The 101372-nt window shown below is 38.9% G+C and overlaps 1 protein-coding gene across 6 annotated transcripts; it reads right to left on the reverse strand.

The window, feature by feature from the left end:
• Positions 1–857: 857 nt before the first annotated feature.
• Positions 858–87479, reverse strand: PCNX1 (pecanex 1). 6 transcript variants are annotated; one of them, XM_032189043.1, is made up of 36 exons: positions 87296–87479; positions 79251–79459; positions 73252–73357; positions 70350–70395; positions 69345–69434; positions 65933–67633; positions 54488–54617; positions 49354–49538; positions 42102–42192; positions 40294–40351; positions 37998–38215; positions 36774–36927; positions 36183–36215; positions 34657–34828; positions 32431–32541; positions 31878–31969; positions 30640–30749; positions 29090–29195; positions 26720–26812; positions 26164–26314; positions 25437–25578; positions 23866–24043; positions 23369–23477; positions 22652–22781; positions 22282–22340; positions 21372–21587; positions 20712–20965; positions 19555–19785; positions 18155–18255; positions 17177–17327; positions 14942–15172; positions 14321–14595; positions 12463–12704; positions 11006–11442; positions 9463–9603; positions 858–5845 (listed from the first exon to the last, which is right to left on the reverse strand). In XM_032189043.1, the coding sequence occupies exons 1-36, from the start codon at positions 87446–87448 to the stop codon at positions 5705–5707; spliced, it is 7047 nt and encodes a 2348-aa protein (XP_032044934.1). In that variant the 5' UTR covers positions 87449–87479; the 3' UTR covers positions 858–5704. The 6 variants fall into 6 exon arrangements, with proteins under 6 accessions (XP_032044934.1, XP_032044935.1, XP_032044933.1 ...); XM_032189044.1 differs by having other exon boundaries at positions 37998–38200; positions 54488–54620; XM_032189042.1 differs by having other exon boundaries at positions 54488–54620.
• Positions 87480–101372: the final 13893 nt, after the last annotated feature.

Genomic DNA, 101372 nt, shown 5'->3' on the forward strand with positions numbered 1-101372 from the left:
GTTACATTCGTACTCTCCCCTTTTACTGATAACCCAGAGGCCCAACACAGTTGTTGGTCAGACTACCTCATCTACTACAGGAAAACAGAAGCAAGTTCCAGGAGGTAGAAGATGATGTTTTGTTTCAGGAAAAGAGAACGAAAAAAAAATCATTATTCTTCTGTAACACCTGGAGCTGTCTCTAATGAATAAATCACCGTTGTCTTTGAAAGATACAATTCTAACTTGCAGGAAGACGATATTGTAATTCTCTGTGCTAGCATGAAGCAATTTGAGATGTCTGAGACCATACATTGTACAGATGGCAGCTGAGTATTTTTAAATTAGTATCACTGTATCAACAAGTGCCTCATGCAAGCATAGCATTCGCAGGACTTCACACAATGCTGCACTTGGCTATCAGATCAAGGACTGCAGAAAGTCTGAAGTCACCAGTTAGAACACACTAGGGAAAATATTTTCCTGGGACATATGAAGAATAGAAAATTACTAAGCACAAAGCCAGTACTAAGTGTTCTACGACTTGAAAAAAAGATTCGAAGAGTAGGGAAATTACAGTAAATACAGAAGCTGCGCTTGAACAGAGACAAGAAAAACACTTTAACTGTAGGAACGGGTGCACATGGTACTCAGAATTTATGTAAGAGCATAAGAACAGGGATGGTGCAGGAGAAAAGGAACATCTGAAAAAAAAAAAAAAAAACTACAAACCAAGATTTTCCTTTCAGCTACAAAAGAAATCATTTCAGAAGAGAATCTTTCATTAAAGAGTGGTTTGAGTAAACTCAGTAGATCTTATAGGGCATCTGTGAGAATGACACCTTAGGAGAATGCAATATGCAATAAATGACAACACGTGAAAAAAGTTTTTTATTTCTCAGTGTTTCTCCACTGTCAATACTGTCCTTTTGCTGCAACACGTTGCAAAAAGCTCTCTGCCTTTTCCATTTTCAACAGCTACAATATTTACAGGCTGTTTCCAGTAACACACGCAGGCACATACACACACTCACAGACACGCAGGTACATATATCCCTATCCCTGGCAAGGTATCCATTTGCTGGTAGAGGCAATACATATATTTTTATTGTCCATTAAAACCAAAGCCATCCTCTCATTTACACTCTCCTCTCCTCTTACTCCTTTCTATTCAGCAGCTTGTTGTCACTTTTTGGGGGGTTGGTGTGAGGGGATCTTTATGCAAGTCATTAACATATCCAGCTATTTGATCGCCACCATTTAGCATTGTGGAGTAAGTGTACGGGGATTATCTTTTGAACCTGTACATACCAGAAGTCATACAAACTGCTCATATTCAGGTGTTTGTGACTGTGAGTGACGTATGTATACTCCCGAACCATTTTGGAGCAGCCATCTTAATCACCTTTTGGAAATATGCATATCATGCTGGGGTGAAACAAGCCACATGCTTTACTTTCCACCAAGGTGTTATGTACCCACTTTTTTACTAAGGCACCAGTAATTACCAGTGTAACTTCCAAAAGAGTCCAGCTTCACTGAATGTACTGCATTAGGTTATCAAATACTAAGCCAGACAAGAAAAGAATAGACGCCTATATAATAGGTATAAAACTCCTTAATAAAATTAAGTACATAAAACCTGTGGTGGTATAACCCCAAATCCAATATAAGTAGAATAATATTTGAGTAATATTAATTGTAAGAAATGAAATCTATCCTGCTCCATTTTTGTTAATGGAGAGTCCTGTAATTGAGAAAGATCTTTAAAGCAGTGTTTCTCTATCTACACTCCTAGGTTGTATGATGTTGTGTATTATCAGAGAAATGATCTGAAGTTGGATCCGATTGTAAGGCATCTCTTCTCCCCCCTCACCTTATTCCAGGCAAAGCTTTATGGCCACTTGCCAAACAGCCAAGGGCACAGATCTGTGCCGCAGCAGTTTTCATCTTTCACCTCACCAGTCATCTAGGCTTCTCAGAAGAGTTCTTCAGTTCCCACAAGGGTTGTGAATGCGGTGCTGAGGAGCGCCTTGGGGATACGTTACACAGCTGGTGGGAAAACGGAGGTCACCACTCAGAAACATGCCAGATGTCCCAGCAAAGTGGCTATAGGAACCATTCAATCTAGATGGAACTAAAAATATATATATATAATTCCTCCTTGTTCTCCTGCCTACTCTGCAATAACTTCAGAGATGCTGAATCACAAGGGAATTCAGCACAATTATCACATACAGCGTAAGTGGCACAATTATAGGTATCCATAGTGTCACATACACATTTCAGTTTTTTGTTTTGTTTTAAATTTCACACCATTTTTAAAAAGGATTTCACAGGCAAGTGAAGTATGAAAAGGCTTCAACAGCTTTTTTTTTTTTTTTTTAACTGATGGACACAAACCAATTAGTGGGGCTTTTAAGCACTTTTCTGCAATTGAGTATTTGTTGCAGGAAGCAGTAAGTATGTGTGTTTACCTAGATGCCACCTTTAAGGAAAAGTGAGAAAAAATAGATGGGGATCTATCTGAAAGCTAATACAACTGGACTTAACTGGAATGTTCTTATGGCAGGAGATTATCACACAATGAAAGTGGACAGAGTTAAAGCACTCATCCATCCATAAGAAGAGGTTTTCATGAAAACATAGGAAAAAACAAACCCATTCTATGCCGTGCTCAATCTGGACTGATAGGACTACTTTGAAAATAGTCATCCTTTCTACTCCCACAACAGGAGAAAAATACCACGTGAAGACAGAAAAACAGAGAACGGAAAAAAAAAGACAACAAAAATATTATCTCCATCTAAAACAGTTTTCCAAAGACATCTATCCTGGGGGGGAGATAGAAGAAAACAAATGCTTTTGTCACTCTCACAATGGAACCAAGACGCAAACCTTGCACAAACCAACATACAATCATATCAACCTTGAGAGTTCTGAATGCAGGAAAACTTATGAAAAAAGAAGTTAGTTTTCCAAAGCCTTAAAGAATAGTGAAATCACAAGTAGGTAACTTTCGTTGAGCAGATCCTGAACAGGTAGGAGCACTAAGTAAACCGCTGCACCTGCTTCGCAACAGGTGTTTGCTGAATATCTGAAAGAATCTATTAACCTCATAAGTGGCCACAGTGAAATCCATCTCCTGAAGGCAACACACTAAAAGCCTTAAAGATTTTAAAAAATAGAAAGATTTATCATTTCTCTTTGTCCCTTAGGAAAAGGCTTTTTCTCATCTGCTGTTTGCTAATCTAATTCCAGGCAGTTCCACATTCTCTACAGTTGTTATGTTACCAAGTCATTAATTCCCTTCTCATCTATTACCAGCAGGACAGTGGACATTGTCATCATCCCACACTGAAGACTGTGAAATCATCACACTGAAGACTGTGAAATAGGTCGTTCAACGTCAGGGTTAACATACTGAAAGTTGCTTCAGTCAAGTTTATAAGAGAAAACAAGTGTCTATTTTGTTTTTCAGTCATTTGTTTACCTCGAGGCTTCGGTACACAGAAAAAACTTCTCTGCAACTAATATCAAGTGGGGGCCTATTTCCAAACACTCTCTTATTCCTAAAGAACCTTTATGAAGCAATATTCCTAATGATAAGGGAAACCCTGTAATTTACCTGTGGGAAAGGACACACAACAAAACCTTAACTAAAACATCTTCAATTTAAAACATACACATATTCTTTGTTCCTGACAGCAAGATTACCGGTCTGCTGAGCAAGGTTCATTTACAGTACTACACTTTCAGATACACAGGAGGTGAACTTAACTACACTATCATGTGCACATGATAAACGATGTGGAACAGCAAGGTTATTTCAATGGTGGCAGACCCAGAACTGTGCATTTCTACCAGGGTTAAATACAACTGAATATACATAAGCCAAATATTGTATGTAATTGGAAAATGCACAGTACTTGGAGTATAAATTTGCATAGAGTACGATGTAAGCAAGGTCCCAGTATAATTCACTGGGAAGGTTCAACAACGGACCAGCTACCAGGCACACACCATTACCCTTTCATGGCTACAAAGCATACAGTGACTCCAGTTAGAACACCAATAATTTCTAGGTAGCAGTTTTGTTTTTTTTTCCTCCTCATGCCAAATGATTTCACTCTTACATTAGGTACTTAATGGACATCGTTTCTCTGATGTCAGAGAAATAATTCCAATAACCTCTGCGGCACATCAGAAGTCTCTTCTACATTACTCAGAAAGAAGCGAAGGTGACTGGGAAGAAGATGGCTGCTCCCAAAAGCTGGTGAGGACTGTGTGCAGATTCTGCACAAAATCCTACTTAATTACAGATCAGAAACAGGAAACAATCACAACAGGTACATTTTTTTCTTATGGATTAAGAGAAGTGAGTCATAGGAACTGCAAGTCAAAACCAAACCAGTTTCCCTCTCACACTCCCATGATAGTTCTGAGTTACGTGTTTCCCTGAATACACACATTTAAAAAAAATACAATAAAACCTAGGATATGTAACACATGAATAATTCAACTTCACAGTTATAAATACTCAAATTACACTTACATAGAATATATAATCACAGAAAATAAAATTCAAGTCATAGAAAAGAATGAAGACTAAAGGGAAAGAAAAGGCAAGGTGGTAAAAGTGATACAAGTTTAGGGCTGTGCCTTCTATAAAACCCTTTTAAAAGATTTTATTTTTAATTGAACAGAATCAAAAAACCTTCAAGTATCCATGAGGGTCGTCATGGACCTGCACCTCCCCTACAAAACTCAGAGAACTCTCTGCCAGAGAAGAGCCGATGAAACAACACAGCCAGCTCTGGGTGTAAAGAAGCAAGGTAGCCAAAGCCAGCTAAGGGAGGACAGATGAAAGATAGTGTACTGGGGCCCACTTTAAAGCTGGACATGTTGTATAGATTGGAGGTACCACTGCCACCACAATAGATTCTGATGTAGTACAGGGATACTCAGGTACATTTCTATATATTTGTTATTTTACCATTTATTGTGAAGAGAATGCAGCAAATGCACTTGTACGAAATACAGAACATAGAACCAAACCCATGGCACAGCCCTTACCATCAACATGTATATGGAGAGGGAGGGGATTAATCCCAAAGGCAATTTAAATAATGGTATTTTATATACTTATATTTATATATATAAATAAATGTTCTCAGCAATCTCAGGGTTGTTTTTAGTGCATTGCTGTAAAAAAATTAGTGCAGTTCTCATTAATGTTTTAGCTCATAAGGAATAAGAATCTATACATCTGTTCAGTCTCTTCTTGCCACTCCTGAAACCTTTACACTGTGTTTCACCAAACTGAAGGTTTGTAGTCAATTTCTTTAAAATAAGGTGGATGAATTCCACGCACTCTGTGACAAGACATGGCAATTTTTGGCAAAACAATTAGAAAAATATGAGGTGCTCTGATCTTAGAACCGAAAAGTTTGTTGATTTAAAGCATTACGCAATGCATAAACAAAATTTATAAACAAAAAGATATGTCTCAACAAATCATCTATCCTTCATGCAAATGTTTCTTCAGCAGCTAACAACTTAAAAATTTCTTACACTTGTTTATTTGGGGAAAGGGACTTAGACAAATCTGTGTTTCAAGTCCTTTCCTACAACTGGACCGAAGTTTTATGTCCTGGGAGCTGCTGCTTCTGGACCCTTCTCTTTTCTGAACCGCTTGAGAAGGGGAAGTTTAAGTCTAGGAGTTTTACACTTCAGCCCCAAGTTCAAGGACTCCAGTTTCAACAACAGCAACGTATTTATCTTCAATCTGAACCAGCAGGATGGTCTTATCTATGTGGGACCGACTACTTGGATCTCTGCTGCAAGGCACCCAGCGGTGAATCACCTGGAAAAAAAAACAAAACAAAACATGAGTTTCTTAGGCAGAGCTGCCATTTCAAAGTTGTGACTGATAATTCAGGGCCCTTGGAGGGCAAAGGGAGCAGTAATACAAGCACTGTACTGACTTAACCACTTATTTTTCAATAACCACATTACCACCGATAAGCTACTCATCTAGGTCTGGCTGGAAATCTGCAGCTTACCTGACAACAGTTAGCCTTGGATTTGAATTTCAACACAAACAACTTGACCCAAATCAGAGCCAAACAGGTCAAAGTGAATAACTGGAAAAACCGCACACAGTCATGATATTTTGAAGTAATAACCTCGCAGCTGTAGTATTTTGAAAATATTTCAGTGTTTGGCAAAACATAATGGCACAGAACTGTAGTTTATCAGTAGTTAGGTGTAAAATATGTCTTCTCTAAGTCAAGTCCCTTGGTCTAATTTTGTTTCTTACCATGAATTTTAAGTTGATATTTTAAATGATTTTTTTTTAATTTTAAAATATCTTCAAGTAGTTCATGTATTACAAAGGTGTAAGATTTCAGAAACACTGCCACAAACTATCACCACATAGTTTCTCGGACCAAAAGAATTCAGGTATTGTGATCCAATGCCTCATACTGACCATCAGGTCTCTTCTCCATATAGGTTCTCGTATGACCAACTCCCCACTCAGCTCTTAACATACTTAAAGTCTGAATGTCCTAAAGGAACCAGAAGTATGTTCCAGTATCATAACTTTCAGTATTTCCACCTCTATAGAAATACTGAGATTGTCAGCTGTGGGAAAAGAACCCTAAATTCAAGCCAAGATAATGTAAAAAAAAAAAAATATATATATATATATATATACATTATATTAAGTAAAACACAAAATCCAGGAAAACAGAATTTGCAGAAGTGCTAATGATAGAGGTGGGGAAAAAAAGACAAAAATACAAATAACCTACATCTTCCAAGATAAAATCTAAAAGAATCCCCCTCTCTCTCCCAGTCCTCCCTAAACCCAGCTGACAGCTGCAGATTTCTGACAGTGAGTAAGGAGATTCAGCTTTGTCCTTGGCATGTGATCTACTCTGCATCCACAGGGAGAGCATTTCAGACAGGGAAGCACAGCATCTTTAGCTGCCCCTTGTTTGATGCAACAGCACAGTATTTAAGCAGTCTGAGTCTGACTTCATCAAATTCTGTTCAGATGAGCTTTATATGCTGTCCTATAAAGTAATATTCCATCCCAAGATGCATAAATCATTTCCCAATGAAGTCCAAGTACTATATCCTTGTTGTTCAACTTAAAACTGGTGCCTTTGAGATAGTCACGGGATGACTCCAAAAGCCTAAATATAAAAAAAACCTTTAAAATTAAGTGCATATATATGCACAAGTTGTGCATAAATTATAACTCCCTATAACCATCCCCCTGCACACTCAGTTTTACCATCTGTTATATCATGATTAGCATTTATTTAATGCTGATAAAAGGAGCAACTCTGACATTAGTAAGAAGATTACATTTTTAATATTTTCTATGACTGATAAAACATACAAAATGATGTCACTAGATAGTGAAGATGTGACAAGAATCTCCTGAGGGTTGCATGCTAGCGTCAGGAAAAAGAAAAAAAAAGCTCTCTAGCTCAAATATAAATCAGAATATACCTCAAAGTCCTGGAAAAAGAAGTAGCTCCAATCCAAAGACACCTGCTAAATTGAATTTCCTTGAAGAAACCTTATGATATCTTTGTTTAGTATATATACACTAGATTGTATGCTCAGCAAAATAAGAATTATAGTAGAGAAAGCATTTCTCTTAACTACGTAGAGAAGTTTTAAATAACTTAGACTACATACTGTTCACAAATTAAAAGCTTCCCCTGCATTATCACCCACAGATATAGATGAGTATTAAATAAGGGCCTTATCGTCACCATCAGCACTAACACAGCCTACTCCTCTAAATAGTTAAAACACATTTTGACACTTCAAGAAACCTGATACAGAACACACACAACTTACCGCTGTGAATCCCAACCTTTTGTTGTAATTCAACTGAATCCCTACCCTATGTTCCTATGACAAAACAACGTGTCTGTCTCTTCTCATCCATTTCCGTGTTATTCCTGTCTTTTATCATTCTCTTCCCCTTCCTCTTTTGCCTACTTCTGCTTTCAACTACTGCTTCTTTCCTTTTTTTATGCAGCAGGAAAATCTATATGCCACTCAGAACGTGGCTGTTATTATTACATAGGTAATACCAGGAAATGTATTTCTCTGCATCTGAGCTTCATACGAAGAGCACCGATATAATAACGCTCTTGCAGGTAAACAAGCAGCATTTCAACAGGTAGCAATCAGTTCTGCCTGTTTGCAGAAGGTGCGGGATCAGACAGGAAAGACCATCTTAAGAACTAATAGCTTTACTGATACTACATTCACTACAGGCAGCTGAAGCAGGCCATGGAAACTGTGTCATCAAGTTAAATCCGCTCCTCCTAATCACACATGGGATAATCCAGTGCTTTTCCCCTTTCTTCTTAGGTTAAAAGGCGTTATTCTAAAATCCTGCCACTATACTGCACCAGAAATAGGTAAGAAACATCCAGAACAGTAGCTTAATCTTTCAGTAACAATCGTTGTACATGTCAACATGCTGCAGTTTGCACAATGTGCTACTGAGCTCTTAAAAAAACATACAACAGTTGTCCAGTACTAGGCAACATGATTCATGATTCCAGGACACATTTCAGTATGACCTTCTACATTCATCATCTTCAGGACACTCTTTATCTGCAATAGCTAAAAAGGAAATCCCAGAAGCCTACTGTCTAAACCTAACTTAACTATGAATGTTCACAATAGCATTCTACTCCTAGATGTTATGTACAAGTAAATCCTACTGTCTTACGGAGGGGATGTCTAAAAGCAGTATGCCTCAGAAAAAAATACCCCAAGAGCTGCCTTTTTTTTCCTTTTTTTTTTTTTAAACTTAAAGACAGACTAATCAGTGAATTTTTATTTCTCTATGCAGATGTAAACACCCCTAGGGAAAAGGTGTCGAGTAACAAGCTTTTGCAAGTTTTAGCTATAAAGTATTTCCTTCTTGAAGGAAAGGAAACACCTATTATGTACTCATTATATAACAAATACATTTCAAGTTAATCTACTTGGCTCAATTTTCATCAGAATAATCTCAAAAACAAATACTGTTAACCATTCAAGACAACCATTCAGTCAAGGACTGGTTGGTAAATTGACCCTCAGTATTTGCTCAGGGATTAACAGTTTAAGGAAAGAAAAATGAAGGCTGGATGAGTAAACACAATGTCTGAGGTTAACAGTTCATGACAAGAGCTGGAAGAAGGCAAGGAAGGAGAGGTAGCTGACAAAATTTTAATCATCTTGTATCTTTTGGATGTAGTTACAGAAATATTCCTCTGCTCCAAATTAGAATTCTAGACTTGCTCTTCCAGCAACATTGACTTAGAAGACAGCCGCTGATCCAGCTTACTACTACATGCGTCATTGGCCTTGACATCTAGGCAGACTGCCATATAATCAAGACACTGCCTTTTTTTTTTTTTAATTAGCTTGTCAACTTCTAAACAAAAAACTTACATGGCCTTCCATGCCTTCCTGAGGACTCCAATCTTTCCAGCTGTTTCTTCCAGCTTTTAGCCGTATCACCTCATCTGGCCACTGCAGCTCTTTCCTTTTTGACACGTTGATCCCTTCCAGTACTTGACTGGGATCCATTAACTATAAGTAGGAATTGAGTTTTGACTGTTAGTTCAGCCAAAATTTAAAAGAAACAGATTAACTGTAACGTTTTGCATACTTCCAGACAATTGACTTAACGCCACAAAAATGAATTTCTGATTCCAACATTGCAAACTCAAGCTCTAGACTACGAAAAAAATAAACTCGAGCAGCAGAGAATTTGGGAGTTAGGCTATGGCTTCAGACAGAAATGACAATATATGGGTTTGCTGTTGTCTGGCACCCCTCCTCACCCCTTCTTTCAGCCACACTGGCCCATGAAAGTGTCTGGACTATCACAAAACAACCATCAGCAGTACATGGTCCAGTAGCAGCAAAGAGTTTAGTGATGGCAAGCTGTTAGGACTGGCTCATTACTTCTAAGAGAACGGTATCCCAAACATGGGCTTGGAGAATTCGTTGGTATTATTGATCTGCTACCATGGTTTGCTGAGACCCACACATTGTTTTGAAGTAAATGAGCATTTCCACAGGAGCAGCAGGAGAGAACTCCTGAAAACTTCTTCCTATTTAAGGACAGGAAGAACTGCTTAACATCCACTATACAAGGGCATGTCAACTTGGTTTAGTCCCTCTGTTTGAGGAAGATGCAATTTCATAAAAGAGTCCTCGCCTGCAAACAAAAACTACTAAGCAGAGACCTGTAAAATCAGTTAACTTAATTGAAGTTAATTAACTTAGTTAACTATGCCTAAGGATGCAGCTTAATTTAAAATGAATGGATGTCAGCAAGGAAGCCAACGTTGTCACAATCTGTCTTATTAAATACTACTACTTGGTGTTTCCCTGCTAAATATACTGCCAAAGACATGTATGTGAGGCTAAGAGAAGTTAGAAGGGCAAGTACACGTTTCTGGATTTTGAAAGAACTAGTAAGGCTGCCAATAATTAACTTAGTAATTGGAATACTGTTTGCTGCTCAGCAATCTAGACTTGTGGTAAAAACCAAAGAATACACATGTATGTAAAATGGAAGTGACAGCATTTTTACACATTTGTGGCAAACCTACTTGGTTTGAAAGAAAAAACCTAGTTGCTTTCAGCCCTGCAGATGAAAGTCTTCAGCTTTACACATCATCATAAATAAAAACAGACTAAGCATGGAACAAAAGTGAGTTCAGCTAATATTCTCAAAGCTGTACTACAGGAAAGTAAAAAGGTAATGTCAACAGGGATGTCTAAGCATGCAGGAAGCCTGCCTGTCAAGGAAATCTTTTCCTTACATTCATTCTCCAGTTGTAACTACACAACAGTTACATATTAAGACATTCCAGGCTGTGTATGTATTTAAAAACACTGATTTCAACACCATACAAAGTAACACTAACAAAATCACACAGCTAAGGAAACACAGATTAACTTGTTCTTCCGGGCTATTCACCTGGATTCTGTAAATAACGTCATCCTTTTTGGCTTGCATTTGATTTGCAGGGCTTGCATTACCACCTGACTGCGTTTCAGTAGCATTACTTCCTCCTTCTGTCCCTAGAAAGCCCACAAGGGCATGCTGTTTACAGGCTGGGATGCTTTGGCTGGAGCTGCTAGAAGAGGGCAGGCCGTGCTGCACGCTGACCCCAGTCTGGCCAGTAGGTTCCATTTGGTTGACCATAGACAGGCGGGACTGGATGGACGACGGGAGGTTACGAAGGGATATCTGGCTGGTGGAAGAGCGCCGACAAGGCACAAAGCCTGTTGTGGACGTGCGAAGAGATGAATGACGACTGCCGTAGCAGTAAGATGAATGGCTAGCTACTGAGGCACGGGCAGGGGAATGTCTGACAAGGCTTGACTGCACAGAGTGAGAACTGTGACTGGTGCCTAAAAATAAAGAGATACAGAATCAGTAGGGCTTGATAAACACATTAGATTTATGCTACACACAAGTTTTAGCACTTAGGTACAAAATTGATGGATTGAATCAATAGCTGAAACAGCGGTACTGCAGGAAAGCGTCCCTGCTGCACATATAGAGCAGACTATTTGAGTACGTTTCATTCATCACACCTTGGAATCCCATATTCTATTCTATTGGCAATCCCTGCAAGACAAATAGCTCAAAAAAAATGCTTCTGCCTTGCCCCTTCCACATTAACAACTTTTTCTTAGTGTTAGCATTAAAGTTCCCAATACTGAAGATAGCATAGCAGGTAGAGATGTTCATGTTTCAAAATACGAAGAGCATCTTTAAGATGCTCAAATGGACGTACAAAAACTGGAGCAGAGAATTTAATGCAAAACGGAACATGAAGAAAACTTTAATGCTTATACTCAAACTGTTTTTTTTCCACGTAAAGTGCTTTATTCCTATATTAAGCAACTGTATATACCTCTTGACAGCTGCAGACCTATATTACATTGTGTAAAAAAATTCAGAAGATTCCAGTACATTCAGCTCCATACACAGTTCTATTCTTTAAGCAAAGGCAGCATTTGTAAACTTTCTTCTCAGTTTTACTGTTTATCATCTCACTAACTTCAGATCAGTACAGATTCAGCTAGAATTAGCTAAAGGACTACGGAAATAGACAATCCATTCTACTGTGTAAATAAGAACTACAAAGAATCACAAAAAGCGTCAAGTTAAAAAGTTACTTGAACTATTTTGGCAGTGTAACTAAACTCCTCTTGGTTAAGTCTCTGTTTGGGAACTTTCCATTGCACAAAACAGCACTGTAGTTTGAGATGAATCCAGCACGTGTTAATAACACATAATCAAGGTTGGTTTGCTTGGCTGGTTGTCTTTTCTTTTAGCCTAGGCCTGATCCAAAGAGCAGAAAAGACAGTTCTGGCTATAGGAATGTACTTGTAGAAAACTATTTTGTTTTATTTTAATGTTACCCAGAGTAGATGGATGAGTTGGTGGATGAGCTGCAGGAAGAGCTGTGGGATGAGGTGCAACAGGAGGGTGCTGTACTGCTCCAGGTCCCTGCCCTGTAATTGCATTCCCTCCTCCTTGCGACATGCTGCTCTGCGACTCGTTGATGGTGGCATTGTTACTTGTGCAAGAAGCCCCACCTCCAGCATCCGAATCTTCAATGTTTCCACCGCTGTTACAGCCAGCTCCACAACCTTTCCTTAGTCTGAAAACATAATGCAATTACATTAAGTCTGGTCACCTGAACATCAGGGTTCAAAAAAAAAAAGTGCTTTATGATGACAAGCAAAAGGCTTTACTCAGCACAACCTGTAGAGACAATTTTATCTGATTTTAGGGAATATTATTTTCTCAGAATAGGCTTTGTAAGTATAAATGTTGCTTTCTAGGAGATTGCCATTTTCTTCATGACAGCCATTCAAGTCACAGTTATGATAAGCCAAGAGTTTAGATAAAATAGCTTTTTAAAAAAGCCAACTCCGAAGTGATAAAATTCTAAATATAAAATGCTGGGAGAACATCTTGGTTATTTTATATCAGTTTAGTAAATTTATGCTCTTTAACATACATGTGGTCTTACACTGCAAAAGTCTTTTGTCTATTTATATGAGCAGGAAAACAACTTTATTGTTGCTGTTTTTTGTTTTAGTTTATTTGGTTTCTTGTTACTTACAGGGACATGCAGTTGTTTGAAACATATTGCAATTATTTCAATCATCAAGTCTTGTGTGACTTTTGAACATTCAGATGATAGGTTAGCAAACATATTCCATGTATATAATCATACAGGCTTTTCACCATGTTGTTTGCACTAGTAAACCGCTGATGGACACACAGTACAGCATATTTGTTCATCCTTTCAATTGTTACTTTTTATTCTTCCTTTCTTTCTGTCCCGCTCAAAATACACCAAGAAATCACTTCCAATTTTATTTGCCCCTGCGCTCCAGAAAAGCTTGGATCCAAACACTGTTCTGTGTTACTCTTTTACCTGCTGCTCTATCCATATGTCAGACAAGCAGATGCTGATAGAAGACATACACCTCAGACTGTAATAAATATGGCACATTCCAGGGTGAAGCAGCATGTTCTGTTTTGATGTGCTGTAGATGTCTAAGTGTACATAAGACCACCAGAACAGCATCAGGACTGCTGCCACTGTTGCTTTTGCAGCCACTGTCGTAAGGGGCCAGAAGTGAAGTAAGAGTTCTTATGGCCTATGAAATGCATCGCAGCAAGAGTTTGTATTGGGCTACCAGGAGGTGATATGGAAAGTAGATTACATTATTAATAGTTACTTGTTCTAGCTCTGACATACAGGATATTTAAAACCATTCATACAATTTTGAACAATAACTAAAGCCTGAGTTACTATGTATAGGCATACTCTAACACCATTAATACTGGCACTTGCACACTGCACGTTTACCAGGCAGAAATTCTGCTTTTCTGATTAGACAGTAAAATTAACAGTACCAAAACAAAAGTAACACAAGTTACATTGTCTCATTATCAGATCTGACATTAGAACTGTAGTTGTAATTCTTGCACCCAGACTTTGTCCTCTGTTTTATTCTAAGCTGTCAGTCAGTTTGTAGCTTAATTCTTGTATGCCTTGAAGATCAATTCCTTCTGCCAGGGTTAATCTTCAGGTTAATCTCCACTTATCATATTCTACGGATGTACTCAAAATAAAAGTCAAAGCTTGCTTTTATGCCACTGAATACTATAAATCATGCCCTGCTGGCATGTATGAGACTAGTTAATGACATATAGCATCGTGAATACATAATGAGAATTCACTATTTTTCCTCAACTCACCTATGCCACGTAGACACTATGAAGTTTCTTATATTTCCTAAACTGATAGCTCCCCCAAGAATCTCCTTAAGCTGTTCATGACTATCTGAATAGGAAGTAGTCAAAGGTGAGACGTAGATGGGGTATCCAATTGGCTGGTCACAAGAAGAGTTGATCATATTCCTCAGAGCTTGTTTTGCATTTTGGATACTTCCTCTTTCTGGATTGCGATTGCGCAGGAAGACAAGTTCCTGCTGTTGTCCTGCCCACAGGCCACGCACACACTCCTTATTCACCTGCAAAAAAAAAGCATGACAGAAGCCAAGTAAAAAAGCTGTGTCAAACTGAAACAGGGAGAGCATGAGCAGACTGCTCTGCCTTTTACAGGTTTCTACAAGTGTACATGTGAAAGAACTACACTACAGAGCTACAACCATTCATATTCACTAAAAGGCTGAACTGACAGACAGATTTCAAGTCAGGAACGGATTTCCTGATGAAATACTTCTATATGAGACAAAGCTGTCCCAGCAATGACAGGCCAGTAACAGTAAGGTAATGATCTGAGTTAACATAACAGTTTAGTATAATCAAGATATACCACAACATACTGTAATTCTGTGGAATGTACACAGAGCTTACCTTAATGACCCTGAAACTGAGATAGCGCTTATTCAGCATAATGATTTTATATTCGTTGGTGCCATCATCCATCACATGGCGCAGGGCAAGTAGGGAGGGAGAATTGGAAAGAACGGCACTCCTCCAAGCAGGGTCCCCTTCATGTGCTATAACTAGATTTTCTTCGTGGGTTGTTATGGCTTCATAGAGGACAGAAGGATCATCATACTCATCTGGAGAAGTGAAGTGATCCTGTTTCCAAGAATGATTGACATTTCAGATGTAACTACGTATAAAACGAAAACCTCTCACACCTCAAAAGTTTGTTTCCTATAACGTAAAGCAATCATTGAAACAAGCTACCTGTTTATTCAAGTAAATTTTAGTTCAGTTTTACACTGGATTTTATAGACTCATAGAATGATTTGGGGGGTGGAACGGACCTTACAGATCACCCAGTTCCAACCCCCTGCCATGGGCAGGGACACCTCCCACCAGACCAGGCTGCCCAAAGCCCCATCCAGCCTGGCCTTGAACATCCAGACACTGGACATCCACAATTTCTCTGGACAACCCATTCTAGTTTATATTACATGTATTCATATTGAAACCAAAATGTTTTTGCAGGCAGCCTTTTAGCTTACTCATAAGCATTCAGCTGCAAAACTCACCAAGGTACTATTCACAAAGTCACAAAGTCACATACAAGTCACAAAGCACTATTAAGACTTATATGAAAATAGCTACAGGAGGAAACACACTAAGTTTTATCTGTATTTTCTATTAAAAAGTTTGCATTAATTCTTAACGACAGACTATTTCAGCAACAGATACTATCACAGAACTTATACTACTGACAGTCAAGTAAAACCACCAAATTTGCAAGTTCAATTCAGTATTCAGGCGTGTTACTCTCAGATAAAAATGGACAGGCTAATAACTAAATTCCCAATCCTGCCCGAAGCCTCAATATGGTATTACACTGCAGGTGAATAAAATCCCATCGTAGATTAATAAAATGATGTTCAGAAAAGCTGCTTTTATTCTTCAATGTTTGTATTTTCCTCATTTTATTTTGTGACTTAAGCCCGTTCTGAACAGTAGCCCAAACATACTGAGAACATTTCTGAACTGTTCCAGGTGTACTTCTGCAGCTTTCAACCAAGATTTTGCAATTATTCCATTTTGCTACATGTACTTTTAACACTTATATGCATTCTGTTAAATTTGAGGAGTTCCTTGTGTTATGTGAAGGAGTTGAATCAATCACTGCTAACTTTGAGACTTTGAGAATGTGCAATGAAGGCAAAAACTGCAACTCGAACTACTGTTAAAAAAGACAGTTAATATTTACCTGGTTGCTGTAACTTCCAAGCACTGTTCTTCTAGAGTACCAACACTTCCCCACACACACACCTCTAAGAACTTACTGCTCAAGTTTCTTGTACTTGCTAACCTTTGTAAACAGACTTGCTAGACAGAATTCAGGACTGTTCAACTTCACTCTCACTTACTAAAAGACCAACCCCAATTTCAGCTTATTGAAATGCTTCTTCCCACCTGAAACTTCAGACAGAATGAATGAATAACACTAAAGAGCCTGTTATTATAACACTTCAAAAGAAGAATTAAAAGCACAACTCTCCATGGACAGAGAGAGAGGGCTATGCAGCTTTGAATAGCATGATAAACTTGTAAGCCAGATACATATTTGTGGGGAGGGGAAGAGGGAGGGAAAATACCAGATAGACTGTTCATAACAGAATTATCTCTAGACAGATATGAAACAGGGTATGAAATATTCTCTGATCTACATTTTATGTAATTTTCAAGCTCTGAGCATAAACTGCATTCCCTTTTTCTCTATATCCCTTTCCAGATGAGCTGTAATAAAACAAAGGACAATATGGGATGTTTACTCATTTTCAATTGTCTGCTTCTGTAACGTGCACTTTTTTTTTTTCTTTTTGAGATTTTTATTTTTCTCCCTCTACTTTCCCTGGAGACTTGAATCTGATGTCTCAGTGGTAAGGTGTGATGATACAAGAACAAGTGTGCTGGCTGTCTTTATATACAGCACTACCTCCACCTACATATCTTCAGACATTAAGTTTTGGGGAAAATAGTCATCGAAGCCTGTCAATAAGAGCTGAGTGCCCTGAGTATCTCTCTGAACATTTAACCTTTAAAAGAGAGAATATATAGAAATAAAACTTATAAAAAGAGCTGGAGACAGTTTCCTGGCAAATCTCTCACCTGATGTAGTTTAAGTGACATTCGTATTCCAGGAACCACTACTTTCCTCAGCAATTCCATGTCAGCAAAGATCCATTCATCTCTAATTGATGATATACGGAAGTCACCCTTAAATAGGGCATGTAGGCCATACAAGAAGGATTCCAGATTACTGTTGAGAAGAAAAGTCAGCCCAAATATTAACACAAATATTAACATTTCCACAATTATTATCATTGACAAGAGTGCAAAAACTAAGCTGTACAGAACAACAAACAATTTTTCTCTATAGAGAAAAGAGAAGACTGGAGGAAGATGGAACATATGCATAAACATATGTGTAAACAAAGTCCGGACATGAGGTGTCTATGTACACTAAACGTGATGAAACCGCATATGCAACAGACTGTATTTATATGAACTACAGTAAACAAACTCTGAAAAATGCCTGATTTTATTCAGGAGATTATTAAAAGATATAACTTTTCAGGGAGTATACGATAGTGGACCAATCAAAAAGGAGATGGAGATGGAGCTTCACTTGTGGATGATTTTAGCACTGAATACAAGTTTCAACAGCGTCTTCATACTTAGTGAGATCATTTCCTTTTATGAACAGAATGAAAAATCAAATGGTCCAAAAATTCTTGTGACTGTGTATCTACAAGACCTTCATGGGGCAATTTGCTGGTACTTAAAAGAAACAGTAAACTATTTCCATGAAAGTTAAGTAAAATAGTGATTATTTTTGTTTGTTTAAAGTCAGTATCCAGCTAACCAGTAGCTTCCACATCTGATTGTACCTATTTATTTTGTTTAAAAGCCATTACTTCGCAGTTTCCTGAAACACATAGCTATATTTACATTGTCTTTCTGTCCAGCTTAAGGAAAGATGACATTATATTTTATTTTCTTTCACGAAGAGCTATTTATCCAACATCTAACCTAGGAATCTGGAGTGATTTTGAGAAAGGCAAGCTTAGAACAAGATTTTATTACCTAGACATATGATGTGAAGCTGTTCCCAATGCTCTCCGCCCCAGAACACACAGTCCGTAACAGAGTGTAACAAGGGGTGAATCTTTACTTGAATCCAGTGGCTTGCAGTAAGGAGGAAAAAAAAATCAGGGTGAATGGAGTGAAAGAATTGCCACAGAACTGTTCTGACTGAAAGAATAAAAAGCCACACAAAAAATGCATCTATATGCACGTACCTACCCCACCCATCATTCTTACTCAGATTTTAATTAGAAATTCTTTTTTTTTTAAAAAAAAAAAGTTGCAAATGCTCTGCATATTTGTAAAGGCAGATATCCATACTATATCTGAAAAAAGGAACAGTAAGATGAACAGTTGTAAGCAACTTTTCTCATGGATACTGTGTATGTTGTATGAAAACTTGTTGAATAGCAAGATTATTGCATTAAGACAAAATATTTTTAGTGAATAACACAGATTCTCATTTACTGGTTGGGAGTATATGATTGAGTTAATCCAAAATTTCCCCAGACTACACCTTATTCAGGGAGCCACTCACCCTCAGCCCAAGCCATTTATTTGCAGCTCTTTAAGGTATATACTTACCAACAAAATAGTAGCATGCACCTAAAAGATTGAACCTGATTTTCAATACCTACACAAAATGCTTCACAAGATAATCACTTAATATATTGAAAAGACTTTCTCTGGCTTTTTTTAAAATGGGCTACTTAAGCTTCTCACTCCAAAAGTAAAGCTCAACTCTGAAACCTCTGGCAGATCATTCAACAAGTGAAATCACTTTATATTCCTGTCCTTTAATATCAATCGCTTATTGCTCATTCTCAAATGCAATGCTACTTAGAAAACGTTACATACAGCTTTTCGGAGAATCAAAGCATTCTTCTACTGACATACTAGTGTCCTTATTTAAAAGGTGGGAAGATTTGGAGAGGAAAAGAACAGGATACGGGATGATCATTCACAAACTTACAGTTCCAGTGGTTCAAGGTAGAGGTATAATATGAATGCTAATAAAGAAGTAGTTAATCTTATAATCTGGTGGCAGGTTTCTATTTTAGGGTTATTTTTGAAATGTTGGCATCTGAACACCCAACATCAATTCTATAAACACACCTTTCTCTATTCAGATAAATGGCTGAGCAACTTTCAACTGATTCATTTGACTTGGTAACTGTAAAAGGCATTAGCGGACACAGCTTCTCTAAGCAGTATACGATGTAGTTTAAATTCAAATCTCAAGAGCAAATGATCAAGAACAATAACCCATATACTGATGTTTCAATTATACAATCATTGCTTCAATTTTATGTATATATAAAATACTAAGTCAAGCCAACAAGGAAAAAAAATGAGAATCCTCGAATAGCATATACCTTTCCTCACATATTCATACCTACCTTTTCTCTTCGAGAGCAGCAGTATTCTATCCAGTTCAAATAAATCATACAGAAACTCTCTCTTGAGATCCCTGCTAGACGGTGGTCATAATCCTCATCGATATTGGGGTTAAATGTTGGGTCTACGTCAACATAATTGCGGTCTGTGCACAACCGCAGTCCTTCCTGCATTGTCTCATTAGCTAACCATTCCTCTAACTTGGGGGAAGTTGTGACATAGTAGATGATTCCCTGAAACAGTAGTAAAAAAAATACATGAGTCAGTATTGCAACAAAAAAGTTAATCTCAGATTTTTTCAACTCATTCATTTATTTCCTTGATAACAAACAGAAATTATACATGATAGCATTTATTTAGCTCACAGATGCAACAAATTTGGTGGCACAGAAAACACAATACAGGTTTGTATACATGCGTATTTTTCAGAGACTATCAAGAGTTCAAAACATGCACAAGGGAATAAGGAAAAACAGATAGAACAGGACTCAGGACTCACTAATTTTGAAGAAAAATAACTAAATTGGTGTTTTTATTTAGTGAATATTGACGCTTAGATAGTAAATTTCAAAATAACTCAAATATTAAGGACAAGACAGTTCAATACATTTCTATTTGGAGGAAAAAAGCATTTGTGTATGTGTCTTGGAAATATTCCAACATGACTTTTTTCAGCTCTGAAGGAGTAGCTTACAACAGATCATGAGTAGCAGGTAAATAGATTATGTGAGGTCTACAGAAAAAATCTGCAGATGTAATAGGACTTCTTTAAACAACAGAAAACCCACAAAGATGGCTATGGGCAGTTTTTGAATACTGAGGCTTTCTCTAAGAACAACATACCAGTTACTTTACTTTTCTTTTACAACACAGCTATTGCATTTGAGTAATAGCCTTTCAGCTTCTACTCAAGTCTCAGCTAGAAATAGCATCTTCTCTTTGTCCAAGGCTACATGGTTGTTTTCCTACTCATAAACCCAAATATGAAGTAATTATCATTACAGTCAACTCTGTCCTTTGATTAAGCTGTTTATACAACTATAACTTGTATCAGATTCTATGATCCTCTCACAAGAACTATTAGAAGTTCAAGGCATTAAACAGCTCCTGGCTGTAACCTGGCTACCTCCCCCCAAGCTTGTACTGAACTGAATTATACCTTCACGTAGTAGGTGGTGAGAATTTTCCGGAGATCAAAGACTTGAAGCATGGAAGCTGCACTGTTGTCAGTGATACTGTAACCCTCCAGAACATACTTTGTCACAAGCACTTCCCAAGCTAACCAACGTTGCCCAAAGGCAGCATTAAAGGAAAGCATGTGAGGAAGGTGGCCAGGTTCACAGCAACAGAAACCTTCATCTTCTTCTACACCTTCAGTGATGGCCTCTACTTCTCTTTGCTGACAATAAGTTCCTTAGGAGAAAACAGAAAAAAAAAAAAGAGAAGAAAGAGTTAAACATTTTATACAATTGTTTTAACGTTGACTTCTATTTAAAAGTGTTTAGAACCAAGACAGTCTCCAATTATGTTTCTGTAACAACAGGTCAACTCCCTGCCAATGAACAAGGGTGGAATGGCATATTCTAGTTAGGTTGCACTATGAATGAATTATCATAGCCATTGCACTAAAATTGAAAAAGATATAGCATCAACTCTGTTAGAGGGAGCTAGTTTTCCTCACAAGGGGTGAGAGGCATGAAGAGACCCTGAAGATCATTTTCAAAGCAATTAATTCACAGGATGGAATTGAAAATAACTAGAGTTTCCAGAGAAGGCTACTTTGTGGCATAGACAGTTAATGATGTGTAAACACACTCACCTCTGAATTCAAGCCCTCTGAGCTGGAAGGTGACCAAGCCGTTTCCTATCTCTATAAGGTGTACTAGTGCATTGAGGTAGTCAGAGGCTAAGATGAAGCAGTCCCCAGTACTGTAGTTTCCCCACCGACCCAATAACAAGTCTCCACATAGGCTGTGCTGAAGGGAACGGGTTAAGTGTTCATAGAAGATTGAATTCAGGTTGTTATCATCTGAGCCTGCAGAAAGATTCATTGAAGTTATCATTTCCATGTTCAGAAAAACTTCAAGCTTGGTTGTCAATTATCAATTCACTTCATGTGCTATGTTTTTCTTAACACTACTGTAGTTTTCAGGTCATCAACTCCCTGTTCCTCCTCGCCCTGCCTCAAGCTTTGCAAGACAACTACTTCATATTAATTCTAAGTGAAGCTTAAGATTTTTGACCAACATTTTTTCCTTCTTACTTCTCCATTTTCCAAATTATTATTTCAGTTTCACTCATACATTTCCCATCAATCTATTCCATATAATAATGTTCAAATGCAAATGAGCACAGAAGCTGCTCCATAATGACCGTTGTAGAGGTCTCATCACCATGACATTGAGACACTCTCAAATAATGTTTGGTTTTAGTTAACTTAAGAATAAAAAAGTTAATGCATACAATGATTATAAATGAAGAAGTAAAGCAGAGACACAAAAGTAGTGGGGAAACATGAAAAGCTTACAGGAAAGTAAAGAATAATGCAAGGAGAGATGACGCAGGAAAAAGTAACAGGAGACAACAGTGGTTTTGGAGAAGAATCACGTGACAAATTGAACATGAATCCTGTAAAAATCATCTATATCTTCGTTCCTCATGAAAGAGAGAGAAACTGTGTTGTGTATATATATATAATAATTAAATAGAAAAGTGACTGGGAAGGTTACCTGGATTTCGATCAAGCTGTGAAGCCAGCCTCGTATTTGAATGATCCACACGCTTTGTGCTGAAATAAAATGAAAATTGCACTTCACAATACTGTAATCTTAATGTTTAAAAAAAAAAACAAAAAAAAAAAAAACAAAAAAAAAACTTAAAATTGCATATCTCTGAGCACAAGTTACCTACAAAGCTAAAGTAGATACTGATCAGCTTCCACACTATTTCAGAAACAAGTTCATTCAAAACATTCAGTGCTCTAAAATAATTTTCTTCGGGGAAAATAAAATAGCAGTTCTTGAAGATGAACACTTATTTTGACACAGTTACAGGTTTAAAAACAAAGGACACAAACTTTAAAGGTCTTATTTCACCTACTTGTAGTCTCTTTCCCAGAATTTGACAGGTCTGGCATAAGAAGTGATAAATATTGCACTTCCCAGGAAAGGATTCAGTGGAGTAGAGAAGAAAGCTGACACAGCTGCTTGGACAAACAACATTGCAGAATCTGTAGGATAAGGATTAAGGAAGGCAAAGCAGCAAAAACTTTTTTCAAGCTTCTATAATAGTACATTAAGTATACAGCAACACCAAGTAAACATAAAACAAACTCCAAGAACTTTTGTGCAGCAACATTTCTACAATCTCCAGCTATAGAGGGCATTTTTCTTGCTTTTACAAACAAACAGGTGACAGTTTGGCACTGGACATGCTGATAATTTTCTGAAAATTCTACAAAGAATGCTAACTTAATATTCCATTCAAACCAGTCTACACAAGCAATACTCAAAATCCCAGATCATATAGCTCATGACTCTTGAAAAAGGGAAATGATTGTCAGAAGAAAAGCTATGTCACTTTCAGAATGAAGTAACTCCTACTTTATGTTTCTTTTATGTTAGAATTCTGTTCCTGCTTTGTCTGCTAGTGTAAAACTCACATCATTGCAGCATGGTCAAAAGCATGTACAGTTTTTCATTAATGCTCATCGGATAAGCCTGCTCATTCAGTAGGTATAATACATAACCATTATAATGCAACACTGAGAATTCATAAGACATGATTTCACAAAAAGTCAGCATTTTTAAAGGATACGTGGCACAGCAAAGGGTTGGGCAAAAGCATGGAAGGCAGATCCCCATGTGATCTGCCAGGGAGCAATGTAGGTATATACAAATCTCAACTTATAAAAGAGTTCCCAAAGCTGTGGAAAAGAAATAAAAGAAAAATAAGTTATTTTGCTAAAAATCAACATGCTTTGTAGTACAGCAATATATCCTGAGGAGTTTACTCGTTCCCCCAGAGTTCTTTTCGGTCCACCAGAAGCCTTTAGACTTACAAAAAGGATGCAATGAGGAAGCAAGTGACACAATATGCACTACATCGTTCTACTAACAGAAACTCGTGAGATTTTTAGAAAGATGCATATGCTTTATCAAGCAAACAAATGCTTTGAGAAGGAGAAGTCTTAAAGGTCTTATAGCATATAGATTAAAGTGCCAATAGGACTATGGATCTGGACTGGATCAGTTATCAGTTAAGAGCATAGCCAGTTTTCCCTTTTGGATGACCAGAAACAGAGAGTTAGTTACCTTGCTGAAGAGTATGGACATGAAGAAGAGATCTAGCAGCATGGTCTCAGTAAAACTTTTGTAATCAAAAGTAAAGAAGAGCACTGTGAAAATAACAGTGACATACTGGCACGTTGGGCTACTGAATGATGAACGCAGTAACTTCAAGCCAGCTATTGTGATCATTAAAGCACCCAACCTGTGAAGGAAATTCACAGAAAACAGTTATTTATCTGCTGTCTGAAGGGGTTTATAGACCAGCTAAATTGTTGCTGTCTTACAATGCCAATCTCTTCAAACTCAAGGTTTAGACTTGTTCATTTGTCTTGCATGGTGGTGGTGGTGCCTGTATTAGTTTTATTTATTCTTTAAAAGCAATTTCAGACTTTAAGAGGTTACTATCCAAGCCTCTCCATCAGCATTTTCAAGCCAATTTAGGTTAAAATAATAGTAAGTATTTGAAAGAGTCCTACTAAAGAAAATCAAAGGTGAAATATCCCTCTACTCTGAACATAAGGCCTTAAATTTAGGTCATCAATATAAAGATGCAAAAATGCTGGAATTGCTCTAGATTAATCAGCAAGAGAATGTTACTGAATACTGGGTTATTTCCAACACAACTATACTAATCTAACTTATAGTGGGAGAAACACAATGGTGATTCTTCCTCCACCTCCCAGAGCTACTGACAGCTCGGATGGTTATAAAAATAACATTATGTAAATGGCAATATTCCTACCAAAGCCCTGTAGAGTGACAAAAGTAATTAACCTAATGCTAGAACTTAATAGACCAGGGATTAAACCAAAAACAAAGCAATAAAGACCATCACCACCACACATACCTAAAAAAAATGATTTTGTTTTAAGGTGTGTTTTTTTTTTTTTCCCCTACAGTACTTCCATTTTAAATCAACAGAACTTCAAATCAAAAGAGGCCACCTGGTTACTGTTCTTGGACACAAGATCTGCAGGGCCTATTATTGAACTCACTTTGCTGAGACAGTCAAATACACTGCTTGAGGAATTATAATCAAGTCTCAATTTAAGAGGCAGTGTGCAATTCCATCTGGCTACAAATTGCATTAAGGGGCTGGAAGGTCTTGGGAACTTTATGATGAGTGTGGAAAGCTGCATAGGGACTGCTAGCTGGCACACCAACTGATGGGATATTACACAAGTCTTGTGTTTACATTGGACAAAATACCTAAATGTATTGTCACTATTTTCAATTTGCAGTGTGTAGTTATATTGCAGACTCTCAAGATCAACAAGGCAATTCTGATATCGCACCCCTAGATAGATTGCAAACTGCAGAACTTTATTGTATACACTATGGTTTTTTTTATTGTATACACTATGATTTGAGTAATTTATCTTTGCATTGATTCCTGATTTAAAATTGTAATACTCTATTCAGTTTAAGCCAGCATGGCGACTCTATTCTACATATGCTTTTATATAAAGAAAAATTGTATTTATTCCTTGCTGTATTTAAGGCAATAGCATCAATATCTTGCTACTGAGTCCACAAGTCACTATTTCCCACCACAGCAGACATACTTGGACTACTTCATAGCCTTTTCTACTTACTCAGTATCCAGTTTCTTTGGACTAGCAATATTCTTAGCGCTGCTACTAAGCTCATTGAGGACTATCAGTGGATAGATAACATTTTTCTCTACAAAAAGGAGCCAAATGTGAAGTTTCTCAAACCACATAACGTGTGCAGCATCTATCAGGAAATATTAAAAAGAAATCAGATTGTCAAAACAAACTCAAGTAACAGAATCTGAATTCTTGATCCAAGTAATTCATGATTAAACAATGAAGAAAAAAACTATTCATTTAGATAGAGTTCAACTTTATTGCGCAACTAGTGAATAGTATCAATAAGAATCAGGTCTATGTCAAGCTCAAGTCTCCAACAGCATTAACCGTATCTAATCCTCTAAAGCACTTGAAAACTCAGTATCTTAAAGAAATACCTAGTAAACAAACACTCCAACTTTGCCAAAATTATTTAAGGCAATTGTTATCACAAACTTTGAAACTTAAGATTTTGAAGACTGTGTGGAACTGCTCTGAAATACTGTAAGCACATGTAATATATTTTCCTCATGCTTTGATTCCATGACACTTTACATATATTTGAAATGATGATGCTCTGAGAAACTTAGACATAACTGTATCATGTCATGAAATGCTCCACTAGAGTATAACAAATAATAAAGCAAAAATATGAAGCATATAAACAACTAATACAAATTAAGTCAGCTGCAACTGAAAACTCAAAAATAGTATCATTAATGATACTTACTTCGGACTTCGAACTGATAGTATTCCTTGGTTTTCAGCAGTGGGTGAGAAAAGCAATGCCAAGGAAGTTGCTTTCGGAGTTGAGGCAGAACATAATGGGTCACAAAGCCTACCGTACCCACCAATGCATAGAGAACATAACTTAAAATAGGCTAAACAAGAGAAGAATTGAACAAATTTAGGTTTGTGTTTTTTTTTTTTTTTTTTAAATAAGAACCTTACATTAATAACGTAAGAGCTTTGAGCATTTTTTCCTCATTCCAAAATGATTCTGACAGTAACTTATCTGAGACAGATTAAGAAAGGGCATTTTATGTGTTAGAGACTCAAATAAAAATACAGAAGAAAAAAACAAACCCACACACCTGAGAAAGGGAAGAAGATTTCAAACACATAAAAGTGAAATGTGAAGATCTCCTGTCATGTACTTGGTACTTGTCAAATTATATATTTAAAGACCATCTAAAACTAGTCAGGAGAACGATGCATATGAGTACTACATAGCATTAGAACATTTGTATGCAGCAAACACTGGCAGATTTGATGAAACACCTTACCTGTAAAACTGTAAATACTGTACTGACATGAATTGCAAAATAGAGTACACCGATGACTATACACACAATCAGGTCAGACTGCAATCTTTCACTCTGGAAAGTGAAAACAAAATAATTTTAGAAAACACAAGCTTTGGTTTTTCTCTTCAGAATCTTAATCCTCACCAGCAGTGAAACTGCTTAAAGGATTTTCAAATGGTGCCAGTGTTAGTTACTTCCACTGAAGTTATCAGAAATTTCACAAGGTAAATCTTACGGCCAAGTGCATTAGTAAAAGGAAATTAATAACCACAAAGACACCTACTCAAAGTGGGACAAGAGAAGTCAATATACACAGTATCTTCTAACCCTCTCATTCTGGATGCTGAAGGGGTATAAGGACCCCCTCTATAGCACTAAAGAAAGAGCTAGAAGGGCTAACCAAATTTCCCATTTATGATCTACGAATTGCTACGCAGCAATTAAGAGCTCTGGAAGACAGCTGCCTAGACAAAGCTAAGTATCTGGTGGAAAAGCAATAACGCTCTCTTTCCCCCCCCCTTCTCTACAGAAGGAGGAAGGATAGCTTTAAAATGACCCTGAGGAATGAGCTTGCATTTTCTGCTGTCCTTAAGAGAGGAATCTGTTTGTTGGGAATGGGAAGAAAACAACAAGCCGATTAGTGCCAGACTGAGTCACAAGAGGGCGATACATACTCAGGGTCACTTGAAGTCAGAATCTTCCTAGTTTAGACCTGTTCTCACTCTAAACACAGCATTAATATTTTCATACCAGGAAAACGTTACAGGATTAACTGCTCTAAAACTGGCAAAATCAGTTACACGCAGCAGTTACTGCTTCAAGATCCTAAACTCTTGGCACATTGCTTATTTTTTCAGAAGACAAGAAATCCTGATTTTTAAAAACACCTAAAGAAAGAATACATCATCATCATCCTTCAGCCCTCACACTCTCCAAGCAACTAAGATATAGTTTGAGAGTTAAAGCTCCTAAGGTCTGTCTCTCAGAGTAATGGTAAAAAAAGACTGCAGTTCCTCTACTTTATATGTCTCCTTGCAGTTTCTATACATTAGATCTTGTTGTGCTTGTCTGCTGTATGAGGAAAAGCCTGTTTATACAGCTACTCCCCTAGAGACAGCACCCATGCAAGGTTAAACAACAGTTTGACCTTTCTTTGTATAATTGAATTTCCTATGTCTTTTACTTACTGTTCCATTGCATGTAAAAGAATAATGTGCTGAAATAAACGTAAGAGGTTACATCTGCTCTTTAAAAGCCTTTCCACCATTTCATGTTTTTGCCCTTCTGGAACACAAGCGCACAGCTTTTGCTCACAATTACCAGAAATACTGAGGTACTACACTATTACTCCCATTAATCTTTCCCAGTGCACTTCCACGAGTATCTCTTGCTATTGACATGAGCTCAAAGAAAATTCAGGGATCCTTCACTGAATGTAACACTAGGGAATTCCAGCTGTTCCATGTCTCCATCTAAATAACTTAAATTGCACTATAAACATATTCTTAGTATAGTACATTGGTTCATTTGCAGATTTAAAAGAATTGTCACTTTTCTAGGTAGCACTAAAATTGTACAACAGTGCAGAGGAAGTTCTGCTTACAGAGGTTTACCTTTGTAACGAACAAGGTTTAATAACTACATGCACGCATTTTTATACTAAGAAACTGACCCAGTATAATTCCTTAGGCTGAGTGAGCTGTGTCTGTCAAAGCAAGCATACAGTTGCAGTTTCTCTCTCAAATACTGAATTTTTAATTAAAAACAAACATTGCAACTAATTCCATTCTTAAAGATTTCTTCTCTCCAGTATCGTATACTGCATTTTCTTGCATAAAGTTCATAGGTTGCCTTTCTCAAATCTCAGCTCAGGAGTGCAGGCTTGTATATGCATGAATTCATGTATAAGTAATACAGAGCGAACTTAACCCTCTATCACAGCATGGACTAGGAGTCCTTTTTTCTGTTTTTCTTTTATATGCAATAGCATCTTTTGTGATATGGGAGCACCACCCTCCTTATCAACAAGAGTGAACTCCTCCCATAATATGAGTCTCTTTCCCTTGATACAGATTACCTGTTTTTTCCAGAAATATCTAGTATTTTATCTAGAAATATCTAATATTTTCAAGAAATTGTTATTAATGGGTTGTGGGTTACATGAGCAAGATATATACTGCACTTAACATTCTTAAAGCTACTGAGACTTGAATATTATATTTGTGCTCTGATATCTAATCCTAATCAACACCATGGTAACTGACAAATGTGAGCCAAGTAAGATCCAGACTAATGCTACACTGATCAACATAAGTAAAGGCTTAGACAACAAAATGAATGTCTGCTTACCACAGAGTTTCTAAGCTTTTCAGGTAAAGGATCTTTCACTTCAGACAGAGGATCCTCAGGGTTTTTGTCTTCAGAATTAGGAAAAAATTTTGATTGCACTAAAGAGCTTAAAAAAAAAAAAAGGCAAAAAAGAACCCATTGAAAAGAATGCATTGTTACTCTTTTAAAAATACATAAAGCAAAGTCAGAAGTTCTGTTAAAGTTTTATTGCAATAAAAAGCAATCCTAGCATATTAGCGTTTTTACATGGCTGACCTAATCTACAAAGATGAGATCTCAATTTTATAAATGAACCAGTTCTCTGGTTGCACACAATGGCCACCATTAGAGATAGAACTTAGATGAGTAGCCAGATCCTATTTAAACAGCAGTTTTTCCAGTACCAACAGGGGTGACTGGACAAATACTGAATTCATAAACTGACATCACACTACTCATGAAACTAAACTTCAGCATGCAACTGACAAAAAAAAGTTAACATACTCCAAAGTTGGAGCTTATTTGTTAACACAAATCAGGGAATTCTTTGTTTCAGTTGAACTCCAACAGGGGAAAAAAAGTATTATCTGTGTTAGTCTGATTAGTTCAGGAATGAGCTACGCTGACTGAACTGTTACATTCTTATCAGACTTGTTGGTACTAAAAACCCAAAAAAATTGTACCTAAGTTTTCAGAACACCATAAGCAGCACTGCTAGCTATATCTATATACTTCAAAGTCCCTTGCAATTATTTTTGCAATAATTACTACAACTAATTATTTATTTGCTCCCCCCAGTCTCCTTTCTGTATGAACACTCAGATAAAAACATGATCTCCCCATCCACAGAAGAGGCCCCTATCTGCTCCAGACTGCTACTTTTCTATTTCATCCAGCATTATGGCTAAATTTAAATCCAAGTTCAAGCTCTGCCTAATCCAAATACATGACAACCAAGCCTCTACTGGCTGTTCTATGGGAGGTGTTTTTCCTACTACAACTATTTTGTTTTACATACATAATCATTAATTCAATCAGAAGTACTCTCATCAATACTCCAACTAAGAAGAGCAATATGACTGCCTCCCCATCTTAGATGGGAGCACTGATCACCAAAACAGATTCTTATTGTTTTGTTTCCAAGATCAAATATAAATTAGTGCTTTGAGCACACATTCAACGGAAGAACACAGCAGTGAATTAAGTGAGAAAAGCACAGTTCAAAAAATCCACATGTGGCCTTCAGCTTAAGCTAGTGTTTTCAGCACCTCTTTAATTACAGAAAGGTTACAGGTTGTTCAGCACAAATGCAGCAGTAGAAAGATGGCGGCTGACTGACAATTAGAGAAAATCAGACTTTGGCATATAAGTAACTCACCAGAAGTCACAAAGAAAGGTTGTACTTTAAAGGAGGAACCATGTGCAAATTTTGAGAATTTTTATTCAGTTACTGAACCAATATGCTATTTTTGATAATGCTGATGACTATCAGATTGGTATTTAACATCATAACTAATATCTCTTTGATAATTGCTTCTTCCTTAGGGAAAAGGGCACAAACAGTTACTTACAAAAGCACAGAAGGGTCACTACTTTGTCTGCTGAGATGATATGATATTGCCACTAACAAACCACAAAATATGGAGAAGAGAACTGGAATATGCTGCCCATCCCAAGAATCCTGGAGACAGAAATGAAATATTAATTAAAAATGAGATATGGTATTTAACATTTATCTGCCATACAAGAATTACATATATCACAAAAAGAGAATGGAAAAAAAAATAACTACAACTCCACAAATATGGAACAGAAATTTCAGTCAAAAAATATTCAGCATTTACCCCTGCCTAACTATAGATCAGAAACTCTAACACAGTATACACTCCTTAAGCCCACACCATCTCAATCATTTAATAGTCACGACTTTTCATAAACCTCATGAAGAAGTTCATGCATTCCTTGACAGCACAAGTCCTTAGAATTGCATTTTCGTCAATTATTCTGAAAATTCCCAGTGTATTTTCTAAATATTTTTTTTTTCTAATGGGCTGAATGAAGATGAAACCAGCGTTTATATTTAATTTTCATAATCTGCACTGGATCTGCGAAGAGGAGACAGCGATTCTTTGCTAAAGTTTCTGTCTTTAACAGATGTGTTTACAAATAGCTAATGAGACAAACGGACAAATTCATAGAAAGCTAATAATCTGTGGGTGATAGTATCACTGGAGTATTTCCTCTAACAACTTTTTACTAACTGAGATCATTTGATCACTGAAAGACCAGAAATTAACATAGAACCAACACCATACTGTTTCAAACAATGTCCTTTTAAGGAAGGAAAGGCTTTTTTTTTTTTTTTTTTTTTTTAAACACATAGGCATACATCTTCACTTTGACACTACAAACCATTTCCTGGCTTCCTTTCAAGTAAATATTAATTTGAAAATGCTGTCTTTGGTTTACACCACTGGAAAAAAAAAAAAAGTAAGCCCTCTTGAGAGGTTAACACATCAATACATGTAGAGTCTACAAGAAACAAGACAGTTACACAGCAGTTTTTCAAGAATCAACACAGAATAGGAGTTTTCAGCAAAAACCTGGCCTATTAGCACATAAACAAGCCACATCTTTTAATAGCAAACCTGCTTTGTTCTTACTTTCCATCTTTTCATTGACACCAGAACTAAGTATAAAACCCTACCAAATCAAACTAATATTCCTAATTCGCTTTCTGCACATTTAAGAAAAAAGTAAGCAAAGTACAAAAGACTTTAACTTATGTTGTTTTTATAATATCACTCACCTTCAGGGCACCATAGCACAGTCCATACAACAACGCTACTGCCACAATACTACAGATAAAACTGTAAAGTGCTGCAAGCAGGCTTGTGGTAGCTGAACAGAAAAATATCAATAGGAATGTAATTAGATTAGAATATGAAAGAGGTCAGCCCCCCAAGTTCTAGCTCTCCTCTGATATAAAGCACCCAAACCATAGCATGTATTCATATTTATCTATATACATAAAAAAGGGGAAAATATTATTCTTAAAAGAATGATTTATATGGCTTCATTTATCTCCTCATTTATTCAACAGCATTATCATGGGAAAGGTTAACAGCTGCAAAAGAAGCCAGTAGAGGAAGTATAATTTTCAACAGACTAATGAGTACAGTAATTCTATCTCAGTAATCAATCAGAAGAATTTTAGCCTTTTTAAAAAATACAGTAGTCTTCCATACATACAGGGCAGGAATACAGATGGTACAATCACTAAGTTGTTTTAACTAGCTTTTTAACCTGATGGCAGTTCCCAATCTAACGCTTTTGCTGCTAATGTGAAAAAACACACTCACCATTGCCACCAAAGACATGAATATCCAGCTGTTCACAGAGATACATCACAAATGTATTCACCTGAGGCAGGAGACCAATGAAGAATACTATGGGGAAACATAGTGTAAACACTGTGGAAGAAAAAAAGTTGAAAAAGTGGTGAATATGAAAAATATTACATTTTAACGTACTCTTCAGTTTAAGTTCTATGGTACCACACTGTCGTGGTTTAACCCGGCTGGCAGCTAAACACAACGCAGCCGTTCGCTCACCCTCCCCCTCCCTCTCTGGGACGGGGGAGAGAAATGGAAAGTGAAGCCCGTGAGTTGAGATAAAGACAGTTTAATAAGACAGGAAAATAATAATAATAATAATAATAATAATAATAATAATAATAATAATAATAGTACAATGATGATAATAGTACTAGTACTAATAATATGTACAAACAAGTGATGCACAATGCAATTGCTCACCACCCGCTGACCGATGCCCAGCTTAACCCCGAGCAGTCCGGCCCCCTCCCCCCGGCTAGCCACCCCTATATATTGTTTAGCATGACGTCAGATGGTATGGAATACCCCTTTGGCTAGTTCGGGTCACCTGTCCTGGGTCTGTCCCCTCCCAGCTCTTACTGCACCCCCAGCCTGCCTGTTGGCAGGACAGAGCAAAAGTCTGAGGTGTCCTTGGCTTGGTATAAGCACTGCTCTGCAGCAATTAAAACATTGGGGTGTTATCAGCACTCTTCTCATCCTAAGCCAAAACACAGCATTCCACCAGCTACCAGGAAGAAAATTAATTCTGTTCTAACTGAAACCAGGACACACACACCATTCAACTCAAAGTGTTCCTACCATAATTTTAACGGAATACATCCATTATGTAAATCTCTACTTCAGTAACGCACAGAAGTGACTGAATATAGAGGTTACACTGACCAATATTCAGAAGTTTTTTTGTTTGTTTTTAAACATCAGCTTTAATCACTGCAATAACTCCTACAGGCCAATTCAAGCTTTTGGTTTTAGTTTAGCAAAGATCAGACAAGAATGCTTACAGATTACAAAACCAGTAAGTTTTCATTCATTGTACAATAGGTTTCCATAAGCATAGCTGTCTGTTTTTAATTACATAAGCAAACAACAGCCACTGATTTCAGAGAATCCAAGCATTTCACCTCTACATTTTCTACCACTAATATCATCTGACAATTTTACTTTTTTTTTTTCAGAATTTGTGGAAAAATAATCGGAATATTAAAAATAATATTAAATATCTGAATATTAATATGTTAATATTAAATTAATATTAAAAATAATCTGAATAATCTGAATGACCAAAAAAAAAGTCTGCTAGCTTAAATACTTTTTCCATAACAGATAAAGAACGAAGAATGGCAGTGCATGAGTAGCTCCACAAAAGCTACAGAAAAGAACCTTCAGAAATATCTGGACAATGCTGTTCCTAAATAAAAGACATTTCCCCTCTGGCCATTTAAATATAGATTTACTAACATAAAAGTAAAACTGCATGAGGCATGAAATTCAGAATGTTATTAATCGAATGATAAATATTGACTCTAGCATTCTGAGAATTAATAAGTTTGGTTCACCAACTAAGAGTTGAAAATAAAATAAAAATGTAAAGTAAGACCAAGATCTTCTTTCTCTTGGACAGAAGACTGTCCAAAACTAGAAGCAAGCAGTCAAAACAGTTAACTACTATATTCTTTCATTCACTAATATTTTCATACAGTTGAAGAGCTGCAGTGGAAAAGCAGGTGTGTTCAAAGTTACCCATTAAGATTTAATCTCTCTATAAGGTATTTAAGAAACGCGTCCATACTGTCCTATCCAACTGTTAAATGCAAATAGCTTGCTTTTAAGAGAGCTCCCGCTCATTTGTGACAAGCCCCTCTATAAAAGAGGGGGCTACGGGAGTCCAAATCAAAATATTTAATTACTGAGCAGCTAGCTCCAGGCACAGGGTAGCATATCCTGGTCCAAGTTAAGAACAAGGAACACCAGTTGCAAAGCTGAGGATGAATATATTTTATATACAGGAACAAATATATCATCTATTTTAGATTTTTAGAAAACTGAAGCTACTCTTTCCAAAGAAAACTAAATGAAGGGCTGTTAGAAAATGATGATGCAACAGTGTCACAACAAGGTGACAACTGTAAAAAACAAAGTTATTCTACGGCAGAGAAGCAAACAATTCAAATCATTGAAAGAGTCACTCACCTATAACTAAGTCTCTGGCTGACAGCAGCAGCAACGGATTGGTGAAAGCCATTCCATACAACCTGAATCTTGTTGTAGATATGTTTCTGCTGCCATAATCCAACAGCCAAATAAGACCACAACATAAACAGAAATATACAGGCCTACTATAGGCTATGATACGATTATGACCCTGTTTATAAAAAAAAAAAAAAAAAATTGTTTCATTATTTGCAGAAAAGTAATTGTTACCCTTCTGTTACAGGTAGCTTCATAATCAAAATTAATTTCTATTCATGAAGTACTTCTACATTGAACAGAAGTTGGTGAGATGACAGCACAAAAAAATCCCTAAAGCCTTGTCAGGATATAAAGCAACATTTTTTTTGTGGCTCTGATATATACAATGAGTACACAATTATTAAACTAAGTTTTTTTTTACCCTTATTCCTCCCCTGAGTTTCAAAGAATGCTTCTTACAATACCAAATGTCATCAAAACTCTGCCTAGGCTTCATAAGCAACAGAAAATATATTAATTTTGAAAAAAAGCAATTGAGTTTATTACTCAGATACTGCTCCTGCTGAAAACCAATCTATATTTATGTGTCCATTAAAGCATACAACTGTAACACCTATAATATTTTGAATGACAGGCTTCAGAGATATAAAGCTTTTTCGTACCTTAAGACTTTACAAAAAATATTGTTTTGGCAATCTAGCAGATGCACAATAGAACATAAACATATTATTCAATACAGATGCACAATAGAACATAAACATATTATTCAATAGTGGCACATTAACATTTCCATGCTCAAATGTTAACGCTCACTAGAGCATTGAATACTCAGCCTAATAGAATTGAAAAAATAAGGCTGTGTGCAAACTAGTACAACTGAGTGATTTACAAAAGACCAGAATCAAACATCTGCAAAGCTGCGTCAGTTCACGCTACCACAGGAAATTACAACATTAAGAATACCTTTCAGAATAATTGCTTGAATACTAAAGATTCATCCAGAAACCTAGAATGATAGGGCTCTACAGCACAAACCAAGTTTAAAGCTGGAGATGGACTATTTGTTAGGGAGTACGTGATAGCACAAAGGATAATGGCTTTAAACCAGAAGAAGGGAGATTTAGATTAGATATTCAGAATAAATTATTTATTGTGCAGGTAGTGAGGCACTGGAACAGGCTGCCCAAATAAATTGTGGATGCTCCATTCCTAGAAGTGTTCAAGGCCAGGTTGGATGGGGCTTGGAGCAACTTGGTCTAGAGGAAGGTGTCACAACAGGGGAGTTGGAACAGGGTGATCTTTCAACTCAAACCATTCAATGATAAAACAAAGGCCAGGATTCGCTAAATACAAACAGAAAGCATGTAAGTGAAAAATATAGTGTGTGAGAAAGAAATCTAGAGAAAGACAAACTTCTTGTCTTATGAGAAGACAAAGATATGCCAAAACAAATCAAAAAGATCAAATTCTCTGTAGAAGTTTTACATCTGCAGGAACTGTACAAGCAGCACATGCCTCTGACTTACATGTCGAGGGGAAGAAGAATCTGGCTGCACACTCTGAAACAAGAAAGAGGAAAAAGTTATCCACCCTATAGTGAGCGCATTTACCCCCTTCTCCCACCACTACTTTTCCACCTTAACAGTCCAATCACAGCTTAAGAAAGATCATTTCATTCTTTCTAACTTACTTATGCAACTGTTAACAGTAATTAATAAAAATAGCAAATAAGTAAAATTCTGATCAAAAACATGCTTAAATGCAATTGCTTAATGTGAATGCATTAAGGTGTACCCACTAAAAGAAGAACATACACACTGAAGCTTGAAGTTCAGCTTGCAGGCTGTTTTTAACCAATAAGATTCTGTTCTTCTTTGGGAAAACAAAAAGTGCATGAGAACAACACATAAAAAGCTGTTTAACAAACACATGCAGAACTATTCTAGTAAAATGACTGAATGTGACCACCCATCAAACTGTCCATGAAGCTGAAATTTGCTCAGTCCTTTTTAAAACTATAAACAAACAAATTTTTCCTTAAAGCTCCAACTATCCTACAACTCCCAACCTAGGTTATTTCTACTGCTTATAGAAAGTGAAGATAGAAATTAAAATACCTTCAACAGTGAGTACTGACAACTGGCTATTACCAGGCAGAACTGGAAGACCCAAATATCCTTGAAAAAGCCCTCAATAAGAAGTACAGAGCCCAGAAATGCAACTAGAATAGCTAGGATGACAGCTAACACGTTTTCAAGGATCTCACGATTCCTGTATTAGAGGGAGGAAAAAAAAAAAAAGCATTAAAAGCTAACTATGTTTAGAAAAAATTGCAAGAGAATAGCTAAGTCAGAAGTTAAGAAGTGATACACTGCTGTTAGCGAAGTATTTAAGGGTAGGTTTTAACACAGACTACATGAGCACACTTTTAGGCAAAGCTAGGAGGTACCAGGATTTCCAATGGTATCTGACAGCAATTACTTTCTTACAGAATTAACCTTTAAAAAGCAAAATACAACTTTAGCATATTACTTTAGAAATAATTTAAACAATCAAAAGAAGCACGGTCTGTAATTAACCTGCATTCAAGCCCCACAAAGGATGGCTACAAGCCCATCCTCACATCCATGACAGCAAAAAATACATACATGATACCTTAGCAAAGTTACAGTATTTTTAGTTGCCTCATTATGAAGTCATGAACAACAAACTATATATATATAAGCTATGTGAAGTGGGAAAAAAATTCCATATGGCACTGATGGAACTGAATAATAAAATTAATAATTATTTCTGCCGGGACAGAATTACTACTGTATTGATTACCTCAAGGAAGGTCATTGCCAAAATTTGAATACTTAACATATTCCAAAATCTGATAACTAGAGGCTCATGTTGATTTTATTCCACTAGGTCAACAGGGCAGGGATAATAGGTTACAGTATTATATGACCCTCTGGAAAATTGCTTTGAAACAGCAAAAAAGTTTTCATCTACTTGCTAAAACAATGTAAGTGAATGCTAGTTTCTAGCACCTTTCGGTTAATTTTTGGAGACGCTTATCCCCCAGCATTAAACATCAGTCAAAAAATGAATGATTTGTTGCTAAAAATGTCGTTGTCCAACTCACACAAAGTGAGGGGGCTTTTTCTTTTGTTTTTAGCATTGCTGGAGAAAGAGGGAGAATCTCTTTTGTTATTTTAGAAAAAAATGGATTTTATATTCTTCTTCCATCTTTCAGAGTACAGTGAAGTACAGTTCTCTAATGAGAGCTCACAGTTCAGTTACCATTTTATTTTTATCTTTACTTTCTGAAGACTAGTAACATACAAGGATCTCACCTATCAAATAAAGCCAGAAGAGTTAATCTATCAAAATTTATGCTAATCCAAAGTTTCGGCAGTATCCAAAAGCGATAGTACTGCTTGACTTTTTGAGCTGCTTCCTCTTGAGGTTGCATGTGGTCCTGAAGGTCAGGGCTCAGGTCAATATCTTGCTGCTCCAGCAGATCTGTATCTATGGTTAGCAGCCTGTTCAACCTGATCTGGGGAAGAGAAAGCTAAAAGAAAGTCAGGATTAACAAAATCTCGTTTTTATTGTATAACTGTATTCTACTAAATATTGCTTTTAAGAACTTTCTAGAATTATTTAGCCTCCGTTTTAAGAAATTACGTTAAACAGTGTCAAATCTGTGGTTTCTACTTACTTTTCCTTTCCTCATTATGGCAAGTGAATAGCAATAGCGTACAACACAACGGTAGCACTTGCATATGCCTTATTTCAAGCAAAGTAAGGACTAAGCACATTATCCCATTTACTCTAAAAACTCCAAATTTGAAGACAAGTAAACTGATACAGAAGCAGGAATAATGCATGTAAGAACAAAAATCTGAATTAAAATAAATTATTGCCCCTTTCTTATAGTCACCTAATCCGCATGCACATTCATGCTGAATGGTTGGTTTTGCATGACAAAGCCACATATGCATGCACTGGTAGACAAACTTAAACTCGTTGAGATTAGAATATACTGAAATACACAAACAAAATTAATCCTTAACTAGTCCGCTACACTATTTATGATTGACTGCAGTTTCTCAGGTATTCTGTAGTCTGCTACTCCACAGTTCTCTGGAATTCACAGTAATACTAACCACCACACAGGACATTTAAGAAGAGCACTCAGTTAAAAAAAATTAGTATGGTATGCATGTATGTGCTGTCTAACCATTTTATACATCTCATTAACAGGCCAAGAAACTTCTTAATGCACTGACCTTTATTCTTAAAGAGTACTATAATTAAAACATCACCATGAAAAATTGTCATGATTTTTAAAGCAAAGAGTAACATTTAAATACTCATGTCCTATTTTAAGTGTCAAAATTATACCGTTATGTATTCTATGATCTTAAACATTTTCATTTTTGAAGCTCTTTTCATAGCTCCTTAAAGCAATGTACTGTAGCTATGCTCACCATGCTTTTCTTTCCTAGAAAAATACTAATAAAAAAAAGCAGGAACACTCACTTTCTACAGGCATTTAAAAAAATACAAGCCACCCCATTTAAGATGAGCTGTGTCCGAAAGCAGGTGCTTTTTTCACAACTTCTTAATTTTAAAAGCCTCGTGTCTTAAAAGGTAGAATCACTGTAGCAGGACATTTCTCACACGAGTAATAAATTTAGGAAGTTTCCCTTTAAGCATATGGGCTAAGATTTTAAAAATATCATGAATTTGCCTTATACAGAATCACCCCCCTCATCTTCCCTCCCCAAGTGGAACCACACTGCCAAACCAACAGGTACACATTGGGGGCTGGAAATCAAAGTTCTGGCAGGCACTAGGTGAAGATATTTTTGATCAAAACCATGGTCAGGCAAACTGAAGTTTCTCATTCTTCTAAGAAATACTAAAAAATTTCATCTTTCCTCTTGACTAGGTTATTAGATACTTCCACATAGTTCACTTTAACTTCCTAATTTAAGGAATCATGACCATGTGCCATGTTTTTGTTACAGAGCAATACGACACTTCAAGCACATATACATCTGGACTCAATAACAATATAAAAGGTTGACACCACCAAGCTAATGACTTTCTAAAGCTACTTGCAGTATGAAACAGTGTAAACATCTGCTTTTCTTTTTCCCCCTCCAATCACTCCTTCCATGAGAATTCAACTTCGTACCACAGCTTGCAGTGGTAGATGTCTTAACTCCATTCAGGGAAATTGCTAACGTTTCCTTCGTTCAGAACACAAACACAAAGTTTATTCTTTCCATGACCTGCCTATCTTAGCCATGCACAGAAATACAACTCCATCCACGTTGTCCAGCAATTTCTGGAAACCACACTGAAGTATCTCAGCATATCCAATTTCCACGTGATTTAGATTCAAATTACCATGCTTTAGATCAGAAGATTTATGTTTAAATTTTCAACTACCATCCAGAAATATGAATTTGCACGTACATATGAAGACAGCAAAACAGTAACAGTTTATCTCATTGAAATCCAGGCAAAAACCCTTCTTAAGAACGAAGAACTACTACATACAACGATTAATCAGTGATATAGAGAACTGGAAAGTCTTCTGATTTTTGGCATGCTTAAAAATAGATAAGAAAAACTTACTAGATCATGTGGGTAAAAGCGAACTGAGGTAGAACTCGATACGTGAGAGTCCGTGTCACTATAAGAACAGGGGGAAAGACTTCATATTATAAAACTACATTTGATTTCAAAAGGCCACTAATTTACTAGTCTCCTAAACTAATTTTGACCACTTGCAAATTTTAGCAAAATGTCTTCCTCTTTTTTTTTTTTTTTTTTTTTCCTTAGAACACATGTATTGTAAATACATGTATCCGGTTTGTAAAGGCCTAACAAACAACCAAGAAAGAAAACAAACCTTGATAATCATCTTGTGTACTAGGATAAATTCTGTAGCTATAGATCAGGATACTCTTATGCTTGGTATAACTTACTGAACATGTGATTTGACCTGGTAGTCCATTAGTTGTCTACAGGGATTATCATGATGGAAATTACTCCACTTTGAAAAAACAAAGATTTTATAGTATGTTAGCTACTCATGTGCAAACACACATCACGTACCTCTAAAGGAGTGAGCTGTCTGCTGTATATTCACAGACAGTTTGTAAATTATGCTCTTTTTACCAAGTCCTAAAACTGCCAAAAATAATACATATTTAACACAAGCATACCAAGTTACTTAAACTTAAATAGCTTTAGAAAACACTTTAAGCAAAAGAAGAATAAAATTACTTTACAATTTCCATTTGTTAATGAGAAGAAATTTTTCTTGTTGTGTTATAGTCCATATCCAACTTTTTTCCCCAATTTTGTATAGCTTTTGGCTGTATGTTTTACATATAAATTACATGGCTGTAAGACTGGTATCAAACTTATGCAAGCTTCCTTCAGTTCCTTACCTTAATGTAAGATAAAAAGATCTTTGTTAATAATTTTATTTTACTCAAACTCAACTACTCTCTAAAACAGAGATCTGACTATTTGGATGTGACCCGTTTGTTCCTTCCATTAGCACGTACAGCTTCATAACAGCAGCCATCAGCAAAGCCATTGCATCTGGAACATGCAAGCAGCAGAGGCAGGCATTGGCAGCTTTGTGCAAGGAATACAGAACTTTTTCCTCAAAGTTCCACTCTACAGGAAGCACTTGCACACTTTCACAGGAAAGATTTGAAGACGGGAGCTTTGAAATCCATTACTCCTTAAATCCAATAGCTATTCCACCTACATGTGGTAGGAGTTTTTAAACATTCAGCATGATGCAGTAATTTCAGAGCAGTTCTAGATAGTGAAGCAGATTTTGAAGGGAAGGCTTTGGTTTGTTTTTTCCTTCTTCTGCCTCCTGTCCCTACAGAGAAAGGAAGCGTATCTTTCCAAGAGCAGATGAACTTTCCAGTACGTAGCTGGCTATTTCAATTGTAAATCAAATTTTAACCACAGGCATGTTAAGACTTCCCTGTATTGTTTCATGCCATCTATGAACTCAAGAACAAATTTATCAGTTTACATTTGCTTCACAATTGGAAGTTCACTTTTAAATAAGTTAATAGCTCCCTACTTTCCACAAACCTGGGATAAATTCTTTAAGGAAGACTCCCATTAAGCCAATCAAAAATGCATTTGTCAAACTCTTGTTTTGGACATTTACTGCTGAAACTGATATTAATCTTCATTTTCCAGGATTTGCTTAAGTGGAAAAGATTATTTAGGCAATTAGTGTCATCTTCTACTAAAAATCACTTCGGTTTCAAAAGGAAGAACACATGGAAAACTCTTTAGACTTTTTTTTCCTGGTAGTTTGTACTAAATAACCTTTTAAAATTAAAAAAAAAAGATTTTGTTACAGTAAGACAAGAATCACCACTCTTGACTGGCTTCACACACACCAGATGTTAGATGCTCTTCTCGCAGCTGGCTCAAAGTTCACAAGTGACATGTCGCAGCCCCCTGTCTCGTAGAGCGTAGAACTGAACTTACCTGTTAAAGAAAAGGTCAAGAACAGGTCAAAATTTCAGGGCGTTTAATCCCACTAGTACTACGTTTCTACACATTAGCTTACTAGACATCAATTTAGATATTTAAATTTATATCAGTGTCAGAATATAAAATGTGGTAACACATGAATGTGTCACCAGTGCAGACAAGATGTTAGCTACTCAGCCTTTTTTCACACAATTTTACACGACATATACACAGTAAACTGCAAAAGTTAAATTCAACTAAGAGTTCATATTTACAAGATGTCACCATTAATGCATCAGAAGTGCAATGCAAGCTCCCCCTCTCCACCCCTCCTTACAGGGTAAGCAGGAAAACAACTTGCCCTGATCACCGCCTTCACTTCTCCCCCCCCCCCCCACCCCAGGAGAACAATCAGTGAATCACACACTACTAGCATTTTGGAATCACAGCATTTAACTACAGCAGAGATTCCTCACATGTCCAAATTAAAGTTCTTTTGAGGTACGTGTCTATTTGGAAAGAAACACAAAGGGTGGAAAAAAAAGTGAGCAGGCATGCTTCATTTAGTTATACCTCTAGAAAAAAACACTTAAAAAAAAAAAAAAAAAAAGGAATGACAGGCAGAGATTTATTCTACAAACCAGAAGCAAACACTTCAGTGTAAGATCAGAAGACTGCGAACTAAGTTCAGAGATAAACCACGATGGTTAATGGAGTTCCAGAAACTGTATGTTTCCTAAAGTCATTAAAAGCTTTTTGATGGAACAGTATGAAGTCTACTCCTAAATATACAATTAACAAAGAAGTACCCTGAGATTATAACTCAAACCTTACTCACAATATGATGTTTTTACAGTGCCCTTCTCTCCACAACAGTCTGATCATATAGATAAGCACTGCAATTTCCCCTGAAGGTCAGTTTAATATATTCCAGCTCCGAATGCAGGAAGCTGATTCTGAAGTTGTAATCACCTCATACATGGTGCCCTGCCAACTTCTCCATCTCTTCCAGCTCTAAAGCCTTCTTCACTCAACTCACAATGCAGAGTGTGCAGTATTTTAAGAACTGCTTACACAACACAAAAAAGAAATCCCACTGCGGAGCATCTCAAGCAAAAACCCTGTACATCTCTCAGCTGCACGTCCTGCAGCCCTTCCCCTTGCTGATACGGGATAACATGTAGTCCTAGGAGAAATACCCAACAAGCTAGGAGCTTCCAATCTTTCCACTGTCTGTAAGAACACAACCTGCTTCTGTTCAGTGTTGTTTTCTTTATGAAAAAGAAAAAACACTGCTTCCTACTCCAGATTCTCTTCAGACCCACAGACAATTAAGTTCCATGTATAGGAGAAACTAAACAAAAATACTGGCATATTGAAAACACCTGCACAGGTTTTTTTTGCCCTCAGAGGGGGCACTGTAGACCAGCTAGACACATACCGCAGCTGTGCTCAGAAAGAAAAGAGTGTTCTGACCCGAGAGCCACCCCGATCAGCAGTCACGTACACAAGGCAGTAACACAACCACTCTCCCCCAGTATTTACTTACGTCTGCTACAGATATTTGTAAGGACACACAAAGTAGAAAACTCATTTGTTAGGGTATCTGGGAGGGGGTTTCTATTTTTGACTAGTTAGGTATCCTTTGGTTTTTACAGTTGATACTGAAGTTCTACAATTAATCTAGTGCTATACATTAGGAACCTTCCTCCCCACAACTAAAAGCCTCAAAAATGCAGGAGGTTTTCTAAACTGCAACAGTTAAAAAAAAAAAAATTCAACAGCAAACAAAGACTTCAGATAACACACTTCAGATTCTAGTCAGCACACAGTTACACATAAGCTATTAGGAAAAAGTCTCTAAAAGAAACAATCGTGTCTGGGTTATTTACATTCTTCGTGTTCCTGCACTACTGAATTGAGAGCCTGGAAATTTAATTGATTTCTACAGCAATGAAGTGCTGGTCACAGAAACTAGACTGTACTACTTACAAGACAGAACTTCCCATTCTCTCAGGCTGAGATACATCAGCTATGTTAGTTTCAAAAGACATTTACTGAACTGTATCATACACAAAGGCTTGAAAATGCTTCAAAACTTGAACAGCTTAGCATAAAAAGTCCCCATTAGGAAGTATCTACAGTTCCCTCAGACCCAATTCATTTGAGTCTATCAAAGTGTACTGCATTTCTGTTGCTGATACAAATGCTGCAGGGCTGTGGTAGGATAAAATAAAGCTGCTTAATAGGGATGTAGCACATGATTCCAGACAGACAGCCAACTCACTTCTGATTATTCACGTTACAAATGACAAAGTGACTCAGGTTTGGCCATGCTCTCAATTCACCCCTCTGCTAAAATAGACTTCCTAATGAAAGTTGGCTCACTGTCATGGCTCCTCAATATAATAAGTGTTGCCCCCCACCTTTTTTTGAAAAATCAAAATCCAGAAAAAAAAAAACAACTCCCCCAAAGCAGAAGAGATTACAGAACTACCCAGTGGTGCTGAGGAAGCCAGCCCTACCAAGCCATACGGTGTGACAGCAAATTGACTGAACTCCAAGTCCCATCAGTGGAATAGCTCTCACGTGGTGTGAGGTAACAGCAGCTTCCTCGCAGCAATCTCCAACTCTTCCAAGGGATCCCAATGCTCACAAAATGCACCATGCATGGATGTACCAGCATTTGTTAGTCACCCTAGTGATTCCTCTCCCACGGCATTCTCCGAAATATTTTTGACAGCATCACACTGAAGCAGCTTAAGGTTCTCTCTTTCTAAGGACTGTAGCTTTATCAAGTTGTGAACAGAGGCAGACAAAGCCATATTTTACAAATTAAGAAATATAGCCAAGGTTTGTATGCTAAACAGAAGTGCTTGTAAGTTCTCACACCCCCTTGAAAGGAGAGCTCTGAGTTCTTCCCAGCCTAAGCCACCCAAACGACGTTCTGCTTGGAGCACGTTACACAACTACCTGACGCTCAGGCACACAACCCTGAAATGCTCTTTCATTTTGACATGAGGTGAAGAAGAGATGAATGCTCTTCCTTTGAAACCAACTTTCTCGTTTCGAAGGACAAAGGTGCCTCACCTCTGAGCCCACAGACAGCCACATAACAGATCACACACTGCACACACTGATGTTCCTGCAGTTATGGGACTCCCTGAAAGCAGCAGGCTGGTGAGCGTATGGACAAAGAGGAAACCTGGAAGACTTCGGTGGCTCAACGTCTGCCTGAAGTGGTAGTCTGTTTTCAACATGTTTCTTGGTTTCCAGCTAATACATACTGCTGTTTCAAACCTCTCAAACAACTTCTGAACGTTGCTAACAGTATTTGCACATGTGAAGTCCATATCATCATTAGGATCATTAACATGTTGTAATAAATAGCATGCAAATGTTTTTCAAATCCTATTCCTGACAACCAACAAAGCCATCCGAATTTGATTACTCTGCAGCATGCAAGGAAGTAACATTTTCAATACTGCAGCTGAAGGTAAATTTTGACCTTTGAAACTTACAAATCCTCAGTTTGGACACTTCAAAGCAGTTCTTGTTATTCTAAATGAAGTTTGTTAAAAGGGTAACTTGTCTGTTATGCACAACTCCACAAACTACAACAGGGATATTTTCAATAAGAGCAATGGGAAATGAGTATTTGCCTTCTACTCATACCTTCGAAAAAGTTCCCCCATCCATCCCAAATAAATTAAGTCTACTTAATTATAAAAGAAGTATTGAGAAACTGATTCTAAACTGTTTCAATCAAATAACTGATCAGCATACATATGTATTGTTAGAGGCAGCATGGGAAGCTTTGATCCTCAACAAGACCACCCAACTGCCTTTATAAATTAAAATACTTCAATAAATCTGAGATATTATCACATGCACGTATGTGATACAACCAGAACTGCCAAAAATCACAGTGCAATTATCACGCTCTAGATGATTAGATCTCTAATCACAGAAGCAATATACCTAGCAAAGAAAAAGAGAAGACCTAAGAATAACACCTAATAAAGTAAGACCTAAGAGATTACTGAAGAACAATAACCTGTTATTTCATCCCAGTTTCAGAAACTGAGCACCTCTTCTAGCAGTTCAGTACTTGGATTACAAAATACTTAACAAACTTTAACTGCCTTCACTGCAAGGACTCAGAAAATCCCACCCACCACCTACAACTCTCAAGACATCAATATTTGTATTGCCACTCTATGTGCTCAAGACTGTCATTCATTTAAGTCTTTTTATACATTTTGTTGTGTGCTGTACTCACATTACATTCATCATATAATCACCACATTTGGTTTAACGCCTTTCCTTTCTGTCCTGCATTCCTCTTACAGTTCACTTTATATTCATTGCTCCACATTAAGCTTCCTTCTCCACCTGATCTCAAGCTCCTTCCGCTCATGAGGCAACAACATTATTTGCAAAAAATCTTTCTACTTCAAACCTCGAAGACTAAAAACAGTGCTCAAAGCATCTCTTTCCTCACTCAGCACAACACCCAGCAACTTTTGAAGTATGTACAGTCGCTACCAGACTGAGTATAACCCAGTAAGGTTCATCTTCCCTAAAATAAGCCAACAAAATCAAGTTAACAAATATGCATCCTTACAAACAACAAAAAAGCGCATGTCTTCAGAGCCACAGCTTTACATCAGCACATAAATAGAAAAAAAAGTAGAAGCAGATACTGCATTTGTGGAAAAAAGCAGCTGTGTTTACATGACCTGTCTTCCTGATGAGCTGGAAAATGCTAATAAAATTTCAGTAAGAAAATAAATTATTGTGCACGTTATAGAGATATAAGTATTTCCTTATTTACTGTATTTGGCACTTATATTTCCAGTTGCTGTAAATCAGGTTTGTTTTCTGTCTCACTTCCCAGCCTTCATTTTCAGTATTTTCCTGCCCTGGTCAGTCCCAATGATTTCCAGTGGAAAAAGAAAGAAATTGGTCCTATTGTCCGCATTGCTTTGATTAGCATCACCATATAAGGTAAAAAACAGAACAACTCCACACCTTCAACCTTCCCTCTTCCCAACTGTACATACAAACTCTTTAAAGAAAAGTGAACAGGGTCATCATTGTGAGCTAACTTGGTACAACGGAGAAAAAACAATCGTCTGTAGACTTGAGGGAAACAGAGCAGTAGTTTTATTTCACCCCCGATTAAGGATAAAAGCCATGAACCAGCTATAAAGAAAGATAACCTCTCTCCCTGTCAATCCTGAGGGAGAAATTTGCCATGTGAAAATTTGCCCCTTTTTGTCAGGTGTTCTGCTCTAATGAAAGCATCCATCACACAAAACATACATTCTGAGGACATTAGTTCATAGTACTGAATTTTTAAAGCCTGCTGTAGAAACCAAAGTATTTGGTTTTTTTTAAAACAAAACCAAATCTTGGCTACAAAACCCGCCTTCACTCAGTGAAGGGTTCTAAAGAGATGCTTAGAGCTCCAAAACGAGAATAAATCCCTATTACATAGCAGATTTTAACCGAGCAGACCCTGCCAGTTTTGTGCCTCACAATGACAACATGCTGCTCCATAACAGTGCACATGATTTCAGAAAAATTCAACTATGCAGGTTTCCAAAGACACCACTGCACTCTATTCCAAGTGTACAGAGGGCTTTTCTGAGAGCCTAAATGCAACAGTGAATTTCTTAAAGAAATCACTTCAATTTTCATTAAAACATAGTAAGATAAGCACTTAAATAATTCAGAATGAAGAACCAGATTGCACATTGAAGTTCTATAGTTAAAAATTCACCATATTTTGGATAACATGAACCATATCCTTCAAATACGACATCGGCAGCTTTAAGGGCAAGTCTTAACATTAACTTCAGACAGATATAACCAGTATCGCTGAATTTCAGTTGTATTCCCATGAATCTTTCATACAAGAAATGTCTCCAAATCAAATGATGAAGCTTGCAGTTTTATGTAGTAAGCTTTCATTGTTCAGAAATGCACATAAAGTCTTGATTTTTCTATCTAGAGGCATTACAGCAGCAGACTCTAAAACAAAAACCTAACTATCAGGTAAGTAGGTTGTGTGCATTTGCCAGATCTGTAGCTAAATTTTTATAACATCTCAGAGAACTTCAGGGTTGTTTTTGCTTATACTAAAATGCTATACCTTCTAGCTACAAGATAAAAGAAGAATGGCAACTTGCTAACCAAACTCTTGTTTAAAGGGCTAACAGCCTTGAAACTCATGAAATCTTTCTTGAACTCTTCCCCATTAAAGATGACGGCAAATCAATTATCTTTTAGTATGGGGTTACAGTAAGGTCTGTAACAGTCGTTTCTCATCAGTTTTGTGATCTAACCTTCCCTTTTACGTTATCACAACTGGCAGCTGTTCAAAGTACTGTCACTAGTGATCATCAGCCATAAAGATGGCCAATACAGCCATCTGAGCAGGAATTCCCTATTAATGCTGAAGTCATAATCAATTCAGGCTACTTACAGGTAAATGCAAAGATTTCTGCCAGGAATTTTTCCATATCGGTCCCCGCATTAGCGAGTGTCCAATCAGTCACTTACCATGGCCATCTGAACCTCCCTCTCCCTAGCCATTTTATTAACTGCAGAGAAGCTAATAAACTGTTCAGAATATTAGAATTAAGGGGCACTATTTCACTCCATGAAATGACAGCATTTGATACAACCAAGTCCAGCTATTCTTCCCATCTCCACTTCCGAGTTAAAGGTGCACAACCCTCCTTGACATGGCAATTTCAAGTCTAAAGAACAGCTAGGCAAGACTCATCTAAAAGATGGAAAATCAATGATTCCTAGCGACCATAACGAGCATCCTCTCAGTAGCCAGCAGTTGGTATGGCTGTCCAACTATCAGTGACAATGCAGGAAAACTTATGTATTATTACATATAATACTGTTCAAACCATGAGAGATCTCCCAGCATCACTACTCGTGCATCCTTCGAATGCTTCCCGTCGTGCATTTGTTAAAGTGCCTGGAAATATGATTGTGCTAGGCAAGGAGTTTGTGAGCAAGACTGCCTTCTACGAAGCACACCTACAGGATTCAGAAACAAGGCTGAGGTTAACTGTTTTTCCCCGCGTTATTACCGAGATAGCTGCCGTATTAAAACTTCCATGTCACCAAGGTTACATAAGGCCTGCATACCAAGTCCATCGTGCAAACTGCTACCGCCTACAGCAGATGCAGTGGCATGTGATGCTTCTAAGTGGACACTCCCATTTCTCACCAGCAAGGAGGTGCTAGCGCTGAGCACAGCTGCCTGGGAGGGGGGGCAGGACTGCCCTTTGGCCTGCGAGGAGGGCTGCTGGCCTTGCTGACCATCTTGAAGGCTACGAGAGAACACGGATGGGGGAGACATTACCGGGAAGGAAAGAGAAATAGCTAGAAGTGAAGAAAAACAAGTCTTTTTATCATCTTGAAGAGGAGAAGTTAGAAGTATAGCATTGAGAAGCTGTTTATTAGGGTTAAGATAACCCACGAGACCCGTACAACACGTTTGGACACGAGTTACACCAGTAGCTACGGAGATGCAGTTCCTTTTCTACTTCTCGGCAGTGTTACTGATCTTTGTACTTCAGGGTGAGCTGGGGAGATGTTATTCTTACAAGTCTTAATTGGTGGGTGCAAAAGCAAGCTACCAGTGGTTAGTCTAACTGTAGCCCGAGATCTCACCTCTACACACAAGTGGCTGTTCCCGTCACCTCTCAGTACTTGGGTCCTTTTTGCTCATTGAGGTGTGACTGCATCAACTGCTGTGCTTGTTGTTTGGTAGCAAGAAAGGTGGTGCTTTGACACAGACAATAGCACAGACCTCATGGATACCCACAGCTAAACCAGGAGATCCAGATTTTTATTTATTTAAATTTAAATATTTAGAATGCATATAGCAAATTATTAATTGGCAAGAGTTTTAGGTCTACTTTAAAGTTATTTTGGCAGTACTGGCCTGACAGCAGCTTTATTGCTCAGTACATCTTCTACAAAGAAATTTTTCTATACCCAGACTCATACCTACACCTGGCAAACAGGGTTTAAAATTCAACTTGGTCTTCAGAGAAACATGTAAGCTTAAATGTGTAAGCTTACAGACAGAGGTAGACAATGCCTGAAAACGTTATTCCTCTACGTAACCTTCACATAGGAAAATTATTTTATGAAGCCATTTAACAAAGTTAAATAGTTTTTGTGGGTTTCATTTTTTTTAACTGCTTAATATTAAACATAGGGAAAGTCCCTGAATGCAAGTGTTATATATATAAATTTGTGTGTGTATATATATATACACATGCATATATATATATATATATATACACACACACACACACTTTGCAAGGATAGTGTTTTTACTATCCTTCATTTTCTACATTTAAAGAAGTTACATCAGTCATTAGCTGGAGGACACTTGATGAGATTAAGAAAACTTTCTATAAAAGAGATAAAGAAATTTTAACAATTTATAGAAAATGTCTCAGACCACTCCCTTTTGAAATACTGTCTTTACCACCAATTGCTTTTAACATATCACTGCTTACAGTGTGACGCCACAGTTGGCAAGGAAGCCTAAAAAGGAAGACCTCACTCGGTTCAGGGGCTGTACCTGCCTGCAGAAGAAAAGGCTCCAGGCAGAGCTCACGGCAGCCCTTTCAGTACTCAAAGGGGGCTTATAAAAAAAAGATGGAGAGCAACTTTTTTTTTTTTTTTTTTTTTTTTTTTTTTTTTTTTTACACAGGCAGTGTAAAAGCAGGTAATAGTGGTATGACAAGGGGGAACAGTTTTAGACTAAAAGAAACAAGATTTAGATCAGATGTTAGGAAGAAGTTCTTTACTCAGGGTGGTGAGGCACTGCAGCAGGCTGCCCAGAGAAGCTGTGGGTGCCCCATCCCTGGAGGTGCTCAAGGCCAGGCTGGATGGGGCTTTGGGCAACCTGGGCTGGTGGGAGGGGTCCCTGCCCATGGCGGGGGGGGGGGGGGAGGGGGGGTAAAATTGGGTGATCTTTAAGGTCCCTTCCAACCCAAACCATTCTGTGATTCTATGATCTGATGTTCTAGAAATTATTATAAGGAAGTACATCTACTTTTCAGTTCTTTTGTTAGAGCATCACTGCAAAACAAGAAAATAATTATAAGAATAGGTGTTAAGAAAAGCTCATGCAAAATAAAGCAGACATGCACACAGCTGATGAGGTAAAAAAGTTGCAAGTCATTATCACCATGACATATCTGCATCTGAAGCTTCATTCAGTGCTTCGCTGCTGTAGACAAGGCTCCAAGTGAACTACATGGTAACAGAAGCCCTAAGGAAGCTCACAGCCTTGCCAGCCTTGTCTCCCTTAAGCATTATCAGCAACACCAAAACAATGCTAGCCAAGACTTCCTCCCATTAAATAGCAGCTAAGTGCCAAAAGGTACCTAAGTTGCCCTTTCAGTGATTATCTGTAGCTGTCACAATAAAAACAAGGCAAAACATTGGCATTAAGATGGCATAAATGTGCAGAGAGACATTCTCTGCCTAATTAAAATTATTTTTAAAATAAAATTTTACTTGGTTTTACTTGAGACAGCCACGTAAGTTCCCTTAGCAGACACACATGCATACACCACTACCTATGCAGGATGCCAATCCATAAATACATTTCAAGTGGCCACAACACTACTGATGTTTAGGGTAATTGGTTGTTTTGTTTCTACTGTTTTCATTTGCTTAACTAACATCTAATTTAGCACTGAACCAGCAGAATTTCCCAGTACAGGTTTTATTTAAGTGTCCATCACTGCCAATCATGATGGCATTATACACCTATGTCTCTTTTACTAAGATGACTCTCCTCCCACGGAGGAAGGATTTGCAATAACAGGAGAGGAAAAAAATATCAGATGCAAGTCAGTCTCTAAGGGGCCATCCCCAGGACATCCAATTTGATGCCAGGAGATTAGATGATCAATGTTTTGCTGGCAATAATGAAGGAAGAAATAATCAGGGCAACTACAGGTTAGTAAACCTAATACTGTTAGGAGTTTAATATAGGAAGTCATACCAGTTAGCAATACTAGAAACTAGACAGGCAGCTCACCACTAGGGTATATGCCAGTAAAGTTGTAGTGTTTTGAAAGGATTTTGGTGGTAATTGGCTAAAAAAAATCTGTGTGCATTTTCCTTCCTCCAGCAACGCAAAGTTCCCACTAAAATTAAGTTACCCATATAAAGGCAAGTTTTTTTCAGATTACTCATCTAGAAATCACAACTGTAAAAAACGCAAGTTTGCAGATACATTTCACAGCCTGCGGTTCAAATAGAACACATCAGATCTGAAAGCACTTCAGTGTCTGGTCGGCCTAAGACAGTTTGGCCTGGTCTATGCCACAGGACAGTCATTTGATGTCACAAACTTTGTACAAGGCAACCTCTCTCAGTAGTAGATTCTGGACATATGTTTAAGTATTTTTGATAAATGTGCGTCTCTGTGCCAGACAGCCAAAGCACAGAGTTCAATTATTTAGAAAAAAAGAGCCAGTGTAGATAACTGGAATACGCACAGCAGAAACACAAGGCTAGAATATTTGTTTTCCTTTTTCACCAAGTATCTTGTCTGAATAATAAGTTTTTGTCAAAATCATTTTTCTCATGGTCTCACACCGACATCCACCTGAAGGATGAGAGCCTCAATGACTGTGCTACCACACAAACAGGAGGCAGCTCTAAAACCCAGTTTAAAGCCAAATCCTTCACTTGCTTTCTACCTGTCTAGGAGAAGAAAAAAAAATGGTGTTTTCTTGCTAATGTAGTTACGTAGCTCTCGTTAGTCTGCACAGCCTCTCATTTGACCAGCCTACAAAGCTGTAACAACCTCCTCATAAAGAGACAAAACAAGTCAGTGTATCAAGAGAAAGAGAATGCAAGAGCACAGAAGTGATCTAATAGAAAGTTCAAACATCCCTCTCTACGAAGTAATTCACAGGTGTTGAACAAGCTACTTTCAGCAAGACTAGAAGCTTAACAAATTTATCTGAAATTACATGATTAACTTCCACCACACTCTGCACTCACCAGCAAGAACACCTTTAGCTCAACACTTGATGTGGAAGAAGCCAAGCCTTTATTTGTCAGATTTTAGGCACCATTCTTGCAAACCTCTTGCCCAAGGAAAATCTAAAAACCTGTCTTCGACTTGTAACAGTTGTGTCATAAAGACGCCAAGATTGCTCCCCATCCTCTATTTTGAAGTATTTCCTTCTATCTGACCAGTTTCTGTAGCACCTTCCAGTTAAGAAAATAACACAAATATGCCTCAAACAAAATCAGACTGCTCCTATCGTTAAAGGTTAGTTCAGCATTCCAAGTAGCGTTATTGAGAACATACAGCATATACACGATAAATATGCAGGAACAGCCTTAAGAATTACTCTCATATGCACGGCTCGATGCTCCTTTCCTCTACAGGCAGCATTCTGCTTGCCAGATTCTCCAGCATTTAGGCAACCCCTGGACTCCAAGGCTTCAAAAGCAAGTTTGCAAACAGCTTGAGGTTGCCATTTCTCCTGCTCGAGCTCACAGGCTGAACGAAGAGCTTCGGTGGGTAACATACCCATGGGCTCGTTATCGTTACCAGAGGGGCCAGTGAAGGTTATGGACTGCCGAGATGTATGTGTACACTACGTTGTCAGCATCGCAGAGGCATGCAGCGCCACAACACTAGATTTAATACTGAGCAATACTGTGCATTCCCTAACGGAGGCATTGGTATTTATTGTTTTCTTTTTTTGGGAAAAAGTTGCAGGATGTTCACATAATGGTTTGCATTTATTTTAAATTTGGAAGCTTCGCATATACAATTTGGTTCTTTGTTGTTTATTATTTTTATTAAAGCGCTTCTCTCTCACTATCTACATACATGAAAAGTGATACTAGTCCCTAAGGCTTACTCTCTTCAAGGAAAGCAAAGCAAAATGAGGAGCGGTGAATGATCTTTTCTTGTTTTTTTTTTTCTTGCTTGAAAGCTTCTAACGCTTCTGATAAAAACATGGAGTTTGTTAGCATTAGTTTACTTTGTTATTTATCCAAAATCAACTATGACATGTTAGAGACTGGCTATCCTGATCATTTTGAAAATAGTGCCACATATACATGCACAATTCAACAGCCCACAGTGACATGCAGTGACAGCTCAAGGAGGTTATGGTGGGGAAGGAAGTAAAGTGCTTTTCTGGCAACACTGGTGGGTGTGAGGAGAAGTGGTCTGCTGCATGCATGCTAAATATGGTGGAACATTTAGATACCCTACCTGAGGGGTGATCCGATGAGCAATGTAGGAGGGGTAGGGTTACTCCCTGCATTGTGCCGGCGTCGTACTGCCTGACGCCTAAATGTGCTGCGTTCACGGCGAAATGTGACAGTCTCCTCGCTGGCTTGTGCTGCTGCATCAAGACAGACTTTAGGTCAAAGACGAACCCATCCTAGTTATGTACAAAGTAACTTTAGACTCCTTTCTTCCCACTGACCCTCCCCAAGTTAAAGAATTGACTTGCAACAAGAAAAGTAGCTTATGCACTGACTGTTCAAATAAAGTGCCTGAAGACAGGATCACCAAACACAATTGTTAGTAAAAATTTGGTGGGTGCGTGCATGTAGGGTTCTGTAAAATACAGCTCGCTGTTTTGTTTTTCCCAAATCCAAACCACCAGATTTCAAAAAAAGTCAGATATCCCAAGCCTGTTCTATTTACACAGGGCAGGAAGAGAGACTGATCTCACCGTTTCCTTCATTTAACACAATTAAAGGAGAAACGTAAAGGACAACTTTGTAATGCTGTCTATTACCCCTCGCTACAAAATTCTCATCTCAGCTTTATCACTGCTGCCAAACAGGAAGGGCTGAGGTTTACTTTATCACATCTCTTCAGGGGACAATTTGACAAAACGGTGGTGGTCCCCCCCATCCTCCCCCCGTAAGCATGAAGAGATGCATGTTGCTCCTTTTACAGCAGGAACACTACAATTTGGAGGAGCAGGTACGTAAGACATTTAAGGACTGGTGGGTTTGTTTTTCCAACACCTCTCTGCCAAAAAAAAAAAAAAAAAAAAAAAAAGCTTTGGTCCAGCAGTAGTTACACTATAAAAAGTTTGTACATATGCAAGGGAGTCATTTTTTGTTTGTTTTGGCAAATACACACACACACTCCCGAGCCACTTAGGATCCTTATATTTCAGGCTGAACAGGATCATTTTTGCAATTCTGGATTTGGCCTGCTTCGCAGTGTGCCTACGATCTCAGAGTCTTCCTCCTGAACCAAGGAGGATAATGCTCTGCATTCGAGTTGGTTAGCAGAGAGCTCCGAGGGACTGGTCACAAAGGTTTTGGCAGGCAACTGGAGGAGGAAAACAACCTCACATGAACTGAATTCCAAGGGAAAATTAAAGTCTTTAAGAGGAAAATCATAACTTGGTAGACAAAAAGCCTGTTACTAGACTTAGGAAAAACAACGATTATGTCAAGCCAAAACAAAAAGAGAAAACACAGGGAACAAAGAACTTTTTGTGGAAGGGGACCAGAAAAATCACAGGCAGAGCACTTCAAGTTATAATACATACTTGTCATTAAACTTCCAAAATTTACTAGTAAAGAATCTAACACTAGTCTACAGGGAATAGCAACCTATTACTGCTACATACTACTGCCACGGGTCAAGCAATAAAGACTGCATGGAATAAGAGTTTGCTCCTGTCCACAAACCACAGGTTATTGAGTGAATACTGCATATGAAACTTCAATCTGTAACTTGCTTTAAAAGCAAAGAAGCTACATGAAAAGATTACCTTAAGACCCATATTAAAGTTACAAGTCTTTCATTACCAAAACATCCTTAATTCAACCCTCTCCTGTATTTTCAGGAAAAACATGGGATCAATCAACTTCTCCTCACACCTCCACAACTGGTCTTCCATTCCAAGTACGGACAGATAAGTACTTTTCAGTGTATTTCAGCAAGAATTCAAGAAAAATGAAGCATTAACCTTTACACTTTATTTTAATATACAGCCTAATTGCTTCATGGCTTTTATATTTGAAGTACTGGAAAAATGAAACACTACACAAAAGAGGATGAAACCTTACTTTTCTTCCTAGTGGATTAAAGCAACACACAAGAGGCCAGAACTGCCCACTAATTTCAGATGCCAATTTGTAAAGCTCAGTTTTTCCAGAGTATATATCAGGAGATAAAAATTCATATACTGAAAAGTTTCTACTGAGTTCAGATGCAAAAGCAAGTCCATGCATTTCCATAAATCAGCCATGGTTAAGCACCACAGAATAAGGAACAGTGACTGATCTTAACTGAACCGTAAACATCTCAATTACCATTAAGATGGTAACCATCCCCATTACGTCTCAATTACCATTTGCAGCTCCTTAGCAAAAGCAGGTTTCAACTGCAATTCTTCAAGGCAGCATACTTAACATTGACATCTGTTTTTCTTTTGATATCCTTTAGTCAGTAAACACATCAGCTTCTGCAACAACTCAAGCATAGATTATAGAAACACTAGGGGTCTTTCCTACACAGCTCCAATTTATCACTAAAGTTTTCCTCCTGAAGGGAGGTAGACATTGCCCTTGCTGAGGCAATGCTCTTGGGGGTGGGAAGAAGAAGGATAAAAATTAAGCATAACAGAAGATTAAAACAAAAAATAAAAAATTGCCAACAACTCCGGCATTCACTAGCATTTTTATTTTTTGACTTTAGGTTTTTAAAAATAGGTTTTGGTGTAGCTTCCTACAGAACCTGCCAAGGAATTTTGGATTTATCTTAATGGTTCTGTTCAATACACATCTTCTACATACACAACTCCTGAATGTAGCTGGTGACTTCTCAGATTACTAAGCAAGTTTATTTGTTCTCTTTGAAAGACTGGAGAGCTTTTCAGCCCAGGAGCTGAGTCTCCTACTCAAGAAGCTACATGTTGAAGCCATGACTTAAAAACCGAAAGCAGCCTGCTGAGCAGAAAGAATTACTGTTTGTTTAAAGCATGGAAAGCCACTAAACTAAGCAAACAGCTTTTTTGGGGATAAACTAATTCTAAAGAGCACATAGTTTACTTGTATAATTTTTTTTATCCCATGTTAATACAGATTATTTGTGTTTCTACTTGTCTTTAAGGAGGAGGAGCAAGCAGTACAGCTGCTCCTCAGCTCAGAAGAAGGATTCAATATAAATATCCTAAAATAGCCACTAACATGCTCTAGGGGCTTTTTAATCATGAGGGAAATTGCTTTGTTTTAACATAAGCAATCTTCCTATAATAAAGTAACATGTTTTGATGTTTAAAGAAAACTAAATAGTGTATCCCAGTAGGACAGTAGCTTTTTAAATACATCTCTAGGCTACAGCTCATGCTTCTCTGATGTTACCACTTACAGCCACTTATTCTAGATTCCAAGAAGATAAGATCCAACCTCTATGCCATGTAGAAAATTTAAATCTAATAGGGAGAGATAACATAGGTTTTACTTCTCTAATGTAAAAAAAGAAGTTAAGCCTTACAGAATGTTTCTGAGGTTTATATTTCTACTTTATTCTAGTCTTTTTTTGTTGAAACAAAGTTCTTGACTTCACTGAAGTGTAAAGTATGAGTTTCTTCTGCATGTCACCATTCGTATTTGAGCCCCAAACATTAGCTGTCCTCCAAACTAGGAAAAAAAAATAAATCTGATGTTAAATGCACCTTAGGAACACAAACCAGAGATCAATAAAACAGGAGGTGGGGGCCTAAGGACAACTTGGTAACAAAATGTAACCCTCCCGTGTTTATTCCCAATAAAATAGTAGCAAGCAAGATCTTGTTTTGACTTTTGTGATAATACAACTGTGTGCATGAACACAGATTTATTAAAATCAACACTTGCTCTTTCAATTTAATTCTGATTGGAAAAAAGCCAACCCACATACACACTTAAAGACATGAGGACATCCCTTCATCATCATACGTTTGGAGTGATACTTTCCCAATAGAAGGACTCAGATGTTTTGTGGAGAAAACTCTAGACTAACAAATTACTCGCATCCCTCTGCCAAGTAGCTGGGAATACCTGACTACAGGTAGAACTACCCTGTTTGCAGGCTATGCCTTTCCAAAATTTCTTTGTATACTACACAAGTGTTTTGATGTAAACCTCTAATTCCTCACTTTTAGAAGGAAGACTCAGTTTCACACCATGATGTACAGCTAGCTTTAAGAAACCAACATGCAAATATTTTCTTTTGCAGAGGAACATTTATGCATACATCTGAAGTAATCATTTACATCTCCCTGCATTTATATATCACCACTCTTAATCTAAACTTAAAAGATAGAAACTGATGAGGCATGAGATGAAAAAGCAGAACTTCCAAGTTTTACTGCACTAACAAGGCTCATTTCATTTGGGCTAAGAAAAAATGCTAAACCCAGTGGCTCAGATAAATTCTTCCCATGTAAGAAAATTCCTGGAAAGATACAACATGAAAGTAAAACAGCTGTAAAGTACTGACATGGCAAGCCACGGAGTTCTATGGATAAAAATCGTTTTTGTTTTCCAATGAGACCAAAGTTTGCAAAAAAAAAGAACACACATAATGGAAGCAATATTACTCACATTTCTCATGTGTTTCTCAAAAATACACCACTTGAAGTCTGGATTGTTTTGAACATTACTCCAATAAAACATGGGTAGACTTCTGCATGGAACCCAAGTGATATTTGCTCACTTTATTTCTCTGTCCAGCTGGAAGTTGTAATCTAACCTTTTTCAACTACTTGTATTGACCAACCCAACGAACTTTCAACAAGTTCTGAAATCAATGGTTTACAGCTCATGCATTCACATAAGGAATGAAATCTGTCTTCTAACCCTGAACACACTTCACCAAACCCAACAGCTGAAATTTTGTCCTTCTGTATCAAGCACCTCTACCTCATTTGTGTTCAAAACATAAAAAATACCTCTAACTTTTTCTGAAAAGTATGGCAAGTAAGAATAACACATTTTGTGTCTGTCAGCAGTAACACAGCTTGGTTTCCTACACACATGCATTTATTAGTCAACGTTTTTCTCACAATCAATGCTCTTGCCAAGTTCATTCTCATGTGCCTTAATAAAATTTTAAAAACTTAAGTAGAGGAAAGGAATTAAGTCAATCTATACCTTTAGTATGCAGTTAATAGTCACCATGGATTATACACCATTATTAGACCTACAATTAAATTACAAGGGTTTCTTAAACCTATCCAATAATAAGCAGAGCACTGGTTTATAGTATTACCACTTACTTTGGACATTTAACAAAAAGATACTCCTAATACCAATTTCTGAAGAAAACTAAAAGTGGAGATGTGGGCAGCAAAGGAGAAGCACTAAAGAGTAGAGGGACACCTCAGAGAGAAAGTTCTGCTGGAAAAGAGAGTAGTGGAAAACAGCGTACTATTTAGAAAGGAAAGTTACAAAATTAAAAAGTAGAAAAGTTAAAGAGAAGCAAGGGAAGTAATGTCCAAGACTTCAGTGTTGTGGCTGAAATGTACCAACGTTGGTAAACGTTATTCCACCCTTATCTCAATTACATCAAGTCAGTCACTACAACAATCCAGAAAGCAACACCACACTGTCAAGCAGAGAATAACCACAACAATGAAACCATCTGGTTTGAGTTCTAAACCGAACATTTTTATAGACTAGCTTGATAGACAAATTTCCATACCAATACCAAAGATAGAACCAGGACTCTCAGTTCTTCTATTTCACTGTACAGGATCCTCACTTGCATTATTTCATTATTAATCACAGTCGGTGTTATCACACAGCATTCTTGACTCCAGTGTTGATGTACTAGGGGTCAAAGACCTGAAGTGATCTCCTAATCTGATCCCCTGCCCAATATAACCCCTACGTCTGGGTATCAATAGGTAGCAGTATATTCAGACAGCAGACAAGTGTTCTTACCCTACATTAATTTTTATGAAGCTTTTGATTCTTTGCATTTGGATTTATTAATCTTAAGGAAAAGATGCCTTAAATCTCTAGAACATACAGCTTTGCCTGATTAAGTGGTGTTCATTAGTATATCATATACAGAAAAGCATGTTTGCTTTGAATGGGCTGCACCATTAACTACACCATCAAATTACATCTCGGAGCTACATTTGGCAGAAGCGTGTAGCACTTCATTCCAGTACAGTGAGCTCTCCAAACTGTTCCTGGCTGTATGCCTAGCAATAAATCCAGGTACATCTATGAAAGGGCAGAAAAAGAGTGGGTTACTAACTTAAATGTAGATGCAGTTTGTTTTTTATTAACTTTATCAGAAATTCTCATGCAACTTGTTTGAGATGAATACTCAGAAAATATATCAACAACAGATGCTGTTTATCAATAAAATCCAGCCGTTCTTTCCAAATCAAGTTTAAAATTGTGAGAAGTAGTTGCACAAACACCACCAACCTAAGACGTTTAAATAACTCGCTCCCACAGCAATGCAAAGCATTTTGAAAGAACCACTACTTCTGGTTTCTTTGGGAGGTCTGAGAGAATTTAACCAAGGTCAAATTTTGCGAGCGCTATTCCCAAGGGAAAACAAACAAAGAAACCAAACAAAAGATAAACTTTATTTTGCCTTTTTTTTTTAGTATATGCTCTAATGCCGCAGCATGCATTTTTGTCAAGTATCTTGAATTTCCCTTATGCAGCCCCACAGACTTTAAGGGGAATATCTGCTCTTCTGTGCATGGTACACTGAAGGAGCACACTTCCATCAACTAACAGGCCAATTCTTACCAGCAGCATTCAGGGCTCTTGGCAAGCAGCTACTCTGTTCTCAACAGCCACTGCTATGAGCTGGACAAAACCTTTTTTTTTTTTTTTTTTTTTTTTTTTTTGATTGTTTTTAACCCCTTCCTCATATGGAAGGATAAAATATCAGGAAAGATGTGGTCACAGGTCTTCTAATGAAAGCCCTCATGCTATGTATAAATACCACAGAGGGAACAAAACAGGCAGGACAAAATCCCATACACAGCATACTAACATTACATTTCACTTTGGTCGTTAGCAATAGACTAATTAGTAGATGCAGGAGTCATCTATATGCCATTTCACTGGCAAGTTGCAGACCTGTAGGCTGCGGTTTCACTTCAGCCTTGCGCATCACTCCGAATGCTGTTCTCATTTTTAAATGTTGAAGGGTTACATCTCAGCCCTACTGGGACTTATGAAGATCCAATAAACCTCAGAGGTACTTCTGTAAGACCCAGCATTTACTTCATTGCACGCAGAAGCTATGACAGAAATGTCAATGTTACCACTTCCCAATACGTGACTGCCTAAGCACAATTTTCTTCTATTTCATTCTTGCTCCAAATGCTGGGTACATTATAGCACAATGCCAGTTGACATCTAAAAATCAGAGAAACTCACATGCAGAAGAACCCTATCTGCTGCCTAATCCTCTTGGCTTGATCCAGTTACAGGAGGGTGCTGCTGAACACACGAGTAGCTCACACACACCACTAGATCACATTAACATTGCACATTTTTCATTCACCACCATCTCTAAACTCTTCAGTTTGATTATTCCCATGCAAAACTGTTTGGTTTAGTAGTTTCAGTGTGGACTGATAATCCAGAAGAGAGACCAGAAGCTGCAGCCTGTATAATTGCATTGATTGCACACACAGCAAACACATCAGCCAAACCCCATCAGAATCACGGAAAAGCTCTACGACACAAGTAGTGACTCCAGATCACTGAAACTGGACGCAACATAAACGTAGTAGGAAAAGGGATATTTGGTAACAGCTGGCATGATCATTGGCTGCAAAGCACTAATCTCAAATACCATTCTTAGCTTTAGAGAAGATATTATCTAGTGATTACAAGCAGATACATGAAGCATCTATGTACAAATACATGCAGACTGAAAAGCTGAACAGGTTTCCATTTGCCATATAAAATGCAAGATTCGAATCCAAGCTCACACAAACCTATTTCGCTTGTTTATAGGGATGTATCGTAGGCCACAAAACATGAAACAGGATGAGCTGTTACTTCAACGGCAATATGCAATGTACAGAAAGAAAAGTTATTACATGCAATTTTATTTCCAAAAGGTATGTAACTCAAGTACTTAAGTAAGTAAATCTGTCAAATTACAGCAAGCTGTAAAAGAAAGGAGCAACTTAAAGGGTGCATCTTTTACAGTTAAAGGACTGGAGGAGAGCACAACTTTTCAGAGCAGCTGAAGTTCCACAAAACATCACCGTGCCATGTACAGCATTACATTGGTTCTTTAAACGTTTACAGACAGCAACCCAGAAGTAGCACACATCTCGCAGAAGCCAGACAGAGTACCAAGGTGATATTTTCAAAACATCAGACATTTAACCGAAGTTTTAGACATCTACACATCATCTATCTACCTGTCAATTCACTAAGTAACCTGCACAAGTAGCTAAATAAAAAAAAAAAAAAACACCTGTTTTAAGGCATCATCTTCCACCTCATTTTTTGTTGTTATACATCAACCACATTTAATGAATTTAAGTACAAAATTTCAAAATGCTGCTTGTCTGCATTTTAATGAACTACATTTTCAAGTGCACAAGTTATCATCATTTAAGAAATGAGTCAACCACCACTGCCTGGCACAATAATAAGATAGAAATGAGACTGCTAAGTTCTATCTGCTGAAGGAACACATGTACAGGTTCATAAAGCACCCTGCTTAGTAAGAGATTAAAGGCCATACCCATTACTAAACATGTTTTAGCAGTTATATAAGCAAGAATGTACTTTAGTTACTTCCCTGAAGACTTAAATATAAAATCACCAGCTGTAACTTCACTTAAGTCATATCTGAAAAATGGGAACAAATTCACTGACTGAAAAAGGGAAAAACACATCCATATCGGTCTTTTGGCTACCCAGTGTACACCTGTAACCACTTTGTTTCAGAAAGCTATAAAAAGCAACCCATAGAAATTCAAAAGTGTATATAAAATAATTAAATAAACCATTCAGCAGGAGCTGGAACCAGAGAACTTCTAAGAATCTGATCCAACCAATATCCTTTAATCTTATGAAAATCTGAAGCAAGTTTATTCTGCAATTCACCCACTACACATAAATAAAATAATTTCTTAATTTTCTTAAATAGCTTCTATACAAACACACATATCTGATATATATTTACATCATATGCCTTTAAAAACACTATCAAAAGATGAAGACAACTCAGTAGTGGGAAATACTGAATAACAAGTTAAAACATTTTCTTTGATTAATAGTAACCACAGGTAAGACTACAGATGAAAGCAACTTAAGATATAGCCATTACAGAACATTTTTCCCCTTCCAAATCAAGAACTTGTTACAATAAAAGAACAGTCCCAAAACAAACCAGTAGAAACAAAGGACAACTGGAAGAAATTTTTCAGATAGACCAGGAAAAGATAAATTCAAAGTAATTACTGTCTTGATGCTAGACATGACTGCATAAATATGAAGTAATGTTAAAAAGAAAAATGGTGGGTTTGTTCTGCTTTCAGGAAAAAACACATAATTTCTTACAAACATAAAGGAAATGTTCCCTATTCTATTGGTAATGGGAAGCTTAGGATAAGCAAATGTTATTTGATATCATCAGGTCTGGAGAACCTGAGCCCAGATGGTTTCTCAAAAGATACCTTGAAGCCCATGGGCAGGTAAATAATAGTTGGGTGCTTTCAATTAAAAATACTAGCAACTTCAGAATAATCAATACCTAACCAAAGTTCAAAGGGGAATCTCTTCAAAGGGCAATCTAAATATACTGATGTGCATAACAGCAAAGCTTCCCTGCTTAGGCTGCTACAGCTTATGTATTTGTAAGATTACAATCAGATGGTTTCAGTTTGTTCTTCCCTGTTATTTCACTCTTTAAAAGACGAAGCAAAGTATTTGGCAATATACCCCAATCAACCAAGCACTGATTCTTTCAGACTACAGATGACTGAATGTTGTCATGTTCTGTAAAACAGGGGACATTATTCCTCCTCTGCATATCAGGAAAGAACCTTAACAGTTTTAAGCTGTTATAAACTAATATGAAATTTAATTTTGTGCTGAGGAAAGCATGCAGTCAAAACAATAAAATACATAAAGCGGACTTTATATTAGTTAAACTACTCCTAGTAAACATAGTCAAAGACCTATAATTTTAAACAAGGTGTAATAAAAACATGTGCTAAGTGTTTAGCTCAGCGTTAGTACTAAACTAGCAACCTGAACTTTTTTCTTAAAGCTACCACAGAACTCTTACTAGCAAGAACAAAAAGACAGAAAGTATTCCTACATGAAGGGCTTTGTTTGAAGTGAAGGCGCCCAAACAGGTTTGAGATAACCATAAACCAGTCAAATTTGATCAGTAATCAATATACAGGACTCCAACATCACACTTTTTCCCCACATAAAGTTATTTTGATTAGTTTGCTCTTCAGTCAGTGTGAGAATAAAAGAACCATGGGTCTTATCTCACCTCCCGATGGCTTGAAGTCTCTTAAGATACTGGAGTCACTATACTTTACAGACAACTGAAGCAGCGAGGACAGTAACTTTGCTACAATTTCATAGGAATATTTACATCTTTATGCAAAGCTATTTTATGAGGCATTTATATCCTTAGCTAACAAGATCTGGATTTTCTAAACAGTATTCCTCTCAAAAAACAATCCCTGAAGTCAAAGGTAGTTAGCAAACCTGTATCACTCTCTAAACCTGTTTACATCCACCTATCTTCCACGACGTGGACACATGGAGAGCTTTCCAATTAAGGCAGTGAATCTGACTAACCAAGGAGACTGAAACATTACAAGTGATAAACTAAAGCTATTGAGCTCTAGTAAATTTTTTCCAAAGCCCTTATTAATCTATATTAACACTAGCTATTACAAGTAACTTCAGTCCTCACACTGCACCAAGCAAAGCAATAGTTACAGAGAGTAAGAGGAAGCTGCACTCCTCTCTCTGAGGCAGGAAGGCAAGCGTGTTCTCATAATGAGGACCAAAAAAAAAAAAAAATCTCGAAGTAAACAGCATTGTATAGCCAACTTGAACAATAGCAAAGCTAAGGAAAACCAAACCCCTAGGAGAATTCAGTTTAGTAAGCAGACCATCATAAGAAAGCACAATTCAAGACAGCATTGTAAGGGTTTTTCATTTTTTTGATACCACCTCTCCAGAGTTCATCCACCTGCTAGAGCCCCTCTAAGAGGGGAGTCACTTCAAACAAGCAGTTCTATGTTCTAACCTGAACCATCTTTTGAACAAAAAGAGTCTCAATTTTATTGTTAGCTTTTGAAGTAGTACACAAATTGAAAATTTTGACTAATACAATGGAGCAGGTCCATAGTAACTATATATAAATATAGTATATAAGTATATATAAATTATATATATATTAAATTATATATGTAAGTAGTGTAAATAGTAACTGTAAAATATAGCTCTGGATTAACAAAGACCACCAGTAACACCTCTCTATATATTTCATAACATTTGTTTGAATTCAACACATTTCTGTAGATCTTCCAGGAGAGGATGATGGAAATGCTTTGCCAGTTTTACTGGGCAAGAAGAGAGGAACAGAAAGCCATTTAAATAGAGCTGTAACTGAAATTCATTAACAAAGAGTGGCAAGGTTACATCTGGTAGGCCATTTACTTACCTCCACTTGCTGATTCTTGCTCTTCCCCTTCAGGAAACGTAGCCTGGCTTGGTAAGCTATTCCTAGAACGAGTGACTGACTCTAAGTGTGAAGCCCTTCCCAGCAGAGATAGCTCATCTAGCACCTCTCCCTCTTTGGCTTCCAAATCAGATTTTGAAGTGGTTAACTGTTTTATGTTACCTGGTGCCATTAGACTATTTGGGTCATTTAAGCAAGCTACAGTACCACTGTCCAGGCTCAATACTCTGGCACGATTCTTGGCACTGTTAGTGCTAGAAGTCCGACGCGTGGATCGCTTTTTGCTAATTCCTTCAGAGCTTACGTGGGCTTTGTGAGCATTTTCAGCGTCTGTGCCCCCACGTTCTTTAGTAACGTATTTGGTCTTTAGAGCACTGTACTTTCCCTCAGGAGACTGGCATGAATGGGATGTGGTGCTGGAAGAGCTATCACTGCTGAACTGGTGAGCTGACTGCATACTTGATGTCCTGCTTAAGTCACTTTGATCACTGGAGTCCTCATCATGACAAAACACAGCACTGTGGGGTTTAGTACCAGATACACCTCGGAAGGAAACGTATTCCCTGTGCCGACTTGAATCAAAACTACTAGCCCGTTTTTTTCCTGTCCGTCTCCGGCTGGACTTGTGGGTAGAGGCCGTTCGATGTATTAAGCTAGAAGACTTTGGTCGAACATCTCCTTCTTTTTGTTTCCCACCAGTTTCTTTACAAGCTCTGGAGTCTACTAGCACAGCTAGTTTCTCACTCTGCTCATCTCTTTGTTCAGCAGCCTTCCCAGGTGTCCTGTCAGCTTGTGTAATCAGTTCATTGGCGTGTGGGTTCTTATTGGCCTCTTCTGAAGCAGAGGCACTAAGACCTTTCTGACCGTGCAGCTCATCAGATCCATTAGAACCCTTTACCTCTTGGACACCACTGTTAGAGCTCACTTCCACAGCAGTCCTTTCGCTACTAGTCCTTTTGTCAGTAGTAGAACTACTGTCATCCTCTGAGTCAACACCACAGTCCTTTTTCTTACCACCCTTTTTTTCTTCTCTGGGACACTCTTCCTCATGCTCCGACAGCACACTTTCTATGTGCGTTGAGCTAGTATGTTCACTTTTATAGCTACTGATGGTACTGTTAGTGTCACGATCAGTCCCACTGCAGTAGCTTTCTGTTGAACCACTGCTTCTAGTACTCAGGCTTCTCAGACTGTCCACGCTTTTGTCTGCTTTCAAGGATTTACCCTTCCCACTCTTAGTCAACGGTTGAGGGCTGCTACTTTTCAGAATGTCATCTAACTGAAAAACTCCTGAAATACAAGAGTTCTCAGCCAAGGACTCTCTGGATCCAGAAGGGGGCTTGGAAGCTTCTAACTCACTGACAGGATCTAGTCCTCGTCTTTGTTGATAGAGAGGGAAGTCATTCAATGAAGCATCTGGAAAAGCGACAGCAGAGCTAGAAGTCCTTGGTACGCCTCGTGGCCTGTGCTCCTTTCTATAGGAGTGAGAATGCAGAGTTATAAGCGAAGCTACTTCTGTATCACATGCACTAGTTTTAGACTGGTCCACAAGCTGGTTGTTCGAGAGGCACACTTTATCACTGTTGTCTCTTGGCAAATCCTGTCCAGAGGATAGTGAAGGCTGGATGGAGACAAACGAGTCATTCGACACCAGACGAAAAAGCTTCCGATCAGTTGCCAAATCTGTTGGAGTATATATTTAGAAATATTCATGTAGAATGTTCAATTAAGTTATACAATTTATTTTACAATTGCTTGTTCATATCAGATAAAATAAACTGAAAAATCCCTTTGCAAGTACTACACATTATATAACCATAAAAAAATAACTCCCCAGCACCTGGACAAGCCTGACAAGTGACTAAATTTAAGGAACTATAACACCTACTTAATCTCAACAGCTAATAAACAACAAATTCTGATTAGTTCCCTACTACTTCTCTTGCTTATGCACCTCAGACCTTGTTTTTATGTATCCCAGAGTTGTTTGTTTTTTGTCATTTAAGTTACAAGAGGCTCTAACCTTGCATTTTGTCTCACCTCCTACACACAATAAACTGTTTGTTTCACAAACATTACTGATTAAATAACCCCCATCAACTCTCCAGTAAATATATATATATATATCCACAAAAGAAAACTACCTTTCCTAACAGACACCAAGTAAACTCACAATTGATCCAGTTCATCAGGACTACAACAAAACTCCAGGAAGTTACTGAGTTTGCTCTTAACAGTGATGAATTCTAGTTTTAAGAAGAACAAGTATTGGCTGCTCTTTCAAAACTGATATCCTACTTCTAACACTGGCTCCGTCAAAGCAAATCTCGAGTATTTGCTGTCAGTTCTTGCTCAGAATCATTGTTTCTGTTATCCATCACAAGATGTCTCCTGTTTAAATGTCCACCTGGAGGGAGTGTAAAGTCAAGCTGTGTTTTCTTTTTTAATACTGGTGCCAAAGTAAGACCTGGAGGTCAGGTTAGGTTACTGTAATTCTTAAAGTCTTTCATGGAGTGTATTACCACGTATATAACTCGAAAGACTTTGCAAACAGTTCCATTACTGAGCTAAAAGAAGCTACCTATTACAATAGCACTGCCACCTGTAATATTATATCTTAAACATACTTTCTGCACTGGATCACGCAGACATCACTGGATATGCCTAAGGAACCTAGCAGTCCAACTAGGCTGGCCAAAAACAAACTACAGTATTTCCAGAGTTAACTTCCTGCTAATCAACAGGTACTTGAAAATCAGCAGACAAAAGATTTCCCTATGGCTTTATGTTCTATTTTAGTATGAGCAGACTTTTTCCTGGCAATAAAGCTAAATAGAAAATGAGGTCTGAAACAAAACGGGACAACTAAAGAATGCAAGCTAGCAGTTTTCTTACAGATCAGGAGAACGCAATTACTAAACTCTGTTAGCTTGCATATTAGAAGCAGTCTAGAGCGCCAGCAACAGAACTCTGCAGGCTTATTTGCTTCACTGAAAAAGCACATCTTATTTGGAAAATGTCCTTTGGCTGTACTGGAAAGCAAAGCAATTAGTCTACAGTGAAGTCCATGAATCCCAGGCCACTTTCAGTAAAAGAAAAAGAGGGAGAGAGAGGCAAGAGACATACAAGCTAGCTATCTTTCATCGGAAAGGAGACAAAGTATTTATAATCTCCTAGAAAATGCCAGAACAAGAAACTCATAGCCAAAGAATAAAGTTTGAAGGATTTAAGCTATGTATCCCAGGAACCATGAGTAATTAAGAGAAGAAACAGAGCTTCAAGATAGTCTTTCTTAGATTCTATCACAAAATCGCATGAATATATTTAGCATGTTAAGCAAAGGGTCATTTGTAACAGAACACCACATTTAATATGCAGGAAGAAGAAATTTTACCTTGTTCTTCACTCCCTTCTTTACATAGGCTAGAACTCTGTCCAAGACTTAAACTGATATCATCAGAGGTCTTGGCAGTGTCATTATCTCCTGTAAATTTTAAGAAAGAAGAGTACTAGTGCTCAAAGTATTGACACACATATCTACATGCACCGCAAGGTCTTCACCTGTCAGGTTGTTACCTTTCCATCTTCATGTGAAGGTAAATAACAGTAATTACAAGTCACAAGATCTCCTCTTATCTTATAGAGGTAAATATTGCATACTTATTTCTTTTTTTTTGTGTGTGTGTATAAGAGTTGTTTTCATTCTACTACACAAAACTCCAGTAGAAAGACTGGTAAGGCATCTTAAAAGCCAATGAAAATAAATACATTTTCTTTAAACATTTATCTATTTGAATACTCCTTTTTGCACCATTGGCAATTAAAATGAGTGGTAGAATGTAATGAAATTTGTAAAGTTAAAAAAAAGTAAAGAAAAAAATCAGGGAGGTGGGAAAAAAAAAAACACACCTTGTTTTCTTTTGTCTTATTACCAGCTTAGCAAATTTACAAAAGAGCAACTTTCCATGACAGAAACTATTCAACTTTTCCTCTCAGAGGAGTTCATAATGTCTGTCTTGGACAATACTTTTGCTTGATGCCAAGTAATCAGAAATAATCAAGTCATTGAAACCTCAATACCAGAAGGATCACTGGTTAAACAGAACTCAAAACTGTAGGAAGAACTCCACTCAAATCACCCCCTAGGCTCACCATTTACAAGAAAAATAAAACCTTGCAGGGAAAACAGCACATATCCTAGGATATTCTCTCCTAGTGTTTTAGGCACTTTATTTGTAGCTCCCAGGTAGCCTTCTTCCACTTCTTAAATGCTGTACTTACCTCCCCAAAAGAGTTTTGAGGGTAAACAAGGTAGTCAGTATTTGGAAACAAAGTAAACAACATTATTGGTTTGAAATGCTACCGCAAAGCGATTGTAAGTAGCAGCCAAAAATCTCACCTTTGATTGTTGCTGCTGTTCCCAGACGGGAGAACCCAGATCCAACCTAGAAACAGGGAATTACGTAGAAAGCCGTAAGCTTACAGGAATTACTCAACTGTTTCCTATTATGCATGCATTTGTCTATACACCTAAGGGAGAGTTTTGAAGGCACAAAAGCTTCCAACAATAGCGCAACATTGTAGAGTTGTTTCTGCCTCGGGATGTTTCCGCTGCAAACTGACACAGCAAGACATCTAATTATGCATCCAACTACCCCACCATTACTTTGTTTTACGATGAACATGCTTAGGGATTTTACTATGTTGATTTCAAAAACCACAATTTGTAATCTGGGAGTTTTCCTTGAAAATACCCTGTGTGGGGGAAAAAAAAATTACTAGTGTGGTGATACACTAATAACTGCTCTTGTGAAGCTGAACGTTCGATGCAGTATCCATGGTTGCCTAAAACACTCGAGGGAAATATCACCTGAATATGAAACTTCTGTTCAAATTTGTAAATACCACCTATTTAGAATACTAAATATTAGTAAATTAGATCAATTTAACCTAATAATTTTTCCGGTATCTTGCTCCTCCCTCTTTTTCCTGAAATTGCTGTTGTTTTCTTTTGAATGCAGTTTCTGAGTCCACAGAGTACAGCCACTTCAAGGCAAGTGAACTGCTTAGTGAAAGACTGCAGCATTTCTTGAATTATTCTTAGATATTAGTTACCACCACATTTTAAGTTTTATAATCTGATTTTTAGCCATGTTCAAAGGCCAATCAGCAGGCATATATCTCCTTATTTAAAAACTAGCTAGCCATTTAGGATTACAGTCTGCCTTTCTACAAACCTGCTATAATCTCTAGCAAGTATTTTGCAGGGCACTATGGATTACTTATCTCTTCTTTAATAGTATTTCCACTATCACCTCTCTCAAAGAGCTTTGATTGTCATGAAAAACAGCATAACTGTCATATAATTAAATCACTCAAACAGGATAAGCAAAGGGCATTCAAAGGCAGGCAATGAACCCCTAAGAAATTCAAAATAATAAATGGCAAATCAACTTGATTGTATACTCTTTACGATGCTGTTTTTCAGAAGTCCTTAATTCAAGTGACTCAGGGAAAAAAAGCATACATCTAATTCTACCTTAAATTTGCTGTACTTAAAAGAAATTTGAGCTCGTGTGCAGATTTTATTCAACCATACTACAGCAGAACAGCTTTGCTATGTGTAATACAGTAGAGCAGCAGAAGCTTGTTTAATTCATTTTCTTTACTACACTGTCATGCACATTTTTAGTTAGTCATTTTGCTATATTTTAACATTTTTCCCCTTCAGTAAAATGCCTTGCCTTCAGATGCTACAGATGAATGCAATGCATCAGCACATGAAAGTTGAACAGAACTCAGCTGCTTACTGTTCACATACCCTTCTGATGCTGCAAATTCAGTCACAGGGGACTAGCAAGCACTGATTTCTATCAGTAGCTTTACCTGTGTTCTAGCATCAGCATTAAAACACACAGCAAAGAACACAGATCTTAATACAGGAACATCAAAACTGTTGAGTGTTGAAAAAGCTATTCCAAACAAAGCCCAGCCAAAGAAACATGAACCTCAGTCTACTCATCTCGTCCCACATGGACCATCACCACCTATTCCTTTGAACACTACAAAACACTCACTTTCTTCAAATGAGAAAAATCTCTTAGAGCCGATCTATGCTGTGTAACAAAGCATTATGCAGCTAAAACATCAACATCAGCATAACACTAGACTGTGTACTGCTTGAGCACAGAGCTAATTAGAAGGACTCAATGTTGTAATACCAAGCCAAGGATTTCCACTTGATCCAAAAATAGCTTCTATATCTTTAATACAACACTGCACTGCTCACTGTCAACATAATGTTACTGTCTGGCCAGTCAAATCAACTCACTCTTGAGGAGTTGGTAGAAGAAAGATGCCACAACTGGCTAAACATCACAAGCCAAATAAAAGGAACTGTACAGGAAGCACTGTACAAGTCAAATGCATACATCTAGCAGACATAATAAGGAAGCAGATCAGCTTCCCCAGTGAAACTGAAGACAAATAGAGCATAATGAAGATGCATTGCAACCTAAAAAGGCCAAGTTCCAGCCCCTCCATCTGGTATACAGCAGCCCCTATTTATTGCTTTCTTCCTGACCCTGAGTTATCAAAACAGTGAAGATTTTGCTAAGGCTATCAAAAAATTAGCAGTTTTAGTCTTTTTATTTCCACCAATATATCTTGCTTCATGCTCTATCAAATCAATGTTTTTAAATTGCAGACTCTGAACTGCCAGGAATAATGACTTTCAAAAACCAATTTAGCATGGCAAGAGATAATCAATAGGGCAAACATCTTAAGACTTAACAGAAGCCTCCTAAGAAATCAGCGCAACTGAAGTTTGCCAATAAAGTATCTAGAAGACAGATCAAACAGATGTAGGGGAGGGAAAACAAAGAACACAAGGATGAAGTTACAGTCTGAGCTATGCAGCGACTCGCTGATACCAAAACGATGACAGGATCCCATGACAGCAGGTCTTGGCATTTATATCTGACCATGCTCTAAGCCATTTTGATCTACTAAATCAGAAGAAGGCTAAAAGAGCAAAAAGAATACTTTCTGCTATGTTGCCACATAAAATCCAGCTATTCCTAGAACAAACACGAAATGGGAATGAGCAAGAACTATGCAGCTGGGAGAATGGAGTTCCATCCCAAAAAAGCAGTTAAGCAGTACAGAAAGGTAGAGTTGCTGATCCTAGTACAATCAAAAAAAAAAGTAAAACTAAATTAGAAAAATATCAGCAAGGATTACACTACAGGTTGCAAAGCCAGCAGTACTAAAGCAGCAACTGTGAGAGCATTAATTCTTACCTGGTTGTTTGGATCTATTCCAGCATAAGAATTGCGTGAGCTACAGCCAACAGGAGGAGTGGCTTCTCGTATGAACTCTGACATCTCAATCCCTCCACCAGGGTCACTGAGAGAAAGATTAAAAATAATTAACCTACCAGTTAAACATAGAAAAAGTCTGTCTACACTGAGTAGCAATTCAAAACTTTTTTTTTTTTTTTTTTTTTTTTTTAAACTTTTCCAATGTCAGGAGCTCAAATAAATCCCAGTTCTTTAGATAAATACTGCCAATGTGATGCAGAAACCTCCAGGAGAGCTGGAACACCTCATTACCTAGTACAGAAGCTGCTTGCTTTCTTGCAGCTTCACTGTCACTGGCCAGCACAGAAGTGTGAAGAATTAGGAACTCATACGTATTTGGAAATGCTGGCATATGGAATTCTCTCCCTGTCTACACGCAGACACACATAACTTTTGGATCATCTATCCAGAAGTGAATATCCAGAAATCAGAAAAAGTCCCAAATAAAAAAGCAGGGGAAAGAGTCAAATTGAAGGGATTTGCCATTATCCAGATGAAAAAGTTTACCTTAGACTGGACCTAGGAGCAAAAGTAAGGATGAGTTAACCAAGTAGCCACACGCTCTCAGTGAAAGTTATTGGAAAGGCACAAAGATAGAGGGCCTAAGGGCACAAGCCACTTCTTCCTACCAGGAAGAATTCTCCTTCAGAAAGTTGGCATGCCCTACCAAGAAACATTTTAAGTTGCAATACATATATTATATGTCCTAGTGATTTAACCATTTCAAGATTAATGAGTATTGATTTAAAAGTATTTTCTGGACCAATATCACCAAATTATAATTCACCATAATTCAGTTTGTTTTGTAAACACCTGCCTTTGACAAGAGCAAGCTGGGCCTGTGACAAGTCCACTCCAGCATTTTGCTGGAGAAATAATCCATGTCTGATCCTTCTCCCTTTGGAAAAGGAAACTAAAGATGTAACCCTGTGTTACTTCTGGAGAACGAGAAACAGACAGGAAGCACAGCAGGCCTTAGTTAATATACAGCTCGACTCATAGATGCAGTAAGTCCGACACGTAATAGCTTTTTTTTTTTTTTAAACGCAAGAACATCAAGCTAGGGTATTATAAACTATGTCAATAGACTGAAGGACCTGAAACACAATTTATACTTTAGTATGACATTTCAAGCTGTTGTAATCTCAGAGAAAAGAGCACAATGTTGGGGCACAACCCTGGGAACCATTCCGGATCATGCAGAGGCCACTCAATCCCTAACTCTACAACCTGAATGTTCCTACATCAAAGGGTTAAAAACAGTCATCTCTGAAGTTCAGAATATATTACATTAGTAAAAAATAAGCCAGCTTAGGAGACAACCAGCCATGACTCAGCAGAACAATATGGTCCTGGTCCAAGTCCAGCAAATCAAAAAGAGTTACCATTTTGGTACAGCTCAGCAGCATGACATAAGCATGCTCTTATTGCTGATTGTTTACCAAGCCCTTTCTGACCTAATCTTATCAATAATGCTAAAGGAGAATCAGGTAAAAACAAAAAACACAAGATGCAGAATTCAGCTTAATTTCCATCAGCTGTAGCCAGAGAATGCCTTAAGTAAACATTTTAAGAACACTTAAGGGCATAATAAAAAGTTTAGTTTTAACTAAAACCTTCTTAAACACGTAAGTTCAGCTTATATTATGATCTCTACAGAAATAACATATAATGCCTTTCACAAATAAAAAATGAAGTTTCCTCCTCGTTTGAGTAATTTATTCAGAAACACTCCAAATGATAGTTAGGGACAAAGGGAGGAGGCAATTTTGTTTAAGAGTGAACCACCAGATATCAGCATAAGCAACAATACAATGCAAGAGGAGTCTATGCACAGCTGCTGTGTTCTGTGACAGCACACAGAAACTAAAGGATTAACAAGAGTTAGTAACAAACAAAACAGAAATGTCTGCAGGAACAAGCAGGAAGTACAGATTTCCAGGATTAACTATTGTACGCACAGAAGACTCCAAATGCCATTGTAGCCCACATCCTTAAGAGTCATTTCACTGCCAGCACAGTTGCTATTTGTTCCTGCTATCACGTCTTACAACCAATTTCTAACAGTTTGCTAACTTTATACCTTAGAGCAAATGGTTGCTTGCAAAGTGAAAAGAATAGTAACGAGACAGCAATGAAGTTACTACACAAACTGGTAAGCGTGAATAAATTATGTCCAGCTACCTGCAACCAAGATTGCTGCAGAGGAGGCATCCAGAGCCTGCACATTTACTACATGCAGCTATTTTATTAGTGTGTCAAACTGAAAGCCTTAAGAAGCTGCCAGCCTAAATTAATTCAGTTTAATACCTGACTTAGGCTGATTAGCTGAAGAGATCTGATGTTCAGACCATAACTTTCAGAGAGAATTTAGAACGAACAATTTTGATCTCAGTACAAAGCAGAAGGAGGGTTTCATTCTTTTCTTTTGAACATTTTCCTCTGCCCATAGAGCTCCTTTCCTTCCATCCTGCAGACCCATGAAATTGTACCTGAAATACATATGACTTCAGAATATACTGCCTTTAAGAAAGCATTCTCCATCATCTTCTGGAAGGCTGGGTGAGGGGAGTTAAAAACCCTCATTGTTAAAAATATCCTCCTCACTTTACTGTTTTCTGCAGGTACTTAGACAGCCCCGGAATGGGCCCGGTTAAAGACTGAGATGGACCAGACTTGACTAGAAAAATGAGGCCAGGCTAAAGGTAAAGTTGCTATTATATGAGAAGGATCACAGTGTGTACTGAATATGCTAGATCACAACAATTTCAAGTATTAAGAGACTTTTTCTTTAAAGCTTGAAGTAGTAGTTATAAACTCAAAAAAAAGCAAAACAACTCCGAGATCAAGAAGAGGTCTGCCAGGCACAGAAAAAATGCAAGGAGGAAAAAATAGAGATATAAGCAAGAGTTAGAGATTACCATTTTTTATTTTTTATTTTTTATTTTTTTTCCTTGCTCTACTTGTTTAAGCAGTGTATGCAACGCCAAGGCAATGAATTAAGAAACCACATGCTCCAGCTGCCAGTTTTCTTTTGGAGAAGTACATGTGAAATTCAGCTCTCCCACACTGACTGATGTCAAGGACAGCAACGTCTCCAGGTTAATGCTTTCTTTATCCTACTCTAAGTCATAGCAGTCACTGGCACAAGAAGCCATGTTCCTATCCTCAAATGCAAGACTACAAGTTAAGTGTTTTAAGACATCTATTTGGGTCCACTGATACTCTCTAACAGCTTACACTTGCACTGTTTCTCAGACACAAGATTAGGAGCCTGTATTCCCAATATTTATTTGGTTTATCGAAACCCCACACAAGCTGAAGCGTAATTAACACCACCCTGTCAAGTATGAAGTCAATCGTACTAGAAGTTACAGAACCAAGACAACAACTCAGTCCTATCTTTGAAGCACACAACCTTCTTTCAGAGATATTAACTAGAGAATTTCGAATTCACAAGGAGTATGAGAAATGGTAAACAATCACCTCTTAAGAAACAGCAAGTTGTTCTTTGCTTAACTAAGCTAGTGGGTTTTTTTTGAAAGATTAGAAACCCTCCTGAGTTTGATCCTATTCAGACACTAATGTGAACAGATGATAAAAAAGCAGACCACATAAGCCTCCAAATGACAGCACACCATTTTTGTCAGAAACCTGAAAGCACTATTTCACAGATAAACTTTTCTTCAGAATGAAAAAAGAGCAGTTCTTAGAAGCTAAACAGAATCAACAATGCATTTTTGGAGCAGAAACTAATCCATCATTTAATTCCTCAAAAATATCAATAGCAATATCTGAAGTGGTCCCTATAAGGGTCTGTGTGCAGAAACTAATCCATCATTTAATTCCTCAAAAATATCAATAGCAATATCTGAAGTGGTCCCTATAAGGGTCTGTGTGGGGTGAAAAAATCTAGTACATCTTTGCAGACTGTATTACCCTATCTCCCTTATACCCTACCTATGCTAGGAAAGCAGAATTAAAACAAAAAAAACACTACAACAAAATCCTATACACAGTTTCTTCAAAAAAGTTTTTCCCATTACTGTTCTGATTTAACTCCATAGTCTCAACATTCAAACCTCACCCTATATCTCCTCTACTGGTTTGAATGTTACCCCAGTGTTCTTGTGAGCTTCCAGGCAAAGATTAGTATATACTGCACATCCCACTTACCAAAAAGTAACTCCGTAATTTCTGCATTGACCTTGTTCCCAGTTCTAGTTAAGAGACCTGAAAGTGGGAACAAGGATCATATAAAGTTAATGAAACTTTAGTTGGCAAGCAGGACACACAGAAAACTAACCTCTACGTCTGAGCTCACAAATGCTTATAGTGTAGTAACTTGGCCCACAATCACTGCTCCTCAGAAAAAAACAGAACTTCTGAAATATCCAAAACGTAATTCACGATACTAGAACAAGAAAGTTCATGCCAAGTCCTGGCAACTGTTTTGGAAGCAAAACCTACATGGCTTATAAAAAAATTACAAACCAAGGACCACATCTAAAACACACATCAGCAAGGTTGCATTCACACAGAACAGACCACTAGTTTACTTCCATGAATTTTATTAAGCAGAATCAACATTAGTATACATTTAGGCAAGCATTCTGCCAAAACAACTTAATTCAGTTTTAGTAGGGTGTATGGTAACCTCAATGGAGTCACAATTGAAATCAGCAGGTTCAGTTACCAAACACACAATGGAAAAAGGGTCAGGTTATAAAAGATTGATACAGCAAGTTACTGTATACCAGCTTTGAAGGAATCGAAGACATGGTTTTTGTGAGCAATACTAAGCTGAGAGCAGATACAGAAGAACTTAAGACCCATCCCTAGAGAAGCTACCCCTATGCACAGTGAAATCCTTTCCCTTCTATGCTAAAGATTTTAAAGAACACCACATGAACACTTCCTTTCATTAAGCCTAATACACAGGATAAGAGGCTTCTTTTAATTACATTTCCGTATAACATAGTGCCTCTATTTAAAAGTTTCAGGGGTTTGAGGTGTATTAATTTAAAACAAAAAAAAACATCAACACAACTATTTTAAGTCAAGACAGTCTATCAAATCCCTCACTCCAAAAACAACTCATAGGACCTGAAACTTGAAGAAAAGAGAAAGGTCTTTAAGAAGCTAAGAATTCAAGATCGATTTATTTCACATAGTCTAACTCTTAGGATGCCCTCAATTAACTGCAGCCAAGCAGAGGCCTGGATAACAGAGCTCACAACACATCCGCAGTCTGATCAGACTGGTTAGGCTGCCCTTGCTGATGAGTCATCTTTTGCTCTTCTCATTGACTGGTCAGAGGAGGGAAGCCTCTCTTTTTGCTGGCAACAGCAAAGATCTGTTGAAAGGAACCACCTCCTTCAGAAACATCACCGTCATTACTGAGCTGAGCAATTCCAGGATTTCTGAGTAGAGAGGACAGCGTTCTTCCAAAGAAAGCCTACAACTGGAGTCAAGCATTGCCTCTGATCTTGCTTTTGCAAAACTAAGCAAACTAAATCCAGATCAGATGTTACTTTTGGTGATAAAATGATTAGCATGTAGTCTTTGACAGCATGATTTTTAAAAACAAGTCTATTGTTGAAATAAGATTACTTGTTCTGGTTGCGTTCATTAAGTATTTAGCAACCTAATCAGCACATATTTTCCATGCTGTTGTTTCAATGCTTCCAACGCTTTCAATACTGTTCTAGAACTCCTCTGGGGGAAGAACCAGGAAATTAACATGAAGCCATCATTTCAAACCTAACACATAAGAAAGTCTGGTCTTTACGATTACACTTCAGCACTGAGGAATACAGATGCAGACCTCTGTGGTTCTGAAGGACTGGTTATTTCGATCACCATTCTGGTTACACATCTGATGGAAGTGTTTACTGCTGGAAACGATAAACAGTGACAAGCATTGGCAGACACCTTACCTGGGCCCATTGCTGTCTTTCCTCTTGGCCGAAACATTGCTTTGTTCTGTTTTTGCACCTCTGTCCATACGCTCAGTGGCATTCCTCTCCACAATTTCTCCCTCATCCAGCGCCCTGTGCAAGCGGTAATTCACCATCTTCAAAACGATAAAGAGTGCTGCTATTACCGGGCAGTAGACAGCTACTATCATCATGGAAGAAGGAAGGGCCTTTCAAAAGAAGAGCAGAAGAAGAGTTAGTGAATATGAGATCAAACGTCCATATGAATACATACAGCCACCTGGAGTTTAACAGTTTCCTTCATTCAGGAAATTGTGAACTTATTAAAAATTAAAGATAAAAAGCCATACACACACTATAAAGGTAAACCCTGCATGGAGATAATTAGAAGTCCAGCAAGATTTTTAAAAATCTTGGACTACAAGATACCAAAGCACCACAGTAGCTTGCTAAGTAGACTAACCACTCATGTTTGAGAGCCAAATTTAAGTCTCATTCTTGTTCTCTGTTGGGCTGTGGGATCAAGACTAGGAGATCTACAGCTAGCATGATTTTTATGTCACCATATTTTCAATTACTTTTTCTAAGTAAGAGGGAGAGATTTTAAGCAACTTGAAGACTAAGCTAAGCACAGAATGAGACTTTGTTTTAGGGCTAGCACACAATATCAATTCCATTTTTTGGAGAAAAAAAAAGTGACAGCATGGTGGATGGGAGAAAATTGCTCAACTACCCCAACTAGATGTTTTAACTTAGCTTGTCAGCTTCCAACAGCTACTCTTGCATGACGAGATATGGATCAGTCACAAAAGGCTAGCTTTCCCCTACCTGCATACAAAAGAGGTCTGTTTACATTCATGGCTCACACTTTGAAGCAGAAGCCCACATCAGCCTGCAAGACCACATGCTACAAGGCGCATTTGTACTCGACCATTACATGCCCAAGGAAAGGCAGCCAACGCAGATCTTCTGAAGAGAACTTTTCAGCTGTGTCAGAGGTGGCCAAAAGCCATACAAATAACCTCAGTCCTAAATTCAACTTAGGAAATTCCACTTAAAATTAAGACTTCTCACACAGCTTTTGCTGAGACCCACCAGGCTTTTACAGATCAGTCACTTCAGCAGCAGACACTAAGCGCAGCCTGAGAGCTGTTGGAGAAGCGTTCAGGATACTGGTCAAGCTCCAGTTTTCCCTTCAAGGCTTTTACCTTTCTAATTCACCTTTTACTTGCATTTATACTTTTGCCACTTCATTCGCCCAGTCGCTAAATGAAATGAAGTATTAATTCTCAGATGCCACCCACAAACACACCTTGTTCCTCACAAAAGCAACACCAGGTTGGGTACTCAAATATTCTGCTACATCACTGTCCTTTACCCTGCTGCTAGTACAGTTTCATATCACATTCTGAACATTTAAGCCTATATACAGACAAATGACAACAGGAATTGAACAGTATTTGTTATCCAGCACAAACATGAACTCAGCAGAAGAGAAGAATAAGTAAGCTGCCTTTTTAGACCTCTATTTTAAGGTTAAGCCCAGCTTGTTTCATAGATCTCTTCACCCTCCCTTATAACCCTCAGCAACTGAGGGGTCTTTATGGCAATCAAAGGCCCATGAACATGCTGCAGAAAGGGAACATGACCAGAAAGTACGACAGAAAGCCCTCTACATCTTGCACATTGAGCTAATTTTAGTCACTTTTGACAGAGATGTGATTAAAACATTAGTATTTCTACATATTCAAGAGAATGTCCTGAAAGAACGGGAAGTCGTTTGAGCTGGGAGTTTAGCAAAAACACTGTTCGAAGAGATTCCTAAATACAAAATACTGTAGTAACAAAAGGGGTAAAAGAATCATTATTTCTAAATACTGCACCAACTGTTGACTTCAGAACAAAACCAATCCCTAATCTGGTTGCTGACTTTCTGGCAGGAAGCAAAACCAATCAATCAACACAACATTTCCCAAACCAAGCAAGTATAAATAACTGAGTCTAGAATCTATCAGGGGGGAGGTTACTCGTTACGATTTCTTTTCTTAAAGAGATCAAGTTTAACCCACATCCCATCCTCTAAAACAAGTCAACACCTAATACAGCATTTGAAAGGGGACAGGCAAACTAAGCTGAGGTATGCTGACTTCGACGTTGCCTGCCATGGTTCATGCTGAGCTGGACAAGACCCCATGGATAGGGAAAGATTCACTTACCAAACACCACCTCAGGAGGAGAAAGAGGAAACAAAGACATACAAAAAAAGGCATCAATAAGCAACCAGGAGCCGCAGCGATGCTAACGGCTTCTATAACCCCTGGAGCAACACAACAAGGGTTTCCTCCAGAAACGCAACGCTTCAGAGGCAGCTAGCTTTCTGCAAGCACGGGCAAGCCCATTAACTCTGGCAAAATGTTTAATCTTCCTGTACCTGCTAAGCCGTCTGCTACCAAATCACAAACACGAGTTCGACTGGCCTCTCCTTTACAAGCGCCTACTGTTCAGAAGCCATTTCTGCAATCAGCTTAACACTACGTGACCAAAGTTAGTCCGTAAGAGACAAGCCTATACTTTCTAGCTATCTGGAGAGCTCTTAAATTTCTTTTCCTCCTATCCATCAGCGGCCAGGTCACACACTGTATCCAGGTTATCCTGTGAAATGCAAGATCTATGATCCCTTTCTGCAAAGGAAAGCTTTGAGAACAAGATACAAAACATGGAAAATGAATGCAACTTGCATCAAACCCAACAAAGATTTAAAGGGTGCTTTTTCCTCACATCCCATTTCCACAGGACTTCAGAGTGTTCAAAATAACACAATAAATTAACTCAATATTTTTCATTCTTTGTATGTATTAGGACTTACTCCTCTCTGGATAGGATGTATATTCTGGGAATAGAAGAAACTTGAGCATGTCTAGCATTGTTTGCTCTCTGATCGTAGCTCAGCTCAGCCTCATGCTGTGGCACAGCAGCACTACCCGTGGTACCAGCAACTTCTCTGCATCCTAGCCTCGAGAGGTAGCTTTACTTCACCTCAACCTAAACCACTAGTGCCTTCCCTGTTCTTCTTTGCCAAACTTATAAACACCCAGCTTCCATTTGAAGTCTTTTCTCCACAAGCCACGGCTACTTAAAATGACATTACTGCACCAGGGGAGGTTTAGATCAGACATTAGGAAGAATTTCTTCATGGAGAGGGTGGCCAAGCATTGGCACAGGCTGCCCAGGGCAGTGGTGGAGGCCCCAGCCCTGGAGGCATTTAAGAGACATGTGGATGTGGCACTAAGGGATGTGATGGCACTTGGTAGTGCCAGTCAGTTAAGAGTCAGCTTTGAGGATCCTGAAGATCCTTTCCAACCTAATATAACCGTAGTGTAATTTACGTAGTATGTGACATTTTACCCCATTTGCTGAGACCAGTGTAAGTGAGTATCCTACACAACAGGATCGTCAAGATTGTAATAGGAATGCTGAAGTCCTGTAAGTCTCCAGCTAGCTCTCACTGCAGTTTTCATGAGAAATTTCACAAGCATTTTTACTGGGCCCAACAGACTAAAATCCTCAGGTTATAACTAGTGAGTGCCTGCTAACAAGCTCTAGGTCTGTACCTGCTGCAGTATTTCACAGAAACACTCCTTTTACTGCACATCACTAAGGACACTTTCATTGGCACCAGAAGAAAACAGACAGCAAACAGCACCAGTCGCACCTGAAGCTCTAATAGGAGAAAAGAGAGCTAGACATGACCATACAAAAACTGCCTGCTTTAATTACATTCTGTTGAAAACATCAGCCATCCTGTGTTTGAACAAGTCAAATAAAAAATTAGATCAACTCTAAGCTAAAAGTATTTCCCTGTACCTTAAAGGGAAGTCAAGTTCTGTCAAGAACACGGGGTGGGGAGGAAAGCAGCAGGGCAGACACCAGCTTTCTAACACCTTTCCCTCAGCATTCACTTTCAAAATTTATACCTTTCAAGACAACTTATGAAATGCATACTGATATATGTGGACTCTTATCTCAGAATAATCAGTTATTTCAAGACTGGCTACTCTGGCTTTCATCTTTCCCCTACATGATAAAAACTATATACACAGAGCAGAGCACTGCACCCCATTTTTACTCTCTCCTATTCTAAAGCACACATTACAAGGCATGATTTGGGTGTGATCTTAAACTAAAACTGCAAGTCTGCTGTACTATCACCTCATTGTCAAGAAAAAGCACAGTCCCACTCCCTGCAGCAGGCTACTCACTCCCCTAGGCAGGTAGGAAGAAACCCGTAACTGGCAACCAGTGGTCTACTGCTGCACCTTCCTGAAACACCTGAGGTTTAATGCAAGGGAAGTAAAACTTGTTGGTCAGATAAATAAAGAGCAGTGAACAAAGTTAAGATGCAGCAGTGCACAGTTCTGAGGGGTAGGGCTGTCCTTTCTGGAAACAGAGGCTGCAAGGCCATCTCAGCTGTGCCACAGCACGCCCTTTGTGGCAGGGTGGGTGGCAAACACCTGAGCACTCCTAGGCATCAGATGTCAACCTAGAACAGAGCAGAAGCCTCAGACCACCAGTCACAGGGCTTTAAAACACTCCCATTTAAACCACAAAGGTGTCTGTACCTTGAGTCACCATTTCAAACACAGAAGTGCCAGGAAACAGAGGAAGTTCCACCTCATCACAGCTTGTGCTGCACTTACGAAGAATCAAAGGCAACTTTATGGATCTTCTCAAGACACATCCAGCTTTAGCTAGGCACCACAGATAAGATGAAGTTTCCCAATTACTTGGGGAATAGAGGTGTAGGTGTTAGCTGTTAAGAACATTCATAGGACTCTCTCCCAGTCCAAATCAGATTGGAAGTCCTTATGTAAGCGACATCAATCAAATATTCATCTAACTATAATAGTTGCCTTGTAAAATGCTCTGAAGTTCCAGCATTTTAAGGCCAGTATTTTACAGACACAATCATAATGGAGAAGAGGAAAGATGATCCAGAAACAGCAGATCTGTCACCGTTTGTTTATGAACAGCCAGAGCCCTGAGGAACTGCTGCTATCTGGAAGCACGTTCACTTACAAGTTATCCAATTTTTGACTGAAACTTGGAACGTACAAACGAAACCTGTACTAGCCAAGACACTAGATGTGGCTTAGAACAACGTGAGATACAGGGGTTCTCATCACACATCCAGGTACTCGAACTCTCCATTTAAGAAACGACACTTATCTCAGGGAACTCTTCTAGAGAAGACTTTCACACGAAGCTGCATTTGCATGACCTACTCCTATAGCTATGTACACAGGTCAGGAAATCAGAAGTCTTAAGTGAACTCTTGTGTAAATGCGCCTGAGAGACGAGCTGTGTAGGTACGAGCCCATCACCCCAAGCAAGGTACGCTCCTGGCTCATCATCAGCCCCTGGCAAAGTTCCCCAGGTGCGGGAGCCAAGACTTCACCCCCTCCTGCACACGTGGTGGGGCCGGGACAGCATTCCGGCCGGGGAAGCCTCTGGCAGCCTCCTCCCCTCTCCTCCCCCTTGCAACACCGGTGCACAACATCGGCCTCTGGATTTAGGGCATCTTTTTGCAGTGCCACCACTGTATTTTGCAACCCAGCTGTGCAGTCTCCTCATGTTCTGGCATATTTTCGTCTCCCAACCTGAGTTTCGGTTTCATCTAAAACCAGGGACCAGCTCTTATGACAGAAACACAGAACAAGAGCATCCTGATCTGTAATACCGATACATGGATGCATCTGTTTGTCTGCTCTCCTTCACCGAGGGTACAGACCACAGACTTCCATGTGTCCAAGCTCAGAAGGCAGAAAAAAAACAGAGCAAGGAAAAAAGGCTAGCTGAATTTGGCTGCTAATTCCTTCAACTGGTTAGCACCTCGCGTTAAACCCATCAGCCCTATGAGCACTGGCAAACACAAGCCAAGAAACACACAGATACACAACAACTTGGTAACCACAACTGCTACCAAATTCTATTCTGAAGACAGGGGACCAACGGGCTGAATGCACAGATGGAAGATTATCAGCGCTTGGTGCAACAAACCATGTCTTTATGGTTTCACAAGCGCATCTGAATTGCCAGAGTCAAAAAAGATCACGTTCTGATCCTGTTTGGGAACAAATAACACTTGGAAGAAGTGATTAGCTTCATGTAAGGTGCATTCAGTCTTGAGAACCCGTTACTGGCTAAGTTCTGAAGGGATTCTACTGCCTTTGTTGCTACTTGAACAACTTGGAACTATCTACACTTCCTGCTGCCCTCGTGCACCAAAGCAGCACTCTGGTCTTGGAATTCCTTACGTGAGGTAGTTTGATATGGAATGTAAGACCTGCCAGCATGTTAGGTCTTTATATATACTTTATTTTTTAAACACACAGGGTTGTCTGCCAGCAACAAGTCATTTGAAGCTAGCTTAGAAACTCCCTCCTACACAGCAGTGAGCCACACTCAGAATTCAGATTACGATTACCTAAGACTTTTTAGCGACTTCTGCTTATTTATGTATGTCCTACAGCTATGCAACATTTACCCCTTTTTAGCCTGACAAGAAGTTAAGAGATGCTAAAGGACTAAGATGACCATCACTGTTCTGCCTGTTTAGTTTATGTCTAGACAACACTTAAACTGCAGAGGGTGGAAAGAGGGAAAACAGCCAAATATGATTCAATCTGCTTCAACTTGTGACTAATCTCCCTACTTTTTCTCAGGGAAGTTGGCACTTGTTGTTGCATCTTTAACTTGTCCAGAGCTATGAAGCAAGAGAATTTCTCTGACCTCAACAAAACCTGAAGCAGCTTGCTTTTGCTCATCTTTTCCCTGTGCACAGGGAAAGAAACAAGTTTAAGCAAACACTGAAGTTTACCCCATACTACGAGCAACCGAAACCCAACTGCTGCTTCGAGAGCAGCAGGAGATCCCAACACTGGTCTGGATTTATCAGCTGACAGCAGACTGGCATGTTAAATAAATCAGACCCTCCTCAAAAGTCTCCTGCCATGCAGCACATAGTTCACTTTACCTTTATAAGCAGCCTTCAGTGCAAGGTAGCACTAACTACCTATTCTGCTGTGCTAACAAACTATTTTGCCCAAACAGAACAGAACTACTTCTGAAAAAGCTGCATTTGAGACCAGGAGGTCTCTCTCCTTCCCATCTTCAGCGGAACTCTGAGTAGATACAGATTCTCAGTTTTTATTGCGGGTGGATCTGCTTAGTGGAAAGTTTTATCTAACTGTTGTCACATCAACTTTGGTTTTAAAAGCAGTTTGTCTCAGCCTGCGGTTTCCTTGCCAGCAGTCTAAAGTTTTCAAACAAAAAGCCTTGGAGCTACCTTTTCCAAGACACAGCAGTATGAACTCAGAACTGCACGGGGCTGTAACCTCCTCTCCCACAGTAGCTAATTCGCAGCATTTCACATTCCAGATGTAAATATTGCTTTTTTCACAAAGCAAACACCAGGCCCAAGAGCTCTAAGCCTTCACAACTGCGCTCGTGCGGAGTTTTTCCTCTGAGGTGTCATTTGCTAGCTCATATTTTTTTACAAGGCAGTTTCTACTTTATGTTCCCAGAGCCTCTGGACCTGGCAGATTTGCAAACTGCGTTCTGTGTCACGCCCAGGACGGGTCCCATCACACCCAAAATGATCACATTGTTCTAACGAGAAACCTGAGGCGAAATATTAGTACTTTAAGTTATGTACAACACAAGAGGGGCAACAGAAAGAAGCCTCCTCCTGCCACAGCTGGCTGCACCCTTCCTGAAGCCAACTCCACACACCGGGAGCACTCCTAGCTCTGAAGGTCAGCGCTTTTAATCACCGCGATCCCAGCACCGGGTACGTTTAACGCGAAATCACCCCCAAAACGCCGGGGCCGCCCCCAAAACGCCGGGGCCGCCCCGCAGCCGGCACAAGCGGGGATTTCTCGCGCTGCCCGTCCCGAGGGCCGGCGGCTCCGCCAGCCCCCGCGGGCAGGGCTGAGGCCAGCAGCCCCCCGCCGCGGCGCGGCCCCGCTCCTCTCCGCTCCGCTCACCATGTAGAGGGTGAAGGGGAAGCCGAGCAGGAAGAGCCACAGGTAGAGGTGCAGCGCGTTGACCCCGGCGCCCTGGTGCGGGTCCTGGTACCAGCCGCCGCTCAGCGCCGCCCACACGCCCTGGCGCAGGATCTGCAGCACCTGCGAGCCCATGGCGGCGCCTGCTCCGCCCGCCGGGCCCCGCTCTATCCGCCCTGCGAGCCCGGGCAGAGCCGCGCACCGCCCGCGCTCCGCGACAGCCCGCACGGCCGCAAGCGCCGCCGCCGCCTCCCCAGCAACGCCGCCGCCATCTTATGTCCGGGCCCCGGGCCGCCCGCCCGCCCCCGCGCCGCCGGCAGCCCGGCAGGCCTTGCGGAGGGGGCCGCACCGCGCCTGCGCACGGCCCCGCGCAGCGCCCCCCGGCGGCGCGGAGGGAAGGGGGGAGGGGGGTGGTGGTGGTGGGGTGAGGCCCGCTGGAAAACGGCCCTCACGGTCGGGCAGCTGGTTCTGTGAAATAAAAGAAAGAAAATCGCCTCCCCCTTCTGAAGTTAAAGGAAAATTACCTCCCCCTTCTCACTGCATGTCCATTTCCTGTCAGTACCACAGCTCAACAAGCGCCCAGAGTGCCTTGTCCCCCGCCACACAGCTCCTTTTGGTGTTCTTTTAGTGTTTTCAGCACACACAAAAGTCAGTTGGGTCCTTAATGCTCATCGTGCCCCAGCTCCTCAAGCTTCGCCCTAAATAAGCACATCCCCAACACTGCATCAGGTGGAAAGGAAGATTAGGGAAGGGGGGTTGATAGCACCACCGAGCACTTCACAACCTACAGGTACATAGTGCTGAAGATCCTTCATTAAACGACTTGATTCCAGTCATGTTTTGGGAAAACTAGTTTTAAAGGCACATTATTATACCATCACTCCTGTGGCAGAAGCCCCCCAGGTTCTGTCCTGAACCCCACCCAGCCCCTCTCCCCTCCAACAGGTATAAGGCCAGGAGCTCATCCCCCCTAACGAGGAGGAATTGCAGTGCAAAACACCCAAACACGCAGCCATGACTCACAGCGAGCACACATTTGGACCCGTGTTTTCAAGAGACTGTGCTACTGGCACAGCCCGCGTTTTCCTCCCCAACAGCTAGCTAACCAATGGCAGCATCTGGCTATTCTTGGAAAACCAGAAGATAGAAGCGACTGACTCAAAACAGATGTAGTTGATCTATTTTTTTGTTTGTTTCCCCAGCAGGGGAGTAGGCAGAAGGGATGGACACAAAACCCCCAACCATATCGGTTCTCTTCTCTGTTATTAACAAACAATTTTGATCTTTTTTATTCAAATATTGTATTTCTGAATAAGTGGCTGCTCATGGTATTTTGCAGAGGAACTTAAAAAATACTGTCTAATGGTGTGGAAATCTGAAAGGAAAAAAGGATGTCAGAGGGGATGAAAAACAAAACAAGAACCAGAAAAACTCACAGAAGATTGTCATGGGTGAGGAGAAGGTATTCCCTCTGTTGGGAACAAAGCCAATTGTGACAAGCATCATTTACAGTAGACTCAGAAGAAAACAGAACTATGAAGCCTATATTTCAATAACATCATTTGCCAAAATACCTTTTAGAGTTACAAACACAGCTGTTAAAAGATGGAGTTCTTAGGATGTGTTACCCATAAATACACTGTGATAATGTAACCATCAGGATTACGAAGCGTTAGTTCTTCCAGCTGCTGTTTCATTAACGTTACATAAAAGCCATTCACCTTCTCCACAGAAAGGAGGAAAGAGGGATAACGTTCATTAATAATGTGCCTGAAGGCTGCACTAAATGCTGTAAAAACCTTTATACTTCTCTTTAGGAGCCATTGATTGAATTTGGAGAGATTAGCCTCAGCCTTACAGTAATGATTCACGTTAAACAGTATTCCTGTGTGAGAAGATGGAATTCCCTAACCCTGCTCCTAGAATATTACTGGCTCTACCCTGATCCACAGCAGCATAACCTAGTTTAATAGAGACAGCCCTGTTCAAGAGAACTGGGTCCTGGGAATATTTAGTCTGAGTCCAGTAAAATAAGCCAGAGAATCTGACATGCTTGAGAGGACAATTAAATTTCATTGTTTAGCCACTTAAATGCAGGCAGGCTGAAAACATTAAGACACAAGATGGGAAATAATATTATTGGAATCCATCCATGCCTGAAGGTAAAACTGATAATGAGGCCAGATGTAGGCAGCATCATTAACAAAGCACAAAAAAAATCATGACTAGCTTTTAAGAGAAACAAACAAACTATCTTGCAACAGCAGTAGACTCAGTCTATGCATTGAATCTCTGCAATACAGCAAATAACTGGCTTGTCTTCTGTACCCTACTTTAGCCTTACAATATTTCTTTAGGGTGATGGATATTACTCCCTGTACAAGAAAAAGAACGTACTCTAGGAAAATTACAACTCAATGTTGGTGAAGAACATGTGATTTTTAGATAAAATATTTAAAAGGGGGCATTAAGTCAGATGACTGGAGAGCAACCTATTTTTAATCCAGCATTTCTTTTATAATTTAGTATGCCCAGACTGAGGTAAAGAAGTCATTTTGCTGCATAAGCCAGTGGTACACAGGAGGATGACGACTCAAAATTGCAACTGTTATTTTGGCCAGATAATAGTCCAGTTTCCTCACATTCTCAGCATATGCACACAATCAAGTGCCCTCCTAACATATGCAGGCTATTTCAAAGACTTCTGCAGCAAATGGACATTATTGGTTCTCTTTGCATATGCCATCATAATACAGATGTGGCTGTTCGGATTTGGCCAGGGAAGAATAATCTGTTAATCACATGCAGCAATGTTTTTCTTTACTTCAAGCCACACTCCAGCGGACTGAAAGGGCATTTGCCAAATCAGGGCAGTACAATATGTGGTACACAGTACAATGTAGATTATACCAAATACTCAGATGAGGTGATGACAATTTCTTGACCAATCTTATAAATACACTTTTTTTTTTCTTTTAGTGTATGATATTACTAGAATGGGAAGTTAATCAAGACTAACAAAACACTGGAATCTGCCACAGAAATACTTCAACGTGTTACCATTTCTAATAATAATATTGTAGCATGCTTTAGACTATAAGTAGCACTTCAGTCTCTTTTACCTTTGCATTCAAGGAACTTAAGCTTAGTATATCTTAAGGTAGCTTAGATATTTAGGACAAGAGGTGAAACCAAGTTAAAGTTTTACATAAATTGGGTGCAATTTTTTTTTTTTTTTTTTTTTTTTTATGTCCAGAAACAAGCTTATGATTGGCACTTCCTTGTAATTTTCATTGAAGTCATCATCACAGTTTGATACCAAGCTGTAAGTAGCTAATCAAACAATCAGCAGAAAATAAGAAAAACACTGATTTACTCACTTTACAATTAGGACAGTTGGTACTTCTAGTCTCCATGTTGGGCACAGTGTTTGTTTTCAGATGAAGATTGACAAACTAGGCCTTTGTGGCTCATCACCAACTTTTATTTACTTCTCCCTATTGATTCCTTGTCTCAGGATCTATAGCTAGACAGCAATATTACAACCCCAACCTTCAGATCGTGCCGACACATATGTCTTTCTGTGGATTAGACACAGTATCCAAAGCTACAATTCTGACAAAATATAAAATTGAAGAAGACGAAACTCGATTCACCATGCAATTCATCAACCTAGGAGAGAAACGTATCTAGCTTTGATTTCTTGAAGAAGCAGTAGTTAAAATATTTATTTGCTTCTTGGTCACTAGCTGTCTTTGCACAATTTTATGTCCTGATTTTATTTCCACCATTTGCTTGAAATTGCAACCTGGTTAAAAGGGGGCTTATCTGAACCCAGAGTATCATCGTAAATGGCAATAAATGTGTTTTGTTCTTTCATATGAGAAATAAGAAGTAAGCTCATTTACAAGCATGATAGAAAGTAGAAAGTCATTCTACAATACTATTTGCTAGCCAGGTTTCACTGTAAGATAGTTTTCCTATAAAACCTGTCAGGAGTTGTTTGTTTTTTTTTCTAGATTTGTTCTTAGTTATAGTAGAATAGCTTTCACCAACTGCAAGACTCCACGGAGTACATTGCCGTTATGTTTACATCTGGTAGCAGCTTATCTGCTCTTTTCACAGTTTTTAAGCAAACTTCTAAGCAAGAGCCAGATCTTTCACAGACCAGACTCCCTCCCTAGCAGCTCTGCTCCCCAGTTCACCAAAACTTTTAGTGAGAAGTCAAACCGGATTCAGTCTTACAAAGGGATCACATTGAAATCAGCCCTGTACACTACTCCAACTCCCAGCTGGAACATAGCCCCTTCAGAGACCCCAGAAGAAGCATACACTTTCTCTAGCATTTCTGTGCAGATCAGGCAGGATCTACCAGCAGGAAGGTTACATGCCAGGAGACCTCCTCTCCCTGCTGTGCTGGCAGGTTATTATTCTCATCACGAAGTGCAGCCCCAGCTGCGTGCCAGGGTACAGCCTGCACCCACCTGTATCACGGTCACCGTACAACACACTCCCAGGTCCAGCTGCCCTTCCAGGAGGCACCCTCTCCAGACAGACGCGGGCACACATCACACCATTCCCTCTCCCTCAGGGTGAAAGAACACCCTTCTTCCCCTCAAATACCAAGAAATGGGAAAAAAAGTGTCATTTCTCCACATACACACACACACCTCTATGACTAATAGGGCTCTCTGTAGTATTTCACAGTGCTGCTTGGGGAGAGATCAATACAGTGAGTGAAGGATGCTAATTGCTGGCCTGCAAACAGCTGAACCACAAAGCTCACTGTGCTGTTAATCCTGCCCTTGCAGTTTGTCTCAGCTGCCTGCTGCACCTTTCCAGTATGTAAGCTCTTTTCACACACTCTGAGCCCCTGTGGTTTTCTCAAAACAAAATACAGAGACCAAAGTGAGATTCTCCCCTGAAGAAGAGCTCCTACATCAGTTTTTGTTATCAGGGAGTGCAGAAAAGCAGAAAATATTTAAAATTAGACTCACAGAGACCAAAAAACTCTGTAAGAACTCAGAAAAAAAGGAATTTTTACTAACATGTTGATAGCAACCTTTTGTAACTTGCTACTAGAATAACACTATCTCCATCTCCCCTCCTTTCCCCTTGCCAACTAGAAATTCCCTCTATATACCTTTTCAGCAGCTAGGTGGGCCCCAGGCTCGTTATGCTAACCTCTTCCAGCTGCTTCAACATGGTTGAAAAATCACTTTGAATGGCTTAACGCTCCCATTGCTAGAGACAGAGTGCAGTTTGAAGAGGTTTTCTTCCTAAATTTCTTCCTAGGGATGGTTCTGGTAGCGTTTCTTGCAAGAAAATTGTGGCAGTGTCCACTTTCATATTACGGGGCCTAATTCTGTGAACGTGTCCATGCAGAAGTCACACAGAGAAGTGTCATCAGTGTCCCAGTGACTGCAAGGTCTCTGTGAACAAAGAGGCATCTGCTGGCCTTACTGGTACAAGAATTGCCTAAAAACGCCATGGAGATGAAGCATAATAAACAAGGCTAAAATTAGAAAATCCAAACAGTAAGCTGACAGTATTTTAGCAGCATTTATACCACATTCTTTAAAGTACAGCACAGCGGTGCCTCACTGTAAGAAATTTCTCCCAAACAATGATTCACGATACCACTGGGATAAAATTCTAATTAAGATCTTTGTTTGCAGTTAAAACTCTCTGTCTGAAGTACAAAGCTCTCATAGCATGAGGATGAGTCCACCCAAGACCATTTTCTCCATTTAAAGGATTTCCTCTCTCTCGTGGCTCTTCTTAGCCATTTCTCTAAGAAAGTTGTTCCTATAGAATTGGTGGGTCCCAGCCTAGGAAAGGGTTTCAGTTTTAAACCAATTGTCAGAAGGGGAAAATTTTAAAATTAAATTAAATTAAATGCCTATGAATTTTGGGGTAATGAAAAGAGGCCAAAATGAGGGCCCACAAAGAGGCAGTGTGGAGAACAGTCATAAAATGGCTGTCTTATCAACAGGCATGTAACTTCATGTTATCCACAGCACGGATTATGTCTTGCACAGCCAACAGGCTAAAAATACGTGGACAGAGAACGTGGGGTGGGGATATTATTGCAGGGAGCTATGGAGGAAGCCATTACTTTGTGGGGAGGCCCGGGAAGAAGCTGAGCATAACGCGCACTTATGGGAGCTGAGGAAATCTGCAGAATGAGTGGCATTGCAGGGCAGAAATGTTGTAGGTTCATGGTATTAGGAACATAAGTCACAATTTCACTTGACTGGATTTCATACGAGCACAAGGGCCTGCTCAGGCAGATTAGTTCCGAGGCCCTGATGCCTCGGCAGTTTCCCTGGATCTCTCTTAGATTTCAGCTTCATTCTGAATAAACAGAGCACTAACTTTACATTTCTGTCTGATTTCAACGCCTTTACCAACTGCGTATGTAAGGCTCCTCAGTGAATACAGCCTTGTCTGAAGTGGAATATGGCAGTGACTGTGTGCTTTAGTAGGAGGTGTGAAGAATAATTTTGACATTCGAGACTATTGGAAACAGTATGTAATTCATTGCCTTGAGATGGAATGCGGCCATAGTTAACAACCTGAATCTGAGAAAAGAACTACAGGATCTCAGTCTGAAATCCCTTTCAGAAGGTAGCATCTTTAGTCACACACCGCCTCATCACCAATATAGGTCAGCCTCCGAAAAAGCAGTGCCATTTTTTGAGCAGCCAGGTTTAAATTCCCAGAGACGTCTTATGATTTATACTGGCATGAGATCTCAGCCGCATCACAAAATCTGCTCCTTCCTGCATTCTTTCTGTTCTCTGGAGGTCTCCCAGATGAATATTGAGCAAGTCCGACCTGCTTAGTGCAGAAGATCTGATGAAATCATCCCCTGAGGTGTTGTGACTACTATTTTTGCATTTGCTTGAATTGGCAATGCCTGAAGGTACCAGTTGACAGATTTCAGAATGTGAAAATGATTAATCTGGGGGGGAGTGCCCTGAAACACTGCCACTTTATGGCAGTTCTAACGTAACCTGCATTCCAGCAACCCTTTAAAGAGCTATTTAAAAAGAAAACCCATCTGAGCTACCCAGTGAGCAGCATTCCATGAATCACTGAAGCACAGACCCAGGCTGTCCCAGACAGTCGTGCCTTTTTCTCTAGGCCACATTTTCACTGAGCACTAGCTAAGGGAAGCCATCATCCTGCAGCCACACCGCTGCACAAACCAAGTGAAATCAGGCATAAGTACAGCAGAGCGAGGCAAGCCTGAAGGAGGTGTGATGAGAGCTTTATTAGGGAGGACATATGGTTTTTAAAGAAAGGGTCTTCGGCAGTCAGCTGGAGGTGGCATAATTACTCATCAGGAAAACAACAGCAGCTACCAAGACCTTCTCCCTCCCCTGCTGGCTGAATAGATTTCTTGCAGCCCTTCAGTGGGCAACTGGTTTTAACCTACCCTCTGTAAACAACATTTCAGATTAGGTTGATTTAGGAGGAAGCTCTTACTGTCAAACAAATCATATATATATACATACACATATATAAAACATATAAAAGATATATACACACATAGTCAACTCAACTTCTTGCACCCCCTACTTTCAGACACCTTTTGGCTACAACCCAGCAAGATGATCCCCGTGAACACAGAGCACACGTACTTGTTCGTGTGCGCTCGTGCACGTACATAGATACAACACTTTGTAACCTTTGTAACGGTGTTAATACTGCAAGCCTTTTCTTGGTACAGAGGCAAGCCAGTGGGATGAAGCTCAGGCTGTTCATTCCTCCTCTATATTTGTTTGTCACATGAGATTGTTCCCCACTTCGTATCAAGTAGCGGTGGCGTGTACAGATCAGAGAACCGCAAGCAGGTTCATTCCAAGTCTTGGCCAGCCAAAGGGTTTTCCTACAAACACTACTTCTTGGTCCATCCCCACAAGAGACGCTGTGAGAGGGCGTAGCTAAAAGGGAACAACCCTTGGCAGAGTTCCTTCCTGACCATTTGCTCAGGAATGAGGGATGCCCATCATGGAGCAGCTCGTAAATCTTTTATGGCAAATTCCTCGGGATTTTCAGGCATCCAGAGGGATCTGTGTTTCCTGAGGCCACTTGTAGGGATGCCTTGTGCAGCTGCCAGGCTCTTGGCTCCAAGTTTGGCTCCCGAGCATTGTCCACATTAAAAGCATTACCCTATTTATTTCCTTGGTGCGTTCTTTATCAGACCTTGGCATGGAAAGACCTATTCAGCCCCTAGGGAAATCTTTGATGGATTTAGCATTGAAAATGAATAGGGAGAAAACTGTTAAAGAGTAAAGGAATTAGGCAGAGGTGTGTGATGCTGATGACTGTTATTCATAAATTTCTGACCACATCTTCCTGGGAAACATATAACCTTTATCTGTTCATAGGCCTTCCCAGAATAGTGATGACTGCAAAATGGCCTGGAAACGCTTTTCTGGAGATAAACAATGGAAATGATCTAACATTAAAAATAACCCTAAAGGCAAAAAATCAGAAATGACTTTGAAACAAAGGAAGGGTGGAGTAAGCAACCCTTTTGGAGAGATTCATACCCTGCTTCATTAGGCTTATAGAGCCCAGGAATGCCAGGGAAGGTTGCATCAGAAATCTCTAAGATATCTGCCTGTATGTTATTAAAAAAAAAAAAAAAAATGTTCTAAACTTATAGGAATTAGTGAACCTATTGCAAAATTTGCAGGAGTTAAAATTAGATTTTGAGTGATTTATCTTTTTGCCATTGTTTCAGCATGTGACATGACATGACAAGAGGAGATTTTCTTGCAAACAGTATTTGAACCACAAAAAGCTATTTTGCAGTAGAGAATGTACTTCCAAGATTTAATTCAATACTGAGTGTTACACAAATCATATGAAAAACAGCCTTGCTGTGGTAACAGCACAATTAAGCACAGGTGGCCAAAGTATTTTGACTCCTGGACTGAATTTTGAATTTCTGGTACACGCTGCTGCTTCAGTTTTGTTAGTACCAATGCAGCTGCATGCTTTCTTGTAAATCTATACCTGGCATGTGATAAAAAATGAGCAGAACATTCTAAACTGAAAAAAAAAAAATTAAAAAAAAAAATGCAAGTCAAAGCTTCAGGCATAATTTTGCAAGCTAGTAACTAAAAAGCATCTTTATTCACAGCTGTTATTTCTATTGACATCAGGAAACTGCAAACAAGTTTTTGTTGTTGTTGTTTGTTTTTCTTTTTTCATTTTTTTTTTCTCCCACACAGAAGGTCTGTAGGATCTGCGTCTCCCAAGTGAACAGTTCAGAGTTCATAGTCATCCAACTTTTCACTAGCCTGCCTAATGCGTCACGCCTGACACCAGATCTAAACAACACATACGTTCTCAAAAGGGCTTCGTTGTGATTGGCAGGCCTGCGAGGAGTTGCTGTCAGATGCTATGCACATAGCTAATTGCATCTCCCGGTTCTGTGAAACCCATCAGCTCATAAACTTTGAAACACATGCTTAGTGTTGTCAGATTTGCTCATAAATACAACAGATAAATTGCAAGAGACTGAGTTTAATGGAGTGATGGAAGAACATCAGCTCCAGGCTAGAAGTGTTTAGTAGGAGTGGGACTGATAGCTCCGGAAAAAACATCAAATTTAGTTAGCTAGATTGACCTTCAAGGAAATTATGTAGGAGGTGGCTGCATAGGCAGTGTGTGGCCTTGTGTAGTCTGCAGGAAGAAGAGAGAGTGCATTACTGAGAGCCTATCCTTTATCATAACACGTCTCTTCTTCTTCCCACTGATAAGATAGCAACAGCCATTCTCTTTGTCGTCTTTCTTTCTAACACTTCTATCCAAAATAAGGATAAAAGTGTGCTGAGAATTATTTGGTTGTTGTGGATATAAACCTGGGAACTGTCATGTTCTCTGAACCATTTGGTAGTGAAGCTGAGGAAAAAAGCCAGGAGTCCTAGACGTGCATGTAGTTACATCTGAATTACAATTAATTCAAACTTAAAATGAAAACTTATTAACCCACACAATCTTTAAGGAAAATAAACAAGTTTACATCCCCAAAGCATGTGTTTCTTTTTTCTCACCCATACAGTACTATCACAATTTGTAACAGCACATAGAAGACCCATAGACTAAAAAGGTTAAACTGGAAGACAAACAGGAAAGAGATGAACTCAACTCCCAATTTCAGAGGGTGAAAGGTGTTGGACTGAAGAGGAGCTGGAAGAAAATTATGGTGAGAGGAGTAAGAAGTATGGACCATGTGAAGAGGTCTGCTGAGGAGGCACAGAGTGTTGCAGGGAACCTGTCTTCCCACCTCCCAAGCCTCCTGGTGGACCTAGAAGAGGCTGGACTGAGTGGTGTCGTTAGCAATAAAATGCAGGTAAGGAGAGTTTTAATGCTTCTGTTGCAGGCTGCCATGAGCTTGATACACCCTTCTATATCCCATGCTATCCCCCCAGCAGGGCTCACTACTGCAGATACAGTCTGGGCCTGGCAACCTCCCCACAATGGGCAAGAGCTCGGCCAGCCAAGGAGCCTGGAGCCTGTGTGTGCTGTGACTCACACTGCCTCATTCCTCCAGGGTTACGCAATTAGCCTTTTTTTTTTTTTTTTTTTTTCCTCCATAGCAAGGTTTTCTTCTACATTCTTTCAGTGGTTTTGTTTCCCTTCAGTAAAAGTGCCCGCCTTTGTCATGATTTCACCCAAAGTGTGCAGGAAATTAAATAATGCAGCCTGGCCCAGTACCAAGGGCCCATTTTCTCAAGGGGAACAGGAAAAGGTGATAATGGTTTCAGGAACTGGAAAACAAATACGTTCTATGAGGCCTGCAATTGTTTCATGTGAGTGAATAAAAACAATGAGCCTTGAGGCCTGAGGAAGCAGCGTGTGGCTCCAGCAGGACCAAAAATAGCTCGGGCAAGAATTTCTTCGCTGTTACCGCAGAATGGAAAAATAAAACCGCGTTTAACAGGCGGCATATGAGGCAGGGGACGACATTGCTGCGATGCCGATGCGAAGCCTGCGCGGGCCGGCGGGGCGCAGGCCGCAGGCGAGGCCCGGTCCAGGCGGGGGCACCACCAGCGGCCCGCCGGGCCCCACCGGCCGCGGCTCCGCGGCGCCCCCCGGCGGCAGCTGCGCGGCGCCGGCCGCCGCCGCCACGCGAGTCCCCGGCTTCGGGCCGCGCTCGGGCCCAGGGCAGGCCCGGCCCCGGCCCAGTGCCCTCAGGGGGCGTGTGAGGGAGAGCGAAAATTTGGCAGTTAAAGCATGGATGCTTTCTGCTAGGAATAGACTGAACAATTCATGTGCTAATATTCAATAAAATGGATTGAATTCAATAAAATGAATAGAATTCTGTGATTCTGTGAATCATTTCTTACTGCTTTTACTCCAATTCTTTGCTTGCGGTGAAGAAGCTACTACTCTGTACTGGACAGGGTAACTGAAAATGGGGAAATGAAGTTTTTGTAGCTATCCAAATGGGCTCACTGTGACACGTTTTGCATATGATTTCAACAAAACAAAAACAAAAAACAAAACAAAACAAAAGAAAACAAACAAACAAACAAAAACAGAGCAAATAGCATACTAGCTTTTCCCGAAGTTTATTATAAAATGGTGGATTTGGGTCAGATTTTTAATCCCACTAGGTATCTGTCCACCATCCCTGGCAGGCGCTTGCTTGTGTTAGAGGCTTCGAGCATTTCAATCTTCCATAGCAGCACCGTGCAATCTAACAAGAGTGGATACTGTTGTGGAGTAGTCTTTGCTGGCATGAATTTGAGGTGAATGCTTAACAAGCATTAAAGCTGTGAGTGAATTACGTAGCTCATTCTATTGAGTTCTGGCTCATCTTATCCCATTTGCCATTAGTTTGACGTAAGTTACAGAAAAATAGATATTACAAAAAAAAAAAAAAAAAAAAAAATCTAAGAACTGTAAAATGTCCCTTTTCCAAATCCCTTCTTCCTTTAAAGCTGTCTTACTTGTTTTGAATAGAAGTGTCAAAGCTGACTTCAGGAAAGGTCTGATTATTACTTATCTATGCATAAACTGAAAATTCTGGAGTCTAACTGAGACTTTTGGGAACAGAAGCTGAGACTCTCCACTTCCCTGTGATACAAAATTCCAGATGCTACCACCAGTGGAGCAGGAAAACTTATGCTTGAGGAATAGTTATGTGAAGAAAGCCTATCATACAGGGCCTTTCAATAGGCGTTCATTTGGAGGCAAAACACAACACCATGAGAAATTAGGAGGCATGTATCTTTCAGGACTTAATTTTGTTTAATATTATATTTTGAGAACTACTCAGGTACCAATTAGAGTAAAAGGCACTCAGGAGTCTGCAGTCTGGGGCTGATTTGTGTAGGATACCTCCATGAATCCTATTTCTCTCATGTTCTTCAGAAGCTTCAACTGTACAGAGCTGTACAGTGTCTTCACAGTGTGCAGAACCAGAGCCAACCAATTAGGGAAAGCAAAAAAAAAAATAGATAAAGTAAATTAATTTTGGAACGTAAAGGTACATGCCTCCAGATAACTGCAATAGTGTAACATGAAATTCGTGCTCACTGAGCTGATGTCTCTGACTGTCCATGGATCTGGTGCTGCCAGTACTAAGAGATGGCATTTGAATAAAAGCATTACGTGTCTTTCTGCCCACTTACTGAAAGATCAAAATACAATTAGGTCCATTTCCATGTAAGTACAAGGAAATCCCCCTCCAGTTGCCTTATGAAGTACTGAATGGATACAGAGTCATATCTGAGCTTAGTCACTAGATATAGGGTAGACACAATATAGGAAAATGTAGACAGGAAATTTTCCAGTGAAGAGTGATACATTTTCTGAAAGAGGCTGCTCTGACTAATTCTTCTAAGAATTAAAACCATGATTGCAAATAAAAGGAGACAGCAGGCAAATATTGCTTATTCCTGCAAAATAACATGAATAAAAACAATTACTACTGCACTGACCTATCTGGTTTTATTTTAGATTGAATTGTTACTCTGAATAGTAAGTTAACTTACTGAATACACATGAAAGAAAAAACACACACACACACACATCAGCATGAATAAACAAAAGGATTGTTTTACTCCAAATGAAAAGGCTATATATTTCATCTCCATTACATTGCAATGGAGATTTATTGGAGTTACGGTTTGAGTAAAAAGTTATGATTTAGGTATGAATACTGGTATCTCTAATGGATGTTGCATGTCTTTGTATGTTGTAATGCTAAAGCACCATTAGAGTTAGGAACAAGGTCATCCGTCTGCTATGGTTTGAGTTCACATGCAGGATTCTTCATTTTTGTGTTGTATTTCTGAAGCTATTCGAGGATGGCTTCAGCAGCCTGAAAACTGGCCCATACACTTTGTTTGACAAAGTTAAAACCTAAACAAAACCATGGGCTAGTTCATATCTTGGTTTTGATCTTCTTTTTGTTATTTCCAAACAAAACCTCACTGCCCTCACAAAGGAGACTTGGTCTTTCCTTGGGCTGAAGGCCTCAAGGGGAAGCCAAGGTACCGGGGGCAGTGCTGGCATTGTGGTAGGAAGCTGAACACGCTGAGGGACTGTTGAACCATATGCTGACAGTGCCACTGAAGTGTATCGGGCTGCTGCTTCAATTTTCACATGCAATAAAAAAGGGAAGAATTGTGGTTTAACAGATTTCAGGGCTCTTTCCTGAAAGGTCTGCTTTAGTGTCTTTGCTGAGCTTCACTGGGACCATTTGCATTGCACTGATTACACTATTCAAATTGGTTTTATTATTGTTCCGCACATTTTCGAAACTGTGGCAAGATGTTACCCGTGTGGCAGTACAGGTGTTCCTCTGCAGGAGTGGCAGCTCACCAATGCCAAGTGAAATAATGGCTATAAATGTGGCTTGGATTGGAACAATATACAGCATGTAAATGAACATAATTACTAAACCAAAATTACACATAATTTCTGTTAACTGTGTATGTTTTACTGTAGGCAGAAAGCTCATTTGAAAGTCTTTCTCTGTTTCATTTTTTCTTCTATGGAGGTTGGTAAATGTATCAGTGCTATG

The sequence above is a fragment of the Aythya fuligula genome, chromosome 5 (genome assembly GCF_009819795.1).
Source record: "Aythya fuligula isolate bAytFul2 chromosome 5, bAytFul2.pri, whole genome shotgun sequence".
NCBI classification, from domain to species: Eukaryota; Metazoa; Chordata; class Aves; order Anseriformes; family Anatidae; genus Aythya; species Aythya fuligula.

What these genes read in the sequence shown, in the direction of transcription:
- PCNX1 (XM_032189042.1), bottom strand. Translation starts at nt 87,448, where the DNA reads ATGGGCTCGCAGGTGCTGCAGATCCTGCGCCAGGGCGTGTGGGCGGCG. An exon ending in GAATAGATCCAAACAACCAG is followed by an intron (nt 70,396 to 73,251) that starts GTAAGAATTAAT and finishes CCCTGTTTCTAG; the next exon opens with GTTGGATCTGGGTTCTCCCG. An exon ending in TCATGTCTTTGGTGGCAATG is followed by an intron (nt 31,970 to 32,430) that starts GTGAGTGTGTTT and finishes TTTTCTGTTCAG; the next exon opens with CTACCACAAGCCTGCTTGCA.